This window comes from Lepidochelys olivacea, assembly GCF_965140295.1.
Source record: "Lepidochelys olivacea isolate rLepOli2 genome assembly, chromosome: 12".
Classification (NCBI taxonomy): Eukaryota; Metazoa; Chordata; order Testudines; family Cheloniidae; genus Lepidochelys; species Lepidochelys olivacea.
The window spans coordinates 6731536-6874088 of NC_140422.1; the positions used below are offsets into that span (position 1 = coordinate 6731536).

Consider the following 142553-nt stretch of genomic DNA (forward strand, 5'->3'; position numbering starts at 1 on the left):
GTGACGGTTTGATAGGTGCTGAACTCCCGGCACTGTACGGGTCTGACGCTGACTGAATCAGAGGGGTTATCAGTGACAGGCACCCAGCTACCCTGTTCCCCATACAGAGTACCCCCGAGGCGTCTAAATCCAGCTAAGCCTCCTTGGCACATAGGGTCCCTCTTGGAGCACTGCCTTCTGCAGCAGCTCAGCTCCCCGGCCCAGCTTCAGACAGACTCACCTTAGCCACAGATGCCACACTATATATAAGTGCCAGGGCTGGGGGCTGGTTTCTGTAGGAGAGAATGTCTGGAGCAGCAAAAAGCAAAGAGAGCAGCCAGCCCTGCAAAGCAGACCTCATTCCGTGCATGTCGGGAGGAGAGAACGGATGGCTGGGACCCTCCTCCTGCAGCCTCAGACAAGCTTTCTGGGATGGCTGAACATAGGAAAAAGGCTTTATTCAGCATGGTAACAAACAGGATATGGTTGTGTAACTGAGCTGAGATACATGCTTCCAAAGCCCAGCCGACCGATGGCCAGAGTCCAGTGTCAACAGGCAAGAGCTAGGGTCGTTTACACAGATTCACATCCCCACACAACAATAATAATATACCACACCTGGGTCTCACTGGCGACAGCTGGGAGCATCCCCGCACTATTCTGGAAATCTCACCCCTGCTCCCCCAGAGCAGCTTTCATGCTCTGAAGGGCGACTGATTGGAAGCCGTCTCAATACACATCACATTCCCACCAGTTCAGTGCCAGAAAGGCCTGAAGGCGCTGAGACTGAAGGTTCAGCACGCAGGGAGCAGGGCTCCATGTTCACTTGGCTCCGATTAGCCGCACCCCAGGTAAAAAGCAGGTGGCTCCATGAACAGTGTGGCACATCAGTGAGACTTGGTCACAACGGGAGATTCTGCAGGAAGGGGCAGGGCTCAGTTTATAGTCAGGACATCACTCTGGATCTCGTGACTTAGCTGGGTTTGGAGGTCGCTCAGTTTCTTCTTCAGACCGGACAGCGCCGATAGAACGATGGTCTCCGGCCGCAGGGAGCCGCAGGACTCCACGTTGTAATAAAACCTGAGGGTATTGGAGGAAATTAAAATTCTTATACAGGAATGCAAAGAACTGGAAATTTCTCTCTGCAATGTGTTTCCACCCTATTGTATTTCACTGCAAGGAGATCTCATTCCCAGCTCCTGGGAACCTCATTAGCCCCTCCTTTCCACCAGCAGCCGTAGATCCAAAATGACGGTTTGTAAGTTTACAGGCTACTGCATATTGCTCAGAAAGCTTTCTCGAGGAATTTCTGTCTCTGCTCACAATTGCCATGCAACCCATCACGCAGCGCCGAGCACAACGGGCTTGGATCTGACTGGGTGGCCGCTTTGGCCACTACTGCAATACAAATTGTTAACAGTCATTTCAGCACTGGAAATGGGGATACCAGTATGTCCCAGAATCTCAGCTCACCTGCCCAGCTTCAAACATATTCATTGTAGACAAAGATGCAGCATGGTACGCACGTGCCAGTGCAGAGAAGCCAGTGCAAGAGGAACAAATGTCAGGAATGAGACATCTCTGTACCACTCACACAACTCCCCAGCAAGCCTTTGATGACATCAGGGTCAGCCATTAGATGTGTATAACCCAGCACAGTGTAAATGAGGCTTCGTGCACCCCGCCCTGTCTGGGGAAGGGTTAATGAGCTTCTGTAGGCTTAATCTGCCCTGCCCTGCCCTCTCTGCAGGAGCAGTCAGACATGGAGGGGGCAGTTAAAAGGAGAGTCAGCTCAGCTCAGCTCAGAGGAGGTTAGGAAAGAGGCAGATTTCTTGCGCTAGCTCCTGAAAGACAGCCCAGCTGAGGACCAGGATACAACCACACACTGGAGCCTCTCTGTGGGAAGGTAGGCCTGGGGCAGGACTAGTGTGTTTACTTTGTTACCTGGAGCTACTGTGTTTGTTGTTCTACCTGGGACAGGCTTGTGGTCTGAAGGGGATTACTGCAGTGATACTCCTCCTCCCCCAGGAGATGAGAGCCCTCAACAAACCTCTGCTGGTTTGCCCCCTCTTGGAGACCATGCAGTGATTTGTCATGAGCCCCAAAGCTTGGTGGTCCCAACCAGCTGCAGCGTGGAAGAAGCACTCTTATCTGATAGGAGAGGCACCCTGAGTCCTGCACTGCCCCACTGAATGGATTCCCATTCTCTGATAGGGCAAGTTCTCTTGGAGGGAGCAGCCAGCCAGTCCTGGTTCCCATTTCACTGCGCCACCAATGGGCCCCAACCTACTCCCCAGGAAACACCAGCTCCTGAGGCTGGCAAATCGTTCTGCAAAGTCACTGAACCCCACCGCTAAAGGCCCAGACAATGGGCTGAGGCGCTTCCAGGTGGCGTTGGGAAATGTCCTCCTTCCCCATGCACTGCTCCTTACCGCTCTGGCTTTCCATTGGGATCATAGGGAGCCTGGGCCTCATCCTCGTCAATTTCGGAGTATTCGCTCTTTGGCCTAGGATCAAATACAGCAATTAAGGTTAGTGCTGGAACCCACCTCCCCACTGGCTCCTTCTCACCCTAGGCAGCAGTTTGGTCCCACGAGTGGCCAACATTCAGCATATGAATGAACTGGGGCAGGAGGATGGCATTCGTGTATTTAAGATTACAGAGATGGAAGAGTCCAATGGCCAAAGCACGATACAGTCTGCCAACAGACATTAGCCAGCACGACTGTACCCCTTTCAGAAGTCTGATGTGTCTTGCGTATCCCCAAGTTTCACCTCACTTCAAAACTACTCAAGTGATCATGAGCTAATTCAGTTCAAACTGAACGGAAGGATTAACAAAAATAAATCTGCAACTAGGATTTTTGATTTCAAAAGGGCTGACTTTCAAAAATTAAGGAAATTAGTTAGGGAAGTATATTGGACTGAAGAATTTATAGATCTAAAGGTAGAGGAGGCCTGGGATTATTTTAAATCAAAGCTGCAGAAGCTATCAGAAGCCTGCATCCCAAGAAAGGGGAAAAAATTCATAGGCAGGAGTTGTAGACCAAGCTGGATGAGCAAGCATCTCAGAGAGGTGATAAAGAAAAAGCAGAAAGCATACAGGGAGTGGAGGAAGGGAGGGATCAGCAAGGAAAGCTACCTTACTGAGGTCAGAACATGTAGGGATAAAGTGAGACAGGCTAAAAGTCAGGTAGAGTTGGACCTTGCAAAGGGAATTAAAACCAATAGTAAAAGGTTCTATAGCCATATAAATAAGAACAAAGAAAGAAGAAGTGGGACTGCTAAACACTGAGGATGGAGTGGAGGTCAAGGATAATCTAGGCATGGCCCAATATCTAAACAAATACTTTGCCTCAGTCTTTAATAAGACTAAAGAGGATCTTAGGGATAATGGTAGCATGACAAATGAGAATGAGGATATGGAGGTAGACATTACCATATTTGAGGTAGAAGCGAAACTCAAACAGCTTAATGGGACTAAATCGGGGGGCCCAGATAATCTTCATCCAAAAATATTAAAGGAATTGGCACATGAAATTGCAAACCCATTAGCAAGAATTTTTAATGAATCTGTAAACTTAGGGGTTGTACCGTATGATTGGAGAATTCTAACATAGTTCCTATTTTTAAGAAAGGGAAAAAAAGTGATCCGGGTAATTATAGGCCTGTTAGTTTGACATCTGTAGTATGCAAGGTCTTGGAAAAAATTTTGAAGGAGAAGGTAGTTAATGACATTGAAGTCAATGGTAAATGGGACAAAATACAACATGGTTTTACAAAAGGTAGATCGTGCCAAACCAACCTGATCTCCTTCTTTGAGAAAGTAACAGATTTTTTAGACAAAGGAAACGCAGTGGATCTAATTTACCTAGATTTTAGTAAGGCATTTGATACCGTGCCACATGGGGAATTATTAGTTAAATTGGATAAGATGGGGATCAATAGGAAAATTGAAAGGTGGATAAGGAATTGGTTAAAGGGGAGACTACAACGGGTCCTACTGAAAGGTGAACTATCAGGCTGGAGGGAGGTTACCAGTGGAGTTCCTCAAGGATCTGTTTTGGGACCAGTCTTATTTAATCTTTTTATTACTGACCTTGGCACAAAAAGTGGGAGTGTGCTAATAAAGTCTGCGGATGATACAAAGCTGGGAGGCATTGCCAATTTAGAGAAGGACAGGGATACCCTACAGGAGATCTGGATGACCTTGTAAACTGGAGTAATAGTAATAGGATGAAATTTAATAGTGAGAAGTGTAAGGTCATGCATTTAGGAATTAATAACAAGAATTTTAGTTATAAACTAGGGACGCATCAATTAGAAGTAACGGAGGAGGAAAAGGACCTTGGAGTATTGGTTGATCATAGGATGACTATGAGCCACCAATGTGATATGGCCGTGAAAAAAGCTAATGCAGTCTTGGGATGCATCAGGAGAGGTATTTCCAGTAGGGATAAGGAGGTTTTAGAACCGTTATACAAGTCATTGGTGAGACCTCAGCTGGAATACTGAGTGCAGTTCTGGTTTTCCATGTTTAAGAAGGATGAATTCAAACTGGAATAGGTACAGAGAAGGGCTACTAGGATGATCCGAGGAATGGAAAACTTGTCTTATGAAAGGAGACTCAAGGAGCTTGGCTTGTTTAGCTTAACTAAAAGAAGGTTGAGGGGAGATATGATTCCTCTCTATAAATATATCAGAGGGATAAATACCGGAGAGGGAGAGGCATTATTTAAGCTCAGTACCAATGTGGACACAAGAACAAATGGATATAAACTGGCCACCAGGAAATTTAGACTAGAAATTAGACGAAGGTTTCTAACCATCAGAGGAGTGAAGTTTTGGAATAGCTTTCCAAGGGAAGCAGTGGGGGCAAAAGATCTATCTGGCTTTAAGATTAAACTCGATAAGTTTATGGAGGAGATGGTATGATGGGATAACATGGTTTTGGTAATTAAATATTCATGGTAAATAGGCCCAATGGCCTGTGATGGGATATTAGATGGGGTGGGATCCGAGTTACCCAGGAAAGAATTTTCTGTAGTATCTGGCTGATGAATCTTGCCCATATGCTCAGGGTTTAGCTGATTGCCATATTTGGGGTCGGGAAGGAATTTTCCTCCAGGGCAGACTGGAAGAGGCCCTGGAGGTTTTTCGCCTTCCTCTGTAGCATGGGCACAGGTCACTTGCTGGAGGATTCTCTGCTCCTTGAAGTCTTTAAACTACGATTTGAGGACTTCAATAGCACAGATATAGGTGTGAGGTTTTTTGCAGGAGTGGTGGGTGAAATTCTGTGGCCTGCGTTGTGCAGGAGGTCAGATTAGATGATCATAATGGTCCCTTCTGACCTAAATATCTATGAATCTACTTGCTCACAAAATCAGACATAAAAATACAAGTGTCATAGCACGCGACTACTGAAAAATTACTTTCTTTTATTTTTACTATTATAAAATCAATTGGAATATAACTACTGTACTTACATTTCAATGTGCAGTATAGCCAATTCATTGTCTGTATGAAATTTTAGTTGGTACTGACTTCGCTAGTGCTTTTTATGTAGCCTGTTGTAAAACTAGGCAAATCTCTAGATGAGCTGACGTATCCCCTGGAAGATCTCTGCATACCCCCAGGAGTACACGTACCCCTGGTTGAGAACCACTGCTATACTTGATCTTAGCTAAAGACGTATGCGTGTTTCCCAACCGAGGGACAGGCCCGCTGTTGGAGAAGGGCATGCCAGGCTAGTTCAGGGCTTGGCACAGGAGAGAATCAAAGAGGATGGGGAAAGGACCCAGCTCCACCTCCTGCCTCCGACACTCAGGCTGCAAACAAGCTACCATGTTTGCAAGTGAACTAACAGACGTCTCATTAAAAGCCACCCAATCTTCCCTGCGCATCCATGGGGGCAGCTTACAAGTACAGGGCTGCCGGCAGCAGCCTGCCAGCTCAAGTGCCTCTTCTCTGCTCCCCTGGCACTCAGCTGCGCCTTGGATGGCCACAATGGTCACTCCTCACCTGCAGGAGCAGGTAGCCTTCTGGTGTGGGGGTATGTAGGAGGGCGTCAGGAAGGGGAGCAGGGGAAAATGTCGGCAAAGAATATGGGGGGGGTGCGTGGAATACTAAGATAAAAGCAACAGAAAAATGGAGAGACAGCAGCAACTGTGTCAGCACATGGCGTTAGAACCAGGAGAGAGGTGTGGGGGGGAGGGGGGAAGGGGGGGAGGATTGCCCAATTCACACCATGGGAAGCTCCAAGAAAATAACTGGGAACCACTGTTATAGTCAAATACACTCAAATGCACACACACAGGAGTCGCTCTGCCTAAGGGCGAGGTGGCATTTTCATTCCAAACCCCCTATTTTCAGTTGCTTACCAAATTACTTCTGGGGTTAGAACTCGACCAGCTATTGGAAATGATGTGAAAGGAAATTAAATTGAGTTTGTAGTGAACACGTTTGACTAAGAATATTTAGAATGGGAGACACTAAGGCTGTCAAAGTAAGGATCACCCATGCCTAATACTACAGGAATATCTCAAGCTGAAAATAGCATTAACCACCCAGATGACCACCTTTACTGGAGGAACAATACAGATGCTATGGGAACCCTAACTTTAAGTAATCTCATAACTTGTGGTTTTAATTTCTCAGTTAGTGTTGCATTAATGTAGTCTCTTGTACTGAATACAGAATATTTTCTCTTGGTTGTGATCACACGTGCCACTCAACCAATGCTATTTGCAACCCAGAACATACCATTCCTCCGGCTTGGGGTAGACTGTGTGCCTCAACGCATTGTCTGGATCATACTCAAAGGCTACTCCTGCTGTAGGGTTCCACTTGGCATGCTCCTTGCCAAACCCCTTCTTGGCATAGGCTCGCAATCTCAGCTCTTGGCCTTTCCGTAACTTGACAATGAGGATGTCTGAGAAGCACAAACACTGAGTCAAATCGGGGTGGGAGAGTGGCTGCAAAGGAGAAATCCTCGCATGGTAGCATGCTTGCATTTGAGTGATGAGTGAGTGGGGAACTATTCGTGCATAGGGAAATTTCCTTAGAAAGCAGAGCTCATTTACAGTCTTAGAAGGGCTTATTCATTCCCTGATATCAGCCATGCAACTCCCACTGATGGAAAAATGGGAGCTGTACATGTGGATGAGGGCATGATTTGGCCCTTAGACCACAGCAGATGAGGAAAAGCTGGTTTTGCATCTTTGCTGTAACATCCAGTTATAACAGAAAGAGAGATGATCTCCTTTACCTCCCAAACACTCTAACTCCGAAGTAGCAGTAAATGCAGGGGTCACATCTGTTTACTGGAGCAAAAAGTTAACCCTGTGCACACTGGCATTTCCACAGTGCCAGCTTTGGCTGTCAGCACCACATCTGCAAGTGCCCCAGGGTTAACTGACTAGTAATTTGGGGTGTGGGGCAAAGAGCCCAAGAGGAAAATCTATTTCTCTCTGCAGCTCTTTTATACAGTGACTCACTTACCATCCTGCTCCACGTAGTCATTGGGGTCATTGTCTCTGCTCCGGGAAGTCACCTGCACAGAACGAGCCACAGATGAGGTCACTGGGGGGACCAACCCCTTTCTCCTGACTTTGAACCCTGGCTCACCCACTAAACTAAGAGGACCGTCATTGCAAACAGACTTAGCCCGTAGCGAATTATTGAAGGCAGGACAAGAAATAATGGACTTAATCTGTAGCAAGGAATATCTAACCTAGATCTCAGGAAAAACTTTCTAACTATAGGGATAGCTGAAACTCTTGAATTGGCTTCCAAAGGAGGTTGTGAAGCTCCCATCGTTGGAGGATATTTAGGACAGGTTGGACAAAAACCTGTCAGGGTTGGTCTAGGTTTACTTGGTCCTGCCTCAGCACAGGGGGGTTGATTAGCTGACTTCTCTTGGTCCCTTCAAGCCCCACACACCTGGGTTCGTGATTGTATAGGGAGGAAGAGCCAGCCTATACATCTTTCCAACCAGTGTTCCCATATTATAGGGTGACCGAGTGGTGCAGTCTGTGGGCTGAATGTGACCCCTGTGGTTCCATGCCGCTGCACAGAGCGGCTCTATCTTTAATATGGAGGCTTGGCCTGCAGATAACAGACCCAGCATGCAGGGCCCCACCATAATCGAAGTGGTCTGGCTACTCCAAGGAATGTTCGGCACAGTATTTTTTAAAAAGAAAACCATCTGCGATCTGCTCCACTTTGCGAAAACGAGGGGCAGCCTTCAGACTACTCACCTGTGGCTAGGTATCCCTGATTTAGCGGTATTTTAAAGACTTGCCCCACCAAATCCCTTTGAATCCATTCTCCTGGGGCTCTCTTAACATCCTGCTCCGATGCCTCATTTGAGATACCGCTGCCACCTAGCACTGCTGAGGGCCAACAAGCAAACTTGCAGGCAGCAGAATTTCTGCCAGGCCTTTGAAGGTTCTGAGAGCTCTTCCAAAGAGCCCCCCAGCCATCATGATTTAGAACACAAGTCTAGGTGATGTAACACTGAGGCTGTCTAGGAAGAACTTGGCGATGGATGATCTAAGAGTGCATACTTGGACTGTGGAGGGGAAGACAGACAGAATGCCTAGCTAGGATGCCTAAAATGTAAGGACGTCATATCTATCAAACAGGAGCCTTAGAGAAAAGGGTAGGGAAGAGACCTTACTGACTGACTTGATCTTATACTGACCGGTATGACCCGGGGGTTGTTGGAGATGAGATCACGGGATGTCACGTGACGAGTCTGGTCTTCATTGCACCGGACATCAAGGGTAAACTCCACAGAACACTCTGGACAGAACTCATCACATGTACAATCCTAGGGAGAGGGGGAAAGAAACAGGTCAGGACCACTATTCTCTGCCAATGAGAATGTATAGCATCCCATGTCAGATCAGGCCATTCTCCCCCCACAGCCCTCTCAACGAGAGATTGGCATATCTCTGAACTCACCCTGGAGTACTGCAGCTTATCCACAATGTCATCGCTGGTGAGTGGGATCAGACCTGAGGAGAGATGATAGTTAGGGAGAGTGCAGAAAACACCATGAAATACGTCTAAGTGATACCAAGGGACCTAACATCCCTCCAGGTGGGAGGATCAGAGAGGGACAAAGCTCCTGGCATCTCACCATCACAGAAGGTCCCATCAGCAGTTAGAGACAGAAAAGACCAATAGGGTCAGTTTCCACACATCTTGTGGGCCAGTGTAAGAGTGTAAAATACAGTGTAGATAAAATTGCTGTAAGATGGGTGCATGACTGGTTGAAAGACTGTACTCAGAATAGTTATCAATGGTTCAATGTCAAACTGGGAGGACCTATCAAGGGGATGGAGGGGCCCCCTGGGTGTTTGTCCTGGGTCCAGTACTAGTCAATATTTTCATTCATGTCTTTAATGGAGCAGAGAGCATACTTATAAAATCTGCTTGTTGCAAGTACTTTGGGAGACAGGATTAGAATTCAGAATGATCTTCATAAATTGGAGATCTGCACTGAAATCACCATGAGAAATTCAACACAGATCAGTGCAGTGCTCTGCATGCAGGAGGAAAAAATCAAATGCACAAACACAAAATGGGGGCTAACTGGCTAGGCAGCAGTACTGCACAAAAGGATCTGGGGGTTATAGTAGATCATGAACAGGAGGACTTGTGGCACCTTAGAGACTAACAAATTTATTTGAGCATAAGCTTTCGTGAGCTACAGCTCACTTCAGCTTATGCTCAAATAAATTTGTTAGTCTCTAAGGTGCCACAAGACCTCCTCTTCTTTTTGCGGATACAGACTAACCCGGCTGCTACTCTGAAACTTGTCAGTAGATCATGAATGAGTCAACAGTATGGTGCTGCTGCAAAAAAGACAAATGTCATACGAGGATGTATTCAGAGAATTGGATGCGAGACATGGGAGGTAACGGCTCCACTCTGCTCAGCACTGTGTCCAGTTTGGGGCTCTACACTTCAAGAACGTTATGGACAAATTGGAGTGGGTCCAGACAAGAGCAACAACAATGAAAAAACAGGTTTAGAAAACCTGACCTGTGAGGAGAGGTTGAAAGAACTGGGCATGATCAGTCAAGAGAAGACTAAGGGGGTGGGGGACATAAGTCTTCCAATATGTCAAGGACTGTTATTAAGAAGATGGCAATCTACTGTTCTCCATAACTACGGAGGGTAGGATAAGATGTAATCAGCTCAGTTTGCAGCAAGGGAGATTTAGATTAAATATTAACTATCCTTCTAGTTAGAAAGCCTAAGGACTGGAATAGGTTACCAAAGGAAGTTTTTAAGAACAGGCTCACAAACACTTGTCAGGGATGGTCTAGGTTTACTTGGCCCTGCCTCTGCACAAGGGGCTGGACTAAATGACCTCATGAGGTCCCTTTCAGCCCTATGATTCTAGGATTGTTCCCTACAATACATTCTAGACATACTTAGGTCCAGAATAATTTTCCTCCTTTCTTTAAGATGTTGGTTACTCACCCAATCTGTGTGCAATGAACTCGTCATGGAGCACAGAGGAGTTAGCATCTATCTGGACCCAGTCTATGGCTGTAAACAGAACAGAAACAAGTAATGAAATCTCTTGGAGGCGGAAAGACACTGAGTTCCTGGGGCATGTACCCCCAGGATGATACATGGTTTCAGAGAGGCTGAAAAGTTTAGATGGTCTTAGCTCCCATGCGCAAAACCTAATGACTAACTAAATGTTAAAGGCTCAGGAACCTTAACACCATTTGCATACCTTTCCCCAAAGACGAGGGGCAGAGGGAAGTCTGGCACAGGTGAGAGGATGGCTGGGAACCGAAGGACCAGTGACAATGGCAGCAGATGCCTACATGGCAGTTTGGTGGGCGATTCCCAGCTCAGGTAGTACACGTTCTAGCCGTGCTTGAGCTACTGGGCTAAAAATCACAGTGTGGTCACGGCAGCGCAGGTGACCACCCAGGCTAGCTGCCCAAGAGGGTGCACGGGACTGCACGCACCTAGCTAGCCCAAGCCACGGCCTGTGCCACTGTGTCCCCGCTGCTATCTTCAGTGTGATCACTCAAGCAGACCTAGCACAGGCCTGTGCACCCAAGCTAGGAATCCCCCTCTTAACTGCTGTGCAGATGTACCCCTACGGGATCTTCTTCATGAACAGACAAGACAAGACTAAAGGTGGAGAAAATACCTATTATGGGAACTTCAGCTATAAACACTCTTCGGATGGAATTCGCTACCCTGTAACAGAGGAGAAAACCAGCACTGAGAAACACAAGTAATGAATTTCAAAATGCATTTTATCCCATGTGAGAGAGAGACAGACATGAGGAGTTACCCTGACCTCAGCTAACATGAACTATACACAAAGGAGAGCTCAGTATGAGGACAGGGATATTCAGGGCGTCTCTCTCTCTCTCTAGTCCGATACCACATCCACCATCATAGTATCCGAGGGAGGCTGTACTGTCTACACCAGAGGTGGGCAAACTACGGCCCGCGGGACCCTCCTGCCCGGCCCCTGAGCTCCTGGCCCGGGAGGCTAGTCCCCAGCCCCTCCCCCACAGCCTCACCTCGCCGCCGGCACCATGCTCGGGGTGGCGCAGCTGCAGAGCGCCCGGCCTGACCCGTTGCTCTGTGCTGCAGGGTGGCGGCCGCATGGCCTGGCTCCACCCGGGTGGCATGGCTGTAGTGCCGCCGGCCACTGGTGCTCCAGGCAGTGCGGTAAGGGGGCAGGGAGAGGGGGGTTGGATAGAGGGCAGGGGAGTTCGGGGGTGTGGATAGGGGACGGGCAGTCAGAGGGCAGGGAACAGGGGGGTTGAATGGGGGTAGGGGTCCTGGGGGGGCAGTCAGAAAGGAGGGGGGTTGGATGGTGCAGTGGGGGGCAGTCAGGGAGAAGGGGTGGTTGGATGAGGCAGGGGTCCCGGGGGGGTGCATTCAGGAAGGAGAGGTGGGGTTGGATGGGGTGGCAGGGGACAGTCAGGGGCAGGGGTTCCAGGGGTGGTCAGGGAGAAGGGGTGGTTGGATGGGGCAGGGGTCCTGGGGCGGGGGAGTCAGGAATGAGAAGAGGGGTTGGATGTGGCGGCGGGGGTCCGGGGGCAGTCAGGGGACAGGGGTGTGTGGATGGGGCAGCAGTCCCAGGGGACCAAGGGGGCAGGGGCACGACCCCCTCCCCTAACCAGCCCTCCACACAATTTCAAAAACCCGATGCGGCCCTCAGGCCAAAAAGTTTGCCCGCCCCTGGTCTACACTGTGGAGGGAACACTGTGGTCTACACAGCTCCGCCACTTCTCTGAACGATGGTAGTCACGTTGATGTATTTGATGGCCTACCTGCATCTACACTAAGAGTTAGGTTGGCATAGCTACACCGATAAGGGGCGTGGGCTATACTGACTTAACTTTTACGCATAGACCAGGCCCGAGTGTCTTAAGGTACAAGGTTTGCTCCAAACAGACATGGCCAAAGTGCAGCCGGCCAATACCTGCTTCCTGGATCCTCTTCATTCCTCATTCAACCACAGCTCTATTTGTTTGCTCCCCCAGCAAAGCTTTATTGATAGAGTAAACCCAATGGGGCTCTCTGCAGCTTTCAGCACCCTGCTCCTAATGCTACTGCCCTTCGTTAATAGCGGGCAGTCTATAAACAGAGCCCTGAGCCTTTATCCCTGATCTGACCACTCATGATAAGAGGGTCAATCATACTCTCTACAGTCTCCCCATAACAAGCCACCCCCAGGTTAATGACTGGCAATTCCTGCTGAGGAGAGAGGCCCTAGTGGAAAAGCAAGACTTGCTAATGATTATCTGTGAAATTCTTACAGAGGTCACAATGCCATAAACTAAAGTGTCCACAGTAATACAGTCACGGCCCCTTGTGCTCGGCAGAACATTGGCCCCGATTCTGCCGCAAGGTCCCTGGATTGCGTGGGACTCTAGTGTGGCTGGCTGAAGATTAGTTTAATTTTTAAATTGAAAATGGAGAGTAATAAATTCAATATGAAAATATAATCTGCATCCTAGCTCCTATTTATGTGTGGAGGCCATTTATTTTACCTTTTCCCTATGTTTTCACCCTACCACAGACTTTTCTTTATCTGGAGGGGAGAGAGGCTAGAGGTTTTGGCAGCCAGGTAAGGATAGTTGGCCCTTTTGGGATCCTGGGAGGTCGTCTGGGTTTGTAGGATAAGCACATTTTCTGTTTCTGCTAAAACAATCAGCAGCAAATGGTAGACAATGCTGACACTTAAATTCTGAACTGTGGATTACCAGGTCCACTGAAATAAATAGGGCAGTTCCCACCTCTCAGGGGTATGATTTCAGGCTGTTTGCAGATTCACGCACACAGTAAGGGCTTGGGTCACATTTTGTTCATGTTTTTAAGGGATTTTTCACAAACAAAACTAGAAATGTTATTTTTTAAAAGGAAAACAGACTCTGGAGTACAATTCTGTGGCAAAAATGAGGAGTGCACAGAGCCCTGAATATACTTAGCCAAGGATCATGCTAAACACAACAATGTAAAGATGAAACATACTTGTGAACGAACCTTTAGAGCCAGGACATAGATAGCTGGGGGGGACAGGGTTTGTTTACGGGGAGAAATTTGTCTTCCCCCAGCCAAGGGACATAAAGGTCAAGACCAAAGTAGCGGGGCCAATCTATGGAGTTGGAGAGTGGGAATTGTGATGCCTGGATCATCCCAGTGTGGGTGGCATTTCTCCTTGTTGCGTTCCCCCCCAGCCTCCACCAGTCCTTCAGCCTGATCACCTGCCCCCAGGGCCCCAGCAGCCCAGTCTGTGCCCCGGCACCATTCTACCACCCCGCAACGCACTGAGGGGAAGAGGGCACCATGCACTAGGGGGTCTCCTTTTCCCACCCAGTGGGGCACCCCTCAGGCATCTTAGAGCCAGGGGAGGACAGGATCCCAAGGCTTGAAGGTGGGCAGGGAAAAGCTCGGTGAGGGGAATGGGGGGGGGAGAGGAAGAAGAGATGGAGCCTCAAGGTGCAGTGAAGCCCTTTGCCCTATTCGCCCCAGGAGGAATGGAGGGGGGCAAAGTGTGGGATGTGGCCCAGGCCCCTCACAGCTGTGGGGCAAGGGGAGCAGGATCCTCCCCAAGGGAGGAGTGTGCCCCCCCCCAAGAGCCTGGCAACTCTGTGCAGCAGAGCTCCTCCCAGCTCCCTGCAGCTCCCCAACCATTCCCCGCAGCTGCCCCCACTCCCTGCAGCCCCCCAATCATTCCCTGAGCCCCCTACTCCCCACAACCCCCCCATGATTTCGAGCCCCCCTGCTCCCCGCAGCCCCCAACCATTCCCTGAGCCCCCCACTCCCTGCAACCCCCCACCATTCCCTGAGTGCCCCACTCCCCGTAGTCCCCCCACTCCTTGCAACTCCCCAACCATTCCCTGCAGCCGCCCCCCCACTCCCCGCAGCCCCCCAACCATTCCCTGAGCCCCCCTGCTCCCCGCAGCCGCCCAACCATTCCCTGAGTGCCCCACTCCCCATAGCCCCCCCGCTCCCTGCAACTCCCCAACCATTCCCTGCAGCCGCCCCCTACTCCCTGCAGCCCCCCAATCATTCCCTGAGCCCCCCTGCTCCCCGCAGCCCCCCAACCATTCCCTGAGCCCCCCTCCCTGTAGCCCCCCTGCTCCCTGCAGCCCCCCAATCATTCCAAGCCCCCCTGCTCCCTGCAACCCCCCCCACCATTCCCTGAGTGCCCCACTCCCCATAGCCCCCCCACTCCCTGCAACTCCCCAACCATTCCCTGCAGCCGCCCCCCCCACTCCCTGCAGCCCCCCAACCATTCCCTGAGCCCCCCTGCTCCCCGCAGCCGCCCAACCATTCCCTGAGCCCCCCTGCTCCCTGCAGCCCCCCAACCATTCCCTGAGCCCCCCTGCTCCCCGCAGCCCCCCAACCATTCCCTGAGCCCCCCTGCTCCCTGCAGCCCCCCTGCTCCCTACAGCCCCCCCACCATTCCCTGAGTGCCCCACTCCCAGTAGTCCCGAAACCATTCCCTGAGCCCCCCTCCCTGTAGTCCCCCCACTCCCTGCAACTCCCCAACCATTCCCTGCAGCCGCCCCCCCACTCCCCGCAGCCCCCCAACCATTCCCTGAGCCCCCCTGCTCCCCGCAGCCGCCCAACCATTCCTTGAGTGCCCCACTCCCCATAGCCCCCCCGCTCCCTGCAACTCCCCAACCATTCCCTGCAGCCGCCCCCTACTCCCTGCAGCCCCCCAATCATTCCCTGAGCCCCCCTGCTCCCCGCAGCCCCCCAACCATTCCCTGAGCCCCCCTCCCTGTAGCCCCCCTGCTCCCTGCAGCCCCCCAATCATTCCAAGCCCCCCTGCTCCCTGCAACCCCCCCACCATTCCGAGTGCCCCACTCCCCATAGCCCCCCCACTCCCTGCAACCCCCCAACCATTCCCTGCAGCCGCCCCCCCCACTCCCTGCAGCCCCCCAACCATTCCCTGAGCCCCCCTGCTCCCCGCAGCCGCCCAACCATTCCCTGAGCCCCCCTGCTCCCTGCAGCCCCCCAACCATTCCCTGAGCCCCCTGCTCCCCGCAGCCCCCAACCATTCCCTGAGCCCCCCTGCTCCCTGCAGCCCCCCTGCTCCCTACAGCCCCCCCACCATTCCCTGAGTGCCCCACTCCCTGTAGTCCCCCAACCATTCCCTGAGCCCCCCTCCCTGTAGTCCCCCCACTCCTTGCAACTCCCCAACCATTCCCTGCAGCCGCCCCCCCACTCCCCGCAGCCCCCCACCATTCCCTGAGCCCCCCTGCTCCCCGCAGCCGCCCAACCATTCCCTGAGTGCCCCACTCCCCGTAGCCCCCCGCTCCCCGCAGCCCCCCCAGCCATCCGCCGAGCCCCCCGCTCCCCATAGCCCCCCCGCTCCCCGCAGCCCCCCAGCCATCCGCCGAGCCCCCCGCTCCCCATAGCCCCCCCGCTCCCCGCAGCCCCCCCGCTCCCCGCAGCCCCCCCAACCATCTGCCGAGCCCCCCGCTCCCCATAGCCCCCCCGCTCCCCGCAGCCCCCCCAGCCATCCGCCGAGCCCCCCGCTCCCCATAGCCCCCCCAGCCATCCGCCGAGCCCCCCGCTCACGCCAGGTCCGTGTTCTCGATGATGAACTTGACGTTCTCGTCGCTGAGCTCGGTGATGCGCACCGTGGGCTGGTTGGCGTACGGCATGGCGGGCCCCGGGCCGCGGCCTGCTCCGCTCCCTCCCCGTCCCCGCCCCCGCCGCCGCCGCCGCGCCCGGCCCGCGCCTGCCCCCCGGCGGCCGCCCGCCGCCCTGCGCCCCGGGAGGACCCGCGCCAGCAGACACGCCTCCCCCCCAGTGCCCGACGGGGAGCAGGAGGCTGCACCAGGCACCCAACCCCCGCTCCCCCCGCCCGCCTGTGATCACAGCATCTGGGCCCCCCCTCCCCGCCGTGCTAGGCGCTGTACAAACACCTCCCCCTCCCTGCTGCTCACCCCCGCCCCTGGGATCCTGGGACCAGCCCCCGGTGCTGGAGCTGGCCAAGCCGGGCGCGCAGTGAAGGAGCCCTAGAGTAACACCACACAGGAACCCACTTTAAAGAGGACTTTTTTAATTCTTTACAGACTCGTTTCTAACTAATTTACAAGCGAGTCAGCCGGCTGCCATGGCCGGAGCCCAGCAGCAGGGTGGATCACACATTCAGAAACAGGCTTTACGGCTACAGGCACTAGCGGGTATCCGCAAATGGCTGGTTGGGGGGCTGTCGGTATGCCCAACCTCCAAACCCCTTATTACCATGTTTGATTGCATTACTCCCCTAAGAAAGAAATCCAGGAATGCATTCGCACAGGTAAAAACCGTGAAAGGCTATCCCAGCCACAGCCTTCCAAAGAGCACCATCTAATAATGCCAACTGGCCCCTGCTGTGAGGTCTCTTCCTGAAAGTGTCATTTCCAGCAGTGACGTGAAAACATGATGTCCACGCGGGGTTCAAGGCACACATGGTCTATGTGTTATGGAGGACTGGGGCAGTGCAAGTGAAAGATGTCACTAGGGTCTGGCCTAATTCAGTTCAATCAACCTTTCGTCACAATTGTCTAATAATGCACTAATCCGTGTTTTTACTACACCAGGGCTACTAGGAAAGTCTAATCAAAATAGGGAACACAAACAGGAAGCCTGGTCTTAAGTTATTTACAAATCCCAGTAAATACAGATGCTTGTGCCATTCTGCTAGACAGGCTTCTGCGGTGGGGAAAATTTTAATAGTGCTCGGGATGTTCATTGTTGTGATGGCTCCATGTTCTTGTGCGCACTGGGATTCTGCCTTCAATCTTCTTACAGGCAAAGGGCATGGCACAGACTTTCAGTTCCGTCTCTTCCTCTTCACCGCCGCTGGTTCAGTCCCGCCAGATTCTTTATCTGTTGCACACCACGTGAATGGAACAGAAATGACACGAAGATGAAAGTAATTAACACCCGTGGTACATGAATGTTCAGTGTGGCTACATGTAGCTGTTCCTTCCAAGTGTTTGGGAATCTGTCTCTGCGGGAAGGGACTAGGCAGATATCAGGCAGACCGGGATTACAGAAAAAACTCCCAGATATTGCATGCTCACCACCAGAGCAATCTAACCTAACTGTTCTCTGGAATTACATCCATCGTCTCCTCTCTTGCCCTGGTGTCAGCCTTCTCTCCAGCCAATGAGGGCTGCATGTGGCTCCCTCTACAGCACAATCAACATCACTTCCTGAATTGGCTAGAGGTGTCCTTGGAAAGCAATACAAACCCCTTTTCCTAACTCTCCAGGGTCTTACTGCCCCTGTGTTAGCAACTCCAGCCTTGGGATGAACAATCGCAGCACCTGGACTTGGACTCCTCCCATCGTTGACATGTGCTGCTTTTGAACTACTGAACTTGTCCTTTTCCTTTTAAATGACCCCTTTAACCTCCTTTAATCTCTCCCTCTTTGTGAGTAATGTAACGGACGGTAAAATGATGCCCCGATACACTAAATCTTCAACAATGGGATGTGCCTTGACAGCTGGTGCCAGCAGGGTTAATCTACAGTGATGAGATTCGCAGTGTGGCAGCAGTAACTCTCATATACATGCAGATTTCTTGTGGCTGAGGATCCTAGAGTCCTTTCAACAAATGGCAGGAAAAACCCTAACGGTCTGAGGCGACAGGTGACCAGTCTAGGAGGGTGGGATTAATCCTTAACTGCAACAACAGTAAAAATTGTTCCCAAGTAATGCTCCAGTCTTAAACATGAAGAAAAGCTTATTTCTATTAGTGGGAAGGTAGTTTTGTTGCATGTGTAATCTGTGTTGTAGAGAAATTCAGTACAGAAACACAGTGCTGACAGGATTTGCTTGCTAAAATAACGGTATACTATCTATTTATTTAGCACCCTTTCATCCCAAAGGAAATCAAAGCAGTTTATCAGTTATAAACAGGCACAGGGGAAACACTTCATATGTCACAGACCGGCTACCACCTCTGTGGTGGAACACAGCTTCTTTTTAGTGAAAGAAGAGGATACTGTATCCAAATGAAATTGTGGAAGTCATTTAATCCAGAACATAAACCCCCGACTAGCAGTTTGGTCAGGACCCTGGCACAAGCACCTTGATTCTCATAATAAGTGCACCATCGGCTATTTAGTCATCACAAGTGGTCAGGAACTTGGTTTTACATCTCAGCTGAGCACAGACCTCTTCAGCAGCACAGTATCTCCTACCATAAAACTGGAGCAGGGGTTCAGGACTGACTCAGAGGGAAATGCACCCCCTACTGTTTAACCAAATACTATTACAGGCAGCACCTGGGTTTTCCTAAAAGTCCCTAATTTGGTCACTGACCAGGAAAGACATTACAAGGGAAAACGACTGATAAATTCTTTATTCTGACACCTCTTCCTCTCCTACTTCCTGGCCCCTAATCCTCAAACATCCAACCTGTATTTTGGCACTGTATTGTGAGTTCTTTCATAGGGAAATGAGCAGACCATTTAAATACTTCTTCCCCAGAAAAAACATTTCAAGATGCTCGTGACTTGAAGCTCCACCAGTAAAGAAGCTACTATCTCCTTGATAGAAATACCTCAAGAGACACTCTCTCAGCTGGGTTCTAAACTTGGGATGAAGAAGAAACTAGTAACAAGTCTGGATGAGGAATAGAAACAACCCTCTTTAGGTGCTCTGCTTTCAACACTACTTACAGTGACTGCGGCTCCCATTAGGCCCTGGACGAGTGCTTCTCCTGTTGACTGTACCTAGGCAATACAAGAACACACTGTTGCTTTCTGCTGATTTTAAACTTGTATAGGCTCATAGGAGAGGTTTACACACACGTAGCTCTTTGCAAGCATGTGTTGCCGTGATGGAGGTGTTTGTATGCACCCAGTGATGCAGAAAAGTGACATCCAAGCACAGGTTCAGAGTGGAGCACAAGGGAGCCGACATGCACAACCAGTACATAGGCCAAGTGGTGACACACACGGACTAATATACTAAAACCATAACACAGGAATGGTTCAAAAGCAGAGGAGGGACTCGCCTGGAATTCTCCCAGTAACGTTATCTAAGTGGGCCAGTCTAGCATCAAAGTGACTAAATGTAACTGTTTTGCTGGATTTACATGGAGAGGCATACACATGTAATTCACTGTCTATGTGATTTATACACATTTATTGTTTTATTGTACTAACAGTGCACAGGGCTCGCCCGTCAGTATATTTGCTGTGTGTGTGTGTACTGGCTGGTTTGTGCCTAGGTGCTTGTTGTGCATTAGCACTGAACCATGTCCAGCTGCACACACATCACCTACGTAAGGCTATGTGTATGTCTGCACTGAAATCATGGGGTGTGATTACAGCTTGAGAGGCCGAGGCAGCATGGGCTATACAAGCCTGTGTGGAACCCTGGGTATTTACTCAGGCAGCTAGTGTGCACTTAAACCCATGCTGCTGCAGCTTCACGGTCCACTACCCAAGCTAGCTAGAGTACAGATAGCTTGGGTATGTCTGCTCAAGCTGCAACAAACCCATAAATGCAGTATCGACAGGCCCTATGTTCCCTAAACTATATAGTGTTACCTGTTTAGCTGTATGACCCATCTTCATGGCATCAGCTATTCTGTTTTCCAGGAAGCGCCAAGTCTCTTCAAAGTCAGGAGACGAGTCCTGCATCATCACCACCTCAGTGGTGTTGTAGATGCCAGCTAGCACTGTCCGACGAGTGTACCAATTAATCTGCAAGGACATGAATCATGAGTAAGGCTAAGGTTTTGTCAGAGATATTTTTAGTAAAAGTCATGGACAGGTCACAGGCAATAAACAAAAATTCACAGAAGCTTGTGACCTGTCCCTGACTTTTGGAGGGGTCCCCCCACCAGGGCGGGGGCTGGGAGCTGCAAGGGGGCTGGCTGGGAGTTCCAGCCCCAGGGCAGAAAATGTCATGGAGGTCTCTGGAAGTCACGGATTCCGTGATCTCCGTGACATAATCATAGCTTTAATCATGAGACACAAAGTTAAGCACTGTCCAGTAAAATGCAGATCTCATAAGCTGACCTGGGAAGGGGAGAGATAGAATAGAGGTAATCTCTCCCAAGTTATCAGCTGAGCAGTGATTGATCCAGGGTGAAGGGACAGCTTAGCAGACAAGACAGATTGAAATCAATGGAAGTTAGAACCCTAAATACCTTTGTGGCTCTGGGCCTTAAACTATTATGAATGCACAAATTGTGCTTATGCAGTAGGCCACCACCCTCTGACACTGCAGCTGCTCTCCTGGCACCAAACTGATATCACAATTACAGTGACCACCTGGTTCTGAGCAAGAGAGAGGGAGAAAAAGCAGCGTGTAGAAAATTGCTGACCAAAAGTTACACCACCACTACCCGCTTCAGAGTGCAAATAGGTTGCTGCAGGGGTTAGGAAGGAATCCAGCCTCACCCTATTCTGCGCTGCCCAGTCAGCAAGATGCATTGTGGAAGACTTCACCTTTCCGTAAGGCATTTGTATCAGCCAATGTGAAGTTAATAGCCTGATGCAGCATAACAAATCCTATATTCAGAACCAATCCCCAGCTGTGAGCTGCTAGGGATTCAGACATGTATAAAGAGTACTGATACCACACGCTGAATCATTACATTGCGCTAGCAATGCCGTAAGATGCATTACAACAGGCTATACCTGAAACTCTCCAGTTTGTCCAACCCCACTTGAATAATTTTTGCCAAGCAAAAAAAAATTGTAAAGGGACTCTTACTTTTCAACTTTGTTTGCTTTCGTGATTAAAAACCCCAAGTTGCAGCAGAGATAGGAGCAGTGATGGTTGCTCCATTCACACTTAAAAGCACAAGAGAAAACAGCGGACTTGAGTTGCAAAAACATGGTTAGAAATTGGCAAAATATTGGTTGGATAGAATGTCCTTCTATCAGCTACACCAGAAACTTGCAAACCTTTACTCTCCACATAGCCACTTGCAAACCAGTTTGTCTCAGACGCATCCCATTCTTTGCCCTTGTTCCTCTGCTGCGTCAAAGCATGCAACACAGGAGTCCCCTGTGCAAAGGTAGGTGACGGAGAGCTCCATGTTCAAGATGGCCTTACTGCAAGTGACTGAGCTAACGCCTTCCTAGGGAAACAGGGAATGGGATCAGCTTCCCAGGTCCCCACAGACAACTTGGTGACTCCCTCAGAAGTAGTGATGAATAGATAAAGAATGTGAAAGAGAGGTTCTTCCATTTCAAAGGTGCCGGGGAGACTTTCAGAAACAGCTCAGTTTAGGCCCAGCCTCTGAAATATCATCAATGACGTCAGACTCCATAAGGCACTTAGATTTCCGGGTGTGATCAACTCCTTTCAGCTGCTTTCTGGTTTATTTCTTTAATTTTTCTGTCATCTTATTTATTTTCCATTGCAGTAGCTATTTTATACATAACTGAAGTTTATTAAAGTAGTTTGTTAAGATGGCTCATTTAGCTTTCCCCACTGATGTCTACATGAATTAAAATAATTTATTAATTGCTTTAATTAAAGCTATAATTTACTTTGCTTTTATTTCCTGCCAAAAAGATGAAGGCTTTAATAAGCTACTGGTATTTTATGTTTAGCTGCTTTGAAGGGTTTTGAGGAGAATCTGCACATGCTATCATCAATGGTGGAGACAGTAGCCTGAACAGAAACATTTCTTTTAATGGTGAACATTTGGATCAACTTTTCTGTCCCTGAGTTACACTCATATAAAATCTCAAATTGTGTTTGGGTCTAAAAAAAAAAAAAGAACATTGTTATAACAAAGTCTAAGAGAGCGTCACCTTTTAGTCTATGCCTAATTACAACCAGTTATAAAGACACAGGGTACAATTTTCAAAAGCACATAAGTTACATAAGAGACGATTACTCCTGGGAGAATTCTGCGCCACTGCGCAATGCAGAATTTTGCAGAAATTAATGTTGTGCACACAGAATTTCCTTTTCCCCACAGAAATGGGCTGCAGTGCTTCTGGCCGCCACTAGGGGCCACTGGACCCAGCAGAGCCCAGCTCACACATAGAAGACACTGCAAGGGAAAAGGGGAGGGTGTATTGGCTAGGGGAGGAGCTCCACAGGGAGAGTGGGGGAGGGCTTGTGTGTGTCCGGCCCCCCAGCTGGGCTCTGGAGGGGAAGGGGGTAGAGAAACAGGAACTGGGTTGTCATAGGGGTTTCTTTAACTCTACTCCTGGGGGAATGTGTGTGTGTGTCTGTATTATTACAGACATACTTGCTGGCAGGTATTTTGAAATAAGTTACCAAAATAACTTGAAATTGGTGTGATTATGTAGTGTTGTTTTGACAAATAAAATTTGCAGAATTTTGCAGAACTTTTAAATATTGTGTGCACAATTTTTAAGTTTTGGTGCAGAATGCCTCCAGGAGTAGATGATGTTCCATTTTCAACAGTGACTTAAAAGCCTAAGTTTCACTGAAAGTCAATGGGCTGAAGAGCCAGATTGTAAAGGTATTTAGGAACCTGGGGAGGGATAGCTCAGTGTTTTGAGCATTGGCCTGCTAAACCCAGGGTTGTGAGTTCAATCCTTGAGGGGGCCATTTAGGGATCTGGGACAAAAATGGGAGATTGGTCCTGCTTTGAGCAGGGGGTTGGACTAGATGACCTCCTGAGGTCCCTTCCAACCCTGATATTCTATTCTATGATTCTATGAACCTTGAGATGCAGGTAGGCTTTTGAAAAATCCCACTAGGTGCCTAAGTCCCACAAACTTTCAGCAGAACTTAGGCTCCTAAGTCACTGTTGAAAATGGGAACTTAAGCGTTCTGAATATTTTGTCCTTACTCAATTCTACAACAAGGATAAAGGCTTTGCTCTGAAACAGACATGATTGCAATGCACACTTCAATCCTTCATGTTGCTATGCAATGCTAAAAGGTATGACTAGTCTGTTCGCGAGGCGCCAGGACTTACATCGGTGGATTGATCTCCTGCATAGTGCCACATATCGTCCACCATGCTAGTGAGGAGGTTTAGGCTGGAAGGGATGTTGTGTGGAAGCAGCAGAATGCTTACAGCCTGAGAAGGAAGGAGACAAACAAATGGAGAGAAGCACATAGCATTAAAACAAACCAACACACAATCTTTTGCATGCATTGATTTTTTTCCCCATGTTGCTATGGTTCTGTCTCCACCTCGAGCAAGAGGCATTCCCAGTCCCATTCAGCTAGCAATGGTCTCTTTTATGTCACTCTCCTTGAGTAACAGGGCCATTATGAATCCTATTGGTGCTCTCTTTCTTGCAAGAAAGACACTTCCACCCTCCTGTGGGAGGCCTCCATCTTCCTTCACAACACAACTAATATATTAACACTATTATCTGCCTTCTCGCTGTTGGGAAAAACTGGATGAAGCTATCCAATCCAGCAGTGATGCTTCTAGATCAGCTGGTAGCTACTGAAGCTATGCTCACCCCCACTGGAAGTGAGCACCTCACCTTAAAACACCTCCTAGTTTTCTAGCCCAAGGAGGGAAGAGGCTAAATCCAAGAATTAAGCTTGGATGTTCAGCAAAGCAGCATCAAGTTCCAACCATCTCATCAATCTACCTTAGTTTGTGTTTTTGAAGGTTTATCGTTAGCACGTTGGAGATGCAATATAGTGAAATAAGCACCACTTCACTTCACCATTTCCAAGCATCAGATGAGCAGAATGCAACAGACCCCAGGACGAGTGCTACAGGGAACCTATCTTGCAATTTGAGTGCAGGAGCAATCCAGCACAGAGACTGAACTCCCCTTGGAGCTCCAGAACGGAAGGGGTGCATCATGAGATGTTTGCCATTTTGGGATTGCAAGAAAAGACACCATCAATCTCTGCTCCCAGCTGTTACCCTCCAAGGACATCCCCCTAGGTCCTGAAGGAACTATTTAGTGTGGGTTTCACATATGCTAGGGAATCCAGAGGCTTCAGGGACATATTTAAAAAGAGAATCTGCAGGTCCATTTTGTACCTGGGGCCATTTCTCAATGTATGGGATAAGCATCCTCAGTCTGGCTTCCACAGCATCTCTCAGGAACTGGTCTGTCTTCTTCTTCCTGGAAGAAGAAAAACCATACACCTATCTGCTAAAGATTCAACTTTGAATTTTCATTTTTAAAATTTTAACCTCCATCCAAACTTAGCAGATGAGGTGCATCCTTCCCGTCTCCTAACTCTGGCTCATCTATACAAGCACATGTCTGTATGGCTGGATTCATTTGTACATGAATAATTTTTCCTCTGAAGCACCTATGTCACTCGACAGTACTTTTGTCCTATCCCCTGGTGCCTGTGCACCTAGGAAGACACATGTTTCCGCATATAGTTAGTAACTACGACACATGATACTCACTCTGCCTGGCCCAGCTGCACCAGTTTTTGCTGTTCCTCCAACGAATTAGAGAGCTCAGAGTTGCACTGGGACACAAAGTGTAGTATCAGCTCACTGCCGTCATTGTGAAACATCCCTGCTGCAGCAACAGAGAGGCCCAGAGACTGTGGGACGGAAGGAGAAAGACTCAGTCGGTCACTAATTGCTGAACAGCCACCACGTAGGGAATGCTGTTTGATACTTGATTTGGTACAAGACATCACATGAATTCAAAACAGAATGAAGTTACTTTATAAAGCTCTTCCTGTACCAACCTCTTCCTAGACCCTTCTGTGCCCCTGTTGCTCCACACTGCATCTAACGTTGACATTACCTTCTAGTGAGTGTATAAAGTGGGTCAGTTCTGCCCTGCTTTATAGACAGGACCAACCCTATGGATTTCCATAAGGTTGCTCAAGTGTAAGGGAAGAGTTTGGCTCTGGGTCTCTTTGAACTGCATCTCTCTCTAATTTCTTACATGCTCTCGGTCTCTCCTGCCACATACCTTGGCTCCCTCTGCAATGGCATCTGCTGTCCACCCGTGAGTAGGCACAAACTCCAGCGACGCTGTCAGGATTCGGTGCTGCAGCTGCTCTTCACTCTCATAGTCCTCAGATTCCGCACCACCCTGATCAGTGTAACTACAAGAAGGTGTCATTATAGTGAGGGAATTCTACCCTCACATATCACAAACCAGGACACATCATCCTATTCTTGTTTCACCACTGGCAGGTAATCTCTTGAGTCAGATACACACTGGGTTGTCCTTTGCTTTATGGTTCTGCTCTTTTAATACAAATCCCCCCGTCTCTCTAAAATCCTTCCTGTCTCTGGGGAAAATGATCCTTAAATTAACCACAGTTCATGTAGGGGCAAGAGGAGAAAAGGAGGGCTGGACCTAGATGGGTACCTGGTGACTGCCCAGTTTTGAATATTGCTTGCGTAACTGTAAATTGTTTTGTCACAGGCCTTGTATTTAGCATATAAGGCAACCATAACTGCCAAGTTTACAAAAATCTAAAACTGATGCATGTGCTATGCAAACAAGAGAAATTCCTGCTTGGAAGCAGTTCCTATTCTGCCTCTCTGATGGCCAAGAGAACTTGCATTTTGTCAGAGCAAAACAGAACGCCAAACTCAGAAGTATCAAGTTCTGGATTAAACCTGGAATTCATGATTTTTGAATGGGTTCTCCATTTCTCTAATCCCTTTATCAGCAGGTACTGGTACTGGCTATGTAGGTTACCTGTGGTGTGAGCGCTGGGGCTCCTGGTCAGGCTGGTCACCTGGTGGGTGTGATTCAAAATGTTGCTGGGAGGAAGATGGTGGCGGCTCCTGTTTCTGTTCATCTGAGACTCTCCTCAGCAGAGCTGAGGCATGGAAGGCATGCTGGGCTGGGTACAATGGGCATGTGACCACTGAAATGGAAACCACAAGAGTCATTGGTCTCCGTTAAAGGAGAGTGAGGAGGAACCAGGGGTGAATGAGAACAGAAACAGAGATTGGAGCAACTAGTTTTTTCCTCCAGAAAAAGTGTCCATATTTGTGCGCTTGAAATAAAGGGAAGATGTTCTGTTGTAGGAAAAAAATCCTGCAGTTTGTGATCTTCTTCCAAACAGCAGAGGATTTCACAACCTTGCACTGGAAGCCAAACAAACACTGACTGGAGGCCACCACAGCATGACTTGCCTCCTCTTTCTTTCCATGCTGAAACCAGTAAGGAAAAGAAAGTAAAGAGCCAGTGAACTTACAATAAAGAGCTCGACTGGGTAGTGCTTATGACAGACAGACTAACCAAATCCTAACAATGCTACACTTAGACTAGGGCATTTAATTTTAAAGTGACCTGTTCAAAGACAAAATGCTACTGTAATTTGGCTATCACATAATAATTGTTTTTCTTTAGCCAAACAGAGTTATTTTTTAAAAATTTAATGCGTGTATATGTATATTCTGTGTCCTTCCCAAAGGGGCATGCTGCTGATCTGCACTTTAAAAAATCTGGGTTCATTGACTAAGCAGCTCATCTGACTTGAGATTGTAAATAAAAACTGGCTTCCCCCCCAGTAAATGTCACCCAGTGACAGATGATATGAATGAGTTGGCCGGCTACTTTGCTAAATTCCTTTCTGGGTCTGATCATAGTCATGCCCCAAATTGCACTTTGGAAAGAATGTGGATGGCTTATTATGTATATGCCTGGGGAGGAACTGGCCAAGGAAAGTTATTAAGGAGACTAGTTTTCATTTTCAGCCTCACTACCAAGATATTTAAGTGCAGGCTTTTATTTAAGGCTTTTCCACTGGACACTAATTAAATTTTGTCTTGACCAGAATGGGGTTTACAGATTAGTACATTAACACAGTTGCCCGTCTTTGGCTTAGAAAGAACCAATTCCATAAGGCTTGTCTACACAAATCATTAGTTTGCAGCAAGCTGGGGTGTAAATCTACCACACAGTCGCCAGCTGCGCACTAGCTGTCCCTGTGGATCCTGCTGACATGACAGGCCCCCTCCGTTCCCCTCCCCCGCCAGTGAGTCCTTTGGGGGCCCCCTCCGTTCCCCTCCCCGCCAGTGAGTCCTTTGGGGGCCCCCTCCGTTCCCCTCCCCCGCCAGTGAGTCCTTTGGGGGCCCCCTCTGTTCCCCTCCCCGCCAGTGCGTCCCTTGGGGGCCCCCTCTGTTCCCCTCCCCCCAGTGAGTCCTTTGGGGGGCCCCTCTGTTCCCCTCCCCGCCAGTGAGTCCTTTGGGGGGCCCCTCTGTTCCCCTCCCCCCAGTGAGTCCTTTGGGGGACCCCTCTGTTCCCCTCCCCGCCAGTGAGTCCTTTGGGCCCCCCTCTGTTCCCCTAGTGTGCTCTTATCTTCCTCATTTTGAAATGGGAATGAATCAAAGGACAATAAGGAGCTGTTAGTGTGTGTCAGCAGGGTCTGCATGGACACTTGGTACGCAGCAGGCTAGCGTGGGGTAGATTTAAACCCAAGTTGCCGTAAAGCATGTGCATAGACAAGCCACTGGCTGCATAGTTCAGACACCCTCTAAGCTCTCCCTTAAGTGAAAATACACAATCTGGGACAATTTTACCCATTCCCTTTTTTGGGGGGAGGGGCAGAAAGAGATTAATGGGATGATCTGATAACTCTAAAGGAGATTTTCTTTATGTCCCAAGAGCCAAGAAGTTTTAATAGCAGAATACTCCTTTCAATATCCTTCACCCAGCACTTCCTCTTCCATAACAGGCTCTTATCAACCATCATTTGCACCCCCCACACCTCCCAGTCTCACGCTGTACGACTTGTTATGTCTAGAACTGGCAAACAGTTGTACATAAACTGCAGTCAAACAGGGCTTCCTTATTGTTCATACCACTTCATCACCACTGTCTGAGCCACTCGACTCCAGTTAACCCAAAACTTGCAATAGGTCTGGCTTCATTGTATTAGAGACACCAATTTCTCTTCCTTACAGCATGTGACCTGCTGGTGTTCTTCACCCTTACTGTGTCCTGTGTCCCAATGACACCGCCAGCCGTGCATACTACGGTTCGAGTAAAGCTGAGAGGATCTTGCACCCTAACACTAAAGCCAACACGAAGGGTACACGGCGCGTAAGACTTCTGGTGTCAGCATGAGACACTGCAGTGAGGCCTCTATGCCACTCCACAGACACAGTGCTAATCTTGCTGTGCTCCTCTTAGTGGTTCGGTTACAGGCAGGGCTCAGGATACCGGAATACCAGTTAAACATCTAATTCACTCTAGCCCAGAGGTTCTCAAACTTTTATACTGGTGACCCCTTTTACACAGCAAGCCTCTGAGTGTGACTCCCCCCCCCATAAATTAAAAACCCTTTATTATATATTTAACACCATTATAAATGCTGGAGGCAAAGCGGGGGCTGGGGTGGCGGCTGACAGCTCACAACCCCCGACTAATAACCTTTCGACCCCCCCAGTTTGAGAACTCTAGCATGTGGAGTAGCGCCTTGTCAGTTATGCATCTGCTTCTCCTTAACACTCATAACCTCTCAATGCCATTTGACCCCCTACTCTGCCCTGATACCCAGAATATACCAAAGCCAAGTGAATGTCCGGCTCCTGGCCCAGTACCAAATGGACCCAAATTCTAGCACTGTGTCACTAGCACTCACAGATAACCACTTAAACACAACCGCATCAGAGCTTCCGCCTACCTAGCTGATGCGTCTGAGCTCTACTGGCAGCCTGTGATTTGGTTTGCAAGCTCCTAGGGGCAGAAGCCATCGCTTTTAATCTGTGCAGCATCACGGGCCATCTTGGTGCTTGGTAAATAAATAGGAGTCTAGTTAAATGGAAAACTTCTACGCAGCCGGCAGCACCCCCCAGAGCACACTGCAGGGCACCAATGCCAGCCAGGTGTGTCTGTAAATGGGGCTCCACAATGCCACCCCGCTGGCACCCAGCATCCTCACCCCACTCTCCCCAGCGCCACCCTGCAGCCACCCGGCACCCACCACGCTCTCCCCAGCACCCACCCCGCTGGCACCCGGCACCCACCATGCTCTCCCCAGCGCACCCTGCAGCCACCCAGCACCCACCCCACTGGCACCCAGCACCCACCCCACTCTCCCCAGCGCCACCCTGCAGCCACCCAGCACCCACCACACTCTCCCCAGCGCCACCCCGCTGGCACCCGGCACCCACCCCACTGGCACCCAGCACCCACCATGCTCTCCCCAGCGCCACCCTGCAGCCACCCAGCACCCACCCCGCTGGCACCCAGCACCCACCCCGCTCTCCCCAGCGCACCCTGCAGCCACCCAGCACCCACCCCACTCTCCCCAGCGCACCCTGCAGCCACCCAGCACCCACCCCACTCTCCCCAGCGCACCCTGCAGCCACCCAGCACCCACCCCACTCTCCCCAGCGCCATCCTGCAGCCACCCAGCACCCACCACGCTCTCCCCAGCGCCACCCTGCAGCCACCCAGCACCCACCCCACTCTCCCCAGCGCCACCCCGCTGGCACCCAGCACCCACCACGCTCTCCCCAGCGCCACCCTGCAGCCACCCAGCACCCACCCCGCTGGCACCCGGCACCCACCCCACTGGCACCCGGCACCCACCACGCTCTCCCCAGCGCCACCCTGCAGCCACCCAGCACCCACCCCACTCTCCCCAGCGCCACCCCCGGCGCCCTCCCCCGGCGCCCGCCCCGCCCCCTCCAGCGCCCTCCCCCCCGCGGGCACCCGACACCCGCCCCGCTCTCCCCCGGCCCGCCTGGCCCAGCCCGCCGGGACACACAGCTGAGAACAGCGGCCCAGCCGGCCCCAGCCCCCCGGTCACCAGGCCCGGAGCCAGGCGGGCCCCCTCGGTGCCCCTCGCCTCCCCGCCCCCACCCCGCCCTCGGGCGGGCCCCGCGCTGGCCCCTCACCCGGCCGGCAGCGCAGCAGCCCCCAGCCCGCGCGCCGCAGGCTCCCCGCAGCCGCCGCCACCGCCGCCATCTTGGAAGCGGGCAAGGCCGGGCCGGGCCGGAGCCGTCAGCGCGGCGCCCCGTGGGGGCGGCGGGCGCGGGCCGATGACGGGGCGGGGAAGGCCGGGCCGGGCGGCGTAGGCGGGCGGCGCGGCCGCGGCGGAGAGGTGAGAGGGGCGGTGCGGAGCCGGGGCAGCCCCTGTGGGTCTCCCCCTTCGCTCGGAGATAGCTTGGGGGGGCCTATCCCTCCCCCCAGTGAGTCCTTTGGGGGCCCCCTCTGTTCCCCTCCCCCCGTCCTTTCCCCCCCAGTGACTCCTTTGGGGGTCCCCTCCCCTCCCCCTATTCCCCCCCTCTGTTCCCCTCCCCCCGTCCTTTCCCCCCCAGTGACTCCTTTGGGGGTCCCCTCCCCCTATTCCCCCCCTCTGTTCCCCTCCCCACCAGTGACTCCTTTGGGGGCCCCCTTCCCCCCCCGTTCCCCTCCCCACCAGCGACTCCTTTGGGGGCCCCCTCTCTCTTCCCCTCCCCCCAGCGACTCCTTTGGGGGCCCCCTCTCTCTTTCCCTCCCCCCAGTGACTCCTTTGGGGGCCCCCTTACCCCTCTGTCCTCTCCCCCTATTCCCTCTCTGTTCCCCTCCCCCCCGTCCTTTCTCCCCCAGTGACTCCTTTGGGGGTCCCCTCCCCTCCCCCTATTCCCTCTCTCTGTTCCCCTTCCCCCAGTGACTCCTTTGGGGGTCCCCTCCTCTCCCCCATTCCCTCTCTTTGTCCTTTCCCAACAGTGACTCCTTTGGGCACCTTCTCCCTGTTCCCTCTCTCTGTCCCCTGCCCCAGTGATGCCTTTGGGGCCCTTCCCCCATGAGCCCTGCTGGGCTGCGAATACCTTCATTCAGGGGCAATGGATGGCTATGGCACCCTGCCACCCCCAGAGTCAGGGGGAGCGAGATTCCTTGTCCCTCTTCTCTTGCATGAGGGCACCTTCTCACCTGGGCACTGCCTAGCATGAGGGCTTTCCCCCTCCCCTCAGCTAGCAGCCTGGCGTAAGTCATTGCCTGGTGCTAGGCTGATCTTCCTTAGTCATATCTTGCTTGCTGGCGCAGGGCCTTCAGTGTGATCTTGGCCTCTCCAACTTAATTATCTTTGGGGAAAGACCCTTTTTATTCTTATTTCTCCTCCATTGTTCTGCCACCGGCATTACACTGGTATTAGTTTGATGCTGCTTCCCATCTGTTTCTTCTCCTGGTGTGTGTCTGTAGGATACCAGCATACCACGCCTGCTCTCACTGCAGCATCTCCACCTTAATATGCTCCTAGGCCAGTGCCCCCTTCTTTACCCCCATTGTATAACATCATGATTAACAGCTGCCATGCCCTGGTCATGTAGGCAGAGGCTGGATGACTGCCTAGGACAACAAAAGCTAAAAACTAAGGCTGTCAAACAATTTAAAAAATTGTGATTAATCACGCGATTAAAAAATTAATGGTGATAATCACACTGTTAAACAATAATAGAATACATTTATTTAAATTTTTTTGGACATTTTCTACATTTTCAAATATATTGATTTCAATTACAACACAGAATACAAAGTGTACAGTGCTCACTTTATATTTTTTTATTAAAAATATTTGCACTGTAAAAGCAAGAGAAATAGTATTTTTCAATTCCCCCATTACAAATAGGGTGCAATCTCTTTATCATGAAAGTTGAACTTACAAATGTAGAATTATGTACAAAAAAATAACTGCATTCAAAAATAAAACAGTGTAAAGCTTTAGAGCAGGGTTCGGCAACCTTTCAGAAGTGGTGTGCCGAGTCTTCATTTATTCACTGTAATTTAAGGTTTCGTGTGCCAGTAATACATGTTAACTTTTTTTAGAAGGTCTCTCTCTATAAGTCTATATATTATATAACTAAACTATTGGCAAGGTTTTCAAAATGTATAAGAAGCTTCATTTAAAATTAAATTAAAATGCAGATCTTATGCCACTGGCCTGCTCAGCCCACTGCCAGCCTGGGGTTCGTTCACCTTGGCCAGCAGCAGGCTGAGCGGGGCCTGCGGCCGGGACCCCGGCTGGCAAGGGGCTGGCAGCTGGAACCCCAGACTGGCGGTGGGCTGAGCGGGGCTGGCGGCCGGGACCCCAGACTGGCGGTGGGCTGAGCGACTCAGTCTGCTGCCATTCAGCCCGCTGCTGGCCTGGGGTTCAGTCCGCCAGCTCCTGCCAACCAGGGTCCCGGCTGCCAGCCCTGCTCAGCCCACTGCTGGTCTGGGATCCCAGCCCTGCCCACATAGAGTGGGTACCTACCTTCTCCCTGGTTCTAACCCATTCTCTTCCTCTCTCTCTGCACTGAGCTGAGGGTGGGAGTGCACTGAGCACAGGGCTGGGGGTGAAGGAGCAGGTTGGGGGTGCAGGTCTGGCCAGTAGCTAGAATGAGGGAGGGGGGTCAGGGTTGGGGCAAGAGGTTTGGGTGTGGATGCTTACCTGGGCAGCTCCCATTTGGTGCGAGGGGTGCAGGTGGGAATGTGGGAGGGTGCAGGAGCTCCTGTTTGGTGCTCAGGGTGGGGCTGGGTATGTGTGGGGGGTGCAAGAGTCAGGACATGGAGTGTGTGAGGGGTGCAGGAGTCAGGGCTGGGGTCGTGGGGTGGTGCAGGGGTCAGGGCAGGAGGCTAGGGTGTGAGGGGAGTGCAGGGGTCAGGGCAGAGGGCTGGGTGTGTGTGAGGGGGGGTGTAAGGGTCAGGGCAGGGGGCTGGAGTCGTGGGGGGTGCTCCCAGCCCCTTGCTCAGAGCAGCTCACCGCAGGGGGCTGGAGGGGATATGCCCTGATTCCAGCCCCCTTTCCCAAGGCCCTGTCCCCACCTCTTCTCGGCCTCCTCCCTGGAGCAGCGGTTTGCTGCGGCTCCACTTCTCCCCCTCCCGTGCAAGGGCCATCAGCTGATCCTGGGCAGGAACTCAGCACACTGGGGGAAGAGGCGGGGGAGGGGGGAGCTTGCCTGCCCTGCAGCAGCCAGCAGGATCAAGCTTCTTCATCCCGCCTGGGGGGGCGGCGAAGAGTGGGCCGGGGGGGCTGGCGGGGATTTTTAATGGCACGCTGCTGCCTGCCGGGGTCCCTTCCTGGTTCGGCAGTGGGCTGAGCGGGGCCGGTGTCTGGGACCCGGCAGGCAGCAGCGTACCATTAAAAATCGGCTCGCGTGCCATCGGTTGCCGACCCCTGCTTTAGAGCCTACCTGTTCACTCAGTCCTACTTCAGCCAATCACTCAGACAAACAAGTTTGGTTACAATTTGCAGGAGATAATGCTGCCTGCTTCTTGTTTACAATGTCACCTGATAGTGAGAAAAGACGTTTGCATGGCACTCTTGGTAGCCGGCATCGCAAGATATTTACATGCTAGAAGCGATAAAAATGCATATGTCCCTTCAGGCTTCAACCACCATTCCGGAGGACATGCGTCCTTGCTGATGATGGGTTCTGCTCGATAATGATCGAAAGCAGAGCGGACCGATACGTGTTCATTTTCATCATCTGAGTCAGATGCCACTAGCAGAAGGTTGATTTTCTTTTTTGGTGGTTCAGGTTCTGTAGTTTCTGCATCTGAATGTTGCTCTTTTAAGACTTTTGAAAGCATGCTCCACACCTTGTCCCACAGATTTTGGACAACATTTCAGATTCTTAAACCTTGAGTCAAGTGCTATAGCTATTTTTAGAAATCTCACATTGGTACCTTCTTTGCGTTTTGTCAAATCTGCTGTGAAAGTGTTCTTAAAATGAACATGTGCTGGGTCATCATCCGAGACTGCTATAACATGAAGTATATGGCAGAATGTGGGTAAAACAGAGCAGGAGACGTAGAATTCTCCCCCAAGGAGTTCAGTCACAAATTTAATTAATGTTTGTTTTTTTTTAATGAGCATCATCAACATGGAAGCATGTCCTCTGGAATGGTGGCCAAAGCATAAAGGGGCATGCAAATGTTTAACATATCTGAAGTGTAAATACTTCGCAGTGCTGGCTACAAAAGTGCCATGCGAATGCCTGTTCTCACTTTCAGGTGACCTTGTAATAATTGGGCAGTATTATCTTCCGTAAATGTAAACAAACTTGTTTGTCTTAGCGGTTGGCTGAACAAGAAGTAGGACTGAGTGGACTTGTAGGCTTTGAAGTTTTACATTGTTTTGTTTTTGAGTGGTTATGTAACAAAAAAATCTACATTTGTAAGTTACACTGTCATGATAAAGAGATTACACTACAATACTTGTATGAGGTCAATTGAAAAATACTGTTTCTTTTATCATTTTTACAGTGCAAATATTTATAATAAAAATAATGTAAAGTGGGAACTGTACACTTTGTATTCTGTGTTGTAATAGAAATCAACATATTTGAAAATGTAGAAAAAATTCTTAAAATATTTAATAAATTTCAATTGATATTGTTTAACAGTACAATTAATCACGATAAAAAATTAATCATTAACTCAATTTTTTTAGTTAATTGCATGAGTTAACTGCAATTAATCGACAGCCCTTCTGAAAACCTTATTGCACTTGGCATTGGAGATCTGATTCTTGGGTATTTTTTGACTTGCTACCTCTACTGCCGTTGACTGTCTGAATTGCTCTGAAGCACCTAAGAAATCATGTTCCTTTGATTTGCCAGCATGCTTCTCCCATCTCTCCCCTCCACCCCCAGATATCTGGAAGCCTTATTAAAGGCCTCCTCCCACTCTGTCTGTATTTGTAGAAAGAAGTGTGGCTTGGGCAACTTAATTGCTGATGGGGGCTATTTTATTGTTGTGGGAAGGAGTTTTTCTGTGTTTTGTTTGAACGTTTCCAAGTGCCAGATCTATTACCAACTTGAAACAATTTTGTGTGGTGAATTGTGGGCATGTCCCACTTTCTCAGGTGCTGTAATCTTTATTAATCATCTCTCTTTCCCTGAGCGTAATGTTGCCTCCTTAGTTTGAAAGAGAAGCACAGGAGCGAGAGGTGTGTTCGCCTCTTGCTAATTGCTGACATAACCGGCATTCATGTAATAAAACTTTAAGTTTAGTATTGTGTAATGTGGATAGTAAAAAGAAAGCTTCAAAGAAAGCTGTGCTGTTCCCAGTGGATTTCTCTCAGCAGTCCTTCTGACGTGTAGTCAGACAGTAAGTCTTAGGTTGGTAAGAAAAAGTAGCTTAAGATCAAAGGTTTTGTGCATCTGTCTGAAGTAGAGGTAAAAACTGAACAGAGACTTGGTGAATAAAGAAGCTTTTTGGGAAGAGCGGTGTCCCAAGACCTGTTTTCTGGCACGGAATTTCTGTGGCTAATGCCACAAAATACAGAGTCTCCCTGTAGTGTCTGTCCTGTTGATGTGCATGTTTGACTCCTATACATGTTATTTGCTCATCAGACTCTCAGAGAAGGAATAACGCCAGTAACTTCTCCACCGACCAGATCTTCCCGGTTTTCTGAGTGAACTGTAAAATTTCCAGCATCCCTCAAGAAAATGGTTTTATTCCCAATTACATTAATACCGGCTTTTGCATCCCAGCTGTGAAACTGCTCCATGTGGCTGTTTCCTAATCCCTGTAAGCACTTGCCTGGCTCTGCTCCTCCAAGAGGTTTAATCCTCCCTTTCCTGTGTTCTTGTTAACAAGATCTGCATGAGGGAACGTACTTAAAATGCTCACCAACAGCAGTAATAGCTTGGAGCACTGCAGTGATGCTTAGTTCTAGGCCACTGGGAGCTCCATGGTTTGATACTCCACGTTTTTGTACTCTAGGAAATTTAATTTGGAATTCTGTAGTGTATGTGTAAGGGTTTGTGAAAAATGGAACTTTGTTTAGGTTGTGACTGATGCAAAATGATAGTATTCAAAGTGAAATCCTCTATCTGCAGCGTGGGCAAAAGCAGTCCAGAACACTCTGCTTTCCTCTGCTAATATGCTTCTTCCTAGTTTAGAGAGCCCCCGAGAAGGGATGAGAACACCGTCTAGTGTCCGTCCATCCTTGGCCTCTCTTCTGAGGTTGCTTAAAATGGTGACCATTGTGGCAGTGGTTTTGGTGTTGCATATACATGTCTGCTAGGAATTGAACTGAGACTACTAATTGATTTCACAAAGGTTACCAAAGAGTCACTACTTAGCAGTGACTTTGCTCACTACTTACCTGAGCTGGGTTTGATCCACAGAGAATACGGCTGCGTCTACATTACCAGCTAGGGGTGTGATCCCGTGCTCATGTAAACATACTTGTGTTAGCTCTTATCTGATCTAGCACGCTAAAAATAGGAGGGGTGACTGTGCTAGGCGCAATGACATGTGCTAGCTGCCCTGAGTACAAACCTGCCCAAATCCCATGGGTGGTACAGACTCTGGGGGGCTAGCGTGAGCTGCTACTGCCCATGTTATCGCAGCTGCACTACGCTACTTAGCACGCTACTTGAGATGAGAGCTAGCACGAGTTTGGGAATCACACACATCTCTTACAGATGTAGCCGGAGGCTAATTCTACTGTACTCCAGTGCCTATGTCAGCATAACCCCCTAGTATAGACGCAGTGTACACGACAGAGTTTTTGTGCCGGTGTGGGAACACCACCTCTGCGAACAACAAGGCATCTACTCTGGGGATTCACACCCCTGACTGCCAGTTATGCCAGTATAATTGTTTTTAAATGTAGACCATGCCTTTAGAATAAGAAATCTTTCACCTCAGTTATAAGTCCCATGCTTCTGTAGTTCTTGAAATAATGAATTCTGATATAATTTTATAGTAACCTCCCTAAGTGATTTTAACAAGCTTCAGTAATAGAGACTTTTTCAAAGTTGGATGGATTAGAACCCATATATGAAAATATTAACAAAAAGTGGACCTTTAATTTTCACCTGATTTTAGTTGCATCTAAATGTTTCAACTTATTTTTCCAGGAAAAAAAGAAAGGGCAGGCCTCCAATTTGAACACATACAAGTGACTCAAGCCTATGAGATGAAAGTTAAAGTGCATTACTCGCATACGTGCTCAGGCTCAGTTGAATGAGGACAACAATGCAATGAATTTTGGGAAGATGGAAAAATGATTCTCCTCCAGAAGTTTTATGTAGAAATCTAGGGAAACTGCTTTGAACTCTTCTCCGTAAAGAGGGAAGGTTCATAAATGTGTTGCATATTTCAATATGTGTAACTCAGCTGCCTTGATTCAGGGAAGGTGAGCAGTGCACCTGTGTATCCAGCTTTCACTGACTGCTGAAGAATTCCTCAGTTGTTGGAGGTTTGTAGCTTTGCTGCTCTTTAAATTCAGGATTCTTTTCTTGCCCATTTTTGGGAGGGAACAATCTTGAGTTCAGAGACCAGTTGATTAAAATGTATGTGAGACTGAGATAAGACCCAAGAAGTAGGGTAGAGTGCTTTCCACCCTGAATTGTAGTCCTGTGGCCGCCTATCTGAGATGCCTGGTGTAGCGCAACAGAAACCTTATTGTAACTGAAAAGAACCTTCCATTTTTGTTGTAAAGGCAAATGACCAGCCATCTTTTGTACTTTTACTCGTTTTGACATAGTCAAATGTTTGGTTGTCACATCCCCCAGGGTACAAGCTGGACTGTGGAATCTGTGCCCCCTTAACTCTCTAGCTCAGGATACCTCTCACACTGCTCTGCTAGTGAAAAGTAGCCCCTCCAGGCATTGCTCACGCACAGCCATTAGCATGTGAAAACACACCCAACAAAGTTACATGAGTGGATGGGAGAGCATTCATGAACTGTATACAGGGAAACACCCGCAAATCCCCCCAGCCTTGCACCCCAGAAATGTGCATCTTACACAGCTCAAGACCCCCTTGGACAGTGCAAGCTCATAAGTCCATCATTTTATCAAAGAAATGTATATGCACCAGCCCTTGTTAACCTGAGCAGATTCCCCAGCCACACCAGTCGAAGCTCAATGGTTTAGATAAAATATTAAAACAAGTTTATTAAGTATAGAAAGATAGATTTTAAGTGATTATAAATGATAGAGTGGTAAAAAGTCAGAATTGGTTACAAAAAGAAATAAAATGATAAAATCGCAGTCTAATTCTTAAACTTTACCAAGCTAAATAAAATTTGAAGCAAGAACTTTCTTACCCCACCAAATGCTGCAGGTAGTTCATAGTTCACAGTTCTTAGTTTGCAGGCTGGATCCCCCTACAGCCTGGGACCACTCGTCTAGTTCAGTGATGCTTCTTTGTAGAGCCCTGCATGGATACAAAATTTGTATTGGCATCCAATCCACAAAAATGGTCCACAGATATCTGCAGATTTGCAGGTCTCTACTTCTTTGTCTTTCAAACAATCTTGCTCTGTGAGTAGAGATGGGAGAGTGGAGAGGTAATGAGGAAGTCATTGTCTTATTTTATACCCGCCTCCTCTCTTTCATGTTGACCCCCAGCTGGGGTGCAGGTGACCAACAGTCTGTTGTGTACTTGAGATTTGAATTGTCCCTCTATGCAACATATATTTCTTGTTTCCTTTCTCCCTGCTGGACAATGTCTCTTTAACACCTGGCTGGGTGTTAGACACTCCTTTGTGTCTGAAGAGCTCGCCTGTGGGCATTCTCCAGAGTTATAACATACTTCAGTAACATCATACAGTAAAACTTATAACTAGGGCTGTTGATTAATTGCAGTTAACTTGCGCGATTAACTCAAAAAAATTAATTGCAATTAAAAAAAGTAATCGTGATTAATCATCCTGTTAAACAATAGAATACCAATTGAAATTTATTAAATATTTTGGATATTTTTCTACATTTTCAAATATATTGATTTCTTTTACAACACAGAATACAAAGTGTACAGTGCTCACTTTATATTATTATTTCTTCTTACAAATATTTGCACTGTAAAAATGATAAACAAAAGAAACAGTATTTTTCAATTCACCTCATACAAGTACTGTCGTGTGATTTCTTTATCCTGAAAGTGTAACTTACAAATGTAGAGGGTTTTTTTGTTACATAACTGTACTCAAAAGCAAAACAATGTAAAACTTTAGAGCCTACACATCCACTCAGTCCTACTTCTTGTTCAGGCAATCGCTAAGACAAAACAAGTTTGTTTACATTTACGGAAGATACTGCTGCCTGCTTCTTATTTATAATGTCACCTGAAAGTGAGAACAGGCATTCGCTTGGCACTTTTGTAGCTGACAGTACAAGGTATTTACCTGCCAGATATGCTAAACCTTCGTATGCCCCTTCATGCTTAGGCCACCGTTCCAGAGGACATGCTTCCATGCTGATGATGCTAGTTTTAAAAAAAAAAAGCATTAATTAAATTTGTGACTAAATTCCTTGGGGGAGAATTGCATGTCTCCTGTTCTGTTTTACCCACATTCTGCCATCTATTTCATGTTCTAGCAGTCTCGGATGACGACCCAGCACGTTTATTTTAAGAACGCTTTCACAGCAGATTTGACAAAACGCAAAGAAGGTACCAATGTGAGATTTCTAAAAATAGCTACAGCACTCAACTCAAGGTTTAAGAATCTGAAGTGTTGTCCAGAATCTGAGAGGGACAGGTGTGGCGCATGCTTTCAGAAGTCTTAAAAGAGGAACACTCAGATGCGGAAACTACAGAACCCAAACCACCAAAAAAGAAAAACAGCTTTCTGCTGGTGGCATCTGACCCAGATGATGAAAATGAACATGTGTTAGTCTGCTCTTCTTTGGATAGTTATCAAGTAGAACCTGTCAATCGGCATGGATGCATGTCCTCTAGAACGGTGGTTGAAGCATGAAGGGACATATGAATCTTTACCACATAATTCTACATTTGTAAGCTCAACTTTCATGATAAAGAGATTGCAGTACAGTACTTGTATTAGGTGAATTGAAAAATACTATTTTGTTTTTACAGTGCAAATATTTGTAATCAAAAATAAATATAGTGAGCACTGTACACTTTGTATTCTGTGTTGTAATTGAAATCAATATATTTGAAAATGTAGAAAACATCCAAAAATATTTATATAAATACTATTCTATTATTGTTTAACAATGCGATTAATTGCGATTAACTTTTTAACCACTGGACAGCCCTACTTATAACTTTACACATAGTGAGCACCTTAGAGACTAAAATTTATTTGAGCATAAGATGCATCCGATGAAGTGAGCTGTAGCTCACGAAAGCTTATGCTCTAATAAATTGGTTAGTCTCTAAGGTGCCACAAGCACTCCTTTTCTTTTTGCGAATACAGACTAACATGGCTGCTACTCTGAAACTTTACACATAGTGTCACTACACATATTTCCACAGGATAGTGATGCTCAGTAGATTATGAATTTTCAAATGGTACCTCACAAGGCATACTTTGTACAACATATGACCGTATAAAAGTGGTGACTATGGGTTTACAGGATGTTAAATGGGGTACAGTGTGTCACAGTGGTACAATAGGCAAGGATAATGTAAAACTAATTTTAAAATTGGAGATATTTAAGGAATGAGAAGAAAATATGGTGAGTTAAGCAATCTCTGAGTGTAGTAAACCAGTTCCTAATTAGTAATAGTTCCACCTGATGAAAACAACTAGAGAAGTGGTTGTCAAGTTGTTACACATTGTGGGCCGCAGGACAGGATTTCTCAAACTTTCACTATTGCTGCCCTCACCATACTTGAGTTTCCCCAAATGTGAGCACTTCTTCAAAAAAGAAATGTCAGGAGGAGAGCAAAGGGCCTTAATTTGGATGATTGGGGATGCTGAAACTAAGATGTATGTTCTCCTCATGTACAAGGGGGATATATTAACTACTTCTTTGCTGGGTCACTGTCACAAGCAGAAGTGGCTGTTGAGCGCTTAATATTGCCTATTCATTTCTATTTTGGGATTATATAATCCCATCTTTCCCACTTCCCTTTAACTTGGTTTGCACTGCGCCTGGCAGATCCTCCTGGAGGAAGCAAGCATCACAACTTGAGAGAAATTGAATTATACTCTTAGACAGAGAGATGGTATTTCTTCATGCTATGTAAACATGCAGATATGGGAACTCTGTTTTCAGTGCCCAAGGAATTATCCTAATTCTTAAGAGGGTAACCCTCTGGATTAAGTGAAAATCCACTTTCTTCATGGTGGCCTTGGCACTGATTTCTTCCTTTCTCAATCTGGCACTTTCAGGTCCAGCAATATGGCGGCGTATGGAATCTCAGTTGGCCAGCGTGTGGCAGTGATCTGGGATAGCTCCTCGCCTGTTGAAGGACTGAAGAATCTGGTGGCTAAGATTCAGGCATTGGTGGGACCTGAGAGCCGCGTATCCGTGGAAAATATTGACCAACTGTCCCATTGTAAGAATGGGGATATAATTTTTACCACACATTTTGGTGTAAGGGCAGTGTCATGCTCTGTGGGTATGTTAATGGATGTGAGCTAGCATTTTCCTTGATTTGTAACCTAGGGCATCTTTAAGTATAAAGGTAGAAATCCTTTTGTGACTTCTACTGCTAGTAGTATACAAGAAAGCTATACACCCTAGTCATGTTTGTTTCATCACTGATGATTGTTAATGGATAAGGCTACGATTTTGCCATGGATATTTTTAGTAAAAGTCAGGGGCAGGTCATGGGCAAGAATGAAAACTTCACTGAAGCCTGTGACCTGTCCCTGACTTTTACTAAAAATATCCATGATAAAATGTGAAGGGACTGGCCAGCTGCGGGCTGGCTGGGAGCTCCAGGGCCCCCACCACCCATGGCGGAGGGGAGCTACAGGGTCCCCCTGCTCCCTCCCCAGCAGCAGGGAGCTGTGGCGTCCCCCTGCCCTGCCATGGGGGCTGGGAAGCTGCGGGGATCCCCCTGAACCCCGTCCCCCTTGTGGCAGCTGGGAACTGTAGGGGTTCTCCTGCCCACAGCAGTTGAGAGCTTGAGGGCAGCAGACATACCTCACAGCTCCCTACCACTGCGGGAGGCAGCAGGACCCTACAGCTCCCAGCCGCCAGGCCTGAAGTCACGGAAGTCTTTGGAAGTCACGGATTCCGTGACTTCCATGACCTCCATGACAAAAAAGTAGCCTTATTAATGGACGCCATGTGGTATGATTGTCACGTGCATGTGTACGAAGGAGATCAGAGAGGGGCTAGCTGGTAAGATACACTTGTCTGTTTTTTCTCTCTTCATCTTTCCTTCTTTTCAGCGGCTCATGCGGAGTCCAGCTTTGATGTGGTTCTGTCAGGCATGGTACCAGGCAGTATGACACTGCACAGTGCAGAGGTGCTGGCAGAAATAGCTCGGATACTCAAGCCAGGGGGTCGTGTCCTTCTGAAAGAACCAGTGGCTGCACAAATAGGTAAGAGCGAGCCTGCTATGTTCTTGCCCCTGGATCTGAGGCAACGAAACATACTTTCATGGAGGATTAGGCCAAAGCTAAAGGGCCAAGAGCTGTGGATGGTAGTCAACATAAAGAGTAGTTCTGTGGCTGTGATTCATTAACGTAAGCAGCAAGGCGTGATCTTGTGTCTGAGCTTATCACTGTCATGGTGGAATCTCTGCTGGTGACCATCTTGTATCAAAAATGTAAGAGCAGAGAAAGACTTACTCTTGTAAGCATACCGCTATGATTAGTGGATGCACAGAGCTGATGCTAGAGTTTGTAGTGACTTAAGTCAGGTTTTTGGGCCTCTGTGAAAGTAAAATTAGATCATGAGCTGTTAGTGGCTGGGACCATCTTTTACCCTGTAGCACAACAGGGCTTGGATCTTGACTGGGGCCGTTAGGTACTTGCATAATCTAAAAAAGATAAAGTGAAGTTTAGGAGAGAGACGGTGCATCTTGTACTATCACAATTTACAAAAAATGTGAATAGAGCCTTTCTAGTAGGTAATGCCAGCTACCCAATGGAGAACAGATGGACCAAAGCTGTTAATTAAATCAGTCGGTGTAAGACCTGATGCCTTCTGGAATGAGCTCTTTAATGTATATTTCTGAACTTCATATTTTTTAGGACTTTATATTTTTGAGGACTTCCATGAGCCTGTCAAAGTGGGAGCTCCCATTTTTCTCTTTAGTGGGTGGAGATGATTTTTTTCTTGGATGCTGGAGAATCCTTCGTGATCTTAATGTATTTGTCAAGAGCATAATTTTGAACTAATTAATAGTCTCAGAGTTGAAGAGCCTGTTTGAATGGCTGATTTCCCAGATGTGCCCAGAGTGATTAGGAAAGAAACATGTAAACAAAGGGATTAGCTGGAATGCTGCCTTCTAAAGCACTGTCAGTCCTTTCACATTAGAAGCAACACATCTAGTTCTTAATAATGAGCTTTGTTTTGCCTTCCCTGTCATGTTTCCCAGGTAACAACAGCAGAATCAAGACAGCAGCCAGGCTCCCCACGGCTCTGACGCTTTCTGGACTGGTGGAAGTCAAGGAGGTATGTGTATATGCACTAACTACCTCCTGAGAGCACCCATTTCAGGACTGTATAATGTAGAGTAGAGGCTTCCAAAAGGGATGCTAGTTATTCACCGTATTGCCATGTTAGTGTGCCTTTAAATATGCAACAGCACAACCAGCAATGAAAACTGTGCATTTAGTACTGCATGAATAAGAGTTTTCTTTGCAATTTTAAAAAAAAAAATCCATTTATCTTCAAATGAATAGTGGCGGTAAGCTGTGTAATATCACCAGCTGAGCAAATGCCAGAACCGTGATCCACTTTGGGCAAGCTGGGAGAATGAGCCAGTTTGAGGGATAATTCAACATCATGGGATAGAGGCGAAACCCTTCTCTGTATGGTCTGATGTTACCACACAGGGCATTGGAATATGGCAGTTCTGTACAAGGATTAACACTCACTGTGTCTTGCATTCCAGCTGCAGAAGGAGCCTTTGACCCCTGAGGAGACCCAGTCAGTCCAAGAGCATCTGAGTTACCAAGGCAATGACCTTTTGTCTGTTCAAATGGAAGGCAAGAAACCCAACTTTGAAGTGGGATCCTCAAGTCAGCTCAAACTTTCCTTTGCTAAGAAGTCTGCTTCATCAGGTAAGAGCGAAGAGAAGGCTGGTATATGTGCTGGGAGCGTATGAACTCCTTACGTTGTACAATGGAGAGCATAATAATTTTGAATGCTTAATGAAAACATGGTTCTCTATAATCTTGGTTAACAACCATTTTGTATCTGTTGGAAGCTTCCATTTCTGTTTCAAAGGTTAACTGCAAAGCAAAGGAGGAGGGAAACCTGTGCCCTTTCCTGTTGCTTTGTAATGCATACAGAGAGCTGCATAAAGGATTTTCTATAGGTTTTGTTTTTAACCTTATTAGAAACACCATTACTACCCAGTCCCTTCCTTCCTTCCTTCCTTCCTTCCTTCCTTTGTGCAAATGGGTCTATGCAAGATCTTTGAAGGATATGAATGGTGATTAGATTACTGGAGCTGTCTTGGCTCCCAGCATCAATGCCTGCTCTAATGTCAGCTAACTATTTCACTGCATTTCAAACAAAACAAGAAATAAAAGGGGTGATCATATTATGAAGAGATGCAGCATCTATAAATGACATTTCATTTTGGTGTCAAAAATGGGTGGACCGGGGAGGATATTGTCGCTTCTTTTTTTCATAACTGACCTTTGATGAAGGATGAGGAGAAGTGGACAGAGGATTCCTTGCACAAATCAGGTTTGAAGATGGATTTGAGTGAGAGAGCCGGTGGTTGGCTTCTGAGAACAGTGAGAGTGTTCCACAGGTAGGGTGCAGTATGATAAAAGGCACTACTGCGCAGGGAGTGAGTTTTTCAAGAGTGATAAGCAGCAGGATAAGGACCCTGGACTTCAGGAAAGCAGACTTCGACTCCCTCAGGGAATGGATGGCCAGGATCCCCTGGGGGACTAACTTGAAGGGGAAAGGAGTCCAGGAGAGCTGGCTGTATTTCAAGGAATCCCTGTTGAGGTTACAGGGACAAACCATCCCAATGAGTCGAAAGAATAGTAAATATGGCAGGCGACCAGCTTGGCTTAATGGTGAAATCCTAGCGGATCTTAAACATAAAAAAGAAGCTTACAAGAAGTGGAAGGTTGGACATATGACCAGGGAAGAGTATAAAAATATTGCTCGGGCATGTAGGAATGATATCAGGAGGGCCAAATCGCACCTGGAGCTGCAGCTAGCCAGAGATGTCAAGAGTAACAAGAAGGGTTTCTTCAGGTATGTTGGCAACAAGAAGAAAGCCAAGGACTGTGTGGGCCCCTTACTGAATGAGAGAGGCAACCTAGTGACAGAGGATGTGGAAAAAGCTAATGTACTCAATGCTTTTTTTGCCTCTGTCTTCACTAACAAGGTCAGCTCCCAGACTGCTGCGCTGGGCATCACAAAATGGGGAAGAGATGGCCAGCCCTCTGTGGAGATAGAGGTGATTAGGGACTATTTAGAAAAGCTGGACGTGCACAAGTCCATGGGGCCGGACGAGTTGCATCCGAGAGTGCTGAAGGAATTGGCGGCTGTGATTGCAGAGCCATTGGCCATTATCTTTGAAAACTCGTGGCGAACCGGGGAAGTCCCGGATGACTGGAAAAAGGCTAATGTAGTGCCAATCTTTAAAAAAGGGAAGAAGGAGGATCCTGGGAACTACAGGCCAGTCAGCCTCACCTCAGTCCCTGGAAAAATCATGGAGCAGGTCCTCAAAGAATCAATCCTGAAGCACTTGCATGAGAGGAAAGTGATCAGGAACAGCCAGCATGGATTCACCAAGGGAAGGTCATGCCTGACTAATCTAATCGCCTTTTATGATGAGATTACTGGTTCTGTGGATGAAGGGAAAGCAGTGGATGTATTGTTTCTTGACTTTAGCAAAGCTTTTGACACGGTCTCCCACAGTATTCTTGTCAGCAAGTTAAGGAAGTATGGGCTGGATGAATGCACTATAAGGTGGGTAGAAAGCTGGCTAGATTGTCGGGCTCAACGGGTAGTGATCAATGGCTCCATGTCTAGTTGGCAGCCGGTATCAAGTGGAGTGCCCCAAGGGTCGGTCCTGGGGCCGGTTTTGTTCAATATCTTCATAAATGATCTGGAGGATGGTGTGGATTGCACTCTCAGCAAATTTACGGATGATACTAAACTGGGAGGAGTGGTAGATACGCTGGAGGGGAGGGATAGGATACAGAAGGACCTAGACAAATTGGAGGATTGGGCCAAAAGAAATCTGATGAGGTTCAATAAGGATAAGTGCAGGGTCCTGCACTTAGGACGGAAGAACCCAATGCACAGCTACAGACTAGAGACCGAATGGCTAGGCAGCAGTTCTGCGGAAAAGGACCTAGGGGTGACAGTGGACGAGAAGCTGGATATGAGTCAACAGTGTGCCCTTGTTGCCAAGAAGGCCAATGGCATTTTGGGATGTATAAGTAGGGGCATAGCGAGCAGATCGAGGGACGTGATCGTTCCCCTCTATTCGACATTGGTGAGGCCTCATCTGGAGTACTGTGTCCAGTTTTGGGCCCCACACTTCAAGAAGGATGTGGATAAATTGGAGAGAGTCCAGCAAAGGGCAACAAAAATGATTAGGGGACTGGAACACATGAGTTATGAGGAGAGGCTGAGGGAGCTGGGATTGTTTAGCCTGCAGAAGAGAAGAATGAGGGGGGATTTGATAGCTGCTTTCAACTACCTGAAAGGGGGTTCCAAAGAGGATGGCTCTAGACTGTTCTCAATGGTGGCAGATGACAGAACGAGGAGTAATGGTCTCAAGTTGCAGTGGGGGAGGTTTAGATTGGATATTAGGAAAAACTTTTTCACTAAGAGGGTGGTGAAACACTGGAATGCGTTACCTAGGGAGGTGGTAGAATCTCCTTCCTTAGAGGTTTTTAAGGTCAGGCTTGACAAAGCCCTGGCTGGGATGATTTAACTGGGAATTGGTCCTGCTTCGAGCAGGGGTTTGGACTAGATGACCTTCTGGGGTCCCTTCCAACCCTGATATTATATGATTCTATGATATTGGAACCATTTCCTTGCTGGGAGCAGGTCTGCTTCATGCTATGTGTGATCATTGTCTATGTCTCTCTTGTTTTGGCTCCAGGCAAGCCTGCTGTGGACCCCGCTGCTGCAAAGCTGTGGACTCTCTCTGCTAATGATATGGATGATGAGGGAATGGTAAGTTCTGTTTTAGTTTTCCACACAAAACTTAGAAGTTTCATGAACTTTAACCCACAGTACTCAGTAGGGCTTTACAGAGGAGAGGGTGGAGTGAGAGCCATATGGAAAAATTCCTCTAATATTACATGGATGGAGCATGGAGCATAATTATTGCATGGAGCATAATTCTGACGCATAGGTACAAGCTATGCCAGGTGTTGTCATTTCTTTGAATCTAACATTGGCAGTGTCCCTGTTAAGCCAATTTCCTTCGTTTGTTGTTTCTTCCTCCATGTTGTCTCTTTCAGGATCTCCTGGACTCAGATGAGTTGCTAGATTCTGAGGATCTGAAGAAGCCAGATCCATCTTCCCTCAAAGCTCCATCCTGTAAGGAATTGGGTAAAAAGAAAGCCTGCAAGAACTGGTGAGTACAAGACTTGATGTGTTGGTGAATGTGCTGACTTCAAATCAGATTTAACCATTGCCCTTTAAAAAAGAGCAGGGTATGGTGCTGTTTTTCCAAAGAATTATTCATTGGTATCTTTACTTTTTTTTAACCCTTAGTGTATTTTGGTATTTAGTTTAAGAAACACATTCAGAAATCTGTTAGCCAAGTGAATTTCCTTTTGTAGAATTTTTCAAAAATTAGATTCTAGTGCATAAATCTCCTAAATTTTGTCAAGGGCTTCTGTGTATTAAAATTGCAATAGTATAACTAGATATTTTTTTAAAAATAAGCTAACTTGATTTTTAAAGAAGATTTAAACTATTTTTAAGTGAATCTACATTAAGGGTGTATGCTGGTGTAACTAGAGTGTTTTAAAATCCGTTTACTTATATCCCAGGCGTAAATGTTCCCCTGTGAGATGAATAGTTCTCCCCCAACACACGGACTCACTTGGGGGCAACCACAGGATTCATGCAGGCTCTTTTTAAAACCACGACTCTTCCTCAGTTTTCTTCCAGAGAAATACTGCATGTAGATTTTAAAATAAGAGCTTGGTATTTGATAGCATTTCCGCATGTGCTAGGTGGAGAGAGGGAAGTTCAAGCAACTGGGACACACGACATGGTCCCATGGGCCAGTGGTTCGGTTCTCAGCCAGCGGCCCACGGGTCACTTTCAGCCGAATCGGCACACAGCTACAGCCCATGTGACATTCTCAGGGCCATACAGGTAGTATGTGGGCCACATCCTCACAATAAATATAACACACACAGAGCTGCATATGTGGCCCACAGTGGTGAATAAGTTGAGAACCACGGCTATGGGCTATGACATTAGAGAGGATAATAAAGCGGGGGTGCGTGTGTGGATGTGTAAGTGACTGCACATGCTCTAAAGCCCGTTGGGTGGAATGATGTGTTGCGGCTGTAATCTCGTGGGTGGAGGACTGAGGAAGAAATGTCAGAGGGTGGAGTGGGTAGAGTCAGTGGCTAACGCCATTGCAAACTGGTTTAGGATGAATCCTATTTCTTCTGCAGCACGTGTGGCCTTGCGGAGGACCTGGAGCAGGAGAAGAGAGAGAGCCTGCAGCCCAGATCTGCTTGTGGAAATGTAAATATCCTTCCCAGCTATCCTGTGGTATAGACAGACAGGGAAAGAGTGTATTCTTATCTGAGAACTAGTTTAAAAAACCAGTACTTTCTATTGAGTTACTGATTGTTCCCTATGGGTTGACTTTACTCACCAGTATTTGTGGCCTAGAAGCAATCGTTCTGTCTCTGCAGGGCTATCAGCTTTTGTAATATTTGGCTTTGATGGGTCTGTGGTAACTTCCGTTGTATTTGCAGCCACTTCTTGCTCTGCGCACATTCACGTCTTGTTATGATATGGATACCACTCTAGGAAGAGCTAGACTGAAGTTTCCCCATTCCATATAGTTATGATTCTCATTCATGACCTACCTGAGCTGAATTTGAATCCATTGAGCTGCTCAGTATTTACTAAGATATCTCCTCTCCCTGAAGCCACCTATGTTCAAAGTGAAACAGGATTTTCTGAATGGTTTGGAGAAACTGAGAGCCCCAAGAGTTGGATGTTACAGCAGCTAGGCTTTAGCCCTAATCTGAAGAGACTGCCTTCTTGTGTGGTCAGGAAAAACTCATTCTTTGTTTGTTCAATCCCGGGCTACTTCAAACTTCAGTCCTGACCTAACCAGGTTTGTGCCGATTGCTAGAGGCTGAAAGCAGATTCTTTCGATGCTGGTTTATTCTCTGGTGGGCAGATTGTACCTCTGTGTAGGGCAAAATACTTCCTATTGGGAAGAGAACTTAAACCAGGAAACCCTGCCCTTAGTTTTTGTCTGCCCTTGGTAACAAGCTGATGTTTTTGTCGCTTCTCTGTCTTGGCAGTGTTACCTGGGGGATGCATTCCGCTGTGCCAGCTGCCCCTACATGGGGATGCCAGCCTTTAAACCCGGAGAGAAGATACTCCTGGCTGAGAACAATCTTCATGATGCCTAAGAGGAGGATGTTACAGAGACACCATTGGTGCACAGCAGTTCCATAGCACACTGGCTTCAGAGCTTACATGAGCCCCTCCCATCTCCTTAAATTTCCCTCTCCAGGAAATGCTTCTTTATGGGGGTGGGTTAGGATGTTGAGGGCACGTGGAGCTGATGTGAACTAAAAATGTGATCTCAATAGACTTAATTAACTTTTGGGTAATTGATCATTTGCAGTGATGTCTGGTCTCCTATCATGTACATAATACAGACTTGTTAATGGAATGTTAGGTTTTTCAGATTTATTGGCTGAAGACTGAGAGGCGCTGGCCGTCAGAGTATGTGCTGTTGGCAGAAGGGGTATATACAATGGGAATCAGATGCCAGGCTGATCTTGTCTGAGTGTACCTGGAACCCCAGCCAATGCCTCTGAGCTCAGTTCAGACCACTCTTTGCCATATTTATTCCTGGGGAGTTAGCTTAGTTTTTGCTCAAGTCTCTTGAGATGACACCTATTTCCTGCTCTCTTTGGGGGCTTAGTTTATTAAAACGTGGAGCTGGTTTGTCATTCCATGTGATGTACAAAAAGGAATTTGTAGGAACTGTTAGCAAAGAGAATCCTGTGAAAGTCCCTTGCAGAGTTTAGCAAACAGGATAGTAGCAAACATTTCCAAGTATCCTGGGAAGCTGCTAGTGATAAACTTTCTCTCCTTTTCCTGCCCTCTCGCCTTCCATGAAAAGGTAAAAGCTTCGTTCAAGCAGTCTGAGAATAGTCCAGCTTGTTAGGTAGAAAGTGGATTATATATGGAGTCTCTGCCTTGCTGCCCCTTCTTCCATCCAATAAGCACTGGGAACATAAGGGTTAATGCTAGTGAATATCTTATACTAATTAAAGAGAAGATTGTTACCTACAAAGGTCTATAGCAATAACTACTGAATTATCCTAATGTTGGGGCGCTATGTGCCACCACCTCCTTCCCATCCCTGAGAGAAGTTGACCTTTGACAGTGCTTTAGTATTTATTTACCTACCCGGTGTTACAGTGGGAAAGATTTTCAGGGCTGTAGCTAATCTCCCCTCCCTGCAGCTTCAGGACAAGGGAGCCATTCCTGAGAACTTCCCTGTTGATCACCACGTTTATTTTCCTTCGTTTCCCACCTCACATACTCATATCAGCTCTTTTGTGTATAAAGATATCATCCTATTTAGAGCCACTTAAGTGCAGGATCCAACTTCACCTTCTTGTCATTACCCTGCACTGACTTGAAATAAACTCATGTAGTGGGTTAGGATTAAGGGCTGTTCTGTTTTTAAAGGCTGTGACCACAAATAAAGCATTTGTTAAAAATTGGTCTTAGTGGAGCTTTAAATATGGTTTAAATCTGTTCATTGACTCTCAGCTGATTCTTGTTGGCTTGGCTCTGTTCTGCCTGCTTGAGCTACTTGTAAGCAGAAACACTGAGCACACCTTGGTAGTCATCCTCCTACAGTAACTGTTCCAGCAAAAATTACACATGCACATATTTCATTATACTCAATGCAGGAAAGAATAGAATCAAGACTTCAAGAAGAAATACAAAATTTTCTTCACTGAACATCTATTCATGCATTTCAAAAGGAGGCTGTCTCATAATTTTGGGGTAGGAGGAAGAGTGAAGTCAGGTTTGCAGCTGGAGGAATACAGATAGAGAATTAGTCACCTATCAGCAGGAAGCATGAGAGGATGTGAACCCTGGTGATAAGGGAAGTGTCCCTACACTTGATTTGTGAGTATAGGCCATGATGTGAGCTATGTGCTATTCAGTGTGGGTCCCAGCTAGATGCCAGAGGTAAATACGAAAGATTGAGGTAATACAACAGCCTCTCAAGTGACTAAACACCATGACAGTTGCCTAGGCTGCCAGCTGGCAAAGGGCATGTGGACTCTAAGGGGCTTCCTGGAACAGTTTCCAAGCTCTACTGCTGAAGAAATGGTTCTGTCACGAGCACTATAGCAACTCCAGGCAAGTTAGGTAAACGCAAGGAAAATCGCAACAACCTAAAAACTCTCCTAGGTCTTCATAGTCTGAGGAAAGGAGAGAAAAGCCTCTATCCCCCCATATTCCACAAGGTATTTTCTTTTAAAGTGATAGTGCTTTATAATTTTGTGGGGGTTAGAGCCTGTGTGGCCAAGACACAAACAGTGCTTTGAGGCATCCCTGATCTTGTCGGGGAGGGATAGCTCAGGGGTTTGAGCATTGGCCTGCTAAACCCAGGGTTGTGAGTTCAATCCTTGAGGGGGCCATTTAGGGATCTGGGGCAAAAATTGGGGATTGGTCCTGCTGCGAGTAGGGGGTTGGACTAGATGACCTCCTGTGGTCCCTTCCAACCCTGATATGCTATGATTGTGTGGCTGTGTGCTGAGCCGGTTCCCTGAAGTGAGATGTGAGCTAACTTACACAAACTGCAAGGCAAGTGCCCACTATACTGACTAGGGAAGGGGGTGTGGGTGCATTAGGAGCTATGATATCCGCTTCATGTTGCCAGAGGATCCCTCTGTGTTGGGGGTAGTCCTCCCACAAGACGAACTCAACAGGGGGGAATCTGGCTTTTACTTTTCAAAAATGGCTGTAGATTGATTTAAAACGTCTTCTTAAAACTCCTTCAGTAACTACGTGGAGAATAGCCCACTAGACCCATTTAAAGAGTCATCTGTTTAGGTCACCACGTAATGGTTCCGTATATCTTAGTCTTGCTTCCTTTTCAAATATAGAAGTGGTAGAGCTACTCGTGAGGCTTTCGTGTGAAGTGACTGTGAATTGGCCTGCTGCCGCGGAGAAATGTCCTGGCAAAGCCAAGAGGTTTATTTTTGAAGCAGTTTGTAGAGCGAAAGGTTGGTTAGTCTCCTCTGTGCTGCTCATCTAGACAGTAGTATTTTCTGACGTGACAGTGTTTCAGCAGGAGCATCTCCTGGGCTTTTCCTCCTAGAATCGTAGGACTCGAAGGGACCTCGCAAGGTCATCTAGTTCAGTCCCCTGCACTCATGGCAGGACTAAGTATTATCCAGACCATCCCTGACAAGTGTTTGTCTAACCTGCTCTTAAAAATCCCCAGTGATGGTGATTCCACAACCTCCCTAGGTAATTTATTCCAGTACTTAACTACCCTGACAGGAAGTTTTTCCTAATGTCCAACCTAAACCACCTTTGCTGCAATTTAAGTCCATTGCGGCTTGTCGTATCCTCCGAGTTTAAAGGAGAACAGAGTTCCTTTTCATGGGGGATCCATAACGGGGGCTCTTTCAGATGTTGGTAACTGTTTTTTGTTTGGTTTCTAAAAGTATCTTTGAACAAATACAGTGCTTATAAAAAATAGTTTGAAACTGGAAAGGAGCTCTTTGAATGGCCTTTTGGATTGCTTCATCTTGCACAGGTGACTGAAAATCACAAGTGCTTTCAGCCCCCAAGCTTCTAGGCATAAAGCTGATCAGCATTTGGGGCAGTACCAAATATTCTCTATGGAGTAATATTGCATTTCTGGGAGTGTTATGGGAGTTTTATGCCTTTTGGTGATTAAAAGAGTTAGCTGGTCCCTCTCAGAGACTAGATATTTGCCTAGATGCTAGATGTTTCCATGTGAAAAGTCCTACGTGTAAAGATGGTTTCTCAAATGCATCTGGTCTCTGTGTGGACATGGCAGCCAGTCAGGATTAAATAAAATACGGGGTTTGGATACTTTAGTTACAGGGGCCCAGTCAATTTGGAATCTAGTCAGTTTTTAAAAAACTAAATGTAATTTTTGATACTTCAGGGGCCTCTGAGTTCACATAACCATTGTTGATCTTATAACAGTCACAATTTCTAATATAAAACATATTTTCCATTATTGCTGTGTATGAGGCTCACAGAAATGGGAATTTACTGTGCCAGGGAGCATTACTGGAGGGAAGAGGGGTACTCTACACTGTAGATTTGTTTTCATAGATGGTGGCCTCCTAGTTCCACCCCCTGACGGATTAGCATCTGTCCTAGGCCATAGGCTCTGTCCTTAGCCCTGCCCCTAGACTAGTCAGCACCGGCTATCCCATCCCTTATCTGAAGACCCCTAAATCCAATCTCGTGGTGGGTGGTACTCCCTGGAGTACACCCACCCTTTCGGCACACTGACCAAAGGCTAGGACAGAAATGAAAGCAACCTCTGTGGACTGCCCATATTTTCCTCCCTCCATCAGTTTTGATCTGGGGTCTTGTAGACCCATCCAGTGGTCCAAGCGAGTTGGTTATTTATGGCTACGGGGAAGGATTCAGAAGCAGTCTATGTAATGTACTTATCTGGCCCCCCATTATGATAGTAACTGAGCACCTCAGAGTCTTTAATGTATTTACCCTCACAACACCCCAGGGCAGGTAGTAGTTGGGAAACCTCACAGTGAACCAACCACTTAACTAGTGGCTGTTCAGTAGAGCCCCTCATGGGATAATTTTGTTTGATAGCTACATTTATGAAAACCAGTAACTGAGAGACAGCATGGATTCTATGCCTTGTGAGAAATGTGGAGTTTGCTTCACTTCCATTGATAGTTAGGGCCCTGCAAAGAAAATGCAACATCAGCTACTCTTCAGAGGAGGAGTGAAAGGCCAACCTCTTGTCCTACCTTTGAGATTCCAGAACCTGATCAGGAGACATGAATGAGAATGATGCCTTCTTTCCTGGAGCATCTCCTGTGCCTTTCTCCTGCCCCCTCTTTCCTTCTCTGTACAGTCTGCAGTATTCACACTCCAGGCCCCCTGTTCAAGGTCTTGAAGGCTCTCACAGAACATGGCCTCCTGCATCCTCTGTCCCAGATAAGGAGGAGAAAAAAAGTCATTCCACTGGTGTGGAGGAAGAACCCCTTGAGGCCACATAAAACACACAGAGGTACCATTGTCAGGAGAGTAGGAACGGAAAGTGAAACTTAAGACTCAGAACTCCCTGCCTGCCTCCCTTGCTCTCCTAAAGTGTTAAGACAAGCTTATTGATGCTTGTGCTTTGGAGTTCCTGAACCCTGGTGCCACTGGCAGCACCAGCTATGGTGAGTATGACCTGCCAAGGGTGAAGGAAACGAGGAGAAAATTGCTCAGTTGCATGAAACTGAGTATAAGGAAAAGGCACTGAAGACTGGCACCATTTTCCACAGGTGGTAGTGATTTTAGCTGATATCTCACCTCTGAGAGTAACAAAGGCACAGAGAGAGCACAGCTGCTGCTGGGGTCCCAAAGCCCCCCAGGCCCATATACTGCTAGTCTGTGTGCTGCAATAGTGCCGGCCAAAGTTATCACAGACTGGTGTGGGGAGGTGTCATACCACAGAGGAAGAAATAAGGTTGCCCTCCCTAGAAACCTTCAGCAGAGGACTGCAGAGAACCTCCATGGAAGCTTCATGAAGATCTCTCAAAAGGGTTCAAGGGACATCCTTGTGTACGTAAACAAACTGCTCTGCATGCCCTGCCCCCCTCAGAACTCTAGAAGTTCACAAAGTGAACAAAAAGCAGATAGCAACTCTACCTCTCTTGGATGAACCACTGCCTCTTCTAGCACAAGAAAATTAATGAAAGTCCAAAGCTGTGTCCTGCTATTTTACTGCTTCCCAGTAATGGAGAACTTTTTTACACGCTTACCCGAGGTTCCTTCCCCTGCATCGGGCTCACTTGTGCTCGACTGGCTGCACTGTGGTGGAGTCAAAAACGTGTCCTGGCTCTCTGCTCAGCTGGCTCTTCCAATTGCCCGTCCCCCATACGCCGCTTCTCTACCTCCTCCACTGTTCACAGCAGGAGCCTATGACTTGGGCTCCTTGGAGGTATCTGGTGCTGGGCAGGGGATGCCTCTGCTGAGGATGGCATGCACCTTGCTGTAAAAGCAGCGGGTCTGCAGCTTGGCACCAGATTGATCGTTGGCCTCTGGTCTTCTGGTACGCGGCCTGCAGCTCCTTGGCTTTCGCCCTGCACTGCTGCTGATCCCCATGGTACCCTCCTCCTGCATCCCCAAGCAATCTGCTGGTAGATGTCAACGTTTCTATAGCAGGTTCGGAGCTCTGCCTACACAGCCTCTTCTCCCTACAGGCCTAGGAGCCCCTATACCTCCTGTCTACTCCAGGGAGGAGCGTGGCTGAAGCGTGCCTCTGCCATGATCAGTTGTACACAGCAGCAGAGAGCGGATAGAGGTGTGTCCACCAAGCTAGGCAACCAGGAAAAGTCATTTCAAAAATTCACAAGGGCTTTAAAGTGGGGGAGGGGTTTCCAGTCTACATGACCCCTGCGCAGTGGAGCTGACCATTGTAACCAGAGCAATCAGCATCAGGCATTGTGGGACACCTGCTGGAAGACTGGTAGGATCACCATAAGTAACACAGTGTCTACACTTGTACTGCATCAACCTCTGTACGTTGACCTTGGCTCAAGACCGCTCGGGCAGGTGCTGCTGCTAGGTCAGCGTGATGGGGCACTTACAGCTGTGGGAGACCAATTTAAACGCAGACACATCCACAATTAGACTGACATAAAGCAGCTTATGTCAACCTCACTTTGTAGTGTAGACAAGGCCAGGCTTAGCGCGAAGGTTCATGTTTACTAGGGAAATTCCACAGGATTAAAAGCTCTTTCACTTATGTAGCACCTAGCATCCAAATGGAACCTAACATGCTTTTCTGGCTGACTGCTCAAATTATACACTGTAAATATAGGAGTAGCTTTGCGCATGACTGAAATGCAGCCACCTCTGAGGTGGAATGCAGCAGCTGTCTTACCGTGCATAAAAACACTACACAAAATGCAGGGTGAGTTTAAGTGCACAGGCTGTCATTTCAAGAGCTGGCTAAATACTGCAAAATAATTTCTGTAACTACGGGTTTACATTTTTAATTTGCTCTGACTATGTTTACGCCCTTGGTCGGGGTTGTTTTCTGTGAGTATTCTACAGAAAGAGTTCATCCATCCGGCCTTGTGGTAACTGAATGACTAATACTGGGGCAACTACTAATGAAGAGAGAATTTTCAGCGCTGACTCCAAATATTCCACTCTTGGTGGCTTATTTCAGGTTTCTGGAGGTGGAGGAGCTCGGGGTTCAAAGGATGGAGGGAAGAACCGATTTCACATGCCAGACTCTCAGCTGCTACACATGGATGTCGCTTTAGTGACGTCCGTGGAACAGCATCAGTTTATGCTAGCTGTGGAGCTGACCTTGGGCCTGTGTTTAACTGTGTTCAGTGAAGGGTGGTTTGTTCGATACAATTAATCCAGCTCATCTTTAAAAGTGTAGCCTCAGGGCCTGCTGTGCGATTGCACCTGAAAAACGTGCATGTGATTGTGTCTGTGTGCGGTTATCACAACTGCACGTGCAAAAGGGATAACTGTGTGCACAAAGTAATCTGGTTGAGCAAGATCAAATTAGACACCTGATATGGCTGAAAATCTGTTTGTGTCACTATTTTGTTTCTAGTTTTCTAAAACTGATCATCTTCGATAATGAAATAAATATCCTGCCCCCTCCCGCAACCTGGGTCCCCCCAGCAGTGATTACCTTCCTGGTGCTCTGTAAAAAGAACACACCCTTCTGCTGCAGTTTGATTCTCTGGTTTCTGACCTGAACCTAGAACATAAATCAGCAACACAGAGAGTCTCACTTTGGATGCTGGGATTTTCAAAGGAATCTTGGTGGGCTCTGCCACAGTCACAAACTGGCAGGAAGCAGCCCAAGGAGTGGGGGGAGCTTCTTTGTGAAAGGTCTGGAGGCAGATGAAGATAGGAAGTAGCCCAGGACAGTAGCAGTGAGTCTGAGGTAGCAGCAGACCTTAGCTGCATAATACAGGGTCCCGGGGCTGGCCTGCATTCTTTACTGACCCCCCACCTCCCAAGGAAAGGGATGTATAAGCCCCTCTGGTGCAAGGGGGACAAGGACCCTGAGCCCTAGGTGGGGCTGAAGGCCTGGCATAAGTCATTACACTCTTGTTTGGCTGGACTTTTTACTACCCTGGAAGGGATGGGACTATCCGTGTCCTGGCTGGAGGGCTGAGCTGTGAGATGGGGCAAACAACCGCAGGGCTAGAGGGGCTGTGAACAGGGGCACCAGATGTGAAGAGCCTGCTGCACTGGCCACAAGGGAGCGTGCTGGCCAGTAAGTAACCCCTTCACACCTGTGCAGAGGGACGTTTCTTCCTAGCCCCTAACAGTGAATAGTGGGTTCTGGGCTTACCTGAGCTTTAGGGAGAGAGGAAGGTGTGTGCTACCAGCTAAAGCACCTCTTAGCTGCTTCTCTTGGCCCTCAGATAATTCAAAAGGCTTCTTTTGACATGGTCAAGCTCAGAGCCCCGCTCGTGTGAATAGCCCCAGTTTTGCAGAATCAAAACATTGCCTTCGAAAGAGCCCTCAATGGGGCCAAGAGCTTCTGCTGGGTCTTATGAGGGTTGGTTTAGAAATAAGGCCATAACAACCATGCGAAAAGCGGGTGGGACACACGCCCCTCAGCTCTCAGGGGCTCTTCCCCCTAGCCAGCATTTGGAATTAGCTTTAATTACCTTTGCCCATTCCAAGAATTAAGATCTCAAGCATGGTTTGCGGGTTTTACCTTTGATCTGCAGGCGGGTCTCTTCTCCCAGCTGAGGAGGATTTGGCTCGGGTCTTGTTTCCAGCCTTCCTAACTGGCACAGAATGAGCCCTACTCCCTCCGTGCGCCCCCAGATCCTCCATTTGCCACTTTGGGCCAAATTTTCTACATTGGGTAACTCATATTAGCCACTGAATTGACCATCCAGTTCCCCTAAGTGAGACTGAATCAACACTAAGAGTCTACACTAGAGCAGTCAATCAGTTGTGCTTCAAACAATGATGTTGCTTCAGCCACTGGGTCTGTCCACACCCTCAGCTGGGATAAGGTTTGCTATTATGTCCACACTTGGGCACCATGGACTGATTGAGGTTTGGGCTATGATCTCTGACAGCTGTCACCTGACATCTGTCCGAGCAGGTGGTTCCCTCAGCCAGTGCCTCTCCTTAGCTTGCCTGTCTGACCCCCACCATGCACCCTTCATCCCCATCCCCTCAATATTCCCTCTCTCCCTATCCATAGTTCACCCATCAGGCCATCCCACATTACCTCCCTGCAATGCCCCCTCTACTCCCACGCTGCAGCTCGTCAGCTGGCAAGGAGAAATGAGTAAAGGAAACTCACGGCTCAGGCCGGGACCCGCTTACCGTGAACTTCCAGTTTCGTTCCATTCCCTTTAAAGTTGTAGGGGTTGTTCCCCACCTCACAGGTATAGACTCCAGCATCCTGAGCCTGCACACGGGGTATCCGGAGAGAACCAGACCCTGCTGTGAAGTTTATAAACCACTCAAAGCGCCTGTCTGAGGGAATCAGTCTCCTCTCCTCTTTGTACCATGAGATAAAAGCTATTCCACTTGCCTCCATGGGAGGGAACCTGGACTCTATAATGGGCTCCGACTGCAAAGATGCAGGGCAGGGACTGATACATGCCTGGGGCAGCAGCATTTGCAGAGCCTAGAAGAGGAAGAGAAAATAATCATTTAAAATAATGTCCTGAAACACTTTATCTTCCAAGACCGCCGAGGTTTTTCTGAATCTGATTCTAGTTATGAGCTCAGGAGCTGGACCCCCTAACTGGGGCAGCGATGGGTGTGTCACTAGCAAGCGTGCAGCTGATTGCAGCGTGGGATGAATTTGTTCTGGCGTACTGGTAGGGGGAGAGTGAAAGTTAGAGATTTCTAGTCTAGCTGTGTTTTTAGTACTGCGTCTATCACAGCAACTTCATGAGCTGATGTTTGTTTGGGGCATAGGGGAAGGAAAACACAGGGAACACAAAATTAAATGCATGGGGCAACTACATCAGTGCAATGCTATGGGGGATTGTTTAGAGGTGCCGTTTCAGGAAAGTCACCTCTGCAGCTGCGTGTCTACGTTTGTACAGTATGTGCCACTAATATTGCTCAGCAGCTAGTGTTCACTTTGGTACCTTAAAATATCATCCCTGGTTCTGGCTGAGATCAAAGTCCTTTGCACTGTCCAGGGCTGTAAATGTGGATGGGTCCTTTCACAGTAAAGTGACTGAGGGATGGGAAGGGAAGATGCTGAAAGCTAAAGGTAGCAGAGGACCATGGAATGAATGGGGCGAAGAGGCTGAACTACCTTGGCATTGCTAGAGGGAGGTCCCTCCACAGCAGGGTTAATGCACGTGGCTGGAGTGGGGAAGTTTGCACTGCTATCCCCTGCTCTGTGGATAAATAGAAGATTCCAGTCTCCAGAGTTGTCAGACCCAGAGCAAACCCCCTATAACTAGACTGGGATGGCTAAACTGAAGTCCTGATAAGGAGAACGGTGCAGTCCTCTTACCTGTACAAAGGCAAAGCAGTCCTAGTAGGAAGATTGTTCTCTCCAGGACAGACACCTCGTTCTGGCGGAGTTTTCAGTTTTACAGTGCCAAACTCTCAGTTCTCTTCACCAGTTCCTTTCTCTGGGGCCGGGGATTAAGAGAACCAGATGCGTTATTATATGAGAATTATTTTTTGCTCCTTCTGGGCTGGAGTGTCCTTAATACAACAGAGCTACTTCAAAGGCTGTGACTTGTTCTGGAGCATGTCTCGCTCTGCCTTTCTGCCATGAAGGAGCCAGGTGACAGTTGTCCACATGCGTCTAGCAGCGAGTGTGTATCTTTATATATAGCCTCCAAGGCCAATCTCCACCAAAATAGTTTGGCGGCTGTTAGACTCTCTCTGCGTGAGACGCCTCATCTGGGGAGCAAAGACTTAACTAAAGAAGAGAACCTCTGTGAGCTCTGCTAACAAGAAGCGGCAGGGGGGGAGTAGTTTGGGGTTGCAGTTGAGGAATTGGGCTGTGATCCAGCAGATAGCAAAACCTGATCACAGCTAAGACCTTTACACACTATGATACTATAAATAATAATGAGGGACAGGTTAGAGAGCCTCTGTAATGAGGTGACACGGGCAAGCTCACTTCTAACTGCTCTTAGTCTTTTAAAACAAATCGTTCCTTTAGATGCATGACAGGGCTCGCAAGAGAAAGGTCCCCCTGGTTCAGATGCTGCACGGGATTGGGGGGGTGAGTCAATGGAGAATGAGCCATTCTGCAAATAGCTTTAAGGGCAGGCTCGAAGTTGGCCTAGCAGGAGGGCTACATTGGCAACTTGGCAGAAGCCTGAAGGAGGCAGGTTATTGGCATAATGCTTCAGTTTGGAGTTGCAGCCTACAGAGATGACCATTCCCAGCAGGTAGTGCTCCAGGTTCCTCTCAACAGAACTTGGATGAAGATGGAACGTTGCATGCTGGGAACAGAAATCCTGAAGGCCCCTGTTATAAGAGGAGCAGTTAAGGCTGCTCTCAGTTGTGGCATAATTCTGGAGTCACGCTCCTGAAGTAGGCGGCAGTACTCCACATTTACCCCCTTGTAAGTGAACGATTTAATGCGTTCACAAATTTAACGTGTGTCCTGTCTGAGGCTCACCAGGAGACAAGCTGGCATCGCCTGTAATGCACATGACCGCTGCAGCATTAGGATTCCATGCCTGGAATCTCTGCTGGACCTTTCATTGTAACGTAACCTTTCAGGAACCCTTGACTGACCAGTGTGTGCCAGATTACTCATGTTGAATTTTCTGAGGTGGGTTCTTTGGGTCTGGCTGCACAGCACAGTAAGCCTGGGATCTGACACAGGCTTCAGCCGAAACTCTGCTTCCATCCATCCAGAAATCAGTCTGGCTTGGGGAACTGCTCTGTACCCCGCTTGCAGACCTTGCTAGGGCAGGTGGGTCAGAGCCAGAGTCCCACCATGACATGGGTCAAAGCTCAGGCATTTTACGATGTGGTCACAGGTCAAGTGCAGGTTGCCAGACTCTGGTCTAGGGAGTCTGCCAGTGCTATGCCTCAATGCCCTGGAGCTGTGTTTCCCAGCCCTTCAATGCCAGAGCTTGAGAGCATGGGCCAGATCCTCAGCTAGTGTGAACTGATGTCTCTCCATGGAACCATGCCAGTTTACATTTCCTGAGGATTTGGCCCCGAATCCTTTGTCTTATTTCCCCTCTATTTTCTTGTACACTAAAAACTCTGTTATCTTATGGCAGATAATAATTTAGGTCTGATTCTCTGCTGTGTTGTTACCAGCTTTACAGCTGTGTGACTCTACAGAGTTACCCAAGTGTAGGCTTGGTGTAACAGGAGAGAATTAGGGGCTTAGAGACAGACCCCCAGGGAATGTAAATTGTCAGAGTTTTACTGACTCACCAGCAGCTGACCTGTCCCTTAGTCTGAAGCCAACATCTCACAGGAGTGACCTCCAGTTGGAAGAAGACACTGCTGCATGAGGTTTGAATAAAGCCCAGCAACCACCAGGTTGCACTCTGACAGCTGTGAAAAGTGGCGGACTAGACGCTATGGTGATCTAAGCTCCGATGCTTTAAGCACGGCCACAGGAGGAAGAAATACCTTCCTTTCTGTCTAAGCAAGTGCCATGCAGATGTGGAAGGAGCACTTGTGAGACGGTGGTTTGTGGTGCAGCTCAGACAATGCAGTGGGTGTACAGAATTAGCTCTGCACCTCGCTGGGGCTGGGGAGCGCAGAGTCTGAAGAGCGGTCTGGGAAACAGTAGCCACAGCAGCCAGTGAAGACCGTAACTGACATGAACATTTGTGTCACATGACTGTGTCCAGGAAATAGACCAATCCCTTATGGGCACTCTACGATGTGGTGCACCTCGGAGCAAAAATGGAACAAATGAGGTTCCTGAATCCCAATCTGGAAGGGAACCCGGCAGAGAGCTGAGCAGGGGGCGGCAGCGTTCCAGACTCTCCTGGAGGCAAAGGTCATGGTAGAGAAATCTGAGAGGGGCAAAGGATCGAGACTGCCCCAGGCCTGGAATCACTGCCGATTGACAGTACATCCCCGCGGGATCAAGGGCACTGCAAATGTCTAGCTAGGCCTGCAGAAATGTCCGGAGTGCTGTGACTCAGGCAACATCACTTGGAAAAGGCCCATTGTCATTCCAATGAACCAGGTGAGGCCATTCGGTTGGAGACCCAAGAAGGAGAGAGACACCTGGAGTTACTGGATATTGAGCTTTGCCATCTGATGGTGGTATTACCCTTTTGTAACCCTGGCCCATGTCAGTGACTGGGACCCCCTTCTCCACACTCTCCCCGCAGCACTCCTGTGTCTGGCACCTTTATTACAACCCTGAACCGAAGCATTGACTTCCTGCTCTAATCACTACATCATGCTTTCTCATACAACTTTCTGTGTCTGGATCTTCTGAGTAGCTGCCTTTTAGGTCCCTGAGTTTGATGGTAGAACACAGATCACAGATACCTCCTTACCAAGCTTGTTTTATGCTCAGTGTCTTCTTAGTTAGACTCTGATCCATGAAAGAGGCAAATTAGCTCCTTCTGAATCAGCCTCTGTGATTTATTCAGCAGGCAAGATCTTTAGTGTGAAAGCTAGTTACTCTGCATATTTATAGTTAACATAACCCTTCTTGCACCATTAAAATGCATTATTAATAGGGGATCTATTAATATTCACTATGCACTGTTACCAAAATGAGATTTTAATATCAACTAATTACTGAGTTAAGCAGCAAGAATTGAGTGTCAGTTTTTAATCATAACAGTTACTAACTTGTTTCTCCGACCCTGTTCCCCTGTTGCTTAATTCCATTCGTTAAATCTTATTCCTTCGTCACCATTTAAAAAAACACTTTTTGCTTTTTAGAAAATGTTCTTCTTTACGGCCAACATTTTCCTGGGCCCTTAAAATGCTTCTGCAAATATTTACAGGTACCTGGGTTTGTCTGCGTGAAAACCTGCATCTGGGCACCCCTTGGGCCACTTCTGAGAGGAGCCGTAGCCCAGCAATTGCCACTGAAGTCAGTGGGGGGCTTCAGATGCTCAGAGCATCTAGGATCAGGCCTGATATGGGTTATGTATCTAACTGCCCCGTCAAGGGAGCAATTGTGCATGCAGAGATTTGAACGGGCAAACACTGCTGGATGCTTTTACCATTGAAAAGGTAACCCACTCCCTGTATCCCCATCCCAGCACTGGTTGTACATTGTCTTCTTCTGGCTCCCTGTGTGGCAGATACATTCCTCTCCTTGACTGCCATCAACAGACTTGTTCCTCTTCTTGGCTGCTTGTTGTCCTTACCTTCAGCGCGAGAAGGCGGGACTGGTATTGGACCCTGGAGGAGAGAGCTAGCCAGTTGTATGAGCCTTAGCATTAAGCTTAAAGTTACTTTGCATCCAGTTTTCAAACACCCCCAAGTCCCTCAGGGCTGTGTCAATCTGGGGTTTTAATTTGGTTCATTATGAAGATAGGGATCACCTAAATGTGAGATTGTGGAACAGATCTGGGCTTGGATTTTTACACACACACTTACCACACTTCTTCTCTCTCTCATTCACACACACACACACTTCTGTGTATTGGGATCCAGGGTACTGATTTGGGCCTAGCTCACTTTGATTTCCTAGTCGTGATTTTCAGCCCTCTCTGACAGGTGCTGCCATTTCTATCCATACTAGAGCAAATCTGATGGTAAAATCTGGGATTTTCTCCAAATACTGGAACTTCACCCTCTGACACAGATCCTCTCACTATAGTGCATGCTCTTAAGTGGTAATTTTAATAATGCAGAGCCACTAAATGGGTCGTCTCCTGACTGACATGGAGTCAGATTTACATTGCTCTTGCTTTGCAATGCGTTAGAAAAGAAACTTTCTTTTCCTGCTTAGGGTGTATCTACACTATGGACCTTACAGCAGCACATCTGTGCCACTGTAAAGTCTTCTGTGTAGCTGCTCTGTGCCGGGAGGAGAGCGCTCTGGCCTAATTAAACTACCCCCAACGAGCTCTCCTGCTGACACAGCGCTGTCCACACTGGCCCTTTTGTCGGTGAAATGGATGTTGGTCCGGGTGTTTGTTTTTTCATGCCCTGCACTGACAAAAGTTTTGCTGACAAAACCGCTAGTGTAGACAAAACCTAAATGTTTCACCAGCCTCTGACACTGTTTCTGCTATGTGGGCTCCCTCTCGTGGCTATGTCTGTGCATACTTATTTCTCATTTTCTTCACCAAGGTCACTGACAGGATTTCAGATCCACTGGAATTCTGTTTGTAAGAGTCTCCGATCTACTCCCCCTTCCTGCAGTTTCACACGAGTAACTACGTTCTGAACACTCTCCTAAACGCAAACAATATCTGATCGCATGTGCCCTGATGTACACTATGGGGACTGAAAGGCGAATCGGGGCGCTTTCCAGACACAGGTGGGGCTGAAGAATCAACACTTTCCCCAGCTCCTGTCGTTGCAGGGGCGGTAAGGTGGGCGCAGATGCACTCCGCTTACATCTAACTCAGGATGGCAAGCTTTTGTAACTTGTGTCTCTTGTAGACATGGTTTGGTCAGGTTAATTGTACATTAGTCCTTATATTTAGGTAATTAAGTCATAGCACATATGCGTGCAGTGCCTTGAAAATGTGAAGTGCTACTTAAGTGCTAAGTTGTTATTTGGTTTTGGAATGGACTGTTCTAAGGAACTGGTCACGGTGCATTTGCACCATTGCCTTCTCCTGGATGGCATCTGAACTGCTCAGCTGTGTATCACCGACCCTATATCGCTCATAGTTAGTGGAGCGTTTCCTTTGGCTCATGTATTATGTGCCTGTGCTTTTGTTGCAGGGAGAACTGTGTTCTCACCCAAGAGGAAGTTCTGAGGGGATGTAATTAGTAGCAAAATGATACCCAGGAAGTTCCTACATGGGCATAGTGGTTACAAATGAGTAAACATCAAATAGTTAATCATTTAATGCAGGCACTTGGCTGTCTTGTTTGTATTGCAACACATTGTGCCAGGTCCTCTTGCAGACAGAAATAGATATAACTTATCTGTGTACATGGTGCCTGGATTCCACAGTGATGAGCATAACAGATGCACAGATAGGGTTAGATATTTTGTTCCTGGTTTAGCACAGGTCACCTACTCTACAGAATCAGAGTATAAAGAAACAGGCTGATCTGCTCAGGCTCAGTTCCGGTTCTGAATCTGAGATGGTTGTGAACCTGTAACTATGGGAGAAACCCACTTGTGGGTTTTGAAGGACTGACACATTCCAGAGCCAGAGGCTGGATTTGGGATGATCTCTGGTAAGCATCTTAGCATTCGTATAGGTTCTTCTTTGCTTTCATGTGGTTTCTCTGTACTGCTTTCCCCTTAAGAATAAATGTGCTCGCTTAGAAAGAGCTGTGTGGTAACTTATAACGGTGGGCATAGCCTCAGGAAAGAAATCAGTGCCCCAGGTGCTGGCCTTTAGGCAGTCTGGCACGCTGGGGATATCACCCCAGCCAGGAGCTGTGCCGCCCGAACGCTCCGGTCAGGAGGAAGAGAGATGCCAGACTCTGGCCAAGAAGGATGATGGCTGAGGAGCTAGAAATCACTAAGTGGGGCCCCTTTGTGGATCATAGAGGAGGAACACAGGTGCAGTTACCCTGAAACTGGGTCAGAACCTAGAACAGGGGCGGGCAAACTTTTTGGCCCGAGGGCCACATCGAGTTTCCAAAATTGTATGGAGGGCCGGTTAGGGGAGGCTGTGCCTCCCCAAACAGCCAGGCATGGCCCGCCCCCTCCCCCTGGGGGGACCCCCCCACTTCTCTCCCCCGATGGCCCCTCCGGGACTCCTGCCCCATCCAACTCCCCTGTCCCCTGATGGCCCTCCTGGACCTCTGCCCCATTCACCCCTCCCTGTCCCCTGACCGCCCCTGGACCCCTGCCCCTGACTGCCTCCCTCTGCCCCATCCAACCCCTCCTCTCATTCCTGACTGCCCCCTGGGGACCCGTGCCCCATCCAACCACCCCGGGAACCTCTGCCCCTGACTGCCTCCCGTTGCCCCATCCAACCCCCCTGTTCCCTGCCTTCTGACCGCCCTGACCCCCATCCACACCCCCACCCCCTGACTACCCCCCCAAACTCTATCCAACCCCCCCCTTCTCCCTGCCCCCTTTCCGCACTGCCTGGAGCACCGGTGGCTGGCAGCACTACAGCCATGCCGCCCAGAGTGCCACGACAGGCAGCCGCGCCGCCCAGCTGGAGCCAGCCACGCACCGCGCAGCCAGAGCACCGGGTCCGGCCAGGCTCTGCAGCTGCGCTGCCTGGCAGGAGCTCGCAGCCCCGCTGCCCAGAGCATTGCGTCGGCGGCACCCTGAGCTGAGGCTGCGGGGGTAGGGGAACAGCAGGGGCGGGGCTGGGGGCTAGACCCCCGGGCCAGGATCTCAGGGTCTGGGCAGGAGGGTACCGCGGGCCGGATGTGGCCCACAGGCCATAGTTTGTCCACCTCTGCCCTAGAACCTGATCATTTACAGAGGCTTTTAGCCAATATTCAGGGCTCTATTTTCGGAAATTCCTGCCACTCAAATAATTTGGGAAGGCCAAGAGTATTGGGAGATGCCGTTTGGTCAAGACAATTAAGACTCAGAGTCACCTCTTCATGTGGTGTAAACTGGTATAAGATTGGATTCAGCAGAGCTACGTTGAGGATCTGGCTCAAGGCTTTGTCTGGAATCTTTGCAAAGGCTTCGGGGGACCCCGGTGCGCCTTGGAGCTGTGGTTCTCTGTGTGGCGGATCCATTCATTTGTGAATCGGGATTTGAGCAAAGGCATCGAGAGTTTAAATTGCAAATGCGCCCCCTCTGCACACAGACCCAGTAGGGTGGATGGGACACACCCAAAAGAGACCCATGGAGCCCAGAAGCAACAGCGGCTGGAACACAAAGTGGGGTTGGAGTTGAGTGGAGCATGCGGGAGAAACGCAGCACCCTGAACTCTGCCGAGGGCAGGGTCAAAACTCTGGAGTCTCTTGCAGTTCTTTAACCCCTAGTTGGGTGATTTTTTGCTTATGCCACTACTGTCTAGGGGCTCCAACAGTTCAAGTTCATTATTTCCCGCGATGGAATCTGGCCAGCAGGAAGCAGCATTGGAAGAAGCAGAATAATCCAGGAGGGGCCATCAGAGGTAACCATGGCAACCCTGGGCTGGCTCTGTGGGGATGGTCAGGGTTCGAGGACGGGGTCTGGAATGGGGAAGCTGGGAGCTGCTGGAGCTTCAGTTGGTATCTGGGGCAGCTGGGCTTTGCGTCCCGCTCAGTGAAGCGGGAAATGGGGCATCAACCAACAAGGCTGGAGCTGGGCTCCATCTCAGGGCTCACGCTGGAGGCGCCTTCCCTTCAGGGATGCTGGAGCAGGTGCTCGAGTGCAGGAGCGATGCCGGCTGGCGAATGGCCAGAAGCTGTTGAAGGACCTGGTGTCGTGTCACGTACCAGACGTGCCACCTGAGGGGCGTCTCTCCCTCTCTCTTTAGTGGGGCCAAGAATGACAATTTGGTATTGTACAGAGCAGGGTTGATACTTGGGGTGAGCAGAGCGGGGCTTGGGTCACTACATGAAGCAGTGGGAGCCTGTTCCTCTCCTTCTCCTGATCCTTCCAGCAGGCCGGGTTACGTATCCTAGAAAGCTGGGAAACGTGCAATGATATGAAACCCTTACTGGACCTAGTGAAGCGCACCCACCATCCATGATTGCTGTCTGCTCTGCACCTCCTCTCATCATGGTAAGGCGATCGCTCAGCCACTAATCCTGGCAGAGCTGCTGGCAGCAGGCAGAAATCAGGCTGGCCTCAGAAGGAGGAGAGTAAACTCCGAAAAGGGGGTGGGGGTTTTGGTGCATGACGGAGAAGTGCGTGAAAGCTGGGACCGTGGAGGCAGGTGAGTAACCCAGCAGGGCTAGGGAGGAGCCCAAGCACGGAGCAGTGAGAACATGACAGAGCTTGGAAAGGAAGGTACTGAATCAGGGAGAGGTTGGGCCCAGGTTGGCCTGTCTCTTGTGGAATAACTTGAACTTCAGATTGCTGGCGGGGGGGAGACTAATTCCTCTGAGAAAGGCAGAGTCTGCTTAACTTATAGGGTTTGGGTCTAAAAGTAAAATGGGTGTAAAAACACTAGTAAAATAAATCTAATGTATCTTTGTTTTAAGTACAAAGTAAAACTTTGTTTTAAGTTATATATATGATCTTTCTTCATATTCAGTTCAGTCAAAATATTGTTAACAAGGTGAATGAAGCTGCTGCAAAAATTTCCAGCCTGCTATACCCACGCAGAGCACAAGGATATAGAATAGGCCCCTGAACACAGACCCAGCTGGCCGTGGGGTAACCAGGGCCCTAATTAGGTTGAAAGGCCTTATCCATAATGGTTAGCTTTGTTTCAAAGTCATCAGGTCTTCCAGTTACCAAAATCCTTCACACTGAAAAACTAGTAACGCTATAAATATGCCCCATGCATCAACCTCATAGTGTCCAATATTTCCATAAATCGGTCATAAGGAACACTGGGGCACATCCTGAACTGGTAGAATCATAGAATCATAGAACATCAGGGTTGGAAGGGACCTCAGGAGGTCATCTAGTCCAACCCCCTGCTCAAAGCAGGACCGATCCCCAATTAAATCATCCCAGCCAGGGCTTTGTCAAGCCTGACCTTAAAAACCTCTAAGGAAGGAGATTCTACCACCTCCCTAGGTAACGCATTCCAGTGTTGCACCATCCTCTTAGTGAAAAAGTTTTTCCTAATATCCAACCTAAACCAAGTAAGCAAAATGCCACTTCTGTCTTCTTTCCTGCTTGTGTTTTATGGAGTTATGTTTCTGAGTGAGACAATTAGAGGCCATTGAGAAATCTGTCTTTCCCACTCCCTCCCCTTCAGTTCTAGCTCTCATTCACCTTCCCTATACAATACACCTGAACAACTCTGTTTCATCTCCACTTCCTGTTGACAGATCTCTAGTTCTCACAAACATTGTCCTTAGATCATCAGACTGAACCCAAACCACACAGTGAAGTACAAATGGTTGTGGTGGAATTCACTTCCAGAGCTGACTCTTTGCTCACTCGCAAACTCTATAAGCCCAAACTTCTGAAAGCTTCAGACCAGCAATGCTGGGGCTTGATGCTGACTGGAGGGTAAGAGTATCTCCAAGTGGAAATCAATGGGAGTTGCTCCTGCCCTGGGGGGTCAAGGTGTCAAGATCTGGGAGTTCCAGGCAACCGAAGTTACAGGGTGGTTCACTCACAAACGAGGCTGGAGAGGCCCTAACACTAAAGAACAAAGGGAGAGATTGTTTGGGTCTTGGGTTTTGCAAACTCATCTGCTGGGATAAACAAAGCCAAACCTGGGATGGTTTAGATATGGGTGTTGTAGCAGAAAGAGCCTGAAACACAGGGCCTGGTACAAGATGAGGCCTGAACCAAAAATCAGCCAGTTAGACTATGAGCAAGAGTCAGGCCCTGCTACAAAGCACATGCCTGCTTACACCTTCACTGTCCAGTACATGAACTTGGTAAGGATGTGGCTGGTGTTGCTAAAACAGAGACACGCCGAATAAATACTATGCACTAGTTATTAACGAAAAACATTCCAGAAGGGTAGAACAAGAATACCCCACTACAGAGTTATAGAATAAATACACTCCCCAAAAATGTTCAGGGACACACTGACCCCTCCTAGGGTTCAAACTCACAGCTACAGGATGGTAACTAACCACATCAGAGGGATAATACACAACTTGTCTGTATCAGTGTATAAAAGAGGGGTCACGGAAGGCACATCTGGCCAAGGGGGCAGTGAAAAGTCCCACTGCTGACTGAGCTGGTCCATTCTCATGGGCGTCCGTGTCCCAGTGTCCACACAGAGTCTATGGGGTGCGAGTACAAGTGCTTTGTTGACAAAGCTGGACAAGCGCCTTTGCCACCAAACGAGTCTGTGGTCTTTCGGGCAGTTTGACTGAGGTCTGCTGGGCCAGCTACCTGGACAGAGCCAGGACAAGGTATGGGCCCACACAGCCAATAACAGGTGTCCTTTTATCAGAGCCCCCAGCGACCATGGAAGGGTGGAGTGATGGGTCTGGTATCTGCCCATCTCCAGCTAACACTGAAACCCCTGCCTGGATTCCCCGGTACAGGAGGCGCTGGCTGTCAGTCCCCTGGTGGGTCTGCAGCGATCGGCCTAGACCACAAGATGGAGGGCACAACACAGTGCCATGAAATGCAGCCAACAGGGTTAGTCCTGAGAGGGGCTGGGCACCTGCAGCTCCCACTGGTTCCCGAGAGAGATGCAGGAACTCAGCCCTGCTCAGCATTGGCCCATTCTGATGGAAGTGGAACATTTCACCGGAGGGGTGGTGACCGAGACAAACCCAGAGGTGGAGACAGGCAGGGGAAGGGAACTATGATGTAAGCTTTCATAGGTGAGGGCTGCGTAAACCCCACTCCATCCAAGTCACAGGGAAAGGAGCCGTTTGTGACCCTGGAACTCACTGTCACAGACAGAGCCCCAGCTGGTGATTCTAGATCTGAAGTGTAAATTGACTCAGAGTTCAGAGCCAGCCAGAGCCTTCCCCCTACAGATCCCCTGGGAGGACATGGGACGGGTCACTTTGCCTAGATGAGGAGGTGGTGACAATGACCTGCTACTCAGGTGTGATGCAGTGATTGTTGGGTTGGCCACCAGGGGCTGCAGCATTTCACACCAGGATATCGCCCAGAGCACATGGCTGCTGCCTGTGGGTCTGAGTACAGGGATCAGGGTGATGGAGTAGAGCCTTCTGCGACCAACCTGCTTCCATTGCTAAAGGGAACATGAGACACAGAAGGATGAAGGAAAGAATTATTGTAAGGAGGAAGGTAACAAGGCAGGCAGGGGGAAATGAGGTATTGATAAGGAAGGAGAGGGGGGAAATGAAGAAGTAAGTGAGAAAAACATCAGGGAACTGAGGAAGGGACAGAGAAGAAAGAGGGAAGGGGACTGGGAGAGGAGAGAGATGAAAAAGGAGTGGGCAAAGGCTAAAAGAGAAGAGAAAGGAGAAGCACAGAAGTGGATGGGGGTAAGAACCTGGACTGATTTCTTTAGCTTCAGGTAGAATCCTGTTTGCTTACATCTTGACAAAGGCAAAGCAGCCAGGTGTAATGACTAAGGGTAATAATGGAGGCATTTGTGCAATTCAGAAAGGAAAGGGTACAAGTGGCCATAGCTCAGAGGTGTCATCAGCTTGGTTCTCACCTTTCAAGAGACGACATTGCACTTGGTCCCGCTTCAGTTGATTGGATCATTGCAGCTTGTCTGTCACAAGTTCTTGTGTGTACCACTTTAGTAATCAGAGAAACTGTTCCTATCAAGAGGTAAGGGATGCACCTTCTCCTAGCAATGGAGTGGAAACTAACCAATCTGAACGTACTTTCAGGTGAAGGAAGTGAATCTATCCTTTGCTGTCAAAGGCTACCAGCAGTTTCGTCAGAATAAAGCAATATACAGAACCAAAGCTTCTGAGAGGTTACAGAAATATATACTTCTTCTAGTAAAAAATAAGGAAACCACTTATACCTACTAGATTTGTAACAAAACAGCTGATTGTATGGAGAGAAACAAGATAAACCAATACAGCCATTCATCCCACAGAAGGTGTGCATTTATACTCACCGTTACAAAACGAATCCAGTGAGAAATCATTGACATTTGTTGCCTGACAAAAATACTCTGTCAAACATTGATCTTTGCAGCAGGTCATATTTTGAGATGCAAGGATGACAGATGGCTGTAGGATACAGGAAGGAATTAGCAGATCCAGCCTTTTAAGGAGGTAAGAAATACAATACGCCATTGCCATAACAGTCAATGGTTCTGGTCATACTTTCAGGTGGAAGAAATGTAATGGATGAAATCGTCACCTCTCGAAAGGGCACAAGAAGTTGCTGTACTGAATAAAGCAATAAAAAAGAGGGAGTTACCTGTTCAGAGGTAAGGAAAGTCGGTAATTCTAACCGATGATCATGACATCTGCTCCTTTCCCCTTCCCGGCTAATGGTTGGTTGTTCCGACAAGGATGTATCCCAGAAAAATTGCAACTAACCAGAGTGTGAAAATGAGCATTTAAGCTGCTCTTACATTTGCAGAGATGAGTTGTCCAGCTGATTCTCTTTGGGCAGAATGGATCATTGTTGCTTATTTATCAAATGTCAAGAAGAAATCAGTGGAATTGATCATTTCTATCAAGAGGTAAGGAATACAGCTCCTCTCAGCACAGGGGCAGGAATAACTGGCTCTATTTCTATTTTCAGGTGAAATGAAGGTTTGACCATTAAGGGGGCGGGGGAAGATAAGAGGCTGCTGAATTTAATAATAGTCAGACAGGTAACGATATCTGGCCGGGGGAAGAAAAGCATCTTTTCTTCTAGTTGAGAAAGAGGAAAGCAGCCAATTATATGCTTCAAGTTGTAACCAGTGTAGCTGGCTGTACCTCAAAGAATCAAAGCTTTGTGGTGAAACATCATTGACAAGTAGGTGAGCACGGAAAAGTCTGTAGAAGCCTAATGATCTGGATGGTAAGGAACCGTTTCTATTGATGACTCTTCATAACTAGTAATGAGTAATAATAATAAATAATTGTCAGGTTTTGCTAATTGGAGATGGGAACAGACCAGGTGGCCATTCCTACCAGGGAGAAGTGAGGGTAAGTGGCTGTCCCGGGCAAGGAGGTAAGCAATACCAGTCTCCAAACATCCATGTGTATATCAAGTGGTGTGGAGTTTACTTTCAGGGAGAAGAAATGTGGTGGACCTTACTTGTCACGGGGAGAGTGTGAAAAGCAGAGTCAAGACAAAGCAACATGGACTTGCCAGATGCTCAATCCATGGAGGACTCCAATGAGAAGACGCTGTTATTTCAAGGAACAACAAACAGAAAACAAATAGTCACTTCAAATAGTTCAGCTAGTTGCAAATCTGAACATGAAGGAAGTCAGCAGAACACAGACATGGAGGTAAGCATTGAAGTTTCCCTGGTTGTCAAATGAATCTCATGCTAAAGCAACACTTACAGACCAAATAAATAGGTTACACATCGCACATCTCCAGATGGAAGAAGACCAGAGTGCTGTTGTTCTCTTGTAGGGATTAATGCAAATGCAACTTGCTGAACCAGGCATGTGAGTTGAGAAGGAAAAAAGCAGATTTCTTTCACATTCAGGTGGAAATGAATAGATCCTGTTATACTTTCAGATGAAAGAAATACAGCTGATTTGAACTTTGAGGGTGTGAAAACTTCAGGAAGTTGCGAGAAGATCTGAGATATCTGCAGGAAGGAAACCAGTGAAACTCATCACTGCTGCCAAGAGGTAAGGAACTCACCTCATAATGGAGAAATTAATGGATCTGGTTTCCCTTCCGGTGAAAGAAATGCAGCTGATCTAATCTCCGAGGGGTTGAGGACTATAAGCAGTCATGTTACTGAAGAATACAGGAACACATGTTCCCAGACCTGCAGAGAGGGAAAAAAGTTGCCTTCCTTGACTAGAATGGGAAGACAATCCCTTAACACCGTCAAGTTACAAACCCACAATGCAGGAGACCGTCCCTGACAGAGGTGAGAACTTAGGATTTTCTTATTGCTAAATGGAGGAGATCATGATGCATCGTGTACATTTATGGGCCTGTAAAACTGATAATAAGCAAACAAGTTACTGTCAAATGCTGATCTCTACAGCCACAGCTGTGCTTTGCAGGAACTAGTTTGTGAAGCTGATTTGTCTTTTCAGGAGAAGAGTAACAGACACTCAGGATTTGAGCACAAAGGAATAGGAATGGAGCTGAACAGATCCAACACCTGAAAGGACAATTGGATCTCATAAGATATGAGACCATGAAAAAGACCCTTGATTCAATAAAGCAACAGAATTGGCTCTGAGGAGAGGTAAGAAGCATTTGGTAAGTCTACCAAATGAGTATATAATCAATTCTACAAAATTGTTAACTTCTGTTGCGTCAAAGCTTTTGTAACAGCTGATCACAAATCTCAGGATCTAAGAGGAGCTCAGGGGCATGGCAGACCTCAGGGGATTCATCTTTATCAGGAGATGATGAACCTGCTTGTCAGTGGCTTTGGTTAGACTTTCAGATGAGGGAAACACAGCCAGTGTGGTCAGTATTCAAGAAATAATGTTCAAAAAGTGCCTGGGGTCACCTCTTGGGCTAAGGGGAGCGACTGGTCCCATCTGCTGGGATGGAAGCAAAGAAGAAAGCACTAGCCACTGGTTAGTACTGGGACACAGACAATCCCCTGGAGGGGCTTGGGACAGGGTGTGTAACCTTAGTGCCCAGTGGGTCCTTTCCCCACTGTGGTCCTGGCTCGCATGCACGGGGTGAAACTGATCGCCCTGTTTGGGGTCAGAAAGGAATTTTCCTCCAGGGCAGATTGGCCAGAGCTGGTGACTCTAGATCTGAAGTGTAATTTGACTCATTTGAGAGTTCAGAGCCAGCCAGAGCCTTCCCCCTACAGCTCCCCTAGCGGGACGTGGGGTAGGTCTCTTTGCCCAGATGAGGAGGTGGTGACGATGACCCGTGACTCTCTTGTGATGCAGTGATTGTTGGGTCGGCCACCAGGGGCTGCAGCATTTCACACCAGGATGTCGCCCAGATCACATGGCTTGTGCCTCTGTGTCTGAGTACAGGGACCAGGGTGTTGGAGCAGAGCCTTGTGGGACCAACCTGCTTCCATTGCTAAAGAAGGGAATGTGACACACAGAAGGATGAAGGAAAGAATTCTTGTAAGGAGGAAGGAAACAAGGCAGGGAAAAGACTCGGGGGAAAGGGAAATGAGGCATCAGATAGCGGAGAGGGCGCGGGGGAATGAAGATGTTAGTGAGAAAAACACCAGGGAACTGAGGAAGGGACAGAGAAGAAAGAGGGAAGGGGACTGGGAGAGGAGAGAGAGACACACATGGAAAAGGAATGGGCAAAGAGGCTGCAGGACAAGAGAAAGGAGAAGGACAGAGGAAGTGGATGGGAGTAAGAACCTAGACGGATTTTTTTATCTTGAGGTAGAATCCTGATTGCCTTTGTCAAGACGTAGGCAAAGTAGCCAGGTGTAATGACTAGGGGTAATAATGGAGGCATTTGTACAATTCAGAAAGGAAAGGGTACAAGTGGCCAGAGCTGAGAGGTGGCATCAGCTTGGTTCTCACCTTTCAAGAGACGACACTGCACTTGGTCCGGCTTCCGTTGATTGAATCATTGCAGCTTGTCTGTCAGAAGTTCTTATTGTACCACTTTAGTAATCAGAGTAACTGTTCTTATCAAGAGGTAAGGGATGCACCTTCTCCTAGCAATGGAGTGGAAACTAACCAATCTGAACGTACTTTCAGGTGAAGGAAGTGAATCTATCCTTTGCTGTCAAAGGCTACCAGCAGTTTCGTCAGAATAAAGCAATATACAGAACCAAAGCTTCTGAGAGGTTACAGAAATATCTACTTCTTCTAGTCAGAAATAAGGAAACCACTTATACCTACTAGATTTGTAACAAAACAGCTGATTGTATGGAGAGAAACAAGATAAACCAATACAGCCATTCATCCCACAGAGGGTGTGCATTTATACTCACCGTTACAAAATGAATCCAGTGAGAAATCATTGACATTTGTTGCCTGACAAAAATACTCTGTCAAACATTGATCTTTGCAGCAGGTCATATTTTGAGATGCAAGGATGACAAATGGCTGTAGGATACAGGAAGGAATTAGCGGATCCAGCCTTTTAAGGAGGTAAGAAATAAAACACGCCATTGCCATAACAGTCAATGGTTCTGGTCATACTTTCAGGTGGAAGAAATGTAATGGATGAAATCGTCACCTCTCGAAAGGGCACAAGAAGTTGCTGTACTGAATAAATCAATAAAAAAGAGGGAGTTACCTGTTCAAAGGTAAGGAAAGTCGGTAATTCTAACCGATGATCATGACATCTGCTCCTTTCCCCTTCCCGGCTAATGGTTGGTTGTTCCGACAAGGATGTATCCCAGAAAAATTGCAACTAACCAGAGTGTGAAAATGAGCATTTAAGCTGCTCTTACATTTGCAGAGATGAGTTGTCCAGCTGATTCTCTTTGGGCAGAATGGATCATTGTTGCTTATTTATCAAATGTCAAGAAGAAATCAGTGGAATTGATCATTTCTATCAAGAGGTAAGGAATACAGCTCCTCTCAGCACAGGGGCAGGAATAACTGGCTCTATTTCTATTTTCAGGTGAAATGAAGGTTTGACCATTAAGGGGGCGGGGGAAGATAAGAGGCTGCTGAATTTAATAATAGTCAGACAGGTAACGATATCTGGCCAGGGGGAAGAAAAGCATCTTTTCTTCTAGTTGAGAAAGAGGAAAGCAGCCAATTATATGCTTCAAGTTGTAACCAGTGTAGCTGGCTGTACCTCAAAGAATCAAAGCTTTGTGGTGAAACACCATTGACAAGTAGGTGAGCACGGAAAAGTCTGTAGAAGCCTAATGATCTGGATGGTAAGGAACCGTTTCTATTGATGACTCTTCATAACTAGTAATGAGTAATAATAATAAATAATTGTCAGGTTTTGCTAATTGGAGATGGGAACAGACTAGATGGCCATTCCTACTAGGGAGAAGTGAGGGTAAGTGGCTGTCCCGGGCAAGGAGGTAAGCAATACCCGTCTCCAAACATCCATGTGTATATCAAGTGGTGTGGAGTTTTTTTTCAGGGAGAAGAACTGTGGTGGACCTTACTTGTCATGAGGAGAGTGTGAAAAACAGAGTCAAGACAAAGCAACATGGACTTGCCAGCTGCTCAATCCGTGTAGGACTCCAATGAGAAGACGCTGTTATTTCAAGGAACAACAAACAGAAAACAAACAGTCACTTCAAATAGTTCAGCTAGTTGCAAATCTGAACATGAAGGAAGTCAGCAGAACACAGACATGGAGGTAAGCATTGAAGTTTCCCTGGTTGTCAAATGAATCTCATGCTAAAGCAACACTTACAGACCAAATAAATAGATCACACATCGCACATCTCCAGATGGAAGAAGACCAGAGTGCTGTTGTGCTCTTGTAGGGATTAATGCAAATGCAACTTGCTGAACCAGGCATGTGAGTTGAGAAGGAAAAAAGCAGATTTCTTTCACATTCAGGTGGAAATGAATAGATCCTGTTATACTTTCAGATGAGAGAAATGCAGCTGATTTGAACTTTGAGGGTGTGAAAACTTCAGGAAGTTGCGAGAAGATCTGAGATATCTGCAGGAAGGAAACCAGTGAAACTCATCACTGCTGCCAAGAGGTAAGGAACTCACCTCATAATGGAGAAATTAATGGATCTGGTTTCCCTTCCGGTGAAAGAAATGCAGCTGATCTGATCTCCGAGGGGTTGAGGACTATAAGCAATCATATTACATAAGAATACAGGAACACATGGTCCCAGACCGGCAGAGAGGGAAAAAAGTTGCCTTCCTTGACTAGAATGGGAAGACAATCCCTTATCACCGTCAAGTTACAAACCCACAATGCAGGAGACCATCACTGACACAGGTGAGCGCTTAGGATTCTCTTATTGCCAAATGGAGCAGATCATGACGCATTGTGTACATTTATGGGCCTGTAAAACTGATAATAAGCAAACAAGTTACTGTCAAATGCTGATCTCTACAGCCACAGCTGTGCTTTGCAGGAACTAGTTTGTGAAGCTGATTTGTCTTTTCAGGAGAAGAGTTACAGACACTCAGGATTTGAGCACAAAGGAATAGGAATGGAGCTGAACAGATCCAACACCTGAAAGGACAGTGGATCTCATAAGATATGAAACCATGAAAAAGACCCTTCATTCAATAAAGCAACAGAATTGGCTCTGAAGAGAGGTAAGAAGCATTTGGTAAGTCTACCAAATGGGCATACAATCAACTCTTCAAAATTACTAACTTATGTTGTGTCAAAGAGTTTGTTACAGCTGATCACACATCTCAGGATCTAAGAAGAGCTGAGGGGCATGGCAGACCTCAGGGGATTCATCTTTATCAGGAGGTGATGCACCTGCTTGTCAGTGGCTTTGGTTAGATTTTCAGATGAGGGAAACACAGCCAGTGTGGTCAGTATTCAAGAAATAATGTTCAAGAGGTGCCTGGGGTCACCTCTTGGGCTAAGGGGAGCAGCTGGTCCCATCTACCGTGATGAAAGCAAAGAAGAAAGAACTGGCCATTGGTTAGGACTGGGACACAGAGAATCCCCTGGAGGGGCTTGGGACAGGGTGTGTAACCATAGTGCCCAGTGGGTCCTTTCCCCACTGTGGTCCTGGCTCACATGCACAGGGTGTAACTGATCGCCATGTTTGGGGTCAGGAAGGAATTTTCCTCCAGGGCAGATTGGCCAGAGACCCTGGAGGTTTTTCGCCTTCCTCTGGGGGCATTGAGCAGGGACCAGCCCTTTAGGCCATTTAGAAACTGACAATAAAATCTATTAGAGAGATCTTGCCTCCCTTCGTTTTTTGCATTTTCTATAAACCCGTCGTGTGCCCCTGCTCCCATCCACACAGCAGAGCAGAGCCCCTCCCTGGTGCACTGCTCCTCCCCCTCAGAGCCAGCCTGGCCCAGTCCCATGTCGCTCTTCCACCCGAGCAAGGCCCCAGCACAGGGGAGACCAGCCTGCCATCCCAGAGAGGGAACAGCCGTGTGCATGGCCCCCGCGGGATGAGGAGGGGAAATGGCCGGGTGCACCGGTGGAGGGGAAAGCAGGAAGCACAGCGGTACTGTTACCACGTTCCTCTCCCAGGATGCCCCGAGGGGCCAGGGCAAGGCCTTTGGTCGGCCACATCCAAGCACTCTGCCCCTCTGCTGTTGGTGTAAGTGCCCCTTTGGCCAAGCCACGGATGAGTGGCTCTGAAAGGGGTGGTCAACGACCCCAAAGCAGCTCTTCCATTGGCAAGGGGGAGCCACCGCTTCCCGAGCTTCCGAACGGGGCTCACAGGCTAGCAGCGAATAATAGTCCCCCAGGGCTTGTTCAGCTCAGGGAGCCATCGGGCATCCACGAAGCTCTTGGCTTCAGCCAGCCCTTTCCCAGGAGCTGGGGGCTGGAAGCCTCTGTCCTCTGCAGTCTTCTCCAGCTGTGATGTCTTCTCCTTTAACCCCCCCCTCCAAGTCAGGGCAGTGCTGGGTTGGCCCACACGAGCTCATTCCCCCTGTCTTGCCCAGCGTGGGGTGTGTAGATCTCCTTGCAGGCATTCTGGGAAATCAGAACTCCATCACCTGCCCCAGGGGGACTGGGAGCACGACCCGGGGACACGGGACAGGGTCTGTTAGTATCAGTAGCACACGGCTGGAGGGGATGGAAAAGGGAGAGGGGCCAGCAACACATTACTACAGTTGTGCACTTCTGTTTAACCTCCAGTTCCTGCTGCCTGCCTATCACCCCCCCCCCCGCGTCCACTTCCTGCCCCCCAGCAATCAGCTTTGCAGCCGCACGCTGAACCCAAACCACAGGGCAATGCTCAAAACGTTGTTGTGGGGCCTGAATCCTCTATAAACCCGTCTCCTGGAATCCATTGGAGTCCGATTCTCCATGCAGGGAGACAGCGTCCCAAGGTGAAGTGAATAGGAGTGACTCGTACCTTGGGAAGGCGGTTGTGGGGAGAATGCGACATCCTGGGCTAAGATACCATGGGAATTGTAGGCATGGCTCACAAACTGCAGTGCAGGAGGGAACCCAACACTAGAGAAGACCAAAATGGCCTTCCGTGGCAGGCCGTGGTCTTGGTTTTCAGCTTTTATTTGGCAAAATGAACCCAAACCTAGGGTGGAGGGAGGAAGCTCAGATCTGGGTTTTATTTTATTATAACCCCCCAGAGATCATGGAGTGGTGGAGTGATGGTTCCGGCCCGTCTCAGCCTGGCCTTAACACGGCACCATGGTCTGTACACGCCCTGCCGAGGAGGAGCTGGCTGCAGGGCTATAAAACCACCAGTTAAAACCTCCAGTGTCCTCTGGAGACAGGACAGAGCTGGTTTTTCAGAGACATGATTTTGGGAAATTCAGCGAAGAGCCCTTTTTACTGGGCACTCACTGCTCCTTCCTGAATTAGCACAGAGAAAGCCCATCACTTCTCTGCCTCTCCCCCTACAAGAAGCACCACCAGCCGTGGCTACAAATGCCATTTGTGCTGCCGAGTCCTCCAGGGTCTCCCCTCCACAGCCTGCTTGTGGCTACAGCTCCCCTGCTGCATGGGCTGTGTCAGCACTCCCTTCCCCCGCTTCAGGAGAGTCACTCCCCAAAGATCTTACAGGGACACACTGACCCCTCCTAGGGTTCAAACCCACAGCTACAGGATGGTACCTAACCACGTGAGAGGGGTGGAAAGTCCCACTGCTGACTGAGCTGGTCCATTCTCATGGGCGTCCGTGTCCCAGTGTCCACGCAGAGTCTATGGGGTGCGAGTACAAGTGCTTTGTTGACAACAAAGCTGGCCAAGTGCCCTTGCCACCAAACGAGTCTGTGGTCTTTTGGCCAGTTTGACTGAGGTCTGCTGGGCCAGTTACATGGCCAGAGCCAGGACAACATATGGGCCCACACAGCCAATAACAGGTGTCCTTTTATCAGAGCCCCCAGCGATCATGGAAGGGTGGAGTGATGGGTCTGGTATCTGCCCATCTCCAGCTAACACTGAAACCCCTGCCTGGATTCCCCGGTACAGGAGGCGCTGGCTGTCAGTCCCCTTGTTGGGGACACTGGGGCATGGCCACTAGGTAACTCGAGGAGGTGGAAGACCACGAGTGTCGATGAAGTCCCCTCGCACTAGGCCCAAGTGTCCTTGATCCTCCCTCGCGCCTGGAGGCACTCGCAGCAGTTCTGCTGAGGATCTGCAACAATATGTTGCAGAGTCAGACTGCCTGAAACTAAACAAGGCCAAACAGGGCAGATATGGAAGAACAATGCTGAATAAAGCAGCTTTATGTATGGTTTAACAGATGGTACAGAGAACAAGGTAACTAGCTGGGAACTGGATTGGCTGGCTATATGGCTACTTAGGGCAGCTTGCTATTGGATAAGTATGCTGAAGAAAGGATGTATAAAAGCCTGTGTAACTTCCTGCTCTGTGTGCAGGATTTGAGATTCTAATCTCCCTGTACCTTGTTTGCAGCTGCAAATAAACTTTTCTGCTTCTCCGCCCCGTTGTGATTATTGGGAGACGCACACCGGGCAACGAACCCCTGCTGTTGTTCACCTCTGGCACTGGGTGCCGGCAACAGCTTTTGGCATCCCTAGGTGGGCGACAAGGCTGCTATTTAGCCTTGCCCGGACCCCTCCTGGAGGTCGAGGATGGCGACGAGAACCGACGCCCTGCGCACACCGGTGAGTTCATCGGGGGCCTCGGAGGAGACGTGATTTGATCGACCCCGGAGTGCACAATGGTGCAACGCACTCATATAGTGGAGAAGCAGCTGTGGGTGACGGTGAGGAACCGGTCCCTTGGATAAGGGGAGGAGCAGCTGTGGGCGACGGTGGGGAACCGGTCCCTTGGATAAGGTAGGAACCTTTTGAAATCCGGATTGTATGCTCTGTTGGAACCTGGGGACGCCCAGAGTTACCCTGTAGGTATGGGACAGGGACACAGCTCAGGAGGCAGGGCACAGTGTACACCCCTAGAATGCATTCTACCAAACTGGAAAGTGTTTGGATCAGATCCAATAACAAAAAGCAAATTTAAAAGGTTTTGTACAATAAACTCAATATCTGCTAGAGGACCAGGAACAGTGGCCACCGGGAGGGTCAATCAATTATAATACGATCCTCCAATTAGTTTTGTTTTGTCGGCGAATGGGTAAATGGAATGAACATTTGTATGCACAAGCGTTTATGGCTTTAAGAGATAGAACAGAGCTGTAATTCTGCAGAGCTGTAATTTGACTCCGACTGGTTCGATAGTAGCTAATGTTAGCCCCCAGAACCCCCCCAATGTTGTAATGGCAGATTCGGTGCCCCATTTGGCCCCCACACCCCCACCTTACAAGGGTACGATGCCTCGGGTTACAGAGATTGCCCCCTCGGTGGGACTCTCTCCTTTGATTACCAAGACTGTTGTGGCTTGCCCAGGGGCAGACAGACGTCAGGCTACCACTATGCAAGTTTACACCCATGTGCCATTCAATCCAATAGACTTAGCAGCTTTTAAAACACAGGCTGGGGAATTCTCCATGAACCCAAGCTGGTTTATTTCAGTCTTTGAGGGGTGCCTCAGTAGTCACAAGCCGGATTGGGACAATTGTAATATCCTCCTGAGAACTCTGTTGTCTGAGGTGGAGCGGAATCAGGTTACAGCTAAGGCAAGGGAGCGTCAGCTTTCAAGCGTAAGAAAGGAAGCTGTCTGTCAAGTCCCTACCCCAAGCATTCATAAATGGCTCAGAGCTTTTCTGGGTATGGCAGGCTTTTGCAGGATATGGATCCCAGAGTTTGGACTATGGGCTAAACCCCTGTACGACTGTGTAAAAGGAGCAGATCATGACCCCTTCTATTGGACCCCAGAGGCTGACAGGGCATTTAAAATCTTGAAAAGGAAGTTCATGGAAGCCCCGGCTCTGGGCCTGCCGGATCTCTCTAAGCCGTTTCAGTTGTATGTACATGAACAAAAGGGGGTGGCCCTAGCAGTGCTCACACAGCTGTTAGGAGCATGGAGATGTCCCATGACTTATTTTTCTAAGCAACTGGATCAGGTTGCAAAGGGTTGGCCGGCATGTTTATGGGCGGTCGCAGCTACTGCCCTAGTGCTTGAGGAAGCCGAGAAGCTAACATTGGGAGGGGATATGCAAATCTATACTCCCCATATGATCCGAGCCTTATTGGTTGCAAAGGGAGGGCTTTGGCTCACCCAGGCTCGGATTTCTCGGTACCAGGCTAAGCTTTAGAGAACTCTGAAGTCACCTTACAGCCTTGCCCCTCCCTTAACCCAACCACCCTCTTGCCAGAAACAGAGGAACAGGAACATGACTGTTTAGAGATCATAGATGCCCAGTACTGCAGCCATCTGGATTTAAAGGATGTACCCCTCCCAAATGCAGATTATGAGTGGTACACTGATGGTAGCAGTACTGTAATAGATGGGCAAAGGAGGGCGGGTTATGCTGTTGTGACCCTCCATGACACTGTGGAAGCTGAAGGTTTGCCTGCTGGGACCTCTGCCCAGCTTGCCGAACTGATAGCCCTGACCCGTGCACTTGAACTGTCAAAAGGAAAGCGGGTCAACATTTTTACTGATTCAAAGTATGCTTTTGGTGTGCTGCATGCTCATGCTGGCCTATGGAAGCAAAGGGGAATGCTGACAGCCCAAGGCTCCCCAGTCAAGTACGGGCCCCAAATCCTCCAGCTCCTAGAAGCCGTACACCTCCCCTTGGAAGTGGCGGTGGTACCCTGTAAAGCCCATCAAAGGGAGGATCAAGATGTGGCCAGAGGTAACGCCCGGGCAGATAGAGAGGCTAAGCATGCTGCCACCCTGCCATCCCCTCAGGCTGAGAACGCCCATATGCATGCCCTTATCCCATCAGTAGGGGAGCTTCCAACCCCTCAGTACTCTGGGGAGGAGAGACAGCTAACTGAGAAACTCGGTCTCCGGGAAAAGGAGGGATGGCTCCATTCCCCAGAAGGGAAGGTCCTCCTACCAAAGGGCCTGATCCGGCCGGTGCTGCAGAAACTACATCAAACCACTCATGCTGGCAGGGAAGCACTTATCCAACTAATGGGAAAATACTTTATCACTTCCGGACTCCGACCCCTGGCTGCCCAGGTACAAGCGGACTGCTTAGTCTGCCAAAAGAATAACCCCCGACCGGGACATCCTGTGCCACCAGCTGCCCTAGAACCCACTCCAGGCCCCAGACGGGTGTGGCAAATAGACTTTACTGAGTTTCCCCGGACCCAAGCGTTCAAATATCTCCTTGTTATAGTGGATCGGTTCAGCGGATGGCCAGAAGCCTTCCCATGCCGTAACTGCACTGCCAGGACAGTGGCCCTCAAGTTTGTTAAGGAGATCGTTCCTCGCTTTGGACTCCCCCTGTGGATGGAATCTGACAACGGGACACATTTCAAGTCAAAAATCATTCAAAGCATCTCTCATGCCTTACAGATCCCCTGGAAACTCCATACGCCCTGGAGACCGCAAGCCAGTGGGGTAGTGGAGCGTACCAATCAGACCCTTAAACGGCATCTCTCAAAAGTGTGCCAAGAAGCCTCACTGCGATGGCCTGATGCTTTGCCCCTCATCCTATTCCACATCTGCGTTCTCCCATAGGGTAGATTAGGGCTTAGTCCCTTTGAAATTATGTTTGGAAGGGCATGGCCTATGAATGGCACTCTGGTTCTGTCAGGGGAATGGGAGTTGGGTAATGGCTTTTTGTCATAGTATATGTGTTCCCTGTCTGCTGTTCTCTTGTCTCTTCACAGGTATACCAAGGATTCCCAGCCTCTCCCCTTGGACTCTCCCGTCCACTCCTTACAGCCTGGCGACTCCGTGCTTGTTCGTACCTGGAAAGACGAGCCTCTCCAGGAAAAGTGGAAAGGACCCTATACCGTCCTGCTGATCTCCCATACAGCGGCAAAGATCGAGGGACACAAGAACTGGATCCATCCCTCTCGTCTGAAGGCAGTATCCGCCCCCTCGTCAGCAGGACAGTGGACCATCCAGCCTGCTGACTCCTCATCTAGTGACGATCTCGGGCTAAAGCTACTGTTTAAGACACACAAAAAGCGGACCCCTTAACGCCAAAATGGGCCCACCCAGGTCCTGGAGACCCTGGCTTGGGAAGACTCTGGTGATAATTAATTGGGTAACACTGTTACTCTCTGTATTGGTATTTCCAAACTGTGCGTATCGGGAGCATAACTCCTTTGTTTCGCTTGCGCACCATGTTGCTACTTTAACAAACCAGACTGATTGCTGGGTATGTGCTCCGACTCCACTGTCCCCCAAAACGGGAATGCCCCTTGACATGCTGTCCTTGACCCTAGCAGAATTAGCCGCCACCAAAGAGCAGGAAAGAACAGACTCGCCGTTCTGGAATAAGACTTCTTTACAGCAAGCCGCCTATCAGAACCAGGAGTATTCAGTTGCAGTACTCACTGAGGGAGTGTTATGTTTTACCCGAAACCAATCTGATCACTATGGGCATCCTGTGGGAAACAGCTCCTGTGTTATTACACAGTGGGCTAATGGGTATTGGATAAAGACCGAAAGGGGAGGCCAGCAGTGTGGGTATAATGGTTCCTCCCCTTTTAGGGAAACTCTTACAAATAATCTTACCACAAAAGAGGGGTTTGGAAATATAACTTGCCATCCAGTTAATATCTCCAATGTAGCAAGCCAATGGTGGGTTTGTGGTCCCTATGGCGAGTGTAATATGAACAGCACAATTAGAAACGCCCCCACTTGTACCCAATCAGGAGGATGGGATGCCCCCTTAGGGGCATATGAACTGTTTAGAAAAACAGCCTTAAATATCTCAGGAATCCCCTTAAGAAACAGTCCTTACTGAGCCCTACAGGGTCACTATTTTGTATGTGGCCGAAAGGCTTACAAGGTGCTGCCAGCCAACTGGACAGGTAGCTGTTATATAGCTCATGGAGTTCCTCCTCTGTCAATAACTGCCACACTGGCCAAAGGAAAGATTAGAAATGCCCGAGACACCTCTGTTGAGTCACGAGAAAAGACCCTGCGGCCACTGACTACGGCATTGGAGGGCAATATGAAGAATTCCCTCACAACCGAGAAGCTTGTAGGGTGCTCTGTACTGGGAATAGCGCCACTGTTTACCGGGCCAGCCATGGCATGCATAGGCCGCTATACTGTAAGGCTGCAAATGGTACTTGAGAAAGTGGCCTTAGAGTTAGAGGACTCGGTTAGTGATTTAGGGTCAGCAGTAAAAACATTAAATAAAGAGGTACAGCAGCTCAGGACATTTTCCCTCCAAAACAGGCTGGCTTTGGACTATCTCCTGGCATCCCAAGGAGGGGTTTGTGCCCTCGTCGGGCCCTGATGTTGTGTATATGTAAATGATAGCAGTTATGAGATCTATGAAAAGGTGGTACAGGCTGAGGCCCATGCCCGAGCCGGAGCACAGGTTGCCTATACTGCCCCCGAGAGTGATTGGTTACAAACCTTGTTTTCAGGCTGGGGTTTGTCGTTTTGGCTTGGTGGTTTATTTAGCCTGTTATTGAAACTTCTCTTTCCTGTATTGCTTGTATTACTGGTATTATGCTGTGCAGTATCATGTGTTAGGGCCCTTTTGCAAAAGTTAATGAGTCATTATCTTCAGGGCTATCACAAAGTGCTTATGCAAAGTCCTACTGTAAAGAAATAAGGAGCCCAAGTGAGAAAACTCAGAGCCAAGGTTGTTGAGTGTTCTCAAAGGAGGGAGTTGTTGGGGACACTGGGGCATGGCCACTAGGTGGCTCGAGGTGATGGAAGACCACGAGTGTCAATGAAGCCCCCTCGCACTAGGCCCAAGTGTCCTTGGCTCCCCCACCTGGAGGCACTCACAGCAGTTCTGTTGAGGATCTGCAACAATATGTTGCAGAGTCAGACTGCCTGAAACTAAACAAGGCCAAACAGGGCAGATATGGAAGAACAATGCTGAATAAAGCAGCTTTATGTATGGTTTAACAGATGGTACAGAGAACAAGGGAACTAGCTCGTAACTGGATTGGCTGGCTATATGGATACTTAGGGCAGCTTGCTATTGGATAAGTATGCTGAAGAAAGGATGTATAAAAGCCTGTGCAACTTCCTGCTCTGTGTGCAGGATTTGAGATTCTGTTCTCCCTGTACCTTGTTTCCAGTTGCAAATAAACTTTTCTGCTTCTCCGCCCCGTTGTGATTATTGGGTGACGCACACCGGGCAACGAACCTTGCTGTTGTTCGCCTCTGGCACTGGGTGCCGGCAACACCCTGGTGGATCTGCAGCGATCGGCCTAAACCACAAGATGGAGGGCACAGCACGGTGCCATGAAATGCAGCAAAAAGGGTTAGTCCTGAGGGGCTGGGCACCTGCAGCTACCACTGGTTCCGGAGGGAGATGCAGAAACTCAGCCCTGCTCAGCATTGGCCCACTGTGATGGAAGTGGAACTTTCCACCGTAGGGGTGGTGACCGAGACAAACCCAGAGGTGGAGACAGGCAGGGGAAGGGAACTATGACGTAAGCTTTCATAGGTGAGGGCTGCGTAAGTCCCACTACATCCAAGTCACAGGGAAAGGAGCCATTCGTAACCCTTGAACTCACTGTAACAGACAGAGCCCCAGCTGGTGACTCTAGATCTAAAGTGTAATTTGACTCATTTGAGAGTTCACAGCCAGCCAGAGCCTTCCCCCTAAAGCTCCCCTGGTGGGATGTGGGGCAGGTCACTTTGCCCAGATGAGGAGGTTGTGACAATGACCTACGACTGTTGTGATGCAGTGATTGTTGGGTTGGCCACCAGGGGCTGCAGCATTTCACACCAGGATGTCACCCAGAGTACATGGCTTTTGCCTGTGGGTCTGAGTACGGGGACCAGGGTGATGGAGTAGGAACTTCTCGGACCAACCTGCTTCCATTGCTAAAGAAGGGAACGTGACTAAGGAAGCCACTTATACCTACTAGATTGGTAAGAAAACAGCTGATTGTAAGGAGAGAAAAAGGATAAACCAATACAGCCATTCATCCCACAGAAGGTGTGCATTTATACTCACCGTTACAAAACGAATCCAGTGAGAAATCATTTACATTTGTTGCCTGACAAGAATACTCTGTCAAACATTGATCTTTGCAGCAGGTCATATTTTGAGATGCAAGGATGACAGATGGCTGTAGGATACAGGAAGGAATTAGCAGATCCAGCCTTTTAAGGAGGTAAGAAATACAATACGCCATTGACCAAACAAACAGTCAATGGCTCTGGTCATACTTTCAGGTGGAAGAAATGTAAAGGATGAAATCGTCACCTCTTGAAAGGGCACAAGAAGTTGCTGTACTGAATAAAGCAGTAAAAAAGTGGAGGTTACCTCTTCAGAGGTAAGGAAAGTTGGTAATTCTAACCGATGATCATGACATCTGCTCCTTTCCCCTTCCCAGCGAATGGTTGGTTGTTCCGACAAGGATGTATCACAGAAAACGTGCAACTAACCAGAGTGTGAAGATGAGCATTTAACCTGCTCTTATATTTACAGAGATGAGTTATCCAGCTGATTCTCTTTGTGCAGAATTGATCATTGTTGCTTATTTAACAAATGTGAAGAAGAAATCAGTGGAACTGGTCATTTCTATCAAGAGGTCAGGAACACACCTCCTCTCAGCACAGGGGCAGGAATAACTGGCTCTATTTCTATTTTCAGGTGAAATGAAGGTCTGACCATTAAGGGGGCGGGGGAAGAAAAGAGGCTGCTGAATTTAATAATAGTCAGACAGGTAACGATATCTGGCGGGGGGAAGAAAAGCATCTTTTACTTCTAGCTCAGAAAGAGGAAAGCAGCCAATTATATGATTCAAGTTGTAACCAGTGTAGCTGGCTGTACCTCGAAGAATCAAAGCCTTGTCGTGGAACATCACTGACAAATAGGTGAGCACTGGAAAGTCTGTAGAAGCCTAATTATCTGGATGCTATGGAACGGTTTCTATTGATGACTCTTCATAACTGGTAATGAGTAATAATAAATAATTGTCAGGTTTTGCTAACTGGAGATGTGAACAGACCAGGTGGCCATTCCTACCAGGGAGAAGTGAGGGTAAGTGGCTGTCCCGGGCAAGGAAGTAAGCAATACCAGTCTCCAAACATCCATGTGTATATCAAGTGGTGTGGAGTTGACTTTCAGGGAGAAGAACTGTGGTGGACCTTACTTGTCATGGGGAGAGTGTGAAAAGCAGAGGCAAGACAAAGCAACATGGATTTGCCAGCTGCTCAATCCATGGAGGAATCCAATGAGAAGACGCTGTTATTTCGAGGAACAACAAACAGAAAACAAACAGTCACTTCAAGTCAGCAGAACACAGACATGGAGGTAAGCATTGAAGTTTCCCTGGTTGTCAAATGAATCTCATGCTAAAGCAACACTTACAGACCAAATAAATAAGTCACACATCGCACATCTCCAGAGGGAAGAAGACCAGAGGGTTGTTGTGCTCTTGTAGGGATTAATGCAAATGCAACTAGCTGAACCAGCCATGTCAGTTGGGAAGGAAAAAAGCACATTTCTTTAACATGCAAGTGGAAATGAATAGATAATGTTATACTTTCAGATGAGAGAAATGCTGCTGGTTTGAACTTTGAGGGTGGAAAACTTTAGGAAGTTCCGAGAAAATCTGAGATATCTACAGGAAGGAAACCAGTGAAACTCATCACTGCCTCCAAGAGGTAAGGAACTCACCTCATAATGGAGAAATTAATGGATCTGGTTTCCCTTCAGGTGAAAGAAATGCAGCTGATCTGATCTCCGAGGGGTTGAGGACTATAAGCAGTCATATTACATAAGAATACAGGAACACATGTTCCGAGACCTGCAGAGAGGGAAAAAACTTGCCTTCCTTGACTAGAATGGGAAGACATCCCTCATCACCATCAAGTTTCAAACCCACAATGCAGGAGACCATCACTGACAGAGGTGAGCGCTTAGGATTCTCTAATTGCTAAATGGAGCAGATCATGACACATCGTGTACATTTATGGGCCTGTAAAACTGATAATAAGCAAACAAGTTACCTGTCAAATGTTGATCTCTACAGCCACAGCTGTGCTTTGCAGGAACTAGTTTGTGAAGCTGATTTGTCTTTTCAGAAGAAGAGTTACAGATACTCAGGATTTGAGCACAAAGGAATAGGAATGGAGCTGAACAGATCCAACACCTGAAAGGACAATTGGATCTCATAAGATATGAAACCATGAAAAAGACTCTTCATTCAATAAAGCAACAGAATTGGCTCTGAAGAGAGGTAAGAAGCATTTGGTAAGTCTACCAAATGAGCATACAATCAAGTCTACAAAATTGCTAACTTCCATTGCGTGAAAGGGTTTGTTACAGCCGATCACACATCTCAGGATTGAAGAGGAGCTCAGGGGCATGGCAGACCTCAGGGGATTCATCTTTATCAGGAGGTGATGAACCTGCTTGTCACTTCTGAGTGACATCAGTGGATTTGGTTAGATTTTCAGATGAAGGAAACACAGGCAGTGTGGTCAGTATTCAAGAAATAATGTTCAAAAGTTGCCTGGGGTCACCTCTTGGGCTAAGGGGAGCAGCTGGTCCCATCTGCTGGGATGGAAGCAAAGAAGAAAGAACTGGCCACTGGTTAGTACTGGGACACAGACAATCCCCTGGAGGGCCCTGGGACAGGGTATGTAACCAAAGTGACCAGGGGTCCTTTCCTCACTGTGGTCCTGGCTCGCATGCACAGGGTGAATCTGATCGCCATGTTTGGGGTCAGGAAGGAATTTTCCTCCAGGGCAGATTGGCCAGAGACCCTGGAGGTTTTTCGCCTTCCTCTGGGGCATCGAGCAGGGACCAGCCCTTTGGGCCATTTAGAAACTGACAATAAAATCTATTAGAGAGAAATTGTCTTTTGGTTTTTTGCATTTTCTATAAACCCGTCCTGTGCCCCTCTGCCAGGCCCCTGCTCTCAGCCAGGCAGCAGGGCAGAGTCCCTTACTGGTGCACTGCTCCTCCCATCAGAGCCAGCCTGGTCCCCCATGTCACTCTTCCACCCCAGCAGGGTCCCAGCACAGGGGAGACCAGCCTGCCATCCCAGAGAGGGCACAGCCGTGTGCATGGCCCCCGCGGGATGGGGAGGGGAAATGGCCGGGTGCATCGGTCGAGGGGAAAGCAGGAAGCACAGCGGTACTGTTACCACATTCCTCTCCCAGGATGCCCCGAGGGGCCAGGGCAAGGCCTTTGGTCGGACACATCCAAGCGCTCTAACCCTGCTGCTGTGGTCATAAGAGCCCCCCTGGTCAAGGCACTGATGAGCGGCTCTGAAAGGGGTGGTCAACGACCCCAAAGCAGCTCTTCCATTGGCAAGGTAGAGCCACCACTTCCTGAGCACCCTAACTGGGCTCTCAGGCTAGCAGCGAATAATAGTCTCCCCGGGCTGGTTCAGCTCAGGGAGCCATCGGGCATCCATGAAGTTCTTGCTGTCAGCCAGCCCTTTCCCAGGAGCTGGAGGCTGGAAGTCTCTGTCCTCTGCAGTCTGCTCCAGTTATGTTGTCTTCTCCTTTGACCCCCCCTCCAAGTCTAGCACCTCTGAGGGCAGTGCTGGGTTGGCCCACACAAGCTCATTCCCCCTGTATTGCCCAGCATGGGGTCTGTAGATCTCCTTGCAGGCATTCTGGGAAATCAGAACTCCATCATCTGCCCCAGGGGGACTGAGAGCATGACCAGGGGACACGGGACAGGGTCAGTTAGAATTAGTAGCACACGGCTGGAGGGGATGGAAAAGGGAGAGGGGCCAGCAACACGTTACTTCAGTTGTGCACTTCTGTTTAATCTCCAGTTCCTGCTGCCTGCCTATCACCCCCCCTGCATCCACTTCCTGCCCCCCTCATCAGCTTTGCAGCCGCGCACTGAACCCAAACCACAGGGCAATGCCCAAAACGTTGTTGTGGGGCCTGAAACCTCTATAAACTTGTCTCCTGAAAGCCATTGGGGCCCGATTCTATCTGCAGGGAGATGGTGTCTCCAAGGTGAAGTGAATAGGAGTGACTCGTACCTTGGGAAGGCGGTTGCGGGGAGAATGCGATATCCTGTGCTAAGATACCATGGGAATTGTAGGTGTGGCTCCCAAACTGCAGTCCAGGAGGGAACCTAACAGTAGAGAAGAGGAAAATGGGGGCAGGCCGTGGTCTTGCTTTTCAGCTTCTATTTGGCAAAATGAACCCAAACCTAGGGTGGAGGGAGGAAGGTCAGATCAGGGTTTCATTTTATTATAACCCCCCAGAGATCATGGAGCGGTGGAGTGATGATTCCGGTCCGTCTCAGCCTGGCCCTCTCACGGCACCACGGTCTGTACACGCCCTGCCGAGGAGGAGCTGGCTGCAGGGCTATAAAACCACCAGTTAAAACCCCAGAGCCCAACACGTGACACATTCTGCGCGTTGATGATCACAGCCCCACCGACAACACAAAGAGCTGCTCCCTCCCTCCATGGAGACGGGCAGAGCTTAACTGTGCATCAGGCTTCCACACAAACTGCAGCCCCAAGCGTTAGCCAGGGTCAAACACCTCAAGACAGAAAGCAGAGGGGGGCTGACGGCACAAAGGCACAGGGCAGACACAGAGGCTGGGCACCTGCAGCTCCGTTTTGGTTTCAGAGGGAGATGCAGGAGCTCAGCGTGTGGCCAGTGACAGAGACACATGGGTGGGGAGAGTGATGGAGACCCCGGCAGGGGAGGGGAGATCGGATTGAAGGCAGCGTCTGTCACAGCCTTGGGCTACAGGAGACTCCTTCCAAAGGACGCCTTGGGAACCATCGCACAGCCGGGCTTCTCCCCAGCTTGCCGAGGGCTCACTGCCACACCCAGGCTCTGATACAGTTTAGTCCCAAAGTGGACCAAATCAAGACAGTTTCTCAGCTCACTTTCTGCATCTCCGGGGACTCTGGCAGATGCTTCCTGCCATTTCCTACCTCAGTCTCCCTCAGCCAGTTCCTCCTCACAGCCCCTCCCTCTCGGGAATGCCCTCTGCCCTTTAGAGGCCCAGGTGCTGCCTTGCCCCCTTCATTAACACTCCTTAACGCCAGGCTTTGTCTCAGTCAGTCGAAAGAGTTTCATCTTCTCTAGCGTTTGGAGGTCTCTGCATGCAGTGTCTCCAGCTCTGCCTCAAGCTCCTGCCCATCAGGGTCAGGCCACCCCTCTCCTCCCCCGTGGCCTGATGTCCTGCAGACAGCTGCTCCTTCTGTCGCTGAACCATCGGTACCTCCATCCTGCAGCCTCCAGTCCTCCTGGGGCACCTCCCGCCCTCACTACGGGAACCATAAAACGCGTGTCCCATTTCCCCTTCTGCAAGGGATCACTGCTTTCGCCTTGGCCCTGGAGGCTCCACCTGGGTCCGCATGCCCTGCGCCCCACCCCCGCCACACACACAGAGCCCTGAGCTCTGCCTGGATCAGGGAACACCCTTTCATGAACCCAAAAAACTTCAAAAGTATTAAGCAGTGTCCTACGGAGACAGGATAGAGCTGGTTTTTCAGAGACTTTATTTCGGGAAATTCAGCGAAGAGCCCTTTTTATTGGGCAGTCACTGCTCCTTCTTGAATTAGCACAGGGAAAGCCCATCACTTCTCTGCCTCTCCCCTGACAAGAGGCACAACCAGGCGTGGCTACAAATGCCATTTGTGCTGCCGAGTCCTCCAGGTTCTCTCCTCCACAGCCTGCTTGTTGCTACAGCTCCCCTTCTGCATGGGCTGTGTCAGCACTCCCTTCCCCCGCTTCAGGAGAGTCACTCCCCAAAGATGATACAGGGACACACTCTCCCATCCTAGGGTTCAAACCCACAGCTACAGGATGGTAACTAATGTTAGGGGGCTTATTCCTTCACCCACTTACTTCCCTGGTCCTTCTCGCATGAACAGAGAGCAACAATACCCCAAGTCCAAAGGCACAAACAATTCAATGTTTATGGTCGTAAACTTCCAGCAAGCATGATTCCAGTTTCCTTCCTTAGTGTCCCCCTTCCCAGCTCTGACACCACAGAGCCTTATACCTGTGTCTCTGTTCCCATTCCTGTCCTTAGCCAAACATGATTCCAATTTCCTTACCCCCATTCCCTGTTCCCATTCCCCCCCCCACTTCCTGATTGACTGCAGACTATATAGTAAAACTTGAGTTCCGCTTAGCTATACCTTAACCAATCATTTTCCTGAAATTTAACTAACCAATCCTAATGTATTGTAACATGACTATGTAACTAATTATATCCCACCACCTTAATTAGTTTACACCCAGCAAAATTAATTATACAGCAGACAGAAACAATCAATCACAGAACCAGACAGAGATTATACAGTCAAGCAAGAGCAAAGTGACAGGTTTCAGAGTAGCAGCCGTGTTAATCTGTATTCGCAAAAAGAAAACTGGGAACTATAATGACAAAACAATACAGAAGTGAGGATTTCACATCCCAGCTATTGATAAGTGAGTTCTTGCCAGACAGGATGCTATCAAACTAAGTTTCCTTTTACATCTTCTAGGCACGTCCCTTTCTCTGGAGGCGATGGGCACTCTCAGGACAGGATTGTATTCCTAAGAGCCCAGTAGCACCTTCTTTCAATGGGAGTAGTTTGGAATGTGAGGAGGTGACCAGTCGCTTCCCAGCTTATGGCTGCCTCTGCTGCTTAGCTAAAGGCCTTAGGCTAAGAACAGGGTCTCAGACTGTCACAGTAAGAGAAGGCCCTTACACCGGTAGACAGTGATTTTGATTCTTTTATATCTCTCTAACTAGCCAAGTGACAAGAATACACCGAAATTCTTAAAATACAGGCCTTTGCAGACAGGCCTGACTATCTATATCCGAAGAACTAACCACGTGAGAGGGGTAATACACAACTTGTCTGTATCAGTGTATAAAAGAGGGGTCACGGAAGGCACATCTGGCCAAGGGGGCAGTGGAAAGTCCCACTGCTGACTGAGCTGGTCCATTCTCATTGGCGTCTGTGTCCCAGTGTCCACGCAGAGTCTATGGGGTGCGAGTACAAGTGCTTTGTTGACAACAAAGCTGGCCAAGTGCCTTTGCCAGCAAACGAGTCTGTGGTCTTTCGGGCAGTTTGACTGAGGTCTGCTGGGCCAGCTACCAGCAAGGACAACGTCTGGGCCCACACAGCCAATAACAGGTGCCCTTTTATCAGACCCCTGGTGGGTGTGCAGCGATCGGCCTAGACCACAAGATGGAGGGCACAGCACGGTGCCATGAAATGCAGCCAACAGTGTTAGTCCTCAGAGGGGCTGGGCACCTGCAGCTCCCACTGGTTCCCAAGGGAGATGCAGGAACTCAGCCCTGCTCAGCATTGGCCCACTGTGACGGGAGTGGAACATTCCACCGTAGGGGTGGTGACCGGGACAATCCCAGAGGTGGAGACAGGCAGGGGAAGGGAACTATGACGTAAGCTTTCATAGATGAGGGCTGCGTAAGTCCCACTCCATCCAAGTCACAGGGAAAGGAGCCGTTCTTCACCCTGAAACTCACTGTCACAGACAGAGCCCCAGCTGGTGACTCTAGATCTGAAGTGTCATTTGACTCATTTGAGAGTTCAGAGCCAGCCAGAGCTTTCCCCCTACAGCTTCCCTCGGAGGACGTGGGGCAGATCTCTTTGCCCAGATGAGGAGGTGATGACGATGACCCGTGACTCTGTTATAATGCAGTGATTGTTGGGTCGGCGACCAGGGGCTGCAGCATTTCACACCAGGATGTCGCCCAGAGCACATGGCTGCTGCCTGTGGCTCTGAGTACAGGGACCAGGGTGATGGAGTAGGGCCTTCTGCAACCAACCTGCTTCCATTGCTAAAGTAGGGAACGTGACACACAGAAGGAGGAAGGAAAGAATTCTTGTAAAGAGGAAGGAAACAAGGAAGGGACAAGGCATCAGATAACTGGCGGGAGGAGGGAGGGGGTATGAAGTTAGGAAGGAAAAACACCAGGGAACTGAGGAAGGGAGGGAGAAGAAAGAGGGAAGGGAAATGGGTGAGGAGAGAGACATGAAAAAGGAACAGGCAAAGAGGCTGCAAGAGAAGGGAAAGGAGAAGCACAGAGGAAGTGGATGGGGGTAAGAACCTGGACGGATTTCTTTAGCTTCAGATAGAATCCTGATTGCCTTTGTCAAAATGTAGGCAAAGCAGCCAGGTGTAACGACTAGGGGCTAATAATGGAGGCATTTATACAATTCAGAAAGGAAAGGGTACAAGTGGCCGGAGCTGAGAGGTGGCATCAGCTTGGTTTTCACCTTTCAAGAGATGACATTGCACTTGGTCCGATTTCCATTGATTGGATCATTACAACTTGTCTGTCAGAAGTTCTTATTCTACCACTTCAGTAGTCAGAGAAACTGTTCCTATCAAGACGTAAGGGATGCACCTTCTCCTAGCAATGGAGTGGAAACAAACCAATCTGAATGTACTTTCAGGTGAAGGAAGTGAATCTATCCTTTGCTGTCAAAGGCTACCAGGAGTTTCGTCAGAATAAAGCAATATACAGAACCAAAGCTTCTGAGAGGTTACAGAAATATCTACTTGTTCTAGTCAAGAATAAGGAAGCCACTTGTACCGACTAGATTGGTAAGAAAACAGCTGATTGTATGGAGAGAAACAAGATAAACCAATACAGCCATTCATCCCACAGAAGGTGTGCATTTATACTCACAGTTACAAAACGAATCCAGTGACAAATCATTGACATTTGTTGCCTGACAAAAATACTCTGTCAAACATTGATCTTTGCAGCAGGTCATATTTTGAGATGCAAGGATGACAGATGGCTGTAGGATACAGGAAGGAATTAGCAGATCCATCCTTTTAAGGAGGTAAGAAATACAATACGCCATTGCCCAAACAGTCAATGGATCTGGTCGTACTTTCAGGTGGAAGAAATGTAACAGATTAAATCGTCACCTCTCGAAAGAGCACAGAAAGTTGCTGTACTGAATAAAGCAAGAAAAAGAGGGAGTTACCTGTTCAGAGGTAAGGAAAGTCGGTCATTCTAACCAATGATCATGATATCTGCTCCTTTCTCTTTCCCGGCTAATGGTTGGTTGTTCCAACAAGGATGTATCACAGAAAAAGTGCAACTAACCAGAGTGTGAAGATGAGCATTTAAGCTGCTCTTACATTTGCAGAGATGGGTTCTCCAGCTGATTCTCTTTGTGCAGAATTGATCATTGTTGCTTATTTATCAAATGTGAAGAAGAAATCAGTGGAATTGATCATTTCTATCAAGAGGTAAGGAACGCACCTCCTCTCAGCACAGGGGCAGAAATAACTGGCTCTATTTCTATTTTCAGGTGGAATGAAGGTCTTACCATTAAGGGGACGGGGGAAGATAAGAGGTTGCTGAATTTAGTAACAGTCAGACAGGTAACGATATCTTTTACTTCTAGCTCAGAAAGAGGAAAGCAGCCAATTATGCGCTTCAGGTTGTAGCCAGTGTAGCTGGCTGTACCTCGAAGAATCAAAGCCTTGTGGTGGAACATCACTGACAAGTAGGTGAGCACTGGAAAGTCTGTGGAAGCCTAATGATCTGGATGCTATGGAACCGTTTCTATTGATGACTCTTCATAACTGGTAATGAGTAATAATAATAAATAATTGTCAGGTTTTGCTAACTGGAGATGTGAACAGACCAGGTGGCCATTCCCACCAGGGAGAAGTGAGGGTAAGTGGCTGTCCCGGGCAAGGAGGTAGGCAATACCAGTCTCCAAACATCCATGTGTATATCAAGTGGTGTGGAGTTTTTTTTCAGGGAGAAGAACTGTGGTGGACCTTACTTGTCATGGGGAGAGTGTGAAAAGCAGAGGCAAGACAAAGCAACATGGATTTGCCAGCTGTTCAATCCATGGAGGACTCCAATGAGAAGACGCTGTTATTTCGAGGAACAACAAACAGAAAACAAACAGTCACTTCAAATAGTTCAGCTAGTTGCAAATCTGAATAGGAAGCAAGTCAGCAGAACAGAGACATGGAAGTAAGCATTGAAGTTTCCCTGGTTAACAAATGAACCTCATGCTAAAGCAACACTTACAGACCAAATAAATAGGTCACACATCCCACATCTCCAGAGGGAAGAAAACCAGAGGGCTGTTGTGCTCTTGTAGGGATTAATGAAAATGCAACTAGCTGAACCAGGCATCTCAGTTGGGAAGGAAAAAAGCACATTTCTTTTACATTCAAGTGGAAATGAATAGATCCTGTTATACTTTCAGATGAGAGAAATGCAGCTGATTTGAACTTTGAGGGTGTGAAAAATTCAGGAAGTTGCGAGAAGATCTGAGATATTTGCAGAAAGGAAACCAGTGAAACTCATCACTGCTGCCAAGAGGTAAGGAACTCACCTCATAATGGAGAAATTAATGGATCTGGTTTCCATTCAGGTGAAAGAAATGCAGCTGATCTGATCTCCGAGGTGTTGAGGACTATAAGCAATCATATTACATAAGAATACAGGAACACATGTTCCCAGACCGGCAGAGAGGGAAAAAAGTTGCCTTCCTTGACTAGAATGGGAAGACAATCCTTATCACCATCAAGTTTCAAACCCACAATGCAGAAGACCATCACTGACAGAGGTGAGCACTTAGGATTCTCTTATTGCTAAATGGAGCAGATTATGACACATCGTGTACATTTATGGGCCTGTAAAACTGATAATAAGCAAACAAGATACCTGTGAAATGCTGATCTCTACAGCCACAGCTCTGCTCTGCAGGAACTAGTTTGCGAAGCTGATTTGTCTTTTCAGGTGAAGAGTTACAGACACTCAGGATTTGAGCACAAAGGAATAGGAATGGAGCTGAACAGATCCAACACCTGAAAGGACAAATGGATCTCGTAAGATATGAGACCATGAAAAAGACCCTTCATTCAATAAAGCAACAGAATTGGCTCTGAGGAGAGGTAAGAAGCATTTGGTAAGTCTACCAAATGAGCATATAATCAACTCTACAAAATTACTAACTTAAGTTGTGTCAAAGAGTTTGTTACAGCTGATCACACATCTCAGGATATAAGAGGAGCTCAGGGGTATGGCAGACCTCAGGGGATTCATCTTTATCAGGAGAAGATGAACCTGCTTGTCAGTGGCTTTGGTTAGACTTTCAGATGAAGGAAACACAGCCAGTGTGGTCAATATTCAAGAAATAATGTTCAAAAGTTGCCTGGGGTCACCTCTTGGGCTAAGGGGAGCAGCTGGTCCCATCTACCAGGATGGAAGCAAAGAAGAAAGAACTGGCCACTGGTTAGTACTGGGACACAGACAATCCCCTGGAGGGGCGTGGGACAGGTTGTGTAACCAAAGTGACCAGTGGGTCCTTTCCCCACTGTGGTCCTGGCTCGCATGCACAGGGTGAAACTGATCGCCATGTTTGGGGTCAGGAAGGAATTTTCCTCCAGGGCAGATTAGCCAGAGATCCTGGAGGTTTTTCGCCTTCCTCTGGGGCATCGAGCAGGGACCAGCCCTATGGGCCATTTAGAAACTGACAATAAAATCTATTAGAGAGATCTTGCCTCCCTTCGTTTTTTGCATTTTCTATAAACCCATCCTGTGCCCCTCTGCCAGGCCCCTGCTCTCAGCCACACAGCAGACCAGAGTCCCTCTCCGGTGCACTGCTCCTCCCGCTCAGAGCCAGCCTGGCCCAGCCCCATGTCGCTCTTCCACCCCAGCAGGGCCCCAGGACAGGGGAGACCAGCCTGCTATCCCAGAGAGGGCACAGCCGAGTGCATGGCCCTCGCGGGATAGGGAGGGGAAATGGCCAGGTGCACCGGTCGAGGGGAAAGCAGGAAGCAGAGCGGCACTGTTACCACGTTCCTCTCCCAGGATGCCCCGAGGGGCCAGGGCAAGGCCTTTGGTCGGCCACATCCACGTGCTCTGCCCTGCTGCTGTGGTCAAAAGAGCCCCTCTGGCCAAGCCACTGATGAGTGGCTCTGAAAGGGGTGGTCAACGACCCCAAAGCAGCTCTTCCATTGGCAAGGTGGAGCCACCGCTTCCTGTGCACCCTAACTGGGCCGACAGGCTAGCAGTGAATAGTAGTCCCCCAGGGCTGGTTCAGCTCAGGGAGCCATCGGGCATCCATGAAGCTCTTGCCGTCAGCCAGCCCTTTCCCAGGAGCTGGGGGCCGGAAGCCTCTGTCCTCTGCAGTCTGCTCCAGTTATGTTGTCTTCTCCTTTAACGCCCCCTCCAAGTCCGGCACCTCTCAGGGCAGTGCTGGTTTGGCCCACACGAGCTCATTCCCCCTGTGTTGCCCAGCGTGGGGTCTGTAGATCTCCTTGCAGGCATTCTGGGAAATCAGAACTCCATCACCTGCCCCAGGGGGACTGGGAGCACGACCCGGGGACACGGGACAGGGTCAGTTAGTATTAGTAGCACACGGCTGGAGGGGATGGAAAAGGCAGAGGGGCCAGCAACACGTTACTTCAGTTGTGCACTTCTGTTTAACCTCCAGTTCCTGCTGCCTGCCTATCACCCCCCCGCGTCCACTTCCTGCCCCCCCAATCAGCTTCGCAGCCACATGCTGAACCCAAACCACAGGGCAATGCCCAAAACGTCGTTGTGCGGTTTAAATCCTCTATGAACCCGTTTCCTGGAAGCCATTGGGGCCTGATTCTCCCCGCAGGGAGACAGCGTCTCCAAGATGAATTCAGTAGGATTGACTCGTACCTTGGGAAGGCGGTTGGGGGGAGAATTTGACATCCTGTGCTAAGATACCATGGGAATTGTAGGTGTGGCTCCCAAACTGCAGTGCAGGAGGGAACCTAACAGTAGAGAAGAGGAAAATGGGGGCAGGCCGTGGTCTTGGTTTTCAGCTTCTATTTGGCAAAATGAACCCAAACCTAGGGTGGAGGGAGGAAGGTCAGATCAGGGTTTTATTTTATTGTAACCCCCCAGAGATCATGGAGCGGTGGAGTGATGATTCCGGCCCGTCTCAGCCTGGCCCTCCACCGTCTGTACACGCCCTGCCGAGGAGGAGCTGGCTGCAGGGCTATAAAACCACCAGTTAAAACCCCAGAGCCCAACACGTGACACATTCTGCACGTTGGTGATCACAGCCCCACCACAACACAAAGAGCTGCTCCCTCCCTCCATGGAGACGGGCAGAGCTTAACTGTGCATCAGGCTGCCACACACACTGCAGCCCCCAGCGTTAGCCAGGGTCAAACACCCCAAGGCACAAAGCAGAGAGGGGCTGACGGCACAAAGGCACAGGGCAGACACAGAGGCTGGACACCTTCAGCTCCATATTGGTTTCTGTGGGAGATGCAGGAGCTCAGCATGTGGCCAGTGACAGAGGGACAGAGACACATGGGTGGGGAGAGTGATGGAGACCCCGGCAGGGGAGGGGAGATCGGATTGAAGGCAGCGTCTGTCACAGCCTAGGGCTACAGGAGACTCCTTCCAAAGGACACTATGGGAACCGTCGCATGGCCGGGCTTCTCCCCAGCTTGCCAAGGGCTCACTGCCAAACCAAGGCTCTGAGGCAGTTTAGTCCCAAACTGGATCAAGACAGTTTCTCAGCTCACTTTCTGCATCTCCGGGGACTCTGGCAGATGCTTCCTCCCCTTTCCTACCCTAGTCTCCCTCAACCAGTTCCTCCTCACAGCCCCTCCCTTTTGGGAATGCCCTCTGCCCCTGATAGCCCCCGGTGCTGCCTTGCCCCCTTCATTGGCCCAACAGGGTGCAGGACTTACTTCAGTTCCAGGTGCCAGCCACTGACTGACATACCCCCCTCTTCAGAAAAACCTGCCTTTTCCCTTACTTGTGAGGCCCCCTCTGGGCTGCTCTCCCCGCAACGCAGAACAGACTCCATAGAGAGTCACATGTAGCCATATTCCCCAAGTTCCCCACGATCCTTAACGCCAGTCGTCGTCTCAGTCAGTCTATAGAGTTTCATCTTCTCCAGGGTTTCGAGGTCTCTGCACGCAGTGTCTCCAGCTCTGCCTCAAGCTCCTGACCGTCAGGATCAGGGCACCCCTCTCCTCCCCTGTGGCCTGATGTCCTCCAGAAAGCTGCTCCTTCTGTCGATGAACCATTGGTACCTCCATCCTGCAGCCTCCAGTCCTCCTGGGGCACCTCCCGTCCTCAGTACGGAAACCATAAAACGCGTGTCCCATTTCCGCGTCTGCAAAGGATCATTGCTTTCGCCTTGGCCCTGGAGGCTTTACCTGGGTCCCCATGCCCCCCATCCCTCCCACACACACAGAGCCCTGAGCTCTGCCTCGGTCAGGGAACCCCTTTTCATGAACTCTAAAACTTTAAAAGTATTAAGCAGTGTCCTCTGGAGACAGGACAGAGCTGGTTTTTCAGAGAAATGATTTTGGGAAATTCAGCGAAGAGCCCTTTTTACTGGGCACTCACTGCTCCTTCCTGAATTAGCACAGGGAAAGCCCATCACTTCTCTGCCTCTCCCCCTACAAGAGGCACCACCAGCCGTGGCTACAAATGCCATTTGTGATGCTGAGTCCTCCAGGGTCTCCGCTCCACAGCCTGCTTGTGGCTACAGCTCCCGTGCTGCATGGGCTGTGTCAGCACTCCCTTCCCCCGCCTCAGGAGAGTCACTCCCCAAAGATCTTACAAGGACACACTGACCCCTTCTAGGGTTCAAACCCACAGCTACAGGATGGTACCTAACCACGTGAGAGGGGTAATACACAAGTTGTCTGTATCAGTGTATAAAAGAGAGGTCACAGAAGGTACATCTGGCCAAGGGGGCAGTGGAAAGTCCCACTGCTGACTGAGCTGGTCCATTCTCATGGGCGTCCATGTCCCAGTGTCCACCCAGAGTCTATGGGGTGCGAGTACAAGTGCTTTGTTGACAACGGTGGCAAAGGCGCTTAGCCAGCTTTGAACGAGTCTGTGGTCTTTTGGGCAGTTTGACTGAGGTCTGCTAGGCCAGCTACCTGGCCAGAGCCAGGACAATGTATGGGCCCACACAGCCAACAATGCTGGGGTCTCTGATAAAAGCACACGTGATCATGGAAGGGTGGAGTGATGGGTCTGGTACCTGCCCATCTCCAGCTAACACTGAAACCCCTGCCTGGATTCCCCTGTACAGGCGGCGCTGGCTGTCAGTCCCCTGGTGGGTCTGCAGCGATCGGCCTAGACCACAAGATGGAGGACACAGCATGGTGCCATGAAATGCAGCCAACAGGGTTAGTCCTGAGAGGGGCTGATCACCTGCAGCTCCCACTGGTTCCCGAGAGAGATGCAGGAACTCAGCCCTGCTCAGCATTGGCCCATTCTGATGGAAGTGGAACATTTCACCGGAGGGGTGGTGACCGAGACAAACCCAGAGGTGGAGACAGGCAGGGGAAGGGAACTAGGACGTAAGCTTTCATAGGTGAGGGCTGCGTAGTCCCACTCCATCCACGTCACAGGGAAAGGAGCCGTTCTTGACCCTGAAATTCCCTGTCACAGACAGAGCCCCAGCTGGTGAGTCTAGATCTAAAGTGTAATTTGACTCATTTGAGAGTTCAGAGCCAGCCAGAGCGTTCCCCTTACAGCTCCCCTGGTGGGATGTGGGGCAGGTCACTTTGCCCAGATGAGGAGGTGGTGACAATGAAATGCGACTGTTGTGATGCAGTGATTGTTGGGTCGGTCACCAGGGGCTGCAGCTTTTCACACCAGGACGTCGCCCAGAGCACATGGCTGCTGCCTGTGGGTCTGAGTACAGGGACCAGAGTGATGGAGTAGGAACTTCTCAGACCAACCTGCTTCCATTGCTAAAGAAGGGATCGTGACTAAGGAAGCCACTTATACCTACTAGATTGGTAAGAAAACAGCTGATTGTAAGGAGAGAAAAAGGATAAACCAATACAGCCATTCATCGCACAGAAGGTGTGCATTTATACTCACTGTTACAAAACGAATCCAGTGACAAATCATTTACATTTGTTGCCTGACAAAGATAATCTGTCAAACATTGATCTTTGCAGCAGGTGATATTTTGAGAGGCAAGGATGACACATGGCTGTAGGATACAGGAAGGAATTAGCGGATCCATCCTTTTAAGGAGGTAAGAAATACAATACGCCATTGCCCAAACAAACAGTCAATGGTTCTGGTCATACTTTCAGGTGGAAGAAATGTAATGGATGAAATCGTCACCTCTCGAAAGAGCACAAGAAGTTGCTGTCCTGAATAAAGCAATAAAAAAGAGGGAGTTACCTGTTCAGAGGTAAGGAAAGTCCGTAATTCTAACCGATGATCATGACATCTGCTCTTTTCTCCTTCCTGGCTAATGGTTGGTTGTTCCGACAAGGATGTATCACAGAAAAAGTGCAACTAACCAGAGTGTGAAGATGAGCATTTAACCTGCTGTTTTATTTGCAGAGATGAGTTGTCCAGCTGATTCTCTTTCTGCAGAATGGATCATTGTTGCTTACTTATCAAATGTGAAGAAGAAGTCAGTGGAATTCATCATTTCTATCAAGAGGTAAGGAACGCACCTCCTCTCAGCACAGGGGCAGGAATAACCGGCTCTATTTCTATTTTCAGGTGAATGAAGGTCTGACCATTAAGGGGAAGGAGAGAAGACAAGAGGTTGCTGAATTTAATAGACAGGTAACACTACCTGGCCAGGGGGAAGAAAAGAATCTTTTACTTCTAGCTCAGAAAGAGGAAAGCAGCCAATTATACGCTTCAGGTTGTAGCCAGTGTAGCTGGCTGTATCTCGAAGAATCAAAGCCTTGTGGTGAAACATCACTGACAAGTAGGTGAGCACGGAAAAGTCTGTAGAAGCCTAACGATCTGGATGCTAAGGAACCGTTTCTATTGATGACTCTTCATAACTGGTAATGAATAATAATAAATAACTGTCAGGTTTTGCTAATTGGAGATGTGAACAGACCAGGTGGCCATTCCCACCAGGGAGAAGTGAGGGTAAGTGGCTGTCCCGGGCAAGGAGGTAAGAAATACCAATCTCCAAACATCCATGTGTATATCAAGTGGTGTGGAGTTTTCTTTCAGGGAGAAGAACTGTGGTGGACCTTACTTTTCACGGGAAGAGTGTGAAAAGCAGAGGCAAGACAAAGCAACATGGACTTGCCAGCTGCTCAATCCATGGAGGGCTCCAATGAGAAGACGCTGTTATTTCAAGGAGCAACAAACAGAAAACAGTCACTTCAAATAGTTCAGCTAGTTGCAAATCTGAATAGGAAGCAAGTCAGCAAAACACAGACATAGAGGTAAGCATTGAAGTTTCCCTGGTTGTCAAATGAACCTCATGCTAAAGCAACACTTACAGACCAAATAAATAGGTCACACATCGCACATCTCCAGAGGGAAGAAGCTATCACAGCTCCCACTGGTTCCCGAGGGAGATGCAGGAACTCAGCCCTGCTCAGCATTGGCCCATTCTGATGGAAGTGGAACATTCCACCGTAGGGGTGGTGACCGAGACAAACCCAGAGGTGGAGACAGGCAGGGGAAGGGAACTATGACGTAAGCTTTCATAGGTGAGGGCTGCGTAAGTCCCACTCCATCCATGTCACAGGGAAAGGAGCCGTTCTTCACCCTGGAACTCACTGTCACAGACAGAGCCCCAGCTGGTGAGTCTAGATCTAAAGTGTAATCTGACTCATTTGAGAGTTCACAGCCAGCCAGAGCCTTCCACCTACAGCTCCCCTGGTGGGATGTGGGGCAGGTCACTTTGCCCAGATGAGGAGGTTGTGACAATGACCTGCGACTGTTGTGATGCAGTGATTGTTGGGTCGGTCACCAGGGGCTGCAGCATTTCACACCAGGATGTTGCCCAGAGCACATGGCTTTTGCCTGTGGGTCTGAGTACAGGGACCAGGGTGATGGACTAGGAACTTCTCGGACCAACCTGCTTCCATTGCTAAAGAAGGGAACGTGACTAAGGAAGCCACTTATACCTACTAGATAGGTAAGAAAACAGCTGATTGTAAGGAGAGAGAAAGGATAAACCAATACAGCCATTCATCCCACAGAAGGTGTGCATTTATACTCACCATTACAAAACGAATCCAGTCACAAATCATTGACATTTGTTGCCTGACAAAAATACTCTGTCAAACATTCATCTTTTCAGCAGGTCATATTTTGAGATGCAAGGATGACAGATGGCTGTAGGATACAGGAAGGAATTAGCAGATCCATCTTTTTAAGGAGGTAAGAAATACAACACGCCATTGCCCAAACAAACAGTCAATGGTTCTGGTCATACTTTCAGGTGGAAGAAATGTAACGGATGAAATCGTCACCTCTCGAAAGGGCACAAGAAGTTGCTGTACTGAATAAAGCAGTAAAAAAGTGGGAGTTACCTCTTCAGAGGTAAGGAAAGTCGGTAATTCTAACCGATGATCATGACATCTGCTCCTTTCCCCTTCCCGGCTAATGGTTGGTTGTTCCGACAAGGATGTATCACAGAAAAAGTGCAATTTACCAGAGTGTGAAGATGAGCATTTAACCTGCTGTTTTATTTGCAGAGATGAGTTGTCCAGCTGATTCTCTTTGTGCAGAATGGATCATTGTTGCTTATTTATCAAATGTCAAGAAGAAATCAGTGGAACTGATCATTTCTATCAAGAGGTCAGGAATGTACCTCCTCTCAGCACAGGGGCAGGAATAACTGGCTCTATTTCTATTTTCAGGTGGAATGAAGATCTGACCATTAAGGGGGCGGGGGAAGAAAAGAGGCTGCTGAATTTAATAATACTCAGACAGGTAACGATATCTGGCCAGAGGGAAGAAAATCATCTTTTACTTCTTTTTCAAAAAGAGGAAAGCAGCCAATTATATGCTTCAAGTTGTAACCAGTGTAGCCGTATGTACCTCGAAGAATCAAAGCCTTGTCGTGGAACATCACTGACAAATAGGTGAGCACTGGAAAGTCTGTAGAAGCCTAATGATCTGGATGCTATGGAACCGTTTCTATTGATGACTCTTCATAACTGGTAATGAGTAATAATAAATAATTGTCAGGTTTTGCTAACTGGAGATGTGAACAGACCAGGTGGCCATTCCTACCAGGGAGAAGTGAGGGTAAGTGGCTGTCCCGGGCAAGGAGGTAAGAAATACCAGTCTCCAAACATCCATGTGTGTATCAAGTGGTGTGGAGTTTACTTTCAGGGAGAAGAACTGTGGTGGACCTTACTTGTCATGGGGAGAGTGTGAAAAGCAGAGGCAAGACAAAGCAACATGGACTTGTCAGCTGCACAATCCATGGAGAACTCCAATGAGAAGACGCTGTTATTTCAAGGAAAAACAAACAGAAAACAAACAGTCACTTCAAGTCAGCAGAACACAGACATTGAGGTAAGCATTGAAGTTTCCCTGGTTGTCAAATGAATCTCATGCTAAAGCAACACTTACAGACCAAATAAATAAGTCACAGATCGCACATCTCCAGAGGGAAGAAGACCAGAGGGCTGCTGTGCTCCTGTAGGGATTAATGCAAATGCAACTAGCTGAACCAGCCATGTCAGTTGGGAAGGAAAAAAACACATTTCTTTAACATGCAAGTGGAAATGAATAGATCCTGTTATACTTTCAGATGAGAGAAATGCAGCTGATTTGAACTTTGAGGGTGAAAAACTTCAGGAAGTTCCGAGAAGATCTGAGATATCTACAGGAAGGAAACCAGTGAAACTCATTCCTGCTGCCAAGAGGTAAGGAACTCACCTCATAATGGAGAAATTAATGGATCTGGTTTCCCTTCCGGTGAAAGAAATGCAGCTGATCTGATCTCCCAGGGGTTGAGGACTATAAGCAGTCATGTTACTGAAGAATACAGGAACACATGTTCCCAGACCGGCAGAGAGGGAAAAAAGTTGCCTTCCTTGACTAGAATGGGAAGACAATCCCTTATCACCATCAAGTTTCAAACCCACAATGCAGGAGACCATCACTGACAGAGGTGAGCGCTTAGGATTCTCTTATTGCTAAATGGAGCAGATCATGATGCATCGAGTACATTTATGGGCCTCTAAAACTGATAATAAGCAAACAAGTTACCTGTCAAATGCTGATCTCTACAGCCGCAGCTGTGCTTTGAAGGAACTAGTTTGTGAAGCTGATTTGTCTTTTCAGGAGAAGAGTTACAGACACTCAGGATTTGAGCACAAAGGAATAGGAATGGAGCTGAACAGATCCAACACCTGAAAGGACAATTGGATCTCATAAGATATGAAACCATGAAAAAGACCCTTCATTTAATAAAGCAACAGAATTTGCTCTGAGGAGAGGTAAGAAGCATTTGGTAAGTCTACCAAATGAGCATACAATCAACTCTACAAAATTGCTAACTTCCATTGTGTCAAAGGGTTTGTTACAGCTGCTCACACATCTCAGGATCTAAGAGGAGCTCAGGGCCATGGGAGACCTCGGGGATTCATCTTTATCAGGAGGTGATGAACCTGCTTGTCACTTCTGAGTGACATTAGTGGCTTTGGTTAGACTTTCAGATGAAGGAAACACAGCCAGTGTGGTCAGTATTCAAGAAATAATATTCAAAAGTTGCCTTGGGTCACCTCTTGGGCTAACAGGAGCAGCTGGTCCCATCTACTGGGATGCAAGCAAAGAAGAAAGAAATGGCCACTGGTTAGTACTGTGACACAGACAATCCCCTGGAGGGGCCTGGGACAGGGTATGTAACCACAGTGACCAGGGGTCCTTTCCCCACTGTGGTCCTGGCTCGCATGCACAGGGTGAAACTGATCGCCATGTTTGGGGTCAGGAAGGAATTTTCCTCCAGGGCAGATTGGCCAGAGACCCTGGGGGTTTTTCGCCTTCCTCTGGGGCATCGAGCAGGGACTAGCCCTTTGGGCCATTTAGAAAATGACAATAAAATCTATTAGAGAAAACTTGTTGCCCTTCGTTTACGGCATTTTCTATAAACCCGTCTTGTGGCCCTCTGCCCGGCCCCTGCTTCCAGCCACACAGCAGGGCAGAGTCCCTCCCTGGTGCAATACTTCCCCCCTCGGAGCCAGCCTGGCCCAGCCCCATGTCGCTCTTCCACCCCAGCAGGGCCCCAGCACAGGGGAGACCAGCCTGCCATCCCAGAGAGGGCATGGCATGGCCCCCGCGGGATGGGGAGGGGAAATGGCCCGGTCGAGGGGAAAGCAGGAAGCACAGCGGCACTGTTACCACGTTCCTCTCCCAGGATGCCTCGAGGGGCCAGGGCAAGGCCTTTGGTCGGCCACATCCAAGCGCTCTGCCCCGCTGCTGTGGTCAAAAGAGCCCCTTTGGCCAAGCCACTGATGAGCGGCTCTGAAAGGGGTGGTCAACGACCCCAAAGCAGCTCTTCCATTGGCAAGGTGGAGCCACCACTTCCTGAGCACCCTAACTGGGCCCACAGGCTAGCAGCGAATAATAGTCCCCCAGGGCTGGTTCAGCTCAAGGAGCCATCGGGCATCCACGAAGCTCTTGCCGTCAGCCAGCCCTTTCCCAGGAGCTGGGGGCTGGAAGCCTCTGTCCTCTGCAGTCTGCTCCAGCTGTGCTGTCTTCTCCTTTAACCCCCACTCCAAGTCCGGCACCTCTCAGGGCAGTGCTGGGTTGGCCCACACGAGCTCATTCCCCCTGTCTTGCCCAGCGTGGGGTCTGTAGATCTCCTTGCAGGCATTCTGGGAAATCAGAACTCCATCATCTGCCCCAGGGGGACTGGGAGCACGACCCGGGGACACGGGACAGGGTCTGTTAGTATCAGTAGCACACGGCTGGAGGGGATGGAAAAGGGAGAGGGGCCAGCAACACGTTACTTCAGTTGTGCACTTCTGTTTATCCTCCAGTTCCTGCTGCCTGCCTATCACCCCCCCGCGTCCACTTCCTGCCCCCCCGATCAGCTTTACAGCCGCGCACTGAACCCAAACCACAGGGCAATGCCCAAAACGTCGTTGTGGGGCCTGAATCCTCTATAAACCCGTCTCCTGGAATCCATTGGAGCCCGATTCTCCATGCAGGGAAACAGCGTCTCCAAGGTGAAGTGAATAGGAGTGACTCGTACCTTGGGAAGGCGGTTGGGGGGAGAATTTGACATCCTGGGCTAAGATACCATGGGAATTGTAGGTGTGGCTCCCAAACTGCAGTGCAGGAGGGAACCTAACAGTAGAGAAGAGGAAAATGGGGGCAGGCCGTGGTCTTGGTTTTCAGCTTCTATTTGGCAAAATGAACCCAAACCTAGGGTGGAGGGAGGAAGGTCAGATCAGGGTTTTATTTTATTGTAACCCCCCAGAGATCATGGAGCGGTGGAGTGATGGTTCCGGCCCGTCTCAGCCTGGCCCTCCACCGTCTGTACACGCCCTGCCGAGGAGGAGCTGGCTGCAGGGCTATAAAACCACCAGTTAAAACCCCAGAGCCCAACACGTGACACATTCTGCACGTTGGTGATCACAGCCCCACCACAACACAAAGAGCTGCTCCCTCCCTCCCTGGAGAAGGGCAGAGCTTAACTGTGCATCAGGCTTCCACACAAACTGCAGCCCCACGCGTTAGCCAGGGTCAAACACCCCAAGACACAAAGCAGAGAGGGGCTGACGGCACAAAGGCACAGGGGAGACACAGAGGCTGGGCACCTGCAGCTCCATGTTGGTTTCAGAGGGAGATGCAGGAGCTCAGCGTGTGGCCAGTGACAGAGACACATGGGTGGGGAGAGTGATGGAGACCCCGGCAGGGGAGGGGAGATCGGATTGAAGGCAGCGTCTGTCACAGCCTAGGGCTACAGGAGACTCCTTCCAAAGGACGCAATGGGAACCGTCACACAGCCGGGCTTCTCCCCAGCTTGCCGAGGGCTCACTGCCACACCCAGGCTCTGAGACAGTTTGGTCCCAAACTGGAACAAATCAAGACAGTTTCTCAGCTTACTTTCTGAATCTTTGTTGGACTCTGGCAGATGCTTCCTGCAATTTCTCCAGTGTCTCCAGCTCTGCCTCAAGCTCCTGACCGTCAGGATGACACCACCCCTTCCCTCCCCCATGGCCTGATGTCCTGCAGACAGCTGCTCCTTCTGTTGCTGAACCATCGGTACCTCCATCCTGCAGGCTCCAGTGCTCCTGGGGCACCTCCCGCCCTCACTAAGGGAACCATAAAACGCGTGTCCCATTTCCCCTTCTGCAAGGGATCGCTGCTTTTGCCTTGGCCCTGGGGCTCCACCTGGGTCCCCATGCCCCTCCACCACCACACACACAGAGCCCTGAGCTCTGCCTGGATCTGGGAACCCCCTTTCATGAACCCAAAAAACTTCAAAAGTATTAAGCAGTGTCCTCTGGAGACAGGACAGAGCTGGTTTTTCAGAGACTTTATTTTGGGAAATTCAGCGAAGAGCCCTTTTTATTGGGCAGTCACTGCTCCTTCCTGAATTAGTACAGGGAAAGCCCATCACTTCTCTGCCTCTCCCCCCACAAGAGGCACAACCAGGCGTGGCTACAAATGCCATTTGTGCTGCCGAGTCCTCCAGGGTCTCCCCTCCACAGCCTGCTTGTGGCTACAGCTCCCCTGCTGCATGGGCTGTGTCAGCACTCCCTTCCCCCGCTTCAGGAGAGTCACTCCCCAAAGATGATACAGGGACACACTCTCCCATCCTAGGGTTCAAACCCACAGCTACAGGATGGTAACTAATGTTAGGGGGCTTATTCCTTCACCCACTTACTTCCCTGGTCCTTCTCGCATGAACAGAGAGCAACAATACCCCAAGTCCAAAGGCGCAAACAATTCGATGTTTATGGTCGTAAACTTCCAGCAAGCATGATTCCAGTTTCCTTCCTTAGTGTCCCCCTTCCCAGCTCTGACACCACAGAGCCTTACACCTGTGTCCCTGTTCCCATTCCTGTCCTTAGCCAAACATGATTCCAATTTCCTTACCCCCATTCGCTGTTCCCATTCCCCCCCCCACTTCCTGATTGACTGCAGACTTTATAGTAAAACTTGAGTTCCGCTTAGCTATACCTTAACCAATCATTTTCCTGAAATTTAACTAACCAATCCTAATGTATTGTAACATGACTATGTAACTAATTATATCCCACCACCTTAATTAGTTTACACCCAGCAAAATTAATTATACAGCAGACAGAAACAATTAATCACAGAACCAGACAGAGATTATACAGTCAAGCAATAGCAAAGTGACAGGTTTCAGAGTAGCAGCCGTGTTAGTCTGTATTCGCAAAAAGAAAACTGGGAACTATAATGACAAAACAATACAGAAGTGAGGATTTCACATCCCAACTATTGATAAGTGAGTTCTTGCCAGACAGGATGCTATCAAACTAAGTTTCCTTTTACATCTTCTAGGCACTTCCCTTTCTCTGGAGGCGATGGGCACTCTCAGGACAGGATTGTATTCCTAAGAGCCCAGTAGCACCTTCTTTCAATGGGAGTAGTTTGGAATGTGAGGAGGTGACCAGTCGCTTCCCAGCTTATGGCTGCCTCTGCTGCTTAGCTAAAGGCCTTAGGCTAAGCACATGGCCTCAGACTGTCACACTAAGAGAAGGCCCTTACACCGGCAGACAGTGATTTTGATTCTTTTATATCTGTATAACTAGCCAAGTGACAAGAATACACCTAAATTCTTAAAGTACAGGCCTTTGAAGACAGGCCTGAATATCTATATCCGAACAACTAACCACATGAGACAGGTAATACACAACTTATTTGTATCAGTGTATAAAAGAGGGGTCACGGAAGGCACATCTGGCCAAGGGGGCAGTGGAAAGTCCCACTGCTGACTGAGCTGGTCCATTCTCATGGGTGTCCGGGTCCCAGTGTCCATGCAGAGTCTATGGGGTGCGAGTACAAGTGCTTTGTTGACAACAAAGCTGGCCAAGTGCCTTTGCCACCAAACGAGTCTGTGGTCTTTCGGGCAGTTTGACTGAGGTCTGCTGGGCCAGCTACCTGGCCAGAGCCAGGACAACGTATGGGTTCAAACAGCCAATAACAGGTGCTCTTTTATCAGAGCCCCCAGTGATCATGGAAGGGTGGAGTGATGGGTCTGGTATCTGCCCATCTCCAGCTAACACTGAAACCCCTGCCTGGATTCCCCGGTACAGGAGGCGCTGGCTGTCAGTCCCCTGGTGGGTCTGCAGCGAATGGCCTAGACCACAAGATGGAGGGCACAGCACGGTGCCATGAAATGCAGCCAACAGGGTTAGTCCTGAGAGGGGCTGGGCACCTGCAGCTACTACTGGTTCCCAAGGGAGATGGAGGAACTCAGCCCTGCTCAGCATTGGCCCATTCTAATGGAAGTGGAACATTCCACCGTAGGGGTGGTGACCGAGACAAACCCAGAGGTGGAGACAGGCAGGGGAAGCTTTCATAGGTGAGGGCTGCGTAAGTCCCACTCCATCCAAGTCACAGGGAAAGGAGCCGTTCTTCACCCTGAAACTCACTGTCACAGACAGAGCCCCAGCTGGTGACTCTAGATCTGAAGTGTCATTTGACTCATTTGAGAGTTCAGAGCCAGCCAGAGCTTTCCCCCTACACCTCCCCTGGGAGGACATGGGGCAGATCTCTTTGCCCAGATGAGGAGGTGATGACAATGACCCGTGACTCTGTTGTGATGCAGTGATTGTTGGGTTGGCAACCAGGGGTTGCAGCATTTCACACCAGGATGTCACCCATAGCACATGGTTGCTGCCTATGAGTCTGAGTACAGGGACCAGGGTGATGGAGTAGGGCCTTCTGCAACCAACCTGCTTCCATTGCTAAAGAGGGAACGTGAGACACAGAAGGAGGAAGGAAAGAATTCTTGTAAAGAGAAAGGAAAAAAGGCAGGGACAAGGCATCAGATAACTGGCGGGGGAAGGGAGGGAGTATGAAGTTAGTGATGAAAAACACCAGGGAACAGAGATAGGGTGGGAGAAGAAAGAGGAAAGGGAAATGGGTGAGGAGAGAGACATGAAAAAGGAAGGGGCAAAGAGGCTGCAAGAGAAGAGAAAGGAGAAGCACAGAGGAAGTGGATGGGGGTAACAACCTGGATGGATTTCTTTAGCTTCAGATAGAATCCTGATTGCCTTTGTCAAGATATAGGCAAAGTAGCCAGGTGTAACGACTAGGGCGTAATAATGGAGGCATCTGTACAATTCAGAAAGGAAAGGGTACAAGTGGCCGGAGCTGAGAGGTGGCATAAGTTGGGTTCTCACCTTTCAAGAGATCACATTGCACTTGGTCCGGCTTCCGTTGATTGGATCATTGCAGCTTGTCTGTCAGAAGTTCTTATTGTACCACTTTAGTAATCAGAGTAACTGTTCTTATCAAGAGGTAAGGGATGCACCTTCTCCTAGCAATGGAGTGTAAACTAACCAATCTGAATGTACTTTCAGGTGAAGGAAGTGAATCTATCCTTCGCTGTTAAAGGCTACAAGCAGTTTTGTCAGAATAAAACAATATACAGAACCAAAGCTTCTGAGAGGTTACAGAAATATATACTTCTTCTAGTCAAGAATAAGGAAACCACTTGTACCGACTAGATTGGTAGGAAAACACCTGATTGTATGGAGAGAAACAAGATAAACCAATACAGCCATTCATCCCACGGAAGGTGTGCATTTATACTCACCGTTACAAAATGAATCCAGTGAGAAATCATTGACATTTGTTGCCTGACAAAAATACTCTGTCAAACATTGATCTTTGCAGCAGGTCATATTTTGAGATGCAAGGATGACAGATGGCTGTAGGATACAGGAAGGAATTAGCGGATCCATCCTTTTAAGGAGGTAAGAAATACAATACGCTTTTGCCATAATAGTCAATGATTCTGGTCATACTTTCAGGTGGAAGAAATGTAATGGATGAAATCGTCATCTCTCATAAGAGCACAAGAAGTTGCTGTACTGAATAAAGCAATAAAAAAGAGGGAGTTACCTGTTCAGAGGTAAGGAAAGTCGGTCATTCTAACCAATTACATGACATCTGCTCCTTTCTCCTTCCCGGCTAATGGTTGGTTCTTCCGACAAGGATGTATCACAGAAAACGTGCAACTAACCAGAGTGTGAAGATGAGCATTTAAGCTGCTCTTACATTTGCAGAGATGAATTGTCCAGCTGATTCTCTTTGTGCAGAATGGATTATTGTTGCTTATTTATCAAATGTCAAGAAGAAATCAGTGGAATTGATCATTTCTAGAAAGAGGTAAGGAACGCACTTCCTCTCAGCACAGGGGCAGGAATAACTGGCTCTATTTCTATTTTCAGGTGTAATGAAGGTCTGACCATTAAGGGGACAGGGGAAGACAGGAGGTTGCTGAATTTAATAACAGTCAGACAGGTAATGATATCTTTTACTTCTAGCTCAGAAAGAGGAAAACAGCCAATTATATGTTGTAATCAGTGTAGCTGGATTTACTTCTAAGAATCAAAGCCTTGTCGTGGAACATCACTGACAAGTAGGTGAGCACGGAAAAGTCTGTAGAAGCCTAATGATCTAGATGGTAAGGAACCGTTTCTATTGATGACTCTTCATAACTAGTAATGAGTAATAATAATAAATAATTGTCAGGTTTTGCTAACTGGAGATGGGAACAGACCAGGTGGCCATTCCTACCAGGGAGAAGTGAGGGTAAGTGGCTGTCCCGGGAAAGAAGGTAAGAAATACCAGTCTCCAAACATCCATGTGTATATCAAGTGGTGTGGAGTTTACTTTCAGGGAGAAGAACTGTGGTGGACCTTTCTTGTCATGGGGAGAGTGTGAAAAGCAGAGGCAACACAAAGCAACATATACTTGCCAGCTGCTCAATTCATGGAGGACTCCAAAGAGAAGAAGCTGTTATTTCAAGGAACAAACAGAAAACAAACAGTCACTTCAAATAGTTCAGCTAGTTGCAAATCTGAATAGGAAGCAAGTCAGCAGAACACAGACATGGAGGTAAGCATTGAAGTTTCCCTGTTTGTCAAATGCTAAAGCAACACTTACAGACCAAATAAATAGGCCACACATTGCACATCTCCAGAGGGAAGAAGACCAGAGGGCTGTTGTGCTCTTGTAGGGGTTAATGCAAATGCAACTAGCTGAACCAGGCATGTCAGTTGGGAAGGAAAAAAACACATTTCTTTAACATGCAAGTGGAAATGAATAGATCCTGTTATACTTTCAGATGAGAGAAATGCAGTTGATTTGAACTTTGAGGGTGAAAAACTTCAGGAAGTTCCGAGAAGATCTGAGATATCTGCAGGAAGGAAACCAGTGAAACTCATCACTGCTGCCAAAAGGTAAGGAACTCACCTCATAATGGAGAAATTAATGGATCTGGTTTCCCTTCAGCTGAAAGAAATGCAGCTGATCTGATCTCCCAGGGATTGAGGACTATAAGCAGTCATGTTACTGAAGAATACAGGAACACATGTTCCCGGACCTGCAGAGAGGGAAAAAAGTTGCCTTCCTTGACTAGAATGGGAAGACAATCCCTTATCACAGTCAAGTTACAAACCCACAATGCAGGTGACCATCCCTGACAGAGGTGAGCGCTTAGGATTCTCTTATTGCTAAATGGATCAAGGATCATGACACATAGTCTTCATTTATGGGCCTGTAAAACTGATAATAAGCAAACAAGTTACTGTCAAATGCTGATCTCTACAGCCACAGCTGTGCTCTGCAGGAACTGGTCTGTGAAGCTGATTTGTCTTTTCAGGAGAAGAGTTACAGACACTCAGGATTTGAGCACAAAGGAATAGGAATGGAGCTGAACAGATCCAACACCTGAAAGGACAGTGGATCTCATGAGATATGAAACCATGAAAAAGACCCTTCATTCAATAAAGCAACAGAATTGGCTCTGAAGAGAGGTAAGAAGCATTTGGTAAGTCTACCAAATGGGCATACAATCAACTCTTCAAAATTACTAACTTATGTTGTGTCAAAGAGTTTGTTACAGCTGATCACACATCTCAGGATCTAAGAAGAGCTCAGGGGCATAGCAGACCTCAGGGGATTCATCTTTATCAGGAGGTGATGAACCTGCTTGTCAGTGGCTTTGGTTAGATTTTCAGATGAAGGAAACACAGCCAGTGTGGTCAGTATTCAAGAAATAATGTTCAAGAGGTGCCTGGGGTCACCTCTTGGGCTAAGGGGAGCAGCTGGTCCCATCTACCGTGATGGAAGCAAAGAAGAAAGAACTGGCCACTGGTTCGTACTGGGACACAGACAATATCCTGGAGGGGCTTGGGACAGGGTGTGTAACCACAGTGCCCAGTGGGACCTTTCCCCACTGTGGTCCTGGCTCGCATGCACAGGGTGAAACTGATCGCCATGTTTGGGGTCAGGAAGGAATTTTCCTCCAGGGCAGATTGGCCAGAGACCCTGGAGGTTTTTTGCCTTCCTCTGGGGCATCGAGCAGGGACCAGCCCTTTGGGCCATTTAGAAACTGACAATAAAATCCATTAAAGAGATCTTGCCTCCCTTTGTTTTTTGCATTTTCTATAAACCCATCCTGTGCCCCTCTGCCAGGCCCCTGCTCTCAGCCACACAGCAGAGGAGAGTCCCTCCCTGGTGCACTGCTCCTCCCCCTCAGAGCCAGCCTGGCCCAGCCCCATGTCGCTCTTCCACCCCAGCAGGGCCCCAGCACAGGGGAGACCAGCCTGCCATCCCAGAGAGGGCACAGCCGAGTGCATGGCCCCCGCGGGATGGGGAGGGGAAATGGCCGGGTGCACCGGTTGAGCGGAAAGCAGGAAGCACAGCAGCACTGTTACCACGTTCCTCTCCCAGGATGCCCCGAGGGGCCAGGGCAAGGCCTTTGGTCGGACACATCCAAGCGCTCTGCCCCTCTGCTATGGTCATAAGAGCCCCCCTGGCCAAGCCACTGATGAGCAGCTCTGAAAGGGGTGGTCAACGACCCCAAAGCAGCTCTTCCATTGGCAAGGTAGAGCCACCACTTCCTGAGCACCCTAACTGGGCTCACAGGCTAGCAGCGAATAATAGTCTCCCCGGGCTGGTTCAGCTCAGGGAGCCATCGGGCATCCATGAAGCTCTTGCTGTCAGCCAGCCCTTTCCCAGGAGCTGGGGGCTGGAAGTCTCTGTCCTCTGCAGTCTGCTCCAGCTGCGCTGTCTTCTCCTTTAACCCCCCCTCCAAGTCTGGCACCTCTGAGGGCAGTGCTGGGTTGGCCCACACAAGCTCATTCCCCGTGTCTTGCCCAGCGTGGGGTCTGTAGATCTCCTTGCAGGCATTCTGAGAAATCAGAACTCCATCATCTGCCCCAGGGGGACTGGGAGCATGACCAGGGGACACGGGACAGGGTCAGTTAGAATTAGTAGCACACGGCTGGAGGGGATGGAAAAGGGAGAGGGGCCAGCAACACGTTACTTCAGTTGTGCACTTCTGTTTAATCTCCAGTTCCTGCTGCCTGCCTATCACCCCCCCCCGCGTCCACTTCCTGCCCCCCCCAATCAGCTTTGCAGCCGCGCACTGAACCCAAACCACAGGGCAATGCCCAAAACGTTGTTGTGGGGCCTGAAACCTCTATAAACTTGTCTCCTGAAAGCCATTGGGGCCCGATTCTATCTGCAGGGAGACAGCGTCTCCAAGGTGAAGTGAATAGGAGTGACTCGTACCTTGGGAAGGCGGTTGCGGGGAGAATGCGATATCCTGGGCTAAGATACCATGGGAATTGTAGGTGTGGCTCACAAACTGCAGTGCAGGAGGGGACCTAACAGTAGAGAAGAACAAAATGGGGGCAGGCCATGGTCTTGCTTTTCAGCTTCTATTTGGCAAAATGAACCCAAACCTAGGGTGGAGGGAGGAAGGTCAGATCAGGGTTTCATTTTATTATAACCCCCCAGAGATCATGGAGCGGTGGAGTGATGATTCCGGCCTCTCTCAGCCTGGCCCGATCACGGCACCACGGTCTGTACGTGGCCTGCCTAGGAGGAGCTGGCTGCAGGGCTATAAAACCACCAGTTAAAACCCCAGAGCCCAGCACGTGACACATTCTGCGCGTTGGTGATCACAGCCCCACCGACAACACAAAGAGCTGCTCCCTCCCTCCCTGGAGAAGGGCAGAGCTTAACTGTGCATCAGGCTTCCACACAAACTGCAGCCCCAAGCGTTAGCCAGGGTCAAACACCTCAAGACAGAAAGCAGAGGGGGGCTGAGGGCACAAAGGCACAGGGCAGACACAGAGGCTGGACATCTGCAGCTTCCACTGGTTTCAGAGGGAGATGCAGGAGCTCAGCGTGTGGCCAGTGAGAGGGACAGAGACACATGAGTGGGGAGAGTGATGGAGACCCCCGGCAGGGGAGGGGAGATCGGATTGAAGACAGCGTCTGTCACAGCCTAGGGCTACAGGAGACTCCTTCCAGAGGACGCAATGGGAACCGTCGCACAGCCGGGCTTCTCCCCAGCTTGCCGAGGGCTCACTGCCACACCCAGGCTCTGATGCAGTTTAGTCCCAAACTGGAATAAATCAAGACAGTTTCTCAGCTCACTTTCTGCATCTCCGGGGACTCTGGCAGATGCTTCCTCCCCTTTCCTACCTCAGTCTCCCTCAACCAGTTCCTCCTCACAGCCCATCCCTTTTGGGAATGCCCTCTGACCCTAATAGCCCCAGGGGCTGCCTTGCCCCTTTTATTGGCCCAACAGAGGTGCAGGACTTACTTCAGTTCCAGGTGCCAGCCACCGACTGACATACCCCCTCTTCAGAAAAACCTGCCTTTTCGGTTACTTGTGAGGCCCTCTCTGGGCTGCCCTTCCCCGTGGCCTGATGTCCTGCAGTGCTCCTTCTGTCGCTGAACCATCGGTACCTCCATCCTGCAGCCTCCAGTACTCTTGGGGCACCTCCCACCCTCACTACGGGAACCATAAAAAGCGTGTCCCATTTCCCCTTCTGCAAAGGATCGCTGCTTTCGGCTTGGCCATGGAGGATCCATCTGGGTCCCCATGCCCCCTCCTCCCCCCGCCACACAACACAGAGCCCTGAGCTCTGCCTGGGTCAGGGAACCCCTTTTCATGAACCCTAAAACTTCAAAAGTATTCAGCAGTGTCCTCTGGAGACAGGACAGAGCTGGTTTTTCAGAGACATGATTTTGGGAAATTCAGCTAACAGCCCTTTTTACTCGGCCGTCACTGCTCCTTCTTGAATTAGCACAGGGAAAGCCCATCACTTCTTTGCCTCTCCCCCTACAAGAGGCACCACCAGCCGTGGCTACAAATGCCATTTGTGCTGCCGAGTCCTCCAGGGCCTCCCCTCCACAGCCTGCTTGTGGCTACAGCTCCCCTGCTGCATGGGCTGTGTCAGCACTCCCTTCCCCCGCCTCAGGAGAGTCACTCCCCAAAGATCTTACAGGGACACACTGACCCCTCCTAGGGTTCAAACCCACAGCTACAGGATGGTACCTAACCACGTGAGAGGGGTGGAAAGTCCCACTGCTGACTGAGCTGGTCCATTCTCATGGGCGTCCGTGTCCCAGTGTCCACGCAGAGTCTATGGGGTGCGAGTACAAGAGCTTTGTTGACAACGGTGGCAAAGGCGCTTAGCCAGCTTTGAACGAGTCTGTGGTCTTTTGGGCAGTTTGACTGAGGTCTGCTGGGCCAGCTACCTGGCCAGAGCCAGGACAAGGCATGGACCCACACAGCCAATAACAGGTGTCCTTTTATCAGAGCCCCCAGCGACCATGGAAGGGTGGAGTGATGGGTCTGGTATCTGCCCATCTCCAGCTAACACTGAAACCCCTGCCTGGATTCCCCTGTACAGGAGGCGCTGGCTGTCAGTCCCCTGGTGGGTCTGCAGCGATCGGCCTAGACCACAAGATGGAGGGCACAGCACGGTGCCATGAAATGCAGCCAACAGGTTTAGTCCTGAGGGGCTGGGCACCTGCAGCTCCCACTGGTTCCCGAGGGAGATGCAGGAACTCAGCCCTGCTCAGAATTCGCCCATTCTGATGGGAGTGGAACATTCCACCGTAGGGGTGGTGACCGAGACAAACCCAGAGGTGGAGACAGGCAGGGGAAGGGAACTATGACGTAAGCTTTCATAGGTGCGGGCTGCGTAGTCCCACTCCATCCACGTCACAGGGAAAGGAGCCGTTCGTGACCCTGGAACTCACTGTCAAACAGAGCCCCAGCTGGTGACTCTAGATCTGAAGTGTCATTTGACTCATTTGAGAGTTCAGAGCCAGCCAGGGCCTTCCCCCTACAGCTCCCCTAGCGGGACGTGGGGTAGGTCTCTTTGCCCAGATGAGGAGGTGTTGACGATGGACTCTCTTGTGATGCAGTGATTGTTGGGTCGGCCACCAGGGGCTGCAGCATTTCACACCAGGATGTCGCAGAGAGTACAAGGCTGCTGCCTGTGGATCTGAGTACAGGGACCAAGGTGTTGGAGCAGAGCCTTGTGGGACCAACCTGCTTCCATTGCTAAAGAAGGGAACGTGACACACTGAAGGATGAAGGAAAGAATTCTTGTAAGGAGGAAGGAAACAAGGCAGGGAAAAGACTGGGGGGAAGGGAAATGAGATGGCGGAGAGGGGCGGGGGGAATGAAGAAGTTCGTGAGAAAAACACAAGGGAACTGAGGAAGGAATAGAGAAGAAAGAGGGAAGGGAAATGGGTGAGGAGAGAGACATGAAAAAGGAATGGGCAAAAAGAGGCTGCAAGAGAAGAGAAAGGAGACGCACAGAGGAAGTGGATGGGGGTAAGAACCTGGATGGATTTCTATAGCTTCAGATAGAATCCCAATTGCCTTTGTCAAGACGTAGGCAAAGTAGCCAGGTGTAATGACTAGGGGTAATAATGGAGGCATTTATACAATTCAGAAAGGAAAGGGTACAAGTGGCCGGAGCTGAGAGGTGGCATAAGTTGGGTTCTCACCTTTCAAGAGATGACATTGCACTAGGTCCGGCTTCCGTTGATTGGATCATTGCACCTTGTCTGCCAGAAGTTCTTATTCTACCACTTCAGTAGTCAGAGAAACTGTTCCTATCAAGAGGTAAGGAATGCACCTTCTCCTAGAAATGGAGTGGAAACGAACCAATGTGAATGTACTTTCAGGTGAAGGAAGTGAATCTATCCTTTGCTGTTAAAGGCTACAAAGCAGTTTCGTCAGAATAAAGCAATATACAGGACCAAAGCTTCTGAGAGGTTACAGAAATATCTACGATACAGGAAGGAATTAGCAGATCCATCCCTTTAAGGAGGTAAGAAATACAACATGCCATTGCCATAACAGTCAATGGTTCTGGTCATACTTTCAGGTGGAAGAAATGTAACGGATGAAATCGTCACCTCTCGAAAGAGCACAAGAAGTTGCTGAACTGAATAAAGCAATAAAAAAGAGGGAGTTACCTGTTCAGAGGTAAGGAAAGTCCGTAATTCTAACCAACGATCACGACATCTGCTCCTTTCTCCTTCCCGGCTAATGGTTGGTTGTTCCGACAAGGATGTTTCACAGAAGAAGTGCAACTAACCAGAGTGTGAAGATAAGCATTGAAACTGCTCTTATATTTGCAGAAATGAGTTGTCCAGCTGATTCTCTTTGTGCAGAATGGATCATTGTTGCTTATTTATCAAATGTGAAGAAGAAGTCAGTGGAATTGACCATTTCTATCAAGAGGTAAGGAATGCACCTCCTCTCAGCACAGGGGCAGGAATAACTGGCTCTATTTCTATTTTCAGGTGAAATGAAGGTCTTACCATTAAGGGGGCGGGGGAAGATAAGAGGCTGCTGAATTTAATAATAGTCAGACAGGTAATGATACCTGGCCAGGGGAGGAAAAGCATCTTTTACTTCTAGCTCAGAAAGAGGAAAGCAGCCAATTATACGCTTCAAGTTGTAACCAGTGTAGCTGGCTGTACCTCGAAGAATCAAAGCTTTGTGGTGCAACAGCATTGACAAGTAGGTGAGCACGAAAAAGTCTGTAGAAGCCTAATGATCTGGATGGTAAGGAACCATTTCTATTGATGACTCTTCATAACTAGTAGTGAGTAATAATAATAAATAATTGTCAGGTTTTCCTAACTGGAGATGGGAACAGACCAGGTGGCCATTCCTACCAGGGAGAAGTGAGGGTAAGTGGCTGTCCTGGGCAAGGAGGTAAGAAATACCAGTCTCCAAACATCCATGTGTATATCAAGTGGTGTGGAGTTTACTTTCAGGGAGAAGAACTGTGGTGGACCTTACTTGTCATGGGGAGAGTGTGAAAAGCAGAGGCAAGACAAAGCAACATGGACTTCCCAGCTGTTCAATCCATGGAGGACTCCAATGAGAAGACGCTGTTATTTCGAGGAACAACAAACAGAAAACAAACAGTCACTTCAAATAGTTCAGCTAGTTGCAAATCTGAATAGGAAGCAAGTCAGCAGAACAGAGACATGGAGGTAAGCATTGAAGTTTCCCTGGTTGTCAAATGAACCTCATGCTAAAGCAACACTTACAGACCAAATAAATAGGTCACACATTGCACATCTCCAGAGGGAAGAAGACCAGAGTGCTGTTGTGCTCTTGTAGGGGTTAATGCAAATGCAACTAGCTGAACCAGGCATGTCAGTTGGGAAGGAAAAAAGCACATTTCTTTCACATTCAGGTGGAAATGAATAGATCCTGTTATACTTTCAGATGAGAGAAATGCAGCTGATTTGAACTCTGAGGGTGTGAAAACTTCAGGATGTTGCGAGAAGATCTGAAATATCTGCAGGAAGGAAACTTGTGAAACTCATCACTGTTGCCAAGAGGTAAGGAACTCACCTCATAATGGAGAAATTAATGGATCTGGTTTCCCTTCAGGTGAAAGAAATGCAGCTGATCTGATCTCCGAGGGGTTGAGGACGATAAGCAGTCATATTATTTAAGAATACAGGAACACATGTTCCCAGACCTGCAGAGAGGGGAAAAAGATGCCTTCCTTGACTAGAATGGGAAAACAATCCCTTATCACCGTCAAGTTTCAAACCCACAATGCAGGAGACCATCCCTGACAGAGGTGAGCACTTAGGATTCTCTTATTGCCAAATGGAGCAGACCATGACGCGTGTACATTTATGGGCCTGTAAAACTGATAATAAGCAAACAAGTTACCTGTCAAATGCTGATCTCTACAGCCACAGCTGTGCTCTGCAGGAACTGGTTTGTGAAGCTGATTTGTCTTTTCAGGAGAAGAGTTACAGACACTCAGGATTTGAGCACAAAGGAATAGGAATGGAGCTGAACAGATCCAACACCTGAAAGGACAATTGGATCTCATAAGATATGAAACCATGAAAAAGACCCTTCATTCAATAAAGCAACAGAATTGGCTCTCAGGAGAGGTAAGAAGCATTTGGTAAGTTTCACAAATGAGCATACAATGAAGTCTACAAAATTGTTAACTTCTGTTGCGTCAAAGGGTTTGTTACAGCTGATCACACATCTCAGGATCGAAGAGGAGCTCAGGAGCATGGCAAACCTCAGGGGATTCATCTTTATCAGGAGAAGATGAACCTGCTTGTCAGTGGCTTTGGTTAGACTTTCAGATGAAGGAAACACAGCCAGTGTGGTCAGTATTCAAGAAATAATGTTCAAAAGGTGCCTGGGGTCACCTCTTGGGCTAAGGGGAATGACTGGACCCATCTACCGGGATGGAAGCAAAGAAGAGAGAACTGGCCACTGGTTAGTACTGGGACACAGACAATCCCCTGGAGGGGCCTGGGACAGGGTGTGTAACCATAGTGCCCAGTGGGTCCTTTCCCCACTGTGGTCCTGGCTCACATGCACAGGGTGAAACTGATCGCCATGTTTGGGGTCAGGAAGGAATTTTCCTCCAGGGCAGATTGGCCAGAGACCCTGGAGGTTTTTCGCCTTCCTCTGGGGCATTGAGCAGGGACCAGCCCTTTGGGCCATTTAGAAACTGATAATAAAATCCATTAGAGAGATCTTGCCTCCCTTCGTTTTTTGCATTTTCTATAAACCCGTCCTGTGCCCCTCTGCCAGGCCCCTGCTCCCAGCCACACAGCAGGGCAGAGTCCCTCTCCGGTGCACTGCTCCTCCCCCTCAGAGCCAGCATGGCCCTCCATGTCGCTCTCTGTCCTCTGCAGTCTGCTCCAGCTGTGCTGTCTTCTCCTTTAACCCCCCCTCCAAGTCTTGCACCTCTCAGGGCAGTGCTGGGTTGGCCCACACGAGCTCATTCCCCCGTATTGCCCAGCGTGGGGTCTGTAGATCTCCTTGCAGGCATTCTGGGAAATCAGAACTCCATCATCTGCCCCAGGGGGACTGGGAGCACGACCCACGGAACAGGGTCAGTTAGTATTAGTAGCATACGGCTGGAGGGGATGGAAAAGGGAGAGGGGCCAGCAACACGTTACTTCAGTTGTGCACTTCTGTTTAATCTCCAGTTCCTGCTGCCTGCCTATCACCCCCCCTGCCTCCACTTCCTGCCCCCCAATCAGCTTCGCAGCTGCACGCTGAACCCAAACCACAGGGCAATGCCCAAAACGTTGTCGTGGGGCCTGAAACCTCTATAAACCCGTCTTTTTGAATCCATTGGGGCCCAATTCTCCCTGCAGGGAGACAGTGGAAGGGGTTTCATTAAACAAAATTGTAGGAGAGCCAAAAAATTCAGCTCTTGAAAACTGAAAAGTTTAGGGAAATATTTTGTGTTTTTAAAGAAAAACCCAGCGAATTCACAGAAACATTCATTTGTTCCTTTCCAAGGTTTGTGGGAAATATTTAACAGTTTCTGACCAGGTCTAGCCCAAGAGTCCCTGTACAATTTTCTTTCAGGCTGCATGCACCAATCCATCCACTGGAACAGAATGTAACTTATCCAGTTCAGGAGTGGTGTTATAGCTCTGCTGGTCTCAGGAGGAGTCAGACAAGATGTGTGAGGTAATATCTTTTACTGGACCAAGTTCTGATGGTGGAGGAGACAAGCTTTCCAGCTTCTTGTGACCTGAAGAGCTCTGTGGAGCTTGAAAGGCAGCAAAAGTTGGTTCAGTAAGAGATTACCTGCCTCACCCACCTTGTCTCTGTTTTACGAGTGTCAGTCACCAGGGTACCTGGGACCCTGTGGAGCTGGTAGCAGAGATCACAGCTACCAGTCCATGCAGCGTGTGTCTGGCAGCCTGAAACACAGCTCATTACCACCATCCATTGATGGAGAGAGGAAAGAGCAGCCAACAGCTGCTCCATCAACTCTTTACCCAGAACTGCATAGACAGGAACCGTCCTGAGAAGGAACTCGGCCACCCTCTGTCAGCAAACAGGGGAAAGTACAGCTGAAGAACTCATTTCCTAAGCTTTCTACCTGAAATCCTCCATGACATTTTGGGTCCTCACCGGGACTGTACACGAGCTTCAAGTCGGTCAGATGATGGGACTGAATGGAGAGAGCAAGACTGAGGGGAACAAGGCTCCTACATGGTGGCAAGAACTCCGCTCAGGGGTCCTGTCACCCTCTCCACAGAGGACCAGTAGTGCAAGTAGGGTGGTACTGTCCAGTACGCAGTACCGGGAAGAGATTTTTAGTGCGTATGGGGTACCAGAAAGACTTGGGGCTAGCCCCCCGCCCTCCAGGGCGTGGGTGGGGCTGTGCTCTGCTCCTTAGAGGAGCAGAACATGGCTAGGGAGGGCATTCATTCTTTATATGGCTTTAACAGCACGATGCATGTGCTTACAGACTTACACAAAGGCTTTGTTTAAGTTTGCAAGTTTGATTTCAATGGGAATAGGAGTTGGCCCCAAGAGATCAGAGAATGTGATTTTGATCAATTGCTTATTTGTCCAGAGACAGTTCTCGTGCACGTTCTGCCAGGCTGGTTTTGATTTGCCCCTCCTGGATGTCATGCGGAGGAAACTAATAAAACAATGTGGGCTGTAGTTCTGTCAAGATGTCCATGGCACACACAGTATCTATGCTTCTTTTCCATCAAACCCAGATGGCGCCGCATCTTTGCTTTCCTACTGCCTGGCGGAGAGCAAGACTTAGATAAAGGCAAGCTGGCAGACGCTTCGTCTGGAAATAAGTGAGGCACTGATAGCGTGTTAAGGGAAAGTGGGGTGATTGTCCTTCCTGTCCTTCTGTCATTTAAGAAGTTTTCAATTTGGGGTGCTGGTGGAGCCTCAATGACACCTGGAAGTACAGGCGGCACCAGGGGCCCAAAGCATCATTTTAGACCCATAAGGGGGGTGTTGGAAGGGACAGGGAGAGCATGGGAGCCCCAGGCGGCGGGCAGGGAGGAGTCACATGGAGGGTCACGTGGGGAGGTCATGTGCACCCCCTTGTGCCCCTCCCATGCGTGTAGTACCGGCAAGAAACGATTTCTACTTGCACCACTGCCCGTCTCATACACGCAATGATTTGGAGGGAACCTTGCAACCTAAACAGTTGAAGCCCCTGACACAGGGTTACACTGAGGAGGAAACCAGGGCAGCCTCTTGCCTGTGCGAAGGAAAGATCTCCTCGGAGCCCTTCTCACCATGGCTGCAGGGTCGCTTTCCTGCCTCTTGCTACAGCCGCTGTGCAGCCCTTTCCCCTGCTCCCCTGAGGGAGATGCTTGTTTGTGTTTTCTGATGCTCAATACTCACATAACCATTGGTGTCTCTGAGGCTGTGACTCTTTGACTTGATGTCCTGCAGCCCGGATTCTGCTCAACCCTGGCTGCAAACCCCTTTAATAGATCTCTCAGTACAAGTGCTGACTGGTTGTCATAGTTTTTTCTCAGCTGAGCTATAACCTCACTTAACATCTCCCTCCAGGGAGGCAAGGGCTTGATCTCACTTGTATATTGTCCATCTTTTGTATTGCCACCAGCATCTGGCCATTTACAGAGGCCTTTAGCCATTTCCAAAGGGTTGGCCTATTTTCCGACATCCCTGCTATTCAAATACACTGTTAGGGCCCCACGTATTTGGACAATAAAACTAAGACAAGGGGCCAGATCCTCCCCTGGTGTAAATCAGCATGACTCCATTCCAGACAATAAAAATACATAGATTTACAGCAGCCGAGGAGCTGACCCAAGGTTTTAACTGTGACATGGGTTTCAGCAAAGTGCTTGGAGAGTTTACGCTGACTCCAGGCTTGCAGTTGTGGTGCTAAGCATCTGAGCTTTCATTGAACAGGAGGTGAGGAAATTCCAATCACTTCAGATTTATAGTGTCCCATCCACAGACACAATGATCACAGAGGCAACAGTGCCTGGAACACAACCAGGGGTTGGGGCAGGGGAGTGGAACATGCAGGAGAAACACAGGAACCCAGCTTCCAGACTGTGCAGCCAAGAGGCCATTTTGGGTTCTTCTTTAAAACCTATTTGTGTAGCTGTTGAAGTGATGTGTCCTTCAGTGGGTGGATGGAGCTCAGCTTGAATGATAGGACCCATATTCATTTAGTAAGAACATTTATAAAGAGGGGAGAGAGATGAAAAATAGAAATGAAGTGTTCCTTACTCTTGTTCAATCTTTTGTTGCTGTTAAAACCCCAGGGGAAGGGAAACCCTTCAGTTCCTCATGTTAAGAGGGAGGAGGGGTCTAGGAATAAACCTGCCCCCAACTTTGTTTAAAAAACCTCAAGGGAACTCAGATTTTAAAACCCCTTGCCCTAAGGGAAGGCAGGCAGTCTGCCATCACTGTGGAGCTCCTGGCCATATCAAGCCAAATTGCCCAAAATTTAAGGTCACCCCACAATCTGCACCCACAACCTCCACTGTGAGTGCTAATGTACCACTGTGATCCTAGAGTAAATTGTAGAGGAGGAGAATGGCCTCAAACTATATTAGGACTGAGTCTTGGGAAGGTAGAGAAGAATTTATTAAGAGTGCTGGAGTGAATAGCACTGAATGTAGAGGTTGGAGCGATGTGGCATCGCAAGTCACTTTGGTTAAGGAAAGTTTGGGAAGGGAAGAGGACAGACTTCCTGGTGAAAGTCTAAATATTCTAGCTTTGGATGAATTTTCTGTGATTGTGCCCCTGGCTAACGGATTTTAAGGGTGATGTTACTGTAGGCATCGGAAACTTGTTGCCCGTGGATATTTTAATAGGTAGTAACATTTTCGCCAGGTCTAAGTATAGTAACGTTATACCCCGATCCCAGAGCAGATATGGATCTGATTCATCTGCTCTACCTGGAGTCAGCAGGGTGGGTGCGGACAGAGGGAAATGCCTTCAGGAGCAGCTTGCCTCCTGAGGAGGAATTTGGAAACGCTGGGGGGCTCGGGGCTTCAGTGAGACTCCAAAGGGAGTCTGTGAAAAGCCAGCTGAGCCTCCTCTGGACCAAATGCTCAGCATGTGGCCAGTGACAGACAGAGGGACAGAGACACATGGAGCCAGGAGAGTAATTACGAGGCACAGGCAGGGGAGGGGAGATCTGATTGAAGGCAGCTCTTTCTCCCACCGAGTAGGGCCACATGAGACTCTCTCCTCCCAAATACATGGACATGGGGATAATAACTCATTTCCTCATTTACAGCCCCGCTGGGTGTCTGTAGATCCGCAGCATAATGGAGCCACTTAATTGTTCTCTGCTCAGCTATTTTTTAGTTCCACAGCCAGCCAGACCCATCCCCCTACAGCTCCCCTGGGAGGACATGGGGCAGGCCACTTTGCTCCCTCTGCCCAAATGAGGAGATGATTACTCTGACCCGCGACTCTCTCTTGTGATGTGGTGATTGTTGGGTCGGCCATCAGGGGCTGCAGTTTTTCACACCAGGATGTTGCCCCGAGCACAGACCTGTGGGTCTGAGTATGGGGACCAGGGGGAAGGAGTAGAGTCTTCTGGGACCAACCTGCTTCCGCTGCTAAAGAAGGGAATGAAAAGGAGAGAGGGAGGAAGGAGAATTTAATAAGGTGATGGAACTGAGGTAAGTGGAAGGAAAGACAGATTGGGTAAGAGACGGATAGTTAAGGGAGGGGAGGAGAGAAGTGGAAGGAATTAATGAAAAGAAACACCAGGGAGTTGAGAAAGGGACAGAGAAATAAAAGAGAAGAGGAAGGGAGAGGAGAAGGAAAAAAGTGGCAGGGCAGAAGAGAAGGTGTAGATAAGAAAAAAGTGGAGAAAGACAAGAAGAGACTGGAGGAGCACAGAAGAGGGGGTTGAGCATTTTGGGATTCAGCCCTGGCTAATGCTAATGAAATCAGCTGATTGTCCTTGTTAAGATGTGAACTAAGCAGCCAATTGGGACTATTAGGAGCTGAAAATGCAGATGCAATCCAGTCAAGCCAAGCCAAGCCACAGTATTCTTATCAACGATGTTCAAGGCACAAAGACCTCCAGGAAGTTGAGTCATTTTGCCGTCCTCTACAATATGTGTCATGGTTTGTGGCTGCCCACATTGACATAGGGACTGTCTCTAAAAAGCCACCAAAATTCTACTGCAGCACAAATTCCATGTCTGGTATGAAACCAGTTAAGAAGGCTCCATTGCCTTCCTGGTAAATCAAACCCACGTTCATGTTCAGTGAGGTCTAAGGCAAGATAATTATTTGTCGCTTTCTCTGTGGACCATGAAGCGTGCCACGAGTCCTCTACTGCAAATCTCTCTCCCGGTAAACTTATCCACAACAGGCGATGTGAGGGCAGACAACCATTTGGTGGATTAAACAAGCCTTTAATTAATGGTAGATGTGGCATAGCATGCAATTTCGTCACAAGCTTTGCTGTGCTTTCCTCTCTGCGAACACTGGACAGAGTAATAGTGCAGAGAACTGGTACCCATGGTAGAGGAGTAGATTTAAGTGTGCCTGGCATAATGCACATGGTGGAGTTAAGTGGTACATCAGTCATGTTTGTGTGAGATGAGTGAGCCCCCCCTGGAGCTCAATACTCCACTGGTGAGTAACAGAGTACCAAGGCTGAAGTGCATAATGTTTGGACGTCAGCGGCCCCTGTTGTTCTGGCCAGTTTTCCAAGCAGACTGTTGCACATTTCGACCTTAGTCATTGTCTTTATAAGATGATCATGGTGTATGAGAGTTCTGTTGAATGTGACACCTAGATAGACAGGGTGTGGATCATGCTTTATTCGCTGGCCGCTGAGAACTATGGTCAGCTCTCTGTCCACTTGTGCATAATGTAAGTGGAAGACTCTAGATGCAGTCTTACTTCCATTTGGTATCAGGCATCACTGGTGACAATAATTGGCCATAGCCGCCATGTTTGTGTTCTGAACGCTCTCAAGTATGTCAAAGGAGTGTGACTGAGTGCCTTTGCGTATGGTAGGTCATTCGAATATAAGTTGAATCATGTGCCAGCAATGCCCCTCTGCCATGTACATTGGCCAAACCAGACAATCTCTATGCAAAAGAATAAATGGACACAAATCTGACATCAGGAATCATAACATTCAAAAACCAGTAGGAGAACACTTCAACCTCTCTGGCCACTCAGTAAAAGACTTAAGGGTGGCAATTTTGCAACAGAAAAGCTTCAGAAACAGACTCCAAGGAGAAACTGCTGAGCTTGAATTAATATGCAAACTAGATACCATTAACTTGGGTTTGAATAGAGACTGGGAGTGGCTGGGTCATTACACATATTGAATCTATTTCCCCCTGTTAAGTATCCTCACACCTTCTTGTCAACTGTCTAAATGGGCCATCTTGATTATCACTACAAAAGTTTTTTTCTCCTGCTAATAGCGCAGCTTAATTAATTAGCCTCTTACTCCACTTTTACATGTTCTCTGTATGTATATATGAAGATATATATATATCTTCTTACTATATGTTCCATTCTATGCATCTGACGAAGTGGGCTGTAGCCCACGAAAGATTTGTTAGTCTGTAAGGTGCCACAAGTCCTCCTGTTCTTTTTGCGGATACAGACTAACACGGCTGCTACTCTGAAACCTGAATGTTGGAGATAAAACTGAGCCTTGCGGGAGGCTGATGTTTGTACATTTCAAAATGAAATGGCGCAAGTGGCCATAGCTGAGAGCTATCTCCTTGCAAGGGATTCATAGAATCATAGAGGAGTGAAGTTCTGGAACTGCCTTCCAAGGGAAGCAGTAGGGGCAAAAACATATCTGGCTTCAAAACAAAGCTTGATAAGTTTATGGAGGAGATGATATGATGGGATAGCTTAATTTTGGCAATTAATTGATCTTCGACTACTAGCAGTAGATATGCCCAATGGCCTGTGATGGGATGTTAGATGGGGTGGGATCTGAGTTACTACAGAGAATTCTTTCCTAGGTCTCTGGCTGGTGAGTCTTGCCCACATGCTCAGAGTTTAGCTGATCACCATAGTTGGGGTCAGGAAGCAATTTTTCTCCAGGACAGATTGGCAGAGGCCCTGGGGTTTTTCCACCTTCCTCTGTAGCATGGGGCACGGGTCACTTGCTGGAGGATTCTCTGCACCTTGAAGTCTTTAAAGCACAATTTGAGGACTTCAGTAGCTCAGACATAAGTTAGGGGTTTGTTACAGGAGTCAGTGGGTGAGATTCCGTGACCTGCGTTGTGCAGGAGGTCAGATCAGATGATCATAATGGTCCCTTCTGACCTTAAAGTGATTCTATGGTTGCACCTCTGAAACTCACAGCCAGGCAATGGAAAATCACTGACAAGGAGGTGAGCATAGAAGAGCATCTGGAAGCTAAATGAAGCACATTTTGACTGATGGCTCTGCATGGCTAGAAAAACAAATAAAAATTCTCTGAAACACTGATGTTTGCAGGTGATCATCATTCAAGATGTGAGGGGACCAGGTGACCACCCATGCCAGGAGGAAATGATTGAAAGTGACTGTCCTGGGGAAGAGGTAAGAAATGTCCAAGCTCATAGCACCCAAGTGGATATTAATGGATCTTATTGACTTGTAGGTAGAAGAACTGCTACTGTTCTCACTTGTCAAGGGAAGAATGTGAGAAGCACGTGCAGACTTTGCTCATGCAATGTGTCTGGCCAGCTGCTCAATCCACAGAGAGGACAGAAGAGCATTCGGAAACCATAGTCCTGGTAATGGAGAGCAGCCACCTGAGACAGTGCAGTGAGTTGCACTTTCCAGCTGTAAACATCCCTGCAGCTCACGGACCAAGGAGGTGAGTTTCAAGTTTCTCTTATTCTCAAATGAATCTTGTGCCAAAGCAGCAGTTGCAAACCTAATCAGAAGTAAATACCAAATATTGATAGTTCCAGCAGCAGATTGTACCTCTCCTGATAGAAGAGCAGAAGCTGTTGTGCTCTAGAAGGAATTAATGAAGCTATGTCCATGTCTGTAGGTGAGAAACACCATTTCTGTATATTTCAAGTGGAAATGAAGGGATCCTCTCCTACCTTCAGATGGGAGAGGCGCATCTGAACAGTGAGGATATAAAAAATTTCAGGAAGCTCCTGGAAGAGCTATGATGGTTCTTACGGAAGGAAAAAAGTTAAATTAATCACTGCTGCCAAGAGGTCAAGAACTCACCTTCTCTTGACTTTCAAGGTTAAGTTCCTGGATCTGGTTATTCTTTCAGATGAAAGAAATGAAACTCATCTTGCATGCCAGGAAAGGAATACTGACTAGCCAGCTGAGCGACCCGTTGCAAAGTGAAGAAAGCATTTTTTCCTTGTAGGTAAGGAATAGTTCAGGAACCTACAAAATCTGTTTGAAAGATTGCAGCTGAACGTACCTCTGGTCAACTCACCACAGCCTCGGTGAATATTTCTATATTGGTTATTTGCCAAGGGAATAAGGTTGGGGAAAGCACCATAAAAATGTAGGACACTACAAGATTGATTATAAGTAATGCTGTGTCAAAAATAGATTGTTACAGCTGATCACACATCCCAAGATACGTGAAGAGTTGAGGGCCATCGCAGACAACAGGGATTCCTCTTTATCATGAGGTAAGGAATATACCTGCTAATAGCATCCCAGTGCAAATTCAAGACTTTGGTTTTTCTTTCAGAGCCTATGTTATATGTCAAGAGGGGAAGGCTGCCAGCTAACTCAGAACAAAGCAATGTACGCAGCCAGAGCTACTAAGACTCAAGAGAAGCATCCTGTGAGTCTATTCATGGAAAAGGAGAGTAGCCACTTATCCCCAGCAAGTGTTAAACCACTCAGCTGGTTGCATCTCTCCAAACACAGCCACGCTCAGACCATTCCTGGCAAGGAGGTGAGCATCTAAAGTTCTATATTGCCACCTAAATTAAATGAAAAATGATGATTTCAGTGAAGAGCCCTCCAGACACCAAACAAATCTGTCAGATATTGATCGTTCCAGCACATCGCACTTCTCCAGATGTCAGGAGAGCAGAGGGCTGTGCTTTTCAAGAAGCAATTAGGGAAGCTGATCATCCCCTTTCGTGAGGTGAGAAATACACATTCTCAGAGAGTTCAAGTGACAGTAATGGATCTGGTCAGTCTTTCAGATGGAAGAAATGCAGCTGATCTGATCTTCCTGGACAGGAAGGCTTGGAAGTTGCAAACAATCATGATAGCGAACCATTTTTGTTGACCAAAGGGAAAATGGAGCTGGGTGCTGGCTACAGGTCGGTAACACTGGTATTTAGACATCTCAGTAAATAAGAGGGCAACTGACCACAGTTAAGAGGTAAGCATTTGAACTGCTCTTGCAAGAGATTAGCTGTGCTACTGGTTATATTTGTGCAGAATTGTTCATTACACTTTATTGTCCTTTAGACGTGCAGGAAGAAGATACATGAAGTGGATCATTCCTGTTCTGAGGTAAGACATGCTCAGTCTCCTGGCAATAATCTAGAAGTCAATTATTCTGGGTACATTTTCAGATTCTTCAGCCATTCAGAGGGGAATACCACAAAACTGATGACAGCCATTCTTGCTGAGATGTAAGAAAAGCATCTCCTCTCTCTAGTTAAGGGACTACCTATCGAGATTTAAACATTGCTGAAGATGTTACCTCTCAAAAGGAGAGCAATGCTCAGACCATCACTGACAAAGAGATGAGCATTCAGTGTTCTCTTCTTGCTAAATAAATCGGATGCAAACCAACATTTCAATGTAAGACCCCCAAAATCTGAAAATACCTAGTACTAACAAAGTATCTTTCAAATACTGATCATTACAGCTGACTGGGCTTCAAGCTGTGGGAACAGTAGGACGATTTACGCCAGGAAGATATACGAGAGGGGATTGTTCCTGTTGAGAGGTAAGAAATACCTTGCAGCATTCCTTTGGACAGTGGTTCCCAAACTTGTGGTTCCTAAACTTGGGGGCTGCGGGAAGTGGCGCAGGCCGAGAGATGTACTGGCCGAGGCTTCCAGCAGCCCCCATTGGCCTGGAGCAGCGAACCGCGGCCAGTGGGAGCTGCAATCGGCCAAACCTGCGGACGCGGCAGGTAAACAAACCGGCCCGGCCCGGCAGGGGCTTTCCCTGCACAAGTGGCGGAACAAGTTCGGGAACCACTGCCTTTGGAAATAAATGGATGAGACCATACTTTCAGGTACAAGAAATGCAGCTTATTTTCCCTTTGGAGAGAAGAAATCTACAAGCAGTTGACAAACTGCACAGCTCAGCAAACTTCTGAGAAGAAATCAACTCAGCTGATTGGAACAATGACCAGATGGAGAGTAAGGAAAACTGGGACTTTCGCCTGTAGTACTATGAAGCTGGAGTTATATATGTAGAGAAGGGATCTAGGATTAGCTGTTAGTGGATGAGTAATTGAGCTGTTTGTAATTTTCCAGATGATAGTGGCACAGCTGGCCATGAAAAGTAAGAAAATACTCTGGTTTTTACACTCTGACTGGGTGCTGAACTATGCACTTGGGTCTAACTCTGTTAGTTTATGGAGCCAAGAAAACTGGCCATTCTAACGGGGAAACGGTGTAGCTGTCTCTGTCAGTTAGGGTCACAGGGCATCTGCTTCTGCTGTGAATGTATGTAACCAGGGTATGTAACCATAGTGACCAGTGGGTCCTTTCCCATTGTGGTCCTGGCTCGCATGCACAGGGTGAAACTGATCGCCATGTTTGGGGTCAGGAAGGAATTTTCCTCCAGGGCAGATTGGCCAGAGACCCTGGAGGTTTTTCGCCTTCCTCTGGGGCATCGAGCAGGGACCAGCCCTTTGGGCCATCTAGAAACAGACAATAAAAAATTAGAAAGTGAAATCTGTCTCCTTTCATATATTTTTTTTTTAACCAGAAAAGCACACTCTGTACCTCACTCCCCCATGGACCGGACTCTCCCTCCAACTCTCAGCAGGCAGGACCCTCCCTCCCACAGTGCAATCACTGCAGCTCTCCACATTTTTTCTTCTTTTCTTTGGCTTTATTTCTTCTTTCTCTCTTTTTTTTTTGGGCCTATTTTATCCTGCTTTTTCCTGTCTGTCTTGCATTCGTCTCTTTTACTGCTCTCTCCTGTTTTCTGTCTTTTTTTCTCCATTTGCTTCCCCCTCTCTCTTCTCCTTGGCTCCCATGCCAGAGGTGGGGACAGGGAGGAGTAGTGGGGCTGGGTCCCTAGAAAACCCTCCACCATCCTGGAGACACTTTATAAAATCAACTCTGAGGAGACAGGCTGAGGGCTGAGAAGTGTGATGCAGGGATAAGATGGGGGAATGGGCCACTTTGGAGTCCAAGAGAGGATGCCGCTGAAAATTACTGCTCCAGAGGGATAAAAAGTGAAGGAAAGTAGGGATCAAGGAACAAGCAGCCAAAAGCCAGCTGGGCAGATGGAGGTGACATAAACCTGACAGATCTATTGCTTCCAGGATCAGAAAACACCCTGCTATGGTCCCCAGAATGGGGATCTCTGCTCAACAGCACACTCTCCCAAAGCGGATTCCCTCTGCACGGCCTGGCTGTGTCATTAGCATCCCAAACATGTCCCAGCATTGAGCTATGATTTCAAGAGACACCAGGAGAAACATCACTTAACATCCCACAATGCCCCAAATCCTAAAACGCTTATCCCTGGCTTTCACCTTGCTGGAGAAGCCCAGAGTTTCTTCCTGATGGGTCAGGCCTAATAGCGTGTGAACCACAGAGGTCAGGCGCTTAGACAAACCCGAGACTTTACATCCAGTGCTCTATATTGCCGATGGCAACAGCCAGCCAGAGCCCTCCCCTCATACAATAGAATGGTGCTCCAGATTCCAAGGCCTGTTCTATATTCAATGTTGCACCAATTACGTAGTGGTGAGAAAAAAAAAGTTGGAAAACAAAGTGTTTTGGTATTCCAGGCCAGGGAGTGGCAGGGTAAGCACAAAGGGTGTAAACGCTAGGTGAGTAAATGCCATATTCCTCAAACCGGAAGTGGGTAAACCTGCTAACCACCTTTACCCTCAGCTACCCTACTGCCCTGCACCATTTTAGTTAGACTGCTTTTAAAAATCACACTTTAATTAAACCAGTGCACGATACACTGTGAATCCTCTCTAATCCATTTCAGTCCTGAGTTGCTGTCTGAGGTGGCTAGCAGTGGCTCCCATATTTATCTTGCCTAATACTTCCATTACAGAAAGTTCTTGCAACCATTTCTGAGGATCTGTAACTCCTCCATTGTTTGCAGCAGGCCTTTGGAATGTGGGGAAAGGGACAAAGCCCTGGGACTCGGGATTTGCCTTTTGCCTGAAATTCCCTTCAGACTGGGCCGAGTGATACATTTTTGAGTAGAAAAGTATAAACCACAAGATCAAGAATGCAGGTCCCCTGAACGGGACACGTTCTGCGGTGTTCCTGGGATCGCAGCCGCATGGGCACAGACAAAGAACTGGTCCCTTCCTACAGTGTGACAGAGCTCAGCTGTGCATCGGGGATGCCATACAAACTGCATCTCCAAACACCACACAGGGTTACACAACGTAAGACCCAGCACAGAGCGTGGTACTTGGAATGTGACCCCAGAGTCTGCAGTGTGAGTAGATGGGTCTAATTTCCTCCTCCAACATATTCTGATCCACTCTGGTACCTGGAAGACCAAGAAGCCCAATGGCATTTTGGGATGTATATGTAGGGGCATTGCCAGCAGATCGAGGGACGTGATCGTTCCCCTCTATTCGACATTGGTGAGGCCTCATCTGGAGTACTGTGTCCAGTTTTGGGCCCCACACTACAAGAAGGATGTGGAAAAATTGGAAAGAATCCAGTGGAGGGCAACAAAAATGATTAGGGGACTGGAACACATGACTTATGAGGAGAGGCTGAGGGAACTGGGATTGTTAAGTCTGCAGAAGAGAAGAATGAGGGGGGATTTGATAGCTGCTTTCAACTACCTGAAAGGGGGTTCCAAAGAGGATGGCTCTAGACTGTTCTCAGTGGTCGCAGATGACAAAACAAGGAGTAATGGTCTCAAGTTGCAGTGGGGGAGGTTTAGGTTGGATATTAGGAAAAACTTTTTCACTAGGAGGGTGGTGAAGCACTGGAATGCGTTACCTAGGGAGGTGGTGGAATCTCCTTCCTTAGATATTTTTAAGGTCAGGCTTGACAAAGCCCTGGCTGGGATGATTTAGTTGGGGATTGGTCCTGCTTTGAGCAGGGGGTTGGACTAGATGATCTCCTGAGGTCCCTTCCAACCCTGAGATTCTATGATTCTATGAATCCTTGCCTCTTTTTTATTTTGCCATTAACTTCAATAGGGCCAGTATTTGTTATAACTTGTCTCCCCAGTGCTGATGGCATAGAGTCATGGGCTAGATGCAAGGGGGCAAATCCTGAGAAGGGCTGAGCACCGGCAGCTCCCCACTGGGAGTTTCAAAGCATGTGCTTAGCACCACACAGGATTTGGCTTGCTATGTGGATAGCAGAGTATTCAACCAGAAAGCCTTTGACAGCACAGACAAAGGGATGGAGACAGTCGGGGAGGGGAGAGCTGATTTAGGGTGAGTTCTTTATATCTCAGGGAAGAGCTGTATGAGTGTCACTCCATCCAAATAACATGGAAAGGGGGTGTTAGTGATGAAGTAACTCTTCTAGATACAACCCCGTTTGACGATTGCAGGAGCTTGCCTACACATTACTCCTGCTTCACAGCGGGGTAAATCAAAGTGCACTACAGAGCTTTCAGTATCCAGCAACAGGGTCCACACAGACAATTAGCGTGTAGCAGGCTAGTGCTGGGAAAATGTACACCCCTGCTTTCTGCATACGAAGTGTTCATGTAGACAAGCCCTAGATCTGCCAGCTAATTGGGATCAAAGAGGCCCTTGCTCTACAGCTCCTTGGGAGGATTTGGGGAAGGTGACTTTGCTCACCCGGCCCAAATGAGGAGGTGGTGATGATGATTCGTGACTCTCTTATGATGCAGAGATTGTTGGGGTGGCCGCTGTGGGGCAACAGCATTTCAAATCAGGGTGTTGCCCACAGCACATGTCTTTTGCCAGTGGGTTCAAGTGTGGACGCACGGGGAAGGGGCACAGTGTTAGGGGAGCACCCTGCTTCTGCTGCTAAAGAAGGGGCCAAGAGGGAGCAGAAAGAAGGAGAGCATGGGAAAGGAGAATTTCCTAAGGAGATGGAATTGTGATAAGTGGAAGGAAAGGCAGATTGGATAAAGAGGGGTTGAGAAGGGAAGAGAGAGGAGAAGTGGAGGGAATTAATGAGAAGAAACACGGGGACCTGAGGAAGGGAGGGAGAAGACAGCGAGAAGAGTGTGGGGAGAGGAGACGAGAGTGGAAGAGGAGCGGGAGATCAGGAGAAGATAAGAAAAAGAAGCAAAGAAAGAGAAAGGAGAAGCACAGGAGAGGCAGGTGGGTGGTGAGCTCCTCAGGATTCTGGCGGATGCTACAGAAGTCAGATGACTGTCATTGTCGGGATGTGACCAGAGCAGCTGCTGTAACTCATAAGAGCTCCAAATCTGGGACCCATTTAAGGGGGTGAGGGGCTTCCCCTCCACCCCCTCAAGTTTCATACAGGAGGTCTCCTTGGGGCACAGGCCCTAGCCCCAGGCAGAGCTCTCAACTGCAGTACAGGCTGTGTGGAATAAGAACAGGAGGACTTGTGGCACCTTAGAGACGAACCAATTTATTTGAGCATAAGCTTTCGTGAGCTGCAGCTCACTGCATCGGATGTGTGTGAAATGTGAGATGTGCGGAGGAGAGGTGCTGCTCCAGCTTGTGCCCCAGTGCGTTTGCAAACAGAGGCAGGGTGATTAAGATAAGAAAGGGCTGGTGATCAAATTAAGGATCTGGAAGTTGTTAGATGAGCCTGTAAAACAGGGTCTCTCTGTTGGGGAGGGGGTATCAGAAGACAGAACGCAGGGGCCTCAGGAGAAATACAGCCAAGGTTACATTCAGGAAAGAGGGAGATGTGAAGGGGATTGGTGAAAAGAAGGGGACAAAACCAAGGGAAGGGACAGCATGTGGCCCCGTCACCGTGGTATCTGAGTGCCTCACAATGGCTGACCTATTTCTCCTCACAGCCCTTCTGTGAGGCAGGGCAGTGCTGTTATCCCATTGTACAGATGGGGTACTCAGGCACAGAGACACTAATGGCCAGATTTTCAAGGTGACTGTGTAAAAGAAAGGACACCTGGTGAGATTTTCAAAAGGTGCCTAGAAGGTTAGGTGCTTTGTAAACCCCACTAAATGCCTAGCTGCATCTTTGGGTGCCTAAAAACCTTTAAAACCCTGTCTCTAAGGCACTGGCCTGAGGTCATACAGGAAGTCCATGGGGGAAGTCCTGGCAAAGTCAAGGAATTATGATGTGATTTGAATAACAGAGACTTGGTGGGATAACTCACATGACTGGAGTACTGTCATGGATAGATATAAGCTGCTCAGGAAGGATCGGCAGGGCAGAAAAGGTGGGGGAGTTGCACTGTATGTAAGAGAGCAGTATGACTGCTCAGAGCTCAAGTATGAAACTGCAGAAAAACCTGAGAGTCTCTGGATTAAGTTTAGAAGTGTGAGCAACAAGGGTGATGTCGTGGTGGGAGTCTACTATAGACCACCGGACCAGGGGGATGAGGTGGACGAGGCTTTCTTCCAGCAACTCACAGAAGTTACTAGATCGCAGGCCCTGGTTCTCATGGGAGACTTCAATCACCCTGATATCTGCTGGGGAGCAATACAGCGGTGCACAGACAATCCAGGAAGTTTTTGGAAAATGTAGGGGACACTTTCCTGGTGCAAGTGCTGGAGGAACCAACTAGGGGCAGAGCTCTTCTTGACCTGCTGCTCACAAACCGGGAAGAATTAGTAGGGGAAGCAAAAGTGGATGGGAACCTGGGAGGCAGTGACCATGAGATGGTTGAGTTCAGGATCCTGACACAAGGAAGAAAGGAAAAGAGCAAAATACGGACCCTGGACTTCAGAAAAGCAGACTTTGACTCCCTCAGGGAACTGATGGGCAAGATCCCCTGGGAGAATAACATGAAGGGGAAAGGAGTCCAGAAGAGCTGGCTGTATTTTAAAGAATCCTTATTGAGGTTACAGGGACAAACCATCCCAATGTGTAGAAAGAATAGTAAATATGGCAGGCGACCAGCTTGGCTTAACAGTGAAATCCTTGCTGATCTTAAATACAAAAAGAAGCTTACAAGAAGTGGAAGATTGGACAAATGACCAGGGATGAGTATAAAAATATTGCTCGGGCATGCAGGAGTGAAATCAGGAAGGCCAAATCACACCTGGAGTTGCAGCTAGCAAGAGATGTTAAGAATAAGAAGAAGGGTTTCTTCAGGTATGTTAGCAACAAGAAGAAAGTCAAGGAAAGTGTGGGCCCCTTACTGAATGAGGAAGGCAACCTAGTGACAGAGGATGTGGAAAAAGCTAATGTACTCAATGCTTTTTTTGCCTCTGTCTTCACGAACAAGGTCAGCTCCCAGACTACTGCACTGGGCAGCACAGCATGGGGAGGAGGTGACCAGCCCTCTGTGGAGAAAGAAGTGGTTCGGGGCTATTTAGAAAAGCTGGACGAGAACAAGTCCATGGGGTCGGATGCACTGCATCCAAGAGTGCTAAAGGAGTTGGCGGATGTGATTGCAGAGCCATTGGCCATTATCTTTGAAAACTCATGGTGATCAGGGGAAGTCCCGGATGACTGGAAAAAGGCTAATGTAGTGCCCATCTTTAAAAAAGGGAAGGAGGAGGATCGGGGAATTACAGGCCAGTCAGCCTCACCTCAGTCCCTGGAAAAATCATGGAGCAGGTCCTCAAGGAATCAATTCTGAAGCACTTAGAGGAGAGGAAAGTGATCAGGATCAGTCAGCATGGATTCACCAAGGGCAAGTCATGCCTGACTAACCTAATTGCCTTCTATGACGAGATAACTGGTTCTGTGGATGAAGGGAAAGCAGTGGACGTGTTGTTCCTTGACTTTAGCAAAGCTTTTGACACTGTCTCCCACAGTATTCTCGCCAGCAAGTTAAAGAAGTATGGGCTGGATGAATGGACT

General features: G+C 48.5%; 3 protein-coding genes and 1 long non-coding RNA gene across 5 annotated transcripts; 2 read left to right on the top strand and 2 right to left on the bottom strand.

Annotated features, from left to right (window-relative positions):
* Positions 1-412: 412 nt before the first annotated feature.
* On the bottom strand, positions 413-16213 carry POLR2C (RNA polymerase II subunit C). The gene is made up of 9 exons (XM_084644182.1): positions 16075-16213; positions 11168-11217; positions 10477-10545; positions 8947-8999; positions 8684-8812; positions 7480-7531; positions 6742-6910; positions 2412-2486; positions 413-1059 (listed from the first exon to the last, which is right to left on the bottom strand). Exons 1-9 carry the CDS (start codon positions 16158-16160, stop codon positions 915-917), a joined length of 828 nt encoding a protein of 275 aa, XP_084500308.1. The 5' UTR covers positions 16161-16213; the 3' UTR covers positions 413-914.
* A 331-nt stretch (positions 16214-16544) lies between these two features.
* Positions 16545-30404, bottom strand: COQ9 (coenzyme Q9). Of its 2 annotated transcripts, XM_084644285.1 has the most exons (10): positions 30263-30396; positions 29044-29151; positions 26106-26277; positions 25365-25500; positions 24842-24984; positions 24461-24545; positions 23423-23527; positions 20052-20207; positions 19176-19229; positions 16545-17373 (listed from the first exon to the last, which is right to left on the bottom strand). In XM_084644285.1, the coding sequence occupies exons 1-10, from the start codon at positions 30330-30332 to the stop codon at positions 17338-17340; spliced, it is 1065 nt and encodes a 354-aa protein (XP_084500411.1). In that variant the 5' UTR covers positions 30333-30396; the 3' UTR covers positions 16545-17337. The 2 variants fall into 2 exon arrangements, with proteins under 2 accessions (XP_084500411.1, XP_084500412.1); XM_084644286.1 differs by lacking the exon at positions 29044-29151 and having other exon boundaries at positions 30263-30404.
* CIAPIN1 (cytokine induced apoptosis inhibitor 1) lies at positions 30333-51184 on the top strand. The gene is made up of 9 exons (XM_084644287.1): positions 30333-30468; positions 41434-41600; positions 42445-42597; positions 43599-43675; positions 44118-44286; positions 47313-47386; positions 47677-47792; positions 48853-48925; positions 49723-51184. Exons 2-9 carry the CDS (start codon positions 41444-41446, stop codon positions 49831-49833), a joined length of 930 nt encoding a protein of 309 aa, XP_084500413.1. The 5' UTR covers positions 30333-30468; positions 41434-41443; the 3' UTR covers positions 49834-51184.
* A 16569-nt stretch (positions 51185-67753) lies between these two features.
* Positions 67754-79178, top strand: LOC311528848. The gene is made up of 7 exons (XR_014713716.1): positions 67754-67854; positions 72584-73705; positions 73944-74059; positions 74480-74634; positions 76538-77660; positions 77899-78014; positions 78435-79178. It is a non-coding gene; the product is annotated as an uncharacterized lncRNA (long non-coding RNA).
* The last annotated feature ends 63375 nt before the right edge of the window (positions 79179-142553 follow it).

What these genes read in the sequence shown, in the direction of transcription:
- POLR2C (XM_084644182.1), bottom strand. Translation starts at nt 16,160, where the DNA reads ATGCCGTACGCCAACCAGCCCACGGTGCGCATCACCGAGCTCAGCGAC. An exon ending in AGCTGAAGTTCCCATAATAG is followed by an intron (nt 10,546 to 11,167) that starts GTATTTTCTCCA and finishes TTCTGTTTACAG; the next exon opens with CCATAGACTGGGTCCAGATA. An exon ending in TACCCCAAGCCGGAGGAATG is followed by an intron (nt 2,487 to 6,741) that starts GTATGTTCTGGG and finishes ATTTGATCCTAG; the next exon opens with GCCAAAGAGCGAATACTCCG.
- COQ9 (XM_084644285.1), bottom strand. Translation starts at nt 30,332, where the DNA reads ATGGCGGCGGTGGCGGCGGCTGCGGGGAGCCTGCGGCGCGCGGGCTGG. An exon ending in GCTGCTGCGCTGCCGGCCGG is followed by an intron (nt 29,152 to 30,262) that starts GTGAGGGGCCAG and finishes TTATTTACCAAG; the next exon opens with CACCAAGATGGCCCGTGATG. An exon ending in ACATTGAGAAATGGCCCCAG is followed by an intron (nt 23,528 to 24,460) that starts GTACAAAATGGA and finishes CTTCCTTCTCAG; the next exon opens with GCTGTAAGCATTCTGCTGCT.
- CIAPIN1 (XM_084644287.1), top strand. Translation starts at nt 41,444, where the DNA reads ATGGCGGCGTATGGAATCTCAGTTGGCCAGCGTGTGGCAGTGATCTGG. An exon ending in AAGAAAGCCTGCAAGAACTG is followed by an intron (nt 47,793 to 48,852) that starts GTGAGTACAAGA and finishes TTTCTTCTGCAG; the next exon opens with CACGTGTGGCCTTGCGGAGG. An exon ending in CCAGATCTGCTTGTGGAAAT is followed by an intron (nt 48,926 to 49,722) that starts GTAAATATCCTT and finishes CTGTCTTGGCAG; the next exon opens with TGTTACCTGGGGGATGCATT.